This window comes from Xenopus laevis, chromosome 6L (assembly GCF_017654675.1).
Source record: "Xenopus laevis strain J_2021 chromosome 6L, Xenopus_laevis_v10.1, whole genome shotgun sequence".
Taxonomy (NCBI): Eukaryota; Metazoa; Chordata; class Amphibia; order Anura; family Pipidae; genus Xenopus; species Xenopus laevis.
In genome coordinates this window covers 118,917,207-119,061,385 of record NC_054381.1, presented here as the reverse complement: position 1 = coordinate 119,061,385, position 144,179 = coordinate 118,917,207, and the positions used below count along the sequence as shown (strand labels likewise).

Sequence of the window (144,179 nt, the reverse complement as noted above, 5' to 3'; positions counted from 1 at the left end):
CCATAAAAATCCGAATTATGGAAAGGTCATTTCCCATAGACTCCATTTTATCCAAATAATCCAGATTTTTAAAAATGATTTCCTTTTTCTCTGTAAAAATAAAACCGTACCTTGTACTTGATCCCACCTAAAATATAATTAATCCTTACTGGAAGCAAAACCAGCTTTTTGGGTTTATTTAATGTTTACATGATTTTCTAGTAGATTTAAGGTATGAATATCCAAATTACTGAAAGATCCAATATCCAGAAAACCCCAGGTCATGAGTATTCTGGATAATAGGTCCAATACCTGTGTATATTGTTTCTGTTTATTTAGCAGGTGTTGTAGTTTTAATGGAGAAACAGCATTGCTTATGTTAAAGGGTTATTGGACTTTTAGCACAATGTAGACAGTAATACTCTAAGGCAATTTGCAGTTGGTCTCCATTTTAACTATTTTGTGGTTTCCATATAATTTTTTTTTATTGTGCAGTTCTCAGGCTTAGAATAATAGCTGCTATCTGCTTGCTATGGCTGAATTAACCTAGCAACTAGGCAGCAGTTTGGACACAAGAAAGGCTCGACTAGATATATAAGCAATAGTAATAAAATTGAAGCCTCACTAGCAATTCCCTGACAATTGGACTTTTCTAGTTGTAGACCAGAAACATACAGAATGAAAAGGCTAATCATTTGGAAAAACAAACCAAAAGAAAGCCAGATAAAAACTTGCTCAGGACATTTATATGTACTCAATATAAAATGTTACTACCCCTTTAATATAGTACAGTCCTCTCTCATATTTGTGTATGTACAAGTGGAGGCTTTAACTTCATGCAGAGTTATTTAAAGGGCTACTATTCCATAAAAAAAAATATTTTATTGTTATTAGACTTAATTTTGTTTTGTATTTCTCTGAATTGTATGTATACAGTAGGTATATTTTTCCAAGCTGACCACGTGCCCCTTCCCACTAAAGCAAGCTCCCTAGTATTGATATTCTAACACTTGGAGAAATATGGGGTATGATAAGGAGACTTGTGGACTGCAAACCTGACACAACAGATAGGACAGAGAAGTCTAAGTGATTAACATCATATAAGCTAGCTGGAAACAAATAAAACAAAGAATTATAGTATAGAGTACATTCACCTACGGATGAACGCAAAATATAAGATAAAGACAGAGGTTGCCCTTTAACAACTTTATAAACCATTACTTTTACTAATTGTAACATTTGCTATTTGTAAATTTCAGGTCTAAATATTTTAATAGGTCTGCGGTGTAAACACATTAATGCTGTAGATTCTGTAGAACGTCGATACCTGTACTAAAAAGTGGCAGATTCTTGTAGCAGGGATCTGCTTTCTTTAATACTCCATATAATAGTGAATTGTAGTAGCAATTTGATTTGTGTGCATCTTGTGGTTTAAATGTGCTAATTATAATAATTTTATTTTTTAACATGCCTTACAGCAACTACAGCTTGGTTTGAATCTTACCGGGAAACTTTTTTTCAGTGCACGCCAGCTTCTGACCATGAGTTCTTAAACCACTACTTGGCCTGTATCCTTTATAAAACAATAAGGGGGTTTATTTCTCAAAGTCCGAATTAAATTTATCTCAATATTTTCTGCTACAAACTCTGATGAAATCCGCTCAGGTTTTTTACACTTATTTATTATTATATTTTCCTGAAAATTAGCTTTGCGGGAAAAAAATCAGATTTTCACGATTTTTTTCCCCCCCTGAAAACTTCGGGGTACTACAGAGGCATTTTATTGCCAATAGATTAGCTGCAATAGTGCAAGCTAGAATGCTATATTTATTCTGTAGAATGTTTTACCATACCTGAGTAAAAAACTCTACACGCTCTCTGTTCGTTTAGGATAGCAGCTGCAGTATTAGCTTGGTGTGACATCACTTCCTGCCTGAGTCTCTCCCTGCTCACTTAAAGCTCTGGGCTCAAATTACAGCAGAGAAGGGAGGGGGGCTGGAAGAAGAGCAAACTGAGCATGCTCACGCCCGGGGCAAGGAGGTTTAAGCTGAAAACAGGAAGTCTGATACAGAAGCCCATGTGTACACAATAGAAGGAAAGAAATGCAGTGTTTCTTTTGACAGAGGACTCAGAGCAGCATTACTTTGAGGGTTTACTGGTATATTTAGGTGGACCTTTCTGATAAGGCTTACTTAGTTTTACCCTTTCCTTCTCCTTTAATAGTGCTGCTCCAACAGACTTCTGCACTGAAATCCAATTCTCAAAAGAGCCAACAGATTTTTTTTATTTTATTTTATTTTTTTATTCAATTTTTAAATCTGACATGGGGCTAGATATATTGTCAGTTTCCCAGCTGCCCCAAGTCATGTCCGATTTCAAAATTGAATATAAAAAATGTGTTTGCTCTTTTGAAAAATGGATTCCACTGCAGAATTCTGCTGGAGCAGCACTATTAACTGATGCGTTTTGAAAAAAAACATGTTTTCCCATGACAGTATCCCTTAAACGAATTATGAAGCATGATGCGCTGGTTTCTATGCTGCTTAACTTTTTTTTTTGTTGTTGAGAATTTTCTGTTGTATGTATGGTGTATACTGTCTCTACTGTATACTAAGAGCAGTCCCAGAGCATGAAATGAATAATATGGGATAATACTGGTGGCATCTCTGGAGGCACAGATCTTTATTGCTAAAGGGCTTTTAAGCGGCCACTGGGCTGGCACAGAAGCCCAAAACATATGTTGTAACATGTGAAGACTGCTTTTTTTTTTTAAGCTTTAATGAATTCTGCTTCAATCAATCTAAAGGAATCTCTTAGAGGTCATATGTTGGTCATATGTGAATCTAATTCAGCTGTCCATTGTTCCAACTTTCCTGCTGACTTTAAGCAGAAACCTGTGCAGACTGCGTTCAGTTTTTCCATATTAAAGGAAAACTTTACCCGCAAAATGAATATTTAAGCAACAGATAGTTAAAGAATCTTATAAATATATATTTAAGTAAATCTTGCCCTTTTGCATCTCTTGCCTTGAACCACCATTTCGTGATGGTCTGTGTGCTGCTTCAGAGATCACCTGACCAGAAATACAACTCTTAAGTGTGGAAGCAAAAGACAGAACTCTGTCTGTTAATTGACTCATGCGACCTAACAAGTATGGTTTGTTGGTATGTTTGTGTGCACCGTGAATCCTACGAACCCAGGGGACGCCCCTTATTTTTTAAAATGGCAATTTTCTATTTAGGTTTACCCAATGGCACATACTACTAAAAAAGTATATTAATATAAAAATGGTTTAGTTACATGAAGCAGGGTTTTACATATGAGCTGTTTTATGCAATATATTTTTATAGAGACCTACATTGTTTGGGGGGTATAGTTTTTCTTTGTGACTCACAGCAGGTGGTTTTATTTTTACAAGATGGGAATGCTGCTATCTTTCTACTTAAAATCTGATCAGCTGCCAGTTTCTTGCTGAGTTGGTACACTTAACTTTTAATAGTAGTACTTGTAGAATTTATAATAAAAAAACCCATATCCATAACTTATACAGCAATTTGGATACTTTGCATTTTCCAATAGAAGGGGAAAACATCTTTATATATTTGTGAACAAATAATTTTCATGTTTGGTTGTCTTGAGCTTTAAAATGCCATGACATTAAAGGGGACCCGTCACCCAAAAAAATTATTCAAAATCCTATTTTATCACATTAGTCAAGCAAAATGAACTTTAATTACACTGTATAAATTATTTGAATCTTGTTTCCTTCAGTCTGGGAATTCATAATTATAACAAGCAGGCAGCAGCTATTTTGTGGACACTGTTATTAAGACAAGTCTTGTATCATCTCAGAATCTTGTTTGTGCACCAGAATGAGGGACCTGATGTCCATCCCCATGTCCTGGTTACACAATTAAATGGTGAAGAGAGAGGGGGAATGTTGGGAGAGCAGTGACATGTAGGAAGTGCTGAATTGAAAGTGAAAGTAATTGTCTGCCCCGCCTCTATGCCCATGGCATAGAGGAGGGGCAGACAATATTTGATTGGCAGCTGAGATTTTTAAATGAGCTTACAGCAGCTATGAATGCTTTAATAAAAAATAGAAATTGGATTTCATGTTTAATTTGAAAAGGACTTTTATTATACAGATTTTTGTGTCTGGGTGACAGGTCCACTTTAAGGGGAAGATTTATCAAGGGTCGAATTGAAAATTCTAAATTTGAATTTTTCGAGTTTTTTTTATGTTCAAAGCTGTCAAATTAGACTAGGGAGTTGTTCAAATTCGATTCAAATTTTTTTAAAAATATTCTCATTCGATTTTTGAAATTTATCATACTCTGGCCCTTTAAAAACTCGAATTTGACTATTTGCTGCCTAAAACCTGCCAAATTGCTGTTTAAGTCAAAGGGAGAGTTCCAAGGATCAATTTGGAGTTGTTTGCAGCCTCCCTCTGAAAAAAACTCGAATCAGGTTTTCAAAATACGAAACAAATTTGATTTGAAATTCGATTCGAGACTTTGGGTCGATTGCATTCATCCGAGTTTAAAGAATTCGTTTTTTTTTTAAATAAATTTCGATTGGTTGAATTTCGAATTTATGGGAGTATGGGAGAGTTTTTAAAAACTCACATAAAGTCGACCTTTGTTAAATGTGTCTCTAATGGTGAACATTTCGGATCTGAACAAAAAAAAATTTGCTGTAAAAATCCAAATCCTGGATTTAGTACATCCCTTTATAATGTATAGGCATATTAGAAGTTACCTTGGAATTTACTTAGCTGTATAGAAGCACCCTGCCTTCAGTCACGCACCTTTTATATAGTAATAGAACCATCTTTTATTGATATAGCACCAGCCCTAAACATTTGTATCTTTAATAAAAAAATTATCCATTTAAATAACGATTTGTCAGCCAGGGTTCCTCACACTGTAGCTGTGAGATGTACGACATGGGATACTATGTCTTCTTGCTAATGTACTATGAAACTGACAAACTGTTATTTCTAGAAAGAAATGTTAATGTTTCATCCCTTTGGTTTATGAACCTGAACAAGCTTTCTCAGGCATGTTGGTAGTTTCCTCACATGAACCGGAGCCTTTGGAACAGTTTCTTAAATTGTCACAAGAGCAACACCGGATTCAGCACAGCACTGATTATTCATATCCAAAATGGTTTACACCCAACACTCTGAAATATTATGTGCTGATGCACGATGTCAGCAGTGGGGACGAGCAAAAGTAAGTAACTATTTTCTTTTCCTTTTTTTTAATTTTTTTTTACCTTTTCTAAATCTTGGTACACTTGATTGAAACTTTAAGGGGGTTATTGACTAAAATCCGAATTTATCTCATAATTTAAATAAAACTCCCATCCCCAATTTTGCCTTATTTATTAATAAAATAACTCGAGTAAATAGGAAAGAGAAAGAAATACAATAAAACCGAGCGAAAACCTGAATAGTAAGTTTTTTTTTTTTTTGGACTCTTTTTTTTTTTTTTCCCCGAATCGTACGATTCCCTGATTAGGATATCTTTTATTGACTTATACATGACCTCGACAGGTCTAAGATGGCAAATTTTGGTATTTTGCACTTGATGAAGGGGCTTGTCCCTGAACGTTTGCTGAGATCTCACCATATATAAAAGAAAAAGCCAAAATATCTTTGCCTATTTTTTGTGTGTAGCTTATTGAAGCTCTTTGCAGCAGAGCTAACACTGAGCACCTCCCAGTGTTATATATAAACCTCTTCTATCTGAACATCTGAAAGATGTTTTGAATTTTGTACCTACATTTTTGGATTTTGGCTTTTTCAGGGTATAATAAATCTCGAAAACGTCAAGGTTTTTTTTCCCCATGAAAAATCTGAGTTCTTTCACCAAAAAGCCCAACCAGATAAATTCGAGGTTTTGTAAATAACCCCCTAAGTGTAAATTATTCCTGACCGTTATCTGTAATATGACATAGTCACACAGTATAGGCTTAGGGTGGCCATTGAACTAACCAGCCTATAACAAGTAAAAACAGAAAAATATAAAAATAATTTCTGTAAGACAAACTTGTACAGCTTATCACCACCATTTCAGATATTCTTTCTGTCTTCACCTAGGTTCATGGTAATTCAGGAGGTAATAAAACATTTTGATTAAACCTGGTGTAGTTAGATTATATGTACATTTTGTGACTATGTGCCCTGTAGCCGGTTTCCTGACTGGCACATGGAAAGTGGTATTGAAATGCCCCTTTGTTATACACCATTTTTATTTTCAAGTATTGGAGCTTTCTGATCTTTTGGCTACAGCCTGCTAGCTTACAAGCACAATAGAGATCATGAAAGTAAAGGCAAAATTGTGGCTGTATATATTTAGTCTATACTGTAAAGATGGTGTTTCCTGATTGGCCCTACATGTAGTCTGATTCAGATCAAGCTGTATATGTAATAAGTGCAGTCTGAGATATAAAACAGCTAGTGACTCACTAGGTATTTTCTCCACACAGTTCAGTGTCAAAATAAAAACTGGGTTAATCGGCTGTGCAAAATAAAACATCTTTCTGATATAGTTGGTTAGCTAAAAATTTAATGTATAAAGGCTGCAGTTACTGGATGTCTAATATTACAGAACAGAACTCTGCTTCCTGCTTTTCAGCTATCTAACTCTGAGTTAGTTAGCGATTTGAAGGGGGGCAACATGGGACATAACTGTTCAGTGACTTTGCAATTGATCATCAGCATTCAGGTCAAATTCAAAAGCAACAGCTATGACCCATGCCCCCCCCCCTTCAAGTCACGGAATGGTTACTGCCTGTTAGCCAATCAGTGAAAACCAGGAGAGCTGAAAAGCAGGAAGTAGTGTTCTGACTATTATGTTAGACATCCAGTCACTCCAGCCTTTATACATTACATTTTTAGCTAATTATATTAAACATTTTTCATTTTGCATAGCCTTTCCATTTACCCAGATTTTATTTTACACTGAACAATTCCTTTAATACAGGAGGAGAAACACACATAAATTGTCCATATTACTAGTGCTTAAGAATCCGTTATTGTTTGGTTAACATTATGCCAACAGCCAAAGTCTGGTAGTCATATGGAAAGTATACATTTTGAAATCAGCACTTTTAAGCAGATTCGGGGGGAAATTAGTCACCCCAGTGACTAAAACGAATCGCTGCGTGTGAAATGCCGCAGTCGATTTTCATTTTAACCGGCAGAGGGCAGGGGGAAGGCAGTTCGGGCAGATTGTCACCCCGAAGAAGAGGCGATTTATCGCTGGTGCGATAAATCTCCCAGAATCTGGACTGACCCTAAAGGGATGTAGTCAAAGTAGTTCAAAGATCATGCAAAGATCATGCTGTCATTACAACCTACCAAAGATGTGATAAATGTTCAGACCATTGCAAATGTAATAGACCCCAGCTGGAAGCAGAGTGAGGGATTTATATAACCAGAGATGCAGCAGTTCAGATCCCTGCAGATGAAATAATATATCCCTCAGGTGTGACAATGGGGAAATATTAGTTTAAGTACAGCCCGTTGCCAATTTTATGATATTTTAGCAGGAGTTTAACTTTAATTAATTACACTCCCCATTATATCCATATTGTGGGGGACAAATGTCAAAGAAAAAGCATCTCTGTCCCATTTATCATTCAACAACCTTATTATATATTTCGCTGCTTGACATATTTTATTGTATCTATAAAGGGCTGATTCAATTTATGAGGAAATGATACAAAGATATGGATCTCAGGGATGCTATTTGTTAAAGATAAACTCTCGAACATCCAACAAAGGAACAGATGAGCAGATTCCTGATCCATGGAGCCAGTATCTGCAGAAGAATTGTATACAGAATCAGGTGTGTTGTGTGGATAATAACAAGTGCAAAGGAAAATCATGTGAATTGTTGCTTCCCCTGCCACCAAGGAGTCCATAGTTTCTTTCTGAATAGGTAAAATGAGTCATTTACAAGCAGGAAAGCAGTGTGCAAAGTGCAAGACATAGGTGCAGTCAGCCATTTTTGTTTTTTTATTTATTTTTTTGCACTGCGTATGCAAAGATGCATTTTAGGTCTCAGTGCTTAGAAACACAGAGACATCTGCCCCTATGAATTCAGAGCTGCCTACATTCAGCAGTGCTGTATTAATAGGGAGCATTCATATGCACAATGTAGGGAGTGACACGTGACTCATCCTCAGCAGGGAAGGTGGAAAGGACAGGTTTTGCCTGCAATGTGGTGCAGAGTGCACCTTTGCCATAAAATGCCCCCAAAATGTTTAATCACAAGTTCTTACCTTTAATGCTGTATTTTTAATCCATATTGCTTTTGTCTTTGCAACCAAAACTTTTGTCTAGCTTGAATTATGTTAATTATGTTTTCCTGGCCTGCAGCAAAGTCAAAAATGCATTATTTTCTTCTTAGGATCCTAATGAAGCTGGTTTGAATAGCAGTGCACCAAATACGAATGCAGAGCATGTGATCTCTGTGGATGGATTGGAGAACTCTGTGAAAGGTTAGCATATGAAATTAGATCTGGGCCTTGCAACACTGGTATGCTGCAAAACATCTATTAATTTAACTCTGAACTCTCCCAAACTATACTCCTGAAATTGAAGCTCTTACCATACGATATTAGGGGCCACTATCATTCTTTATATTTTTCTTTTGTCATCTGAGTTATCACTTAAATTAAAGTAATTTTTTGTGAACCTACTCTATCCTCTGCATCTATTCTGACTTGTTATCCCAGTGCTTCTTTTCACATCATCCTGTAGGTCACCTATAACCCCCTTTGCTAACCACACTGCACAGGATTTTGCTGTTATATTAGGAGTAAACATGCTATAGCTCTCTGAAAAATGAATCTATCTGTATCTACTTAACCTTTTTTTCTTGCTTGCAGTGGTAAGGGGCATGCTCAGAAGTCCATTTATTAATACACAGATGTAGCAAAAATTAGTCCTTTATTGGTCCGTTATTAATTATATAAAAAGTCTGTGCTCACCTGTATGGCTTCTTTCATTAGAAAACCACTATGTATTAGCAGACATCAGCACTGGATAAGAATCTCCAGAAAAGACCATGTGCATGCCCGGTCCTTTGGTCACTGCCTGGCAGCAAATCCATGCTGTACAAGCAAAATGAGTGTATTCTAGGCATATGCAGAATCACAGTTATCTGAGTAAAATCCTAGTGTTTGCCCTTTATTGACCCTAAATGTTCATAATACTCCTCATCATTTCAATGGTCTGCATTCTGCCTGTGCTCTTGTGCTTCTGGCAATTATTACTCAGAAATGCAGCATCTCTTTGCACTGGCAGCAAAACACTGGCAATTGCACCTTTTGATTTTCCAGCTGTTTTTTTCAGCTTAATTGCTTTCCAGTGAAGAGCCTGACTTAAACACATCTGCTAAATGTATGTACTTATTCCAAACCCCAACATCATTCTCATCTCTGTGAAACAGCTTTGTTTCCTCCCAAATCCTGTCTTCATTTGGAAATAAATCTAAAATACATACAGTAAACCCCCAATTTAATGTCTCCAGATGTTGCATATTTCTGGAAGTAGGCAAATTGCACTTTTTCCCCTCGGAATTTATTCCAATTTTACACAGTTCCCTGGAAAATGTAAAGTCTGGGTTCTACTGAAGCTTCAAGTGCATCCTTACCCTTTGCTTTACCATTGGAAGCAGGATACTCTATTCCACCTGATGTTTTGAAATGGCACTGCATACAGTAATATCATACAGTACTCTCTAGCTGGATTGTTCTCAATAAATAAAGGATACTTGTAGGGGAAGATTCTTTAAACCAGTGCTGTCCAACTTCTGTGGTAAGGAGGGCTGGAATTTTTACATACAGTCATGAAAAAGTTTGGGAACCCATTTTAATTCTTTGGAGTTTTGTTTATCATTGGCTGAGCTTTAAAGGGATCCTGTCATCGGAAAACATTGTTTTTTTTTTCAAAATGCATCAGTTAATAGTGCTACACCAGCAGAATTCTGCACTGAAATCCATTTCTCAAAAGAGCAAACAGATTTTTTTATATTCAATTTTGAAATCTGACTTGGGGCTAGACATTTTGTCAATTTCCCAGCTGCCCCTGGTCATGTGACTTGTGCCTGCACTTTAGGAGAGAAATGCTTTCTGGCAGGCTGCTGTTTTTCCTTCTCAATGTAACTGAATGTGTCTCAGTGAGACATGGGTTTTTACTATTGAGTGTTGTTCTTAGATCTACCAGGCAGCTGTTATCTTGTGTTAGGGAGCTGCTATCTGGTTACCTTCCACATTGTTCTTTTGTTTGCCTGGGGGGGTGATATCACTCCAACTTGCAGTACAGCAGTAAAGAGTGATTGAAGTTTATCAGAGCACAAGTCAGATGACTTGGGGCAGCTGGGAAATTGACAATATGTCTAGTACCATGTCAGATTTCAAAATTGAATATAAAAAAATATGTTTGCTCTTTTGAGAAATGGATTTCAGTGCAGAATTCTGCTGGAGCAGCACTATTAACTGATTCATTTTGAAAAAAAGTTTTCCCATGACAGTATTCCTTTAAGGTTTGCTTTAAGCTTTGAGTTGCAACTTACTTTTAATATATAACATGCCTTATGAAAACAGTAGTATTTCAGTAGTGACATAAAGTTTATTGGATTATCAAAAATTATGCAATATGCATCATAACAAAATTAGACCGGTGCATAAATTTGGGCACCTCAACAGAGATATTACATCAATACTTAGTTGAGCCTCCTTTTACAAATGCAACAGCCTCTAGACGCTGGATGGTGGTATTTTTGACCATTTGTCCATACAAAATCTCTCCAGTTCAGTTCAATTTGATGGCTGCCGAGCATGGACAGCCTGCTTCAAATCATCCCATAGATTTTCGATGATATTCAAGTCGGGGAACTGTGACAGCCATTCCAGATAATGCAGGAGCCAGTTAAAGGGGTCCCGTCACCCAAAGAAATTATTCAAAATCCTATTTTATTACATAAGTCAAGCAAAATTAACTTCAATTACACTATATAAATTATTTGAATCTTGTTTCCTTCAGTCTGGGAATTCATAATTATAGAAAGCAGGCAGGAGCCATTTTGTGGACACTGTTATTAAGGCAAGTCTTGTATAATCTCAGAATCTTGTTTGTGCACCAGAATGGGGGACCCGGTGTCCATCCCCATGCCCTGGATACACAATCAAAAGGTGAAGAGAACTGGAGGAATGTGTGGAGAGCAGTGACATCTAGGAAGTGCTGAATGGAAAGTAATAGTAATTGCCTGCCCCGTCTCTATGCCTAAGGCATAGAGAAGGGGCAGACAATATTTGATTGACAGCTAAATGAGCTTACTACAGCTATGAAAGCTTTAATAAAAAATAGAAATTGGATAGCATGTTTAATTTGAAAATTACTTTTATTATACAGATTTTTGTGTCTGGGTTACAGGTCCACTTTAATCTCTAGAGTCTATCTTGATACCTTTTAAAGCTTACACAAGATGCACAGCAGGCAGACTTTCATATGGGGGCCACACAAGGGGGTGGGGGTTGTAGGTCGCAACTCGCAAGTTGGACAGCTTTGGTTTAAACAATGCAAAAGAGGCACGTAAAGTAAAATATGCTTTCTTTGTTTGGCAGATGTTTTATCGAATAACTTTCAAGTTCACCCACTTCAGCTTGATCAGATGAATGACTGCAGCGGAAGTTTGGATGGGCTTGATAATAGCAGAACTCTTGGATCAATGAATGATACAAAGAAGTCAGGTGCTGGTACCCCTCATGGTACATCTTTGACTCTTACTGACCATGATCGTATTAGGCAGTTCATACAAGAGTTCACATTTCGAGGGCTCTTGCCCCATGTAGAGAAGACAATTCGACAACTGAACGACCAGGTCAGTTAAATGTAAAAATATATATTTTTTTCATGTTTCTTAAAATTAAATCTTCTCTATCGTTACTAACTTCCATCCTTGTACTGTATGTATGTAAGTCTTTATGTATCACTTCAGTTCACTGCATGTACATTTTTACAGTACTGGGAATAAATAGGGGGACAGACATTGCAGAAAAATATCCACAGTAACAAGTAAACCCTGTAAAAAAGTTGAAATGGCACAAGTTTAAAATACAGGAGGAGGTAGGTCACTGCCCATCAGAGCTTACAGTCTGTCTGTTGGTTTTATAGAGCATCAGAGCTTACCGTCTGTCTGTTGGTTACTTATAGATACAAATAGTTTAATTTTTAAAGTAGAATTAAATGCTAAAAACAAATATGGCTAGAAATGCTGTTTTTTATATATTCAACTTATTACAATAGCCTAAAGATTCTGCTACCCTATAACAGTATGATCCAGGCCTTCAAAGTTGCTTGTTTTTAAGTGTCCTTAACACATGCTTAGTGTGCTCTAGGAAGTTATTGATAAGCTAAATTTAGGGGTTGATACAAATTATCAAGCAGAAAATGAGGTCAGTCTGACGTAATTCTACAGGCCTGATTATTAAATTCTGATGGAAACAGCACTGTTTTCTGAGCTGCCATATAATGAAAATCTATAATAATCACTAATCAGCCTTTTTGTGACTTTTATGGTATATTTTATATATACTGTATATTGTGAGTTATCACCTAAGCTCAGTAAGTGACAGCAGCCCAGAGCACGTGCAGTGGATCAGTAGAAACAAAGATCCGGAGCTACTGGGGCATCTTTGGAGGCACCGGTCTTCACTGCTAAAGGGCTGTGGTTGCCTTGGGCTGGTACAGAAACCCAAAACATAATGTGCAGTATTTCTGGCCTGTTCTTCTGACCCCTTTTGCAGTCTCAATACATTTTTACACTTTTTTATTATACTATGATATTAGTAGTATAAAAACTGGTAATATCATGAATAGGTAACCGGAGCAGCCCCTACTGTTCTGATCAGGTAAGATGCTTGAGAAAGGGGTCACGCCCCGAAACGTTGCATCCGCAATAAACGAGCAAGGTTTTACCTGCTAGAATTACCCATGGTGTGTCCTATTTCTGATCAGGTAAGAACCAGACAGAACAAAAATAGCTTTTTATACTGATGCAGGAACGAGTCAATTGAGAAGTTCTATTCTCTTCTTCGTTCTCTATATCGTTCAAAAGTATAGTAAGAAGAGCTGTGATGTTGTTTATGTAAGATAAGAGTGAACGTTATCTTGCCAAGTAGTAAGGTGTGTTTTTTAGCTCCGTTGTCATCTTTTTCTTAAAGGACAACTAAAAAAAGTAGGCTAGAAACGTTGTACATTATGTTTTGGGTTTCTTTACCAGCCCAAGGCAACCACAGCCCTTTAGCAGTAAAGATATGTGCCTCCAAAGATCCCCAGTAGCTCCCCATCTTCTTTTCTACCGATTCACTGCACATGCTCTGTGCTGCTGTCACTTACTGAGCTTAGGGACCCACTCACTATATACAGTAAACCTAGAATAGAAATGTCACAAAATAAGGTTTATTACTAATTAATACAGATAATTACTACATGGCAGCACAGAAACCCATGCAACTAGTATTAGAATTTAATAATCAGCCCTGTAGCATCAGCTTATATTACAGGCCAACTTCATTTTCTGCGTGTAAATTTGTGACGACCCCTAAGCTTAGCTTCTCAACAGCTGCTCAGAGCTCACTGAGCATGTGCGTGTCACAGACACTTTCCAAGATGGTGACCCCCTGTGACAAGTTTGAAGTCCTGGGTCATTGCTATTGAGAAGCTGAAACTTTCTTGCTGGTGCAATAAGTTCAATATATAAAAGATGGCATTTTTAGCCATATTCATTTTTAGAGTTTAGTTCTCCTTTAACTGCAGAGCAAAGATTAGTTAGAATAGCTGCTCTGCAACAGTCTGTAGTTTAACCCTACAAAAGAAAAAATACACCTAGTATACAAACCAAATCAATTAGGTTGTATGCATTGCAAACATGCTCAACATTAATATGCAAGCATGATGTTCGGTTACATGTTATATTCACAGCATATTTCTTTTATAATGTCAATTATGAGTGGCTTAATGTATGTATCTTCTTTTTAGCTAATATCCAGAAAAGGACTGAGTCGCTCATTATTGTCTGCAACCAAGAAATGGTTCAGTGGTAGCAAGGTACCAGAGAAAAGTATTAATGAATTAAAGAACACCTCTGGACTGCTGTAAGCCGTTTGCATTTTTGTAATATTTTTTTTTTTTTTTTTTTTTTTAAATGTTGCACTATAACTAAATAAGGCAGTGTCATGTTACATATCTGATGTATAGACTTTGGTTCTGTTTAAAGGGGTTGGTCTGCTTTTGATAACTTATTGAATGGTCTTGGTTACCAATCTTAAATAATTTATAGGGTCCAAAATAAAGATAAATCTGTATTACCGACAGAACAACAAACGAGAAGTAATATGGACATAGTTGCAAACAATTATAAGCACCAGGTAGAGCATAGATAATGTATGCCCCCATACATAATTAAAAAAAAATTACCAAAAAGGTATAGCTAGATAGATTGGGTAAAATATAAGTTTAGGCTTGCTTACATTTGCTATGCTTTGCTTCATTACTTGCAACAACTTGTTCATTACTGTTTAATGTGCTTCATTCTTTCATTTATCAGATAATTTATTTTAATATAGGTATCCACCAGAGGCGCCAGAGCTCCAGATTAGGAAAATGGCAGACTTGTGTTTCTTAGTGCAACATTATGATCTGGCATACAGCTGCTACCATACTGGAAAGAAAGACTTCTTAAGTGACCAAGCAATGCTTTATGCAGCGGGGGCACTGGTAAGGAATAAAGGCTACTTATTTATTTTCTCATTGTGGGATATGTGTATAAACCTTTATGATTTAGCATTTTATCCTCAAAACACTAAAGTGCCTTTAATTGCTATCGCATTATGATCGGTTTATTATCCGTTTTATCAGTTGTGATCAGTTTATTATTAGGGATGGGCGAATTTTTTCGCCTTGTTTCGCCGTGGAAATGACGCCCATAGACCTGTATGGCGTTGTGCGACAAAAAAATTCTCTGCTATGCTCCTGGTTGGCCAGCAGGCCGAAGGATTGAGATGTGTTTCCTTTCACTTCTGAGTCAGAAGGTTTGTCCAAAAACTGCCAAGTTTTTCTGGTCAATTTAGTTTTACACAGCATAATAAATAGGCCCCTTGGACTATTGAGAATTTTCAGTAGGTAATATCACTTTCTCTACTTTAAAGTCCTGACACACAAAACCTATCTACCATAATTTTGTCTTTTTTAAAAAACAAAGTTAAATGGACAGGGTAATTTGTGGTATAAGGTAAAACTAGATTTTAATTACAAGTAGCCACATTCAATAATTAATGGGAAATACATGCGTGCAAGTATAAAGTGTACTAGCAGGTGAACTTGCAAATTGTAATATCCATTTGATTGTTTGATTTTAGGAAATGGCGGCAGTATCTGCTTTTCTTCAGCCTGGGGCTCCCAGACCTTATCCTGCTCACTACATGGATACTGCTATCCAGACATACAGAGATATTTGCAAGTAAGCAATATATTTTTATATATATTTTTTTGTCATGTATATTGTGTGGTATCTGATTAAGTTGATATTTTTGTAAAAAATATTTAAAGACAAGGTTCTGTTTGTAATTACATAACAGAAGATGTAACTTTATTGTTATATTTAATTAAAATAGCAATGAACTCTAATTAAATTTAACAGAATTTATTATAAATGCCTGAAAATAGGATTAATTTGACAGTCCCTTAAATATACTGAGGCAGTTTACTGCCAATAGATTAGCCACAATAGTGCAAGCTACAGTCTATATTTATTCTGTAGAATGCTTTACCATACATGAGTAAACAGCTGTAGAAGCTCTCTGTTTGTTAGGATAGCAGCTGCCATATTAGCTTGATGTGAGATCACTTCCTGCCTGATTCTCTCCCTGCTCAATCATAGCTCTTTGCTCAGATTACAGCATGGAGGGGAGGAGGGTGGGGAGAGAAGCAAACTGAGCATGCTAAAGCCCTAGCCCTGGAGGTTTAAGATGAAAACAGGAAATCTGATACAGAAGCCCATGTGTACATAATAAAAGGAAAGAAATGCTGTGTTTCTTTTGACAGTGGACTCTGTCAGTGGACTTTGAGGGTTTACTGGTATATTTATAGAGACCTTTCTGATAAAGCTTACTTAGTTTTAACATTTCCTTCTCATGTAACTATCTATAAGAAGATATCTTAAAGGAAAACTATACCCCCAAAATGAATACTTAAGCAACAGATAGTTTATATAAAATTGAATGACATATTAAACAATCTTACCAAACTGGAATATATATTTATATAAATATTGCCCTTTTACATCTCTTGCCTTGAACCACCATTTCGTGACTCTATCTGTGCTGCCTCAGAGATCACCTGACCAGAAATACTACAACACTAACTGTAACAGGAAGAAGTGTTGAAGCAAAAGGCAGAACTCTGTCTGTTCATTGGCTCATGTGACCTTACATGTGATTTGTATGTGTACACAGTGAATCTTACGATCTCAGGGGGCGGCCCTTATTTTTTAAAATGGCAATTTTCTATTTATGATTACCCAATGGCACATACTACTAAAAAAGTATATTATTATGATAATGGTTCATTTACATGAAGCAGGGTTTTACACATGAGCTGTTTTACTCAGTATCTTTTAATAGAGACCTACATTGTTTGGGGGGTATAGTTTTCCTTTAATATGATCAAGATAGATTTTTCCCTGAAACTTTATGCCATTTGCGATTACGGAACTTCCTCGAAATGAATCGAAAAATGTGATTTGTGGTTATTTTCCATGAGCTTTCATAAAACTTTACACAATTGCGATTTACCCATTCACAACTTTTCATAATTATGTGCACAATTTGTGGCAAGAATCTTAAGAAAAGAGAATCTTGTGTAAGATATTGTGTGAAGTAAATAAATTAATAAAAGTTCTTACTCCTGTTTTGCTGTGGGTTACCTGTATAACTGCCAGTGCTAGAAGTAGCCTTGGGTGGGCTGGAGTTGTTAAAGCAAATGGGCTCAGGTTAAAACTAAAGTGGGGTTGCCACTTGCCCTGTGGCTCAGAGATGTGTGTCATGGCTAAAATAGTGCTATTCATCAAAGCATTTTTGCCAACCCGACTGACAGTTTTGTAAAAGAGAAATTGCCAGTTATGTCAATAATATGCTAGATATAAAATAACTATAATGTCAGCTATGGATTTTAAAGATAGAACTCTCGATTAAAAAAGGCATTATAACATCAGTCATGTTATTTATCACTCTAAAAACTGTATGTTCTCAATCTTAGAAATATGATTTTGGCAGAAAGGTGTGTGCTGTTGAGTGCTGAAATTTTAAAAAGTCAAGGCAAATATTCAGAAGCTGCTGCCCTTTTGATAAGACTGACAAGTGAGGTAGGTGATTTTACATGCTATCTTGAGTAAAACAGACTACCTATAAAATTTGATTGTGGCCAGTGCAGTTGCCAGCCCATTTAACCCCAACCATCCATAACCAGAAAAACAGTTTTTTTGTTTGTTTCTTTTTCAAAGGCACATTAAATCATTGTATCAAAATACATCTGTAGATGATGAATGCGTTCCTGTTTTCTTGTAAAAAAAAAAAGTACAGTATTATTCCTTTTCACCTTCTATCATCTAGGATTCAGATCTGCGAAGTGCACTTCTTTTAGAACAGGCTGCACATTGTTTTATTAACATGAAGAGCCCAATGGTGAGGAAGTTTGCTTTCCACATGATTCTAGCTGGCCATCGGTTTAGTAAAGCAGGACAGGTAAGTTACACTTTTGTCTAGCTTCATGAGTTTGATGAAATTAACCAGGGAACATGTAATAAATCATATATTCAGCCTACTTCGTGAAAAATGTAAAATACTGATGATCTATTGCACCATTGTCTGAGGGCGTCTTAGCACAAGAAAGTTAACAGTCTTGTCATTGTGACAAGAATATTTATGATGTATATGATCTAGTGCTAGGTTCAATTTGCATATATGAATACATAAATGTGTATCCCAGTGATTTTTCTGTTTATCTGGGACAAAAGGTCATAATGTATGATAAGGTTTAAAAATAAGCACATCATTTACTAATTACAAGGATGGAGATCTGTAATGTACTCAAATGTCATAACATTTGTATTTATATTTTGGGTAACCATTTTGTAACCTTGAAAATCATCTTTGTATTTCAGAAAAAGCATGCATTGCGCTGTTACTGCCAGGCAATGCAGGTATACAAAGGGAAGGGATGGTCCCTGGCAGAGGATCATATTAATTTTACTATTGGCCGTCAATCGTTCACCCTCCGCCAGCTTGATAATGCGGTCTCTGCCTTTAGACATATTCTAATAAACGACAGCAAGCAGCCTGCAACACAGCAAGGAGCATTTCTGCGAGAGTATCTGTTTGTTTACAAGGTATTGGACCTTATTGTTACGTGTCGTTACTGTAAACTAGATGAATTCGTCATGGTTTATTTATTGTTTCTTGCTTTTTTCCCCAATTTAGAATGTGTGTCAGCAGTCACCAGAGAGCCCTTTACCGCAGCTTCCTTTGCCATATATTAATACTTCCTCCACTCGAGTCTTTTTTGGGCATGACCGGCGGCCATCTGAAGGTTAGTGATCTGCAAATGTTGTTGGAAACACAGGTGAATGTTTGATTTTTACAATACAAAAATGTTCACTGTAAGAACTACAGCTGAAACACAGATTTATGTTAGGAGTGTGCCCTAGAGAATATGGGCCCACTGCCCTTTTATAGATTGCAGCTTTATATTCATACTAGGTAGACAATGATAGTCTTAGGGTAAAAAAGCACCTAATGCTATATAGTGCAGTGGCCCCCAAAAATAATGTGAAAATGATTGAGTTCAATGGTCTCTATCTGAAAATTTACTACAGCTTGTTGGCTTTTAATACCAACTTAGAATCAAAATGAAAAAAAATCCTCAATTATAATGTAATTTCTGTGTTTCACATGTAGAAGTAAAATGGCCAGTCTGGCGCCCCTCCTTATATTATTCTTTTCGTAATACTTTAGATTAAATGTTTAACCAACTCATTACCCTCATTAAACTGATCTGTGTAGCAAGAGATACTAAAAAAAAATTGGGGTTTGGAGCACATTGTGGGAATCAGGACTGGGGGCCGTGCTAACCTATAACTAAAAGGCCGGTATACCCATATAGGGAACCACAATATGACTGTGCTGTATCATTCATGCTTGTACTATTCATTGGATTGCATTTCTGTTGTGTACTTTGTACTGGTGACATACAACTCTGACGGCTTTCCTTTGTTTTGAGATTTCTGGGTGTTTTCATAATAAATAAATAACACTTTTAAAGTGGACAAGTCACCCATACACAAAAATCTGTATAGTAAAATTCCTTTTCAAATTAAACATGAAATCCAATTTCTATTTTTATTAAATCATTCATGGCTGTAAGCTCATTTAAAAATCTCGGCTGTCAATCATATATTGTCTGCCCCTCCTCTATGCCTTAGGCATAAAGGCAGGGCAGACAATTACTTTCACTTTCCATTCAGCGTTTCCTATATGTCACTGCTCTCCACACATTTCACCATTTAATTATGTAGCCAGTGCATTGGGATGGACATGGGGTCCCCTATTCTGGTGCACAAACAAGAATGTGAGATGATACAAGGCGTGCCTTAATAACAAAATGGCTCCTGCCTGCTTGCTATAATTATGAATTCCCAGACTGAAGGAAACAAGATTCAAATAATTTATATAGTGTAATTTAAGTTAATTTTGCTTGATTAATCAACATTTAAGCAATACTTTTGATCAAAATCCTATTGTAAAAATTGAAAACTGTTTCAGAAAAAAGACATCCGTTTAAATGGAAGGAATTGTGTATTATTTAACAACTTTAGGCTTCTTTACCTGGAAAAACACAGTTACCATGTAATGTCTGCAGTTTTTATCTCTTTTTAGTGAAGTGTTTATTGGCTGATGCAATGGCTCTGATCATATGCATAAAGGGTGTGGAATTGGGACACTTTGGGTGACTGTGGCATGGCATGTTTGGGGATGCAAAAAGAGAAGCACTGGGGTGCACTATTCTCTAACTCTATTAAAAAAAAATAGTCTTAAATTAGTCTCAAAACTGATATACGAAGAATATGACCTTATTTTAGAGAGTATATCTAAACCTAAAACTTAAAAAATAAGAAAGCCATATCCTTTTATATTATCAAGATGTCTAAAATAAATTTCATTTGTAAACATTAGTAATTAAAAGTAGATACATGATTCTAAAAAATTTTTTGGATAGCTAAGATAGTTAACAGACATAATCTGGGTCCTGTTTGAAACAAGATGAGAAATATTGTCCTAGAGCCTATTCTGATCCTGTAGATTACTGCTTAGGAAATGCTGACATTGAAGCTACACCAGTGCCCCACTGTTCTCAATGAAAAAAGTCTATACAGGTATGAGACCTATTCTCTAGAATACTCGTGACCTGGGGCTTTTTTGGATGAGATCTTTAATTTGGCTCTCCATACATTGTCTACTCAAAATTAATTTAAACATTAAATAAACCCAATAGGATTGTTTTGCCTCTAATAGGTATCAATTATTGGTTAGTTGGGATCAAGTACAAGGTACCGCTTTATTATAACAGAGAAAGAGAAAATCAATTTTAAAAATCTGAATTATGATTAAAATAGAGTGTATGAGAGACTGACTTCTTGTAATTTGGAGCGTTCTGGATATCGTATCCAATACCTAATTACTGTATTTGGGGTCAATAATGATGTAACTTGTCCCAATTTCCAGGGGAAAAGCAAGCTGCAACACATGTGAGTCTTGATCAAGAATATGATGCAGAATCATCTCAGCAATGGAAGGAGCTGGAGGAGCAAGTTGTAGCTGTAGTAAATAGGGGAGTCCTACCTTCGAATTTTCAACCGACACAATATTGTTTAAGCAGCAATTCGGATAATTCCAAATTTCCTCTCTCAGTAGTTCAAGGTAACATTAAAGATTATCTAATAATACAAGTGTGTGTGTTTTATATATACAACAGCTACCAGTTTAAGTGTAACTACACTGAGAATTTTCTTTGCATGCACTGTGCGCCAAGTAATTTTATTTGCTATTTTCATAAGGAAAATTAAATGGAAAGTTAACTTGATTTTCTATAACGGATATGTAAAGGAAATGTATACAAGTTGTAGGTAAATACTGACTAGCTACTTTTGTTTTAACAGAGCCAATAACTGTAGAGGTGTCCTTCAAGAATCCATTGAAGGTTCCACTTTTGTTGACAGATTTGTCTTTGCTGTGGAAATTTCAACCAAAAGACTTTAGTGAAAAGCATAATGGAGAAGTGAAAGAAGCAATAACCAATGAAAGAGATTTGGTCCCAAAGGTTGTACTTAATTTTTTTTTCTTCTCATTTAAGGTTACATTTTATGTGTGGATCAGGAACTTGCATTATATCTCAGATCTTAAAGTCTTGAAAACATTATATACTGTAGAATGTTTATAATTGTCAAGGGCACACAATCCTTGGAGCTACTCAGTTCTTTGAATTAGCATTGAAATCACAGATAGATTGCAGATGGTTACATTAAAGGAGAATTCAACCGTTAAAGGGGTGGTTCACCTTCAAACAACTAGTTTTTTCAGATAGATCACCAGAAATAACGACTTTTTCCAATGACTTTCTGTTTTCTATGTGGGACCATTTTTCTAATTTAATGAAGTCTAAAGTGTAATTTTTCACCTTCTAAAGCAGCTCTGGGAGGGTGGTCACCAACCCTGTAAAATGTTGATACATTTCTTATTTTTGTTCCTGGTGAGCAGAATCTCTGGGTTTCATTAGTCAGCTATTAGAATTGATACAATAGTTGCTAATACTCCAGAGATGCTGCTGAGAAATGTATCAACTAAATGTTGCAGAATTGTAACAGTTTAGAATCTTCACCTGAATTACTGAGCTGCCAGACTCAAACACCAGAGACACGAACATTCAACGTTAAACTTAGATTTTGGAAAAACAGTAAAAAATCAATAATGGAATGTAATTGAAAAAAGTCTTTATTTCTGGGGAACAATCTGAAAACAACTGAATTGAAAAAAGTGTTTGGAAGGTGAACAACCCCTTTAACTAAAAAAAAAAAAACCCTACCCTACGTAGACCCCCCCCCCCTCCTTCCCCCCAGCCTAGCTCTACCCCCTGGGGAAATGCCCCTAACTTTTTTTTTTATTACCCCTCGGTGCAGATGCAAGGTTCGCAGTTCACGGCAGCCATCTTCCGGGTCTTCATGTCTTCTTCCAGCACTTCGGCAACTTCCGTCCATTTTGGTGCATGCAGGAAATTGCTCCAACTGCGCATGCGCAGATTTGCCGGTCTCCGTCACAGAATACCGAAGACCCGGAAGATGGCTGCCGTGAATTGCGAACCCTGAATCTGCACCAAGGGGTAAGAAAAAAGTTAGGGGCATTTCCCCAGGGGGGAGGGGGGTCTACCTAGTGTAGGGTTATCGGCCCGGGTTTATACCAGTGAGCACCACGGAGCTCAAAATGTCTTCAAATATCCCGGGACAAACGCATGCGCAGTTGAAAGAAATAGCCAACTTTTTAGTGAAAATACGGCTTTTCATTCTACTGCGCAGCCACGTGAAGAAGAAGAAGAAGGAAGATGTTAGAGAACACATATACAAGTGCAAAATGTGTTTCTATTTGAATTCTATTTGGGGTGCATGCTGAAAATATATTCTGTTATTGGGGTTTTTTGCAAATACATTTGGATAACGGCAAACAGCATATTATTGTTGGTAGCATACCACAGTGAAACCTCAAAATCGTCATGCATTCTAAAATAATATATATAAACAAAAATGTAATATTCTTACCCATAACAATGTATTCAGTATATTATGTACAGTTGTTTTCAACTCCTGAAAGATACTTATTTTTAACAAAATCTTTATTTTTAGGGTGTAACTAGCAATGATGTAATTGGGACAGAAGAAATAAGTGAATTTTTTATTAACAGTGAAGAAACAAAAATTGTAAGTAGAGTTTTTTTTATTTATTTGTGTTGAAATATGTTCTAGCATTATTTGCAATTTTATTTGAAATAGTGAAGTTTCTATAATCTATATCCCAGTTAAACATGCGGGTAAAGATGGGTGTTGTGGTTGCTGGTTATTCTGTGAAAGTAAAGGTATATCCTAAATAATCTCTATTAATTATTTGTAAAGGACAGATAAAACCTGCATAAATGGAATACAGGTATGAGATATAGGTATGGGATCCATTATCCGTAAACGCAATATCCTGAAAGCTCTGAATTACAGAAAGGCCAACTCCCATAGACTCCATTTTAATCAAATAATTCACATTATTAAAAACTATTTCCTTTTTCTCTGTAGTAATAAAACAGTACCTTGTTCCTGTCTAGTATATAATTAATCCTTATTGGAGGCAAAACAATCCTATTGGGTTTAGTTAATGTTCCAAATTATGGAAAGATCCCTTATTAAGGAAAGCGCAGGTCCAATATCTGTATTTTATGAAGGCATCAATATCAAGTCTGCTCTGCAAAAAGTAACAGCAAATGTAACATATGCATAGTGACAAAAATTAAGATGGTTTTGGCAATAACAAATGTTTTGGTGAATGGTCAACAAATAGTATTTGTTTTTACAATTTTGTCTAAACATTTTGCAGCATTTCTAAGATTTCATTCTCTGCAGTACTTATTGTTGCCTCGTTTGCTCTATGATTTACAGAGCTTATTTTTAGTGAATCTTTTGGCTGTAACACAATATTATGGTTATTTAAATAGATGTGCATTAATTTCTTCTGCAAATCTTGAACGTGAACTTGTAAATCACATTTGATTTATTTTAAGCCAAATGTATATTTTTTGCTTAGTTTACATTAACTCCATTCTAATGTGTTTTTCACTCTTTTTGTTCAGTATAATGAACTTGTTGTTCCTAAGCCTGAGAGTGAAGCCAGCAAAGAGTGATAGGGACCATTGTTTGTCTTATTATGCAAAATCATTATGCCTCCTTGTATATGCATAGGGGATATGTACCTTAAAATCCAGACAAGTGTACGAATCTAACATTACTCCTTTTATTCCACAGGCGAGATTAAAACTATTTCCAAACCAGACTGGAGAGCTGCATATTCTTGGTATTGTCTACAATCTTAGCACTGTTCAGAGTTCCACTGGTGTGGATGGATTAGCAACTACAAACAGTCTTTCAGCAGGTAAATTCAAGCTAGATTTGTCATGTCTTCTTTATTTTCTTAAAGGGGTAAATTGGGGTAAATTTCCAACCAATGGGGTTGAGAGTGGTTGTAAATGACCGGCATGCAACAGCGAACTATCAAGTGTTTCATTATTTTGGCCAATAAAAATGAGCTGTTGATTGCAATACAAAGCAGAGGCTTTTTCCTAACAGTGAGGAGAAACTGGTTGCTTTGTTTTTGGCCACTGTGGGGCATTCACAAGTCAGTAAGTAAGACACTGGTAATGGTTTTTAATCTGTGTCAAGAATGATTGTCACATACTCCTGATTCTTTTTGATTTCTGTCTTGCCCCTAAAAAAATAAGTCTAGATTAATTTCTTAGTTACTAAACTTGTATGACAGGCTTAATAAAAGTTTCTAATATTCATAGTTTGGTGATTTCCCTTGGAAAATGGGCAGTTTAATTCAGGCGGCACTCATGTTGGGGCAGAATCTGATATGCTCTGACTAAGGTCTTGTTCATAGGTTGTGAAGGAACAGTACCATCTAAAGTTTAGGACTAAATTGCACTGTTAGAGGCAGATTTATCAAAATGTGAGTGAAAACTCACCCATTTTCTATTCATTCCTATGGGATTTTTAAGAGAGTATTTATTAAATTGTGAATTTTTACTCGTATTTTAATAAATCTGCCCCTTAATGTCAATGAGGAATGCCTTGGCCCTGGTACACAGTTTGCCAAATTATACTTCTATTGATGTGCAGAGATGAGTTTACTTGATTTTTTTCTTCTTTTGATGTGAAATAATCTACAAATATATATTAAATGATATAGGTATGGAACCTGTTATCCAGAATGCTTGGGACCTGGGTTTTTCCAGAACTTTCTGTAATTTGAATCTTCATACTTTAAGTCTAGAAAATCATGTAAACATTAAATAAACCCAATAGGCTGGTTTATCCTCCAATAAGGATTAATTATATCTTAGTTTGGATCAAGTACAAGGTACTGTTTTATTATTACAGAGAAAAAGGAAATAGTTTTTAAAAATGTGCATTATTTGGCTAAAATGTAGTCTATGGGAGATGGCTTTTCCTGGAATTTGGAGCTTTCTTGATAATGGGTTTCCGGATAAATGATCCCATACCTATACTTATAAATATATATATTTCCCCAGGTTTTATTCCTTCAGATAAAATGATTTATTGTGGCTAAGAAGGCAACTCCTCTAAGAAAATGAAAAATGTACTTTCTTATTTAAATATTTCTCTTTATTACAGATATGAGAATTAATATATTATGTTACGCTATTATTTTTTATACAAGATGTAAATAAAGAATTTTGTACTACTTTATCAAATTTTCAGACTCCTGCATTCTACTAATTAATCAATTTTTTTGGGTTCCGGAATAGTGCCAGCTTTATTTTTTAGGTTTTTATTATGTTCAGCGGTAGTATTACTTTTTCTATCTCCTTGTGATCTATTGAGAATTAAAACCTCTTTATGGTTAATTTCTTTTCGCTAAAATATAAACATTGTTTATTTTTCTTTAAAATGTTGTGATCATTATATGGAGCTATAATAATATGAGATACAAAAGCCCTTACACCATAATCTTTTACTTTGATCTGAGACGAGCAGTTTTCTTATTAATTTCAGGCAAGTTTATTTCAAATGGAATGTCAGTCAGGGGGCGTCAGGAGTTGGAAATACAAGGTCCTCGACTGAATGGTACAAAAGAGGAAAAAACATCTATTCAGTATGGACCAGATCGTCGCTTGGATCCAATAATTGCACCACAAATGCCTTTGCTCGAGGTAATGCTTGTTTTTAATTTCCAATCAACTTTATGATTTGACATTATAATCATCTATTGATTTGGTCAGTGTTACAAAAGTAGCCATATAATATTGTAATCAAATAGTGCTTGCCTGATCAATGTATCCTCTACTGAAAAAAAAATGACACAAAACAAACATATCTTTGTGTTCTTTATTATAGGTGTTCTTCATAAACTTCCCCACTGGACTGCTTTGTGGAGAAATTAGGAAAGCGCATGTTGAGTTTGTGAATGTGAGCAAGTCTCCACTGACTGGACTAAGGGTTGTCTCCAAAAGACCAGAGTTTTTTACCTTTGGCAGCAATACAGAAGCACTGACACCTCTAAGTCCAGCAGCCTCAATGAACTGCAGTGCTTATAAGACTGTTGTCACCGATTCTACCTCTAGGTGTTCAGTGCTTACATCTTCTGTTACTCCATCGGATTTCGGAGTGGGTGGTGGAAACCAGTCGGATGTTATTGAGATTCCCCTCACTGACTCTGTTCTTGCTCCTGGAGCATCTGTTCAGCTTCCATTGTGGTTACGGGGACCTGACGAGGAAGGAGTTCACGAAATAAACTTTTTGTTTTATTATGAAAGCACAGAAAAGCATTCAAAAATGCGGTAAAGATCTTGTTTTCTTATATGTCTTGTGAATGAACTGTGCAAGGGTGATTTACAAGGGCAAAAAAGTAAAAACTGACCAGGCGAAGCTCTTTCTATAAGGAGCATCAGTTATCTGTTAGGTGGAGCTAAAGTTTCCCTGCAGTAGAGCTGGTGTAGTTAGGCATACTCTGGGGCTATTTTGGATATTGCCAACATTTGCGCTACTTCTTTTTACCTCTCTTTCAGCCATTCATATCACCCTTAATATCATTTTTTTTTTCTTTTCTTTTTTTTTTGTCTGTTCGGTAACCATAAAATCTGTCATTTTCAGACTTTATCAGTCCAACCTCCTCTTTGACAAATAGTATGTGGCCAGGTCACCCTTTAGCTCATTAAAAGGTCACAGACCTGTAAATACAGGCATGGGACCTGTAATCCTGAATGCTCTGGACCAGGAGTTTTCCGTGTAACAGATCTTCCGTAATTTGGATCTTCATACCTTAAGTCTACTTGAAAATCATGTAAACAATTAATGAACCCAATAGGCTGGTTTGGCTTCCAATAAGGGATAATTCAATCTTATTTTGGATCAAGTACAAGGTACTGTTTTGTTATTGCAGACAAAAAGGAAATACTTTTTAACAATTTAGATAAAATGGAATCTATGGGAGATTTCAGTCTGACTTTCCGTGTGGGATTCCAGATGAATCTATAGTTATTGTATTCTTTTGGGATGTATTCTGGATTAACCTTTAAAAAAAAAAAAAAATATATATATATATATATATATATATATATATATATATATATATATATATATATATTATATATATATATATATATATATATATATATAGATCAAAATGCCATGGTGTGCATAATTGTTGTCTAATATTCTTTTTAATTGTACTTTTTGTTGATGGTGAAAATATAATATATTGAATAATGTTGATTGGAGTTTTTGTATTTTGTAGACATCGTGTTCTGCGTCACAATGCAGTTATATGCACCAGTAAGTCCCTGAATGTTCGAGCATCAGTTTTTAGAAGCAATGCACTTGAGGATGAAGAGAATGAAGGTGGCAATATGCTAGTATTTGTGGATGTGGAAAATATGAATACAGTAAGTATTTCTTACAGGCATACCGCCTTTTATCAAACCTTGTTTCTATGTGCACTTACAACTTGACACCATTTTTCCATTGTGCAGCTAAAGGTGGCCATACACGTAACAATTATGATCTTTCCTGCAACTGTTGGTCACCTTCAAAAAGGCATCCTATCAAAAATGTTCTTTCTTTAGCAATCGACGAGCCGACCGATATGTGAGTCTTTTGCCGATATTGGTCAAATTGTCTCCCGCCATACACGATACGGAATGTTGTACAAAACTGCATGATCCTTATTAAATGTATAGATGCAGGGATGGCTTCCACATTATGTCTATTTACTAACTCAGGGCTGTCCAACTGGCACCCCACCCCCTTGTGTGGCCCTCCACATGAAAGTCTGCCTACTGCGACTTCTTACCATTTGTAAACTTTAATAGGTATCACTACAGAGATTAACTGGCCCCTGCATTGCTTAAACCTCAAATTCAGACTGTAACCCCCTGTATTGTTCCCACATGTGATTCCCCCCTATATTGTTCACACTTGCTATTGTTCACATCCTAAAGACCTGTACTATTCACACCTGAGACCCAGACTGAAACTGCCCACATTGTACACCTATTCACACTTTATTCAAAATGCTAATGGGCAACAGCACAGTGTCACTGTATGTAGTACATCTGTCCTGCCCTATGCTCCCTGTGTGTGCCATACTCTGCCTGCCCTATGCTCCCTGTGTGTGCCCTACTCTGCCTGCCCTATGCTCCCTGTGTGCCATACTCTGTCTGCCCTATTCTCCTTGGGTGTGCCAGACTCTGCCAGTGTGTGCCATACTCTGCCTTCCCTGTGCTCCCTGTATGTGCCCTGCTCTGCATGTGAAACATAAGCCTGGTATTTGTTCTGGGGGTTTGTTAGCATTTGAAAATGATTGGCCCTAACTGGGGGTACTGTGTTATCCACAGGGGAGGAAGGGGTATATAGATTTAAGGGTATGTCTTAATATGTCTTTGATATCATTTTTTCACATGATATCCCTGCAGTGAGCACAACCATTTTTTTTTTTTTTGGTGTGCTATAACGTGAACATGGTTTTGTGGTAACATGGGTGTGGTTTAAAGTGGCTGTGGTCTAAAACAGGGAGTAGCTAACACTGGCTTCATTATCGGCCCTCCACCATGTAGACCAGAAAAATTCCGGCCCTCGGTATCACAGAAGTTGGACAGCACTGTACTAACTGAAGGATATGTGTCACATAAGTGGTAGTTGGCACTGACTGTACTCTCATACACTTAGTAGCAGTGGTTGGGCTGTTTATTTATGGAATGTCCTGCAGTATTGTAAGGGTGGTATAACAATAGCACATTTGTTGTTATTAATAAAGCATAATGTAACATACACTAAGTTTGGGTATATAATAAGTTGTGTATGCACATAATTGCTGTTTATGTGATGAGTACAGTAAGTATTTTGATAGCTGTTTTTCTTTTTGTCATTGAAACCATCATGTGTACCAGGTTCTCAATTGAGCCTACTAAAGAGTTCCATAGCACACTTTGTGCAATATAATGTATTTAACTCAATCCACCTTGTGCTGTATTATTGGCCCACTACACAAAAAACGTGAAATAGTGCCATTATGTATAATGTAAATGTATTTTGGAGCTTTATTTACATTTACAGTTAGATCCATACATTTTTGGACAGAGACAACTTTTTTCTAATTTTGGTTCTGTACATTGGCTCACTGAATGTCAAACAACTCAGATGCAGTTTAACTGGTTGAACCCCGCAGAAAAAATGTGAGGAAGCCTTTTTTTAACATAATCACTTCATTTCAGGGGCTCAAAAGCAATTGGACAAATTAAAAAACTGAAAATAAAATGTTCATTTCTAATATTTGGTTGAAAACCCTTTGCTGGCAATGACAGCCTGAAGTCTTGAACTCATGGACATCACCAGATTTTGGGTTTCCTCCTTTTTAATGCTCGGCCAGGCCTTTACTGCAACGGTTTCAGTTGCTGTTTGTTTGTGGGCCTTTCTGTCCGAAGTTTAATCTTCAACAAGTGAAATGCAGCTCAATTGGGTTCAGATCAGGTGACTGACTTGGCGATTCAAGAATATTTCAATTCTTTGCTTTAATAAACTCCTGTGTTGCTTTGGCTGTATGTTTTAGGTCATTATGAAACACCTCCCAATCAATTTGACTTCATTTAGCTGGATTTGAGCAGACAGTGTCAACACCTCAGAATTCAGCTGCTTCTGTCCTGTGTCACATCATGGATAAACACTAGTGTCCCATTGCCACTGGCAGCCATGCAGGCCCAAGCCATCACACTGCCTCCGCCATGTTTTATAGAGATCATGGATCATGAGCTGTTCCACCCATCTCCATACTTTTTTTCTTGCCATAATTCTGGTAGAGGTTGATCTTGTTTTCATCTATCCAAAGAATGTTTTTCCAGAACTGTGCTGGCTTTTTTTTAAATGTTACCTACCTACCCTCATACATGTGTATGTCTCCAATCTGGTGCAAAGAGAAAAATAGCTTTTTTTAGCACATACAAGACGCTACAAGTTTAAATTTGAATTAGTTTGCCACTATCTATGCCTATCTATATTTGTTACTTACATTTCTTGCATTAAAGAGACCATAACAGGAAAGATTAAAGTGATTAATTTTAAACGTTTATTTTTTTAAATTGTTTATCTGTGCTCACGGCAAATCCCTATTACTTACTTAATCCGTCACAATTTATCTCCCTGTGCTTCTCAGAAATTACGCTAAGCTTATTCTTTGCTCAGTTCATCAAACCTGGCTTCACACTTAGAACAGAGGTGTGAGAAGAAGTATTTGTGATCATCATAAGTACGTAACTTTAGTCTGGAGTGGAAGGGTATTCGTATGTGTTTCTTGTAGAATTTCAAGAAACAAACCATGCTCATTAGGGCCTGAAGCTGTTGCTACTGAGAAATGTGTCAACTAATTTAAATTGTACAGGGTTACAGACTGGCCTGAGCTACTTCTGGTAAACTTGGGATACTAAAAAAACAATTTCATTTTGAAACATGCCTCCTAGAAAAAAATAAACAATTGAAAAAAAACATTAATTTTTAAAGTGACTTGTTTAATTTCAGAGTGAAGCGGCTGTTAAAGAATTCCATGTAGTACAAGTTTCGAGTAGCAGCAAGACCTGGAAGCTCCAGAAGTCTGTCAATCCTGCAGACGACAAGGGTATGCGGCTCATTTTATATCATGTCACGAGGACAGAATTTATCTCATTTTTTCATTTAAAAAAAACCACGACCAAACTCTCATGCCCGATTTGACCTTATTTATTAATTTAAAAACTCAAATTAATCTGATTTGGATTTTCGAGCTAAATCCAGTGCAAACCATGACAACTTCAAATTGAGATTGGTTCCTCTCCTAATGACTTATACAGGACCCCGATAGGTCTGAGATGGAGGATTTTCAGATTATGGCTTTTTGCAGCATAGAGGTATAACGGATCTCAAAAAATCTTTTAGCCCCAAAAAGCCAGAGTAGATAAATTCGAGGTTTAGTAAATTAACCACCTTAGTATTGAAAGGTGTTTTTTTTTTTTTTTTACCACTAAAAAAAAAAGAAAACAGCTGAGCAGCATGTATTATGAGTAAAATCTGTACAAATTAATTTTTAAATATGACTATATTCCTACAAGCTGGGTTAATATATTCTTTATAGGAGCAAATGAAATATCATATTAAACTAAAGTGATACCATTTTTATTACTCATAATATGGGACACTAAACTGTAATCTGCTGGTGTGAATGATGTACCTCACACAGTGTAGTATATAGTTGCTGTTTGTATTTTGGCTGTAATAAAAGCTTTAAAGGAACAGTAACATCAAAAAATTAAAGTGTTTTAAAGTAATAAAAATATAATGCAGTGTTGCCCTGCATTGGTAAAACTGCTGTTTTTGCTTCAGAAACACTACTATTGTTTATATAAATAAGCTGATGTGTAGCAATGACGGCAGCCATTCAAAGGAGAAAAGGCTCAGGTTACACAGCAGATAGCAGATAAGCTCTGTGGTTTTTTGTTTTTCAATTTCTCTTGTTGATATGAACTACAGTAGTGTTTCTGAAGCAAACAGATCAGTTTTACCAGTGCAGGGCAACAGAACATGATATTTTCATTACTTTTTATTTTTTGGTGTTACTGTTCCTTTAAGAGTTTTTATTTTACAAACCTCCTTTAAACAACTGCTGGAACTTCACAGTACAGTTTGTTGGTGCTGTACTTACTGTATTCCTAAAAATTCATGACGCATTTTTGTTCACTTACATACTCGAACAATATGATGCTGCATCTCTGTAAGTTCAACTATTAAGAACGGTGTATTATTGTAATCTGTATTTTTATTTGTATCTATCTAGATACTAAGTTAACCAGCAGGGAGAGGGCCAAGATGTGTTTTAAAGCTGTAAGATGCAAATCCTCTCTAGGTAAGGCATATAAATACAGTATTTTAGCATACTTTATTGTTGTAATATAACACATTTATTTTTTGAGATTTGTAAAGTATAAGGATGCTCCTTCTTCTCTGGGTTCAGGCGAATCCCAGAATCCTTGGATACGGATTTGCCTGAATCCAAATCCTTACACTTAGTCTTAATTGACGACACACGTTCAGTACAGCCGGTGCTCGCACAAATGGCCGTGAGCTTGAAGCACCTGTGCCCATTTTTTTTATGCTGTATAGGATTTTTTTTTGTCTAGGTTTTTGGATTTGGCCAAATCCTGCTAAAAATGGCTAAGAATCTGGGATTCTATGCATTCCCTAGAAAAAAATTATTATTCTGCATCAGACTGCATGCATGTGTGACTGATAAAATATACTTTCCAAAAGAACTGCAAAAATAGTCAATGGTGGCATGCAGGGCCCCATTTTTGTTAAAGGGGTTGTTCACCTTTTAACTTTTATTATGATGTAGAGAGTGATATTCTGAGACAATTTGCAATTGGTTTTAATTTTCATTGTTTGTGGTTTTTGAGTTATTTAGCTTTTTATTAAGTAGCTTTTCTCTTTGCAAATCTGAATGCTAAGGTCCCAATTACCCTAGCAACCATGCACTGATTTGAATAAGAGATTGGAATATGAATAGAAGAGCCCTGAATAGAAAGATGAGTGATAAAATGTAGCAATAACTATACATATGTAACCTTACAGAGCATTTGTTTCTAGATTGGGTCAGCGACTCCCATTTAAAAGCTGTAAAAAGTCAGAAGAAAAAGGCAAATGATAAATTAACTTAAAGATGAACTACCACTTTAAGTTGATGCTCTTTAAAGGAACATGTGCTTTCCGCCTCTCTGTTGAGTATGGCATTTCTGTACTTTGGAACACTCTGTATAACAGGTTTCTGATAATAAATCCTGTACTTGTAATATTACTAGGCCTGTGAGCATTGTTTTCACATGAAATGGTATATAGCAGTTTGTTTTTCTTTTTCTATAAGGATCTGCAGCACCAACAGAAAGATATACATTTGGTGACATTGTCTTTGGAGATGAACAGGTATGACACATTTTGTAATGGATTAAATATGAAAATAGAACAGAAGAGAAGCAAGTGGATTATGTAGAATATTGTCATTGTGTAAAGTCCTAAATGGGTTTTATTGAATCTGCTTATTATTTTAATCTAACACCAACTGGAGAGACCCTGGTTTGGCAGTTCTACCCTTTTTTTTATCTAAACTATTAATACATTTTATTTTTACTCTAAGCTTATACCTACAACATTAAAGCAGGGAACACCCAGAAATGCTCAAAGTGTTTGACATAGGTAGAAGGTTTTCTAATAAAACGAAGGGAAGAGCTGTGGGCAGGTGAAGGGCATTTTGTCTGCAGCATGTGCAGTTAGTCTTAGGTTGGCTATATACTGGCAATTCTCCTCAGAATCCAGTTGATGTGCCCCTGGGCCACATACCTGGTCACGTTGCATTTGTTCCTATGTATCAGTCAGCAGCCGGAACAATGAGAACTAACTGTAGAGAAGTAGCATCTCCTCAGTTCCTACTCTGCTGTTGCACCGGGTTACTCCTGCCAAGGTAGATTGGCAGATGAATTTTTAAACAGGAGAGAATGTCTTATAATTTGGTCAGATCGCAAGTGGTCTGTTGAAACCCCTGATCTGAAATACGTGTCCAGGTGATTGCATAATATGGTTGAAATTGCCCAACTGTTGGACCAAATCTAGGCATATATGGCCATGACCACATTCGTGAATATTTGTGTACAGATGATTGCTTTTACTCATTTCTTTTAATGTGTCTTACAACATCTTTATTCCTCTTTCAACATCCTGTAGATTGTTAGTTCAACTACTCCGTGTGCAGATTTCTTTTTCCAAAGCTGCTTAAGTCAACCGCTTGATAAAAATCAGACTTCACACACAGACAGGCATGGAAAGTCAACAGTGGACAAGGCTGTCAGACTGATACAGAAGTGCAGTGAAGTTGATCTAAATTTGATCATTCTGTGGAAGGTAGGTTCAAATATATTGAAAAAAGAGAACAATATAAGTCAGGTGATAGTTACGGTACAAGGCCTAAAATTTAGGGCTTGTAAAGAAATCTATTGGTAGTGATGCAATTGGTCAAAATGAATACATTCCAGTTGATCAGCTAGCCATAATATGCTGATGAACAGAGCCGCAACACTTCACCTATTCATAAGTAACTCTGCTCCTTTTCCGAAAGTTGACCAGTACATCAAAAAAACCTGAAGGCGAGCAACTTATTATAGCAAGACCCTGGAGTGGACTAATGGCATGTGGTCATTAGCCCCTATAAAGTACAGACTGCTTATTTCCTAGGTGGTGGCACACGTTATGATTTGGGGGAGAGTAGTCGCTTTCGGTTTTCTAAGCGATACAAATGCCATCCCGCAGACGATTCACATTCTTGCTGGCAGAAAGGCATTATAGAAATCATAGGCCCCATACGACAACATTTCCTGGGCCCCCTGGGTTGCGCCCACTGCAAGACCCACCTACAGGTCCGCCCCCAGGTCCAACCCCCACCACACAGTAAAAAAAAAACATTGGTGGCTAGGGTCCCCACATGTTAATAAAAAATAAAAAAACATTTGTGGTCAGGGCCCCCCATAAAAAATATTGGTGACTAGGAACCCACCCAGAAGTTTAAAAAAAAAATTGGTGCAACATGGCAGGGCCTCCCTAAAGTTAACCCTTTGTGATCCCTGTTGTGTGGGCGGCCCTGCCATGTTGCACTTACTTCATTAGCGTGGCCCACCTGCTGTCAGTGAACTGCCAACTTCAGAAGGGAGGAGGGGAGCATAGGTGGCTGCATCTTCTTCCAGTGACAGCATTTTCTTCCCTTATTGGTCACAACATTTTAAGTCCTGGTAAAGCTGCATGGCGATTGGATGAGCTGAAGGGGAAGTCCAAACCTCAGCTATCCAATCCCTGAGCAGCTCAACCGGGACTTAAACTCTGTGACCGATAAGGGAAAGGAATGGACAGAAGATACCTCCCGCTGTGCTCCCGTCCTACCTTCCAAAGCCAGCAGCTCTCAGAAAGCAGGGGGGCCTGGCTAATAAAGTAAGTGCTGCTCTCCCGGGCCCCCCCTTATCCTCCAGGCCCGGTAAATCTCTCCCCCCTGTCCCCCCCTGATGGCGTGTGTGTGTGTATATATATATATATATAATATATTTGAGGAAATGGTAAAGGCATCTATTGTTACTCGTAATATAAGGCATAACAATATAGCATTGATTAAACATCTGTTACTAGACTGTCATTCACCTTCACATAAATGTTTACATTTTATAGGCCTATGTCATTGAAGATAATAAACAGCTTATCTTGGAGGGCCAGAACCACGTGTCCCTGAGTACTGTTGGGGCAGAAGCTTTGTCTTTCCCTCAGAAGCAGGTAGGTCAATAATTAGTGATTTCCAGCCACATGCAAGATTTATAGAAGTCCTTTGCGAGCAAATACATATAAATTGTTTGATAAATGAGTCATTTATGCAGTACAAGGTTCTTTGGTTGCTGCACCTTTAACTTGGTAAATGCAAAACAATGGGATAGTTAGCTGAAAAAGGAGTCTATGGGAGATGGCCTTCTTGTAATTCAGAACTTTCTGGATATCAGATAAGAGATCCCATACTTGTATTAGGATTTAATGGTGTGTGACTAACAACTGGAAAGTATAGGTTCACATATGGATCTGCTATTACTTTACTCAGTCTCTTGTATAAACCTAAGAAAAAGATGTGCACAGCTTGGTGTTCTCTCTGTTTTGCACTCATGTTGCTTTATTTTGTGTAGCTGCTTCTGGACCTGTTTGCCTTTGTTTTGTTTGTTGGCTTCTTTATCTATGACTAATGACTAAATTTAGTTTTTCAGCTTAAATACTGAATAACTTTTTATGCATGTCTACCTAGGAACAGCCAGAAATGGTTCTCTTGAAATTCACTCGGTCTGAAAATAATGCTGCACTTGTCACACCATCACCAGAACAGCTTTCCAACCTAATAAAAACAAGTCTTCACTATCCAGAATCTTTCAATCACCCATTCCATCAGAAAAGGTAGGTTTCACTAATACTCACTCTGCTCCATGAAGCAGAAGATTACTCTTGACACTCTGACACTCTGGCAGTACAATGGTTAACACTGGGGTCTTGCTGCTCTGGGTCCTAGGTTTAATTCCAGCCAGAGCAAGAAGTTTGTTTGCATCATTTCCTCCAGGTACTCTGGATTTACACTCCAAAAACATACAGGCAGGTTAATTGGTTTCTGATATAATTAACAAGTGCAATAGTGCGAATGGGATAGCAATTTTAAATATTAAGCTCCACTGGGACAGGTACTGATTTAAATGATGTATAATCTCTGAAATGTGCTATATAATAAATGAATACATAATAATAAATATATAATACACAAAAGCCATCTTGTAAATTAAATCCTTATAAACGGTGAGTAGTAATGTAATCAGTTATAAACGGTGAGTAGTGATGTAATTTTTGTCACACGACTCACTAAAACTTTTTATTATAATAAATAAAGTACCCCTTGTTGTAAAATATGAGGATATTAGAAGTAACCTCGGCGTTCCACGACCCATATAAAAGCAGTCGGCCTTCGGCCTCTTGCTTTTATATGGTCATGGAACTCCTCGGTGACTTATAATATCCATATATTTTACAATAGGGGGTACGTTATTCACTATATAATGATAATGTCAACAGGGTTCTGTGGTAGGTCAACATTTACATAAAATACAAAGCCTTTAAACCATTAAAATTGTAATTTAATGTCAACTAGTTGACTTTTCTAAAAGTAATATTCTGCTTGATGATGTGGGAAGCAACGGCAAAATAAAATATTTTAGGCACTTGGCAATGGCCCTAGCATGCTGAAATTCCCAGTTAAAAAGAGGGAGCTTTGGACTGAGGAAAATCATTAGGGTGTTATGTAGGAAGTAAAAAGTATCCATTACTAAAAGAAGTGTAAAAAGTATCCAATCATAAAGCTTTTCAGTCATTTTATTACTATTGTTATTTCTTGCACTGAACAGTAAAACTAAAAGAACATTACTTTTCCAACTCCCTGGCCCTTCAGAGTCAATGTGGGAGGAGGTGAAGGTAGATCAATGTACTATTCCCACTGGAATCCTCCTTATCTGTAAACATTAGACATGGGCTTTAGCTGTATGTTGTGCAGAGCTCTGATTTAAACAAACTCTCCTGTTTTTATTTCTTAGATTACGTGAATAGATTTTGGTGCTAAATTAGGAACCACACATTTTATTTTCAATAGATGGTTACAGAGGCATTGCATACATTTAACATGATGTGCAGGGCTAAGTAGTGCCCATTAGTTCAGTAACAGTCCTGCCGGAACCAGTCAGAACATTTCATAGGACCTTTAGTAATATTTACCCCCACTGATGGAATGGAAACACCAATGGGAATGGGAGCTCCAAGGCAAAGCTAACAATTATACCTTAAAGGAGAAGTTCACCCTTTATATATGTGTTTTCATGTTATAGAAGGACCTGCTCTAAGCAACTTTTCACTTGGTCTTAATTTCTGTTTTTTTTTTTTTTAATTATTAAAATTATTAACCTTCCTTTTCTGCCTCTCTGTGGCCTTCAACTGATTGTCACTGACACAGGCAAAAACAGTAAATCAATAAAAGTGTTACGGAGTTGCTAGAGTGGCATGCTTGTGAGAGGAAAATATGCATCATATAACCCAAAGACATTGATAATTGCATGTATGGAAACTGATTTGCCATTTCTTTCTTCCAGCCTTTGTTTAGTTCCAGTGACACTTGTGCTTTCCAACAGTTCTCAGGCTGAAGTGGATGTTATTGTTGACCTCAGGCATAAAGCCAGAAGGTAAGTGTGTAAATTCTGACTTCTTATTGTACGCAATCACACTTCTGATGTATTTGTTGTGTGAAGGACATTATCTATAAAAATAAGATTGTATTATTAAGCAGGTAAAATACATAACGATATGTCAGCTCTCTAGCCATGTTTGTAAGCGTCTTCACCGAGGACATATTTGTACTTCATTTTCAGCAGTTCCCTTAGAACAGGCATGTCCAAAGTCCGGCCCGCGGGCCGATTGCGGCCAGTTTTCAAATTTACACCGGCCCAGTGCCTCCGTCGTGAAATTAATAATAATGCGGCCCGCCAGCACAGTGCGATCAGGAAACGCGTAGCAGTAATATTTGGCACATTAGTGAAATGATCTGCCACTTGGTCTATACTGCTGCCTGTGTGCTGAAGGTGTTAGCAATAGATACGTACTGGCACGTAGTGACGCGCCACTCTCGCATACTTCTTTAGTTTACTGTACTGGCACGTCAGTACATCTATTGCACCTTCAGCCCTAAAGAAGTCTGTGAGAGCACCGTGTCACTAAATGCCAGTATGTGTATATTGCAGCGCAGGCCCGGACTGGCAATCTGTGAGTTCTGGTAAATGCCAGAGGGGCTGCTATAAGGTGCCATAGAAAGTCAGTATTTAGTGGGCTGGTGGGGGCCTCTGTGTGGGCTGATTGTGCCTCAGTGTACCTGAAATGCAAGGGCCTATTTTAATTCTCAATCCGGACCTGAATGCAACGCGTCACTACACAAAGAATGTCAGGCTGAATGATCGCCCCCCACACATTTTCACCTCACCAAATCTGGCCCTTGCAAAAAGTTTGGACAACCCTGCCTTAGAAAGAGCCACACCTATAAGCCTGAACACAAAGGCCTTGTGCTTTTCATATGCCAACTAACACAGGTTACTCTGAGAAAGAGACATAGAGCAGAACTTACTTCAAAGTAGTGCTTGCTGCAAGCCCTTTATCATGTGTAGTAAATAAGTAACACAATACAAAAATACTGTAGGAGAACCAGGAAGTGATGTAACCACCTCTAGGGTGTGTCAAGTAAATTCGCTCTATACATATTCAACAAAATTAATCTCTATAGCAGCAGTCCATGATGTCATTGTGAGTCCATACATATTCAATTACATCCATTAGCATCCATTTTAAATCCAGACAAACAACACTATAACTAGAGGGACTGCCCACTCCTGGGCCTACCACTGATACTAGAAGCATGTTTATAGACATAGGAAGGAAAATGCCCAATATAATCTTACCATTAGCTGGTCTGAGACTATACGCACAGCACATTCAAAACCATTCTTGCTCTCTTTATCTGCAAAGGAAAGTATAAATAATTAATACCATATAAAGCAACTTATATCAGGGAAAACATTTCAAACTCCAGCTGTCATTCAAATCTTTTGTTTGTAGTTGGGCTTGGGCGAATTTGACCCATTTTGTTTCGCCAAAAATTTGCCATCGGTCACTGACGACCATTAAAGTCTATGGGTGTCAAATGTAATTTTTTTTTTTTTTGACGCAAGACACCATACAAGTCTATTGGCGTCATTTCCGTTGCGAAACAAGCTGAAAAAATGTGCCCATCCCTATTTGTAATATATCAAGTTTCTTAATCCAAAAGGCCTCTCTTTCCAACCCATGTTGTTTCATATTACCTCCTCTTATTAAAGGATGTACCACTTCTAAAACTGTCCACTTAAGTTCTGACAGGCTGTGATTAGCTGCATTAAAATACCTAGAAATTGTAGTGTCTGTAGTGGTCCCATGCTTATAGTTGCATGTTACGTCTGTGTTCTTTAATGCACAATTTTGATGGCCCTTAAGCAGATAAATTACATTGCTTGTGTCTTAAAGGCCCATTTATCAGTCTGAATTTATCTCAATATTTTCTGAAAACTACTCCAACCAAATCCGCATGGGTTTTTTCACCTTATTTATCAATACACTTTTCCGATAATTCTCTGTGCGGAAAAAAAACCTGGAAAAAACAAATCATGCTAATTTTTTGGATTTTCCATCCAAAAACTTATGCTGGAAAACCACAAAATCTTTGGATTATTGCATGAATGCCAGCACAGTTCAAGATATCTTTGGGACTTCTCCCATTGACTTATATGCAACATCGGCAGGACTGAGATGCCGGATTTTCATATTCAGACTTTTTCCATCCTCGTGGTATAACAAATCCTGAAAAATTTGATTTTTATAGTAACAAAAACACTAATCTTTCAAGTTTTTAGCATTCTGACTTTAATAAATAGCCCCCTTGCTTAGTGTCTTATTTTTCATTATGGTGCCGTGGGTAAGATACCGCAAAACTTCCACTTCAATAATGATTCTTTCTCCGTTACCTGGGTTTCTATGCTTGTGCAACCTGTGGTGGGGGAGTCTAAATTGGTCCATACTGGGTCATTTTTACATATTTGTGCTTTTGATTTGTTAAGCTGTTTCAGATACTGGTTAGCTCTTGCTGCAGTTAGAATATGAATGCTTTTTCTTGTACACTGTATTAACTTATGCCAGCAGAGAGAGGTTCAGCATCCTTATAGCTGTAATGATCCAGGCCTTCAAAGGTGTGCACAGAAGCTCACCATCTTGGATTTTGTAAGGAGTATCAGGGACACTGCACATGCTCTGGGCTGCTGAGAAGCTCTGGGATTGTCTGGCAATCGTCAAGTAGAAAATGAGGTTTGTCTGTTATAGAAGCCGATGCTACAGGGCTGCTCATTATAGGCTGATTCAGAATACACTGGGTTGTGAGCTGCCATTTAATTTGAATTAAATCCTTATTAGTCTCGTATCATGGCTTTTATATTGTTGGGCCCTAACTCAGGTAAATAACTAAGAGCAGTCCAGAGTGTGTGCTCGAATCAGACAACAGGAACTACTGGGGGCATCTTCTGAGGCACATATCTTTAAAGGGCTGTGGTTGCCTTGTGCGTTTATGTTTGAGAAATACCCTGCAAATATTTTAATTTCAGTGCTATAATTGTCAAAATGGCTCCTTTTGTAAAGGAAAAGTGCTTCATATTCTCATCCTGTGGGTTTAATCATTTACACCATCATCTTTATAGAGCAGTCTCACAATTATAAATTATATATGTTTAATTTCTTTTCAGCCCCGAAGCAGTGGAAACCCACGGTTCCTTTACCTGGCTTGGGCAAACCGAATTTAAACTGCAGCTGAGAAGCCACGAAGTGGTCACTTTGCAACTGAAGGCTTGTTTTTTGCACACGGGAATCTACAACCTTGGGACTCCTCGGGTGTTTGCAAAGCTGGCCAACCAAGTCACTCTGTTTGAAGCAAGTCAACAGAGTTCAATGCCAGCGCTTATTGTTATCAACAATGTCTGACTGCTTGTCTCTCCAGCAACAATGGGAAGGGATGGGTCAGTTTAATGTTAGATATACCGTGTTGTCGTGGAATAAAGGGATGAAAGTCACGCCTCCTTTAATGTCCAACATGCAGGCGATTCCGTAGGAACCAATAGAAAATTTTAAATTGAATATTCACAGTTTCTATATGCAAGATAGTTGGAACTGATCAGCTCCTGTCATTCATCTGTACAGAGAATTACTTTTAACCTTGCCAAGGAAATAGCTTTTTCTTGTTAAGTGGTGGATGCATTCCTTACAGATGTATATACAGAAAGAGAATTGGAAGTACAACCGCTCATTCTTTTGTTTTATAAGTTCTGCCATGTTACTTTCATTTGCCCTTTGGTTTTGTCAGTTCTGTGCCCTTATGGGTTCGTTCTAGAGTATCGAAATATTCAGCTCGTCGACAAACTCTCAATCTTGATATTCTCAAGCCCATTTGTTAACAGAGATTCATCTCAGTACTCGGTGCACTATTTCACGACTCAAGCTATCCACTTTATTATTATTTACCTCTTAACGATTGAGTTGATCACCTCAATTTAATTAAAATATGCTTTTCAATAAACGATGTATTATATTTATAACAAATGTATTGTATATAGAATAAAACATACGCCATATTTGCTGTTCAGAGACTTTCTTGCATATAATAGACGGTAATATATACTAATTATTGCTTAATCCTGTTAATGATATGACAAATGTATATAAGACATTAAACGTTTTAACGAGTCTGTGAGTAAACACATGTAAATATCTCTTACCTTTGTTACTGACTTTTTTAATTAGCGTTTGCCTCTTTTTGATTGTGACCTGTTGTCTAGGAAGATTTGCATGCTATTCTGTAAATGTGACCCAAATGTTGGACTGTACATGATAGAGCAGTGGCTTCCTGTAGCCATGAATGAGCTTTTTATGTCTCTAATGATGGACCACTGCTTTTTGCCAATTGCTCCAGGTCTAGAATCTGAAGGATACCTTCCACCAACTGTAATTTTCAGATCCCTCCACAAGTGTTCGATAGGATTTGAAAGAAATGGATCATATCTCAGAGAGAGAACTATGGGCTGTTTTGATCACATTGCTCAAATTGTTTGCTGCTTTTTTCCCCTCACATTGTTTGATTTATTTCTAGACCATACATGCTCTCATGATTGTGTCCAGACTTTCCCCTAATTCATTTATTTTGTAGTTTTTGTCACTGATGCCCCTGCACTTCTGCAACCATTTATTTGGCTTCTGGTATTCTGTTTGTTGCCACAGGTAAACCCAGCCTAGACTTTGAACAAAGCTACATTGGACTCAATCTCCAACTGAAGGCAAAACTCAAATGTATATATTGATCAGGCTGTTTTATGGAAGGCTTCTGCTCTGACTTCTAGTCTATATTGGATGTGCCCTTTTTGAGCCTGTGCAAAGCCTTTACCTTTATGTTCATGTGGAGAACTGAAACATGGAATTGGGCTGCTCTGCCTTCTAAAATGTGGCAGAAACTATCTCATAAAGATGGTGATGTAACAAACACACCAGAAAAACAGATACAACCAAACCAGGTCTAAATGGACTCTAAAGTAATTATTGGATATTTATCTCAAACTGAAGGAGATCTGTTAAACAAAACGTTCTGGGCCTGGATAAGGAATCTTTCTGTAATTTGTATCGTCATATTTAAGTCTATTAGAAAATCATTTAATCATTAAATAGCCCAAATAGGCTGGTTTTGCTTCCAATATGGATTAATTAGATCTATTTTTATAAGATTTTTTATTTTTCAATTACAAGCAAATAGAGAAACAGAAAAGAGAGCGGTGAGGCTAAGGTACAGATTATAAATGTTTAGATTTGGGAGTATTTGACAATCGGACATTTCCAACCAGGTACACCATATGGCATTGAATTACTCTGGACAACATCTTGCTAGGTAGGTCAATTTCATTCTCTAATTTTTGCGCAGAATTGTAGGGCAGGGGGTCCAGGGACTTCCAGTACATTTGAATGCAATGTAAATAGCACATTCTAGAGTTGTAGGTCACCTGTTAATCCTAGCAAACAAAGTTCTAAAGAGCAAATGTGTGCAAACTTCTCGTTAAGATCACCCCAGATTCTCTGGATTTTCAGGAAGGACTAGAAGACATTAAATACACAAGTTTTGCATTCACCACCAGTGACAAGTCCCTATGGTTTTAATACCTAACTATGCTGATCTGGCAATATCTGGAAGAACATGAAAGTGGGGAAAATGGTTGTTGCCCTACAACGGAGTCCAGGAAGACCAAACCTCAGATTGCCTACGGGTTAACTGGTCGGACTTCTGGATGGTCTTTATGACTGTAGAGGATTAATTATATCTTAGTTTGGATCAAGTACAAGGTACTGTTTTATTATTACAGAGAAAAGGGAAATACGTTTAAAAAAAAGTTGATTATTTGGATAAAATTGCATCTACAGGAAATGCCCTTCCTGTAATTTGGAGCTTTCTGGATAACTGATTTCCGCATAACGGATCACATACCTCTTAAAGTATGGATGGATGAGAACACTTCATGGAAGGGCTCTGCAATAACCACTAGTGTACCTTAATGCACTAATGCACTTTCCCAGGCCTGTGTAGGATTACCTCCATCTATATGGGAAGAAGAATTATATTCTGTAAAATGAGGCAGAAACTAAAGCTGGACATAGACGCAAAGATCCGATCGTATGAATCGAGGATTTGTATGATTTTCGGACTGTGTGTGGAGAGTCACGACATTTTTCGTCCCACGGAGATCGGTCGTTTGGTCGATCGGACAGGTTAAAAGATTTGTCGGCTGCCGATAATATCTCTGCATGTATTGGTGATCATACGATTTTCAGTGGGAGACTGTCACTAGCTTTTGACGGACATAACTATCGTACAATTGCTGTCAGGGGCAGAACATCAGCTGATCTGTTCTTTTGTACTTTATTTGATCGGAATGGTAACTGGCAGGTCGGGAGATGGGGAAGTCCGATCGTTTGAGGATTCGAATGATCGGATCTTTGCATCTATGGCCAGCTTTAAGGTGGCCATAGATTGCCAGATTTAAGATGCTAATTTGGCCCATTCAGAACAAGTTTGCACCTTATGTGCCGATGTATGGCGCCCTTCTACGGGCCTGCATTACCAATGTCGGGCTGAAAATTGGGCACATGTCGATCTGCCAGGTTTAAAAATCCCATTGGGGCAAGGACCACATTGGTTGTTTGATGCAGTCCTCACTCCAACAGCCTGTATCACCATCATTATTGTCTAGGGCCAAATCATTGGATCAGTTTGAGATTGGGCATATCTGGGAAAGATCTTTGTGTATGAACAGCTGAACTCAAACAGAAAGCCAGGGTGCGTGCATCTGGAAATGTTAGGTTACAGAGACAGAAGAAGCAGTATGGAGACTCCACATATATCAATAAATACAAATGAGTAAATGATTGCATTCCTGATCAGCATACAGAATAGCCTATGCCCATATGTTTTACTACGCACTTTGAGAAAACTAAATTGTGACTGAACTTCTACTGTAGATGTGGCTTGTTTTTTCATTAGTATTGCAGCATGTAGCTCATCACAAAGAATATCGAATGAAAGAAAAGAACTACGTAACCACTCACCTGCCCCATAAAACATATTATATACTCCTCTGCTCAAATATGTGCACGCTATTCAATTGCGGCCTTGGTGAATACTACATTTAGACATGCCTTTGAGAAGCCACTAAATTGAAGTTATGGAAGCGTTTCTTTGAGAATAGACCTTGTTGATTATGAATCGCTTTCATCACATAAGAGCCATGAACCAGACGTCCTGTTAGGTAACACTTTGAAGGTACAAAAAAAGCAGAGATCTTTTGGCTGAATAAGTATTCACCTTACATTCAATACTTGGCAGAACCTTTGTAATTGCAGCTGTGATTCTTTGAGGGTATGTAGGTAGCAACTGTGCACAATATTTGGGTGGGATTTTGGTCTATTCTTTCATGCATTTGCTCCACGTTGCTCAGGTCAGATTGGATGACTTGTGCACCTCCGTTTTCAAGCAACGCCACAGATTTTCAGATGGATTGAGATCAGGGCTTTGAGGGGGCTGGAACTTCACCTTTTTGTTATTGAGCCTCTCCAATAATACTTTGTCTTGTCTTTGTGGTCATTGTTCTGCTGAAAGATGAACTTTCTTCCAAGATTCAGTATTGTACCTTTATATAGCAACATCCCTTCTTCCTTTCATTAGACCCTGCTTTACTTCTCTGTAGTTATCATCAATAACGGGTTGTGCATAACAGTGGCCTTTATAGAAGGATGACCAGGTCAAAGAACATCTCCAATTTGACAAAGACTATGAGACTCACCCGGCTTTAATGTGGCTAAATATTTTATGGTCAGATGAGGCCAAGATAGAGCTTTTTGACCGAAATTCAAAGCAATATGTGCGGTGAAAGCCTAGTACTGCCCACACCATGCATACAGCAAAGTAAGGCTGCGGTAGCATCTTGCCGTGGGTCTGCTTTTTATCAGCAGGGTAAAGCATTTTTGCTAAAGGTGAATAAAGAATAGACTATGGGTAGGGGGAGATTTAGTCGCCTGGCGACTAATCGCCTCTTCTGCGGGGCGACAATCTACCCGAACTGCCTTCTTCCTGCCTTCCACCTGCTTGAATGAGAAAACGCCAGTGCAATGCACTCGCGTCGCTTCGATTTCAGAAATCGCCCGAAGTGGCGCCAGGCGACTTAATCCCGACGAATCGGCCCGTCTGCCCTTAGCCTAAACATGGAACCTGATGCTACTACATGTTTGGTGTTAATTAGATTACAAGTACACAACACTCCTCCTCTTTTTGTTTTGTAACCAGGAGCCCCTTATGTGCCCTGGTATTCTAATTTTCAACCTCATAAAGTAACAGATTTTTTTGTGAATAATAGAATAGGCACTAAGTTACCAAAAATCTTGGGACACTGTGAAAAATATAAATAAAAAGGTAATGTCACAAGGTAATCTGCAAATTATTCAAACCCTATATTTCATTGCAAGCAGCACAAACATAAACATATTAGATATTACAACTAAATTGTATTGTTTTCTCGTGTTTTTGAATTGGATGCCAGCAACACGTTTCGAAAAAGTCATTAACCCTTTAAGTGTCAGCAGAATTTCACATTTTGGTTACGCGAAATGCCAGCCGTTTTTGAAACATTTTGTGCTCTCTCACTTTAGGGGCATTTTCTGAGGGGAAACCTATAGTTTACCTAGGAAAACTATACATTGTTTTTTTCGGTAGAAACTGAGCTTTCTAAATCTGCCTGAGTTTTCATGTATTTCCACCTGTGCAAAAAAATTTATAGTGCTAAATACCAAAAAAAAAATGAAAAATTACCATTTTTCATCGTATATCAATTTATACCAGAAAAATATTTCATTTTACGGATGAAAATCCAACTGATTTGGAAAGCCTTATGTCTCTCGAACGTGCCAATACCAGATATGTATAGTTTTAGGGAGATTTAGGATTTCTGTACAGCAAAAACTCCCGGCAGTATATTACCGAATTTTGAAAGCACTAAGGCAGCAAACGGCATGCTTTAGATTCCAAGGCAAAAAATCCTGAAACCGTTGGTTTACCCCAGAAAACCATACATTTTTGAAAAGTACACATTCTGCCGATTACAAAATGGGTAACTATGTCTCTCTACTCCCAACTACCAAACATAAAAGCTTGTCTGAACATAGCGGTTTTTCAACAAAAAATTCAAAATTCTGAAAAACCATTTCAAAGGTTTTATTTTGCTGCTCCGCATATCCCAAACTATATTAGGTACCAAGAAAAAGCACCTGAAATATGATTGCCAGGGGTCCACTGAACAGTTTGATACCCATTATGCATAGGTTTACCAAAGTATCTGGCATTTAGAGACACCAATATGAAGTTAGCACATCCAAATTGTTCAGGACTTTACTTCAGCTACTGAGAAATCAACACATTGACTGCATTTTTTGTGGGGTAAAAACACAGAAATATATGTTTACCCCCCAAACCCATATATTTTTGGAAAGTACACATTCTACTGAATCTAAAATGGGTACCCATGCCTTTCTGCTCCAAACTACTGAGTCGCAAGGCTTTCCCAAAATTGTCGGTTTTGGTGAAATATCTGAAAATTGCCTCAAACCTTCAACTTCCCAGCACCATATCGCCCAGGTATCATTACGTACTAAGAAAAAGCACCCTAAATATGATTGCCAGGGTTCCTCTGAACATTTTGGTGGTCATTGTTCATAAGTTTACCAAAGTATCTGGCATTTAGAGGCCCCAAAATGAAGTTAGCGCATACAAACAGTCCCGTGGGTAACTTCAGCTAATGAAAGATCAACACATTGACTGCATTTTTGTGGGGTAAAAACACAGAAATATATGTTTACCCCCCAAAACCCATATATTTTTGGAAAGTACACATTCTACCGAATCTAAAATGGGTACCCATGCCTTTCTGCTCCAAACTACTGAGTCGCAAGGCTTTCCCACAATTGTCGGTTTTGGTGAAATATCTGAAAATTGCCTCAAAGCTTCAACTTCCCAGCACCATATCACCCATGTATCGTTACGCACCAAGAAAAAGCACCCTAAATATGATTGCCAGGGTTCCTCCAAACAGTTTGGTGGCCATTGTTCATAGGTTTACCAAAGTATCTGGCATTTAGAGGCCTCAAAATGAAGTTAGCGCATACAAATAGTCCTGTGGGTAACTTCATCTACTGAAAAATCAACACATTGACTGCATTTTTGTGGGGTAAAAACACAGAAATATATGTTTACCCCCCAAACCCATATATTTTTGGAAAGTACACATTCTACTGAATCTAAAATGGGTACCCATGCCTTTCTGCTCCAAACTACTGAGTCGCAAGGCCTTCCCAAAATCGATGGTTTTGGTGAAATATCTGAAAATTGCCTCAAAGCTTCAACTTCCCAGCACCATATCACCCATGTGTCATTACGTACTAAGAAAAAGCACCCTAAATATGATTGCCAGGGTTCCTCTGAACATTTTGGTGGCCATTGTTCATAAGTTTACCAAAGTATCTGGCATTTAGAGGCCCCAAAATGAAGTTAGCGCATACAAACAGTCCCGTGGGTAACTTCAGCTAATGAAAAATCAACACATTGACTGCATTTTTGTGGGGTAAAAACACAGAAATATATGTTTACCCCCCAAAACCCATATATTTTTGGAAAGTACACATTCTACAGAATCTAAAATGGGTACCCATGCCTTTCTGCTCCAAACTACTGAGTCGCAAGGCTTTCCCACAATTGTCGGTTTTGGTGAAATATCTGAAAATTGCCTCAAAGCTTCAACTTCTCAGCACCATATCACCCATGTATCGTTATGCACCAAGAAAAAGCACCCTAAATATGATTGCCAGGGTTCCTCCGAACAGTTTGGTGGCCATTGTTCATAGGTTTACCAAAGTATCTGGCATTTAGAGGCCCCAAAATGAAGTTAGCGCATACAAACAGTCCCGTGGGTAACTTCAGCTAATGAAAAATCAACACATTGACTGCATTTTTGTGGGGTAAAAACACAGAAATATATGTTTATCCCCCAAACCCATACATTTTTGGAAAGTACACATTCAACAGAATCTAAAATGGGTACCCATGCCTTATTGCTCCAAACTACTGAGTCGCAAGGCTTTCCCAAAGTTGTCGGTTTTGGTGAAATATCTGAAAATTGCCTCAAAGCTTCAACTTCCCAGCACCATATCACCCATGTGTCATTACGTACTAAGAAAAAGCACCCTAAATATGATTGCCAGGGTTCCTCTGAACATTTTGGTGGCCATTGTTCATAAGTTTACCAAAGTATATGGCATTTAGAGGCCCCAAAATGAAGTTAGCACATACAAATTGTCCTGTGGGTAACTTCAGCTAATGAAAAATCAACACATTGACTGCATTTTTGTGGGGTAAAAACACAGAAATATATGTTTACTCCCCAACCCCATATATTTTTGGAAAGTACACATTCTACAGAATCTAAAATGGGTACCCATGCCTTTCTGCTCCAAACTACTGAGTCGCAAGGCTTTGCCAAATTTGGCGGTTTTGGTGAAATATCTGGAAATTGCCTCAAAGCTTCAACTTTCCAGCATCGTATTGTCCATGTATCATTACCAGCATAAAGCATCCTAAATATAAACATAGGGGTCTACTGAACACTTTGATGCCCAATATGCATAGATATACCAAACTATGTGGCGCACAGAGACCCCCAAATGACAATATGTATAGACATTTTCACGGCTGACGCGCTGGCTGCTGCAATATAACCACCCGGTGTGTGTATTATGCGACATTAGACCACCTAACAGTACAGAGACCCCAGAAAATCATATATTTTCAGAAAGTACACATTCTGACGAATCCAATATGGGTAAATAAGTGTTTCTACTGCAAACTGCCAAACTGCAAAGCAATGCTGAACATAACGGTTTTTATCAAATTTCGGAAAATCGTCACAAAGCTTGAATTCTACCCCATTATATGCCACACATTTCGTAACTTATCAGCATAAAACATCCTAAAAATGAACGCCAGGGGTCTACTGAACACTTTGATGCCCAATATGCATAGATATACCAAACTATGTGGCGCACAGAGACCCCCAAATGACAATAGTGTATATACATTTTCACGACTGACGCGCTGGCTGCTGCAATATAAGCACCTGGTGTGTGTAATATGCAACATTAGACCCCCCCCTAACAGTACAGAGACCCCAGAAAACCATATATTTTCAGAAAGTACACATTCTGACGAATCCAATATGGGTAAATAAGTGTTTCTACTGCAAACTGCCAAACTGCAAAGCAATGCTGAACATAACGGTTTTTATCAAATTTCTGAAAATCGTCACAAATTTGAATTTTACCCCATTATATGCCCCACAGTTTGTAACGTATGAGCATAAAACATCCTAAATATGAAGGCCAGGGGTCTACTGAACACTTTGATGCCCAATAAGCATAGATATACCAAACTATGTGGCGCACAGAGACCCCTAAATGACAATAGTGTATATACATTTTCATGGCTGACGCGCTGGCTGCTGCAATATAAGCACCTGGTGTGTGTATTATGCGACATTAGACCCCCCTAACAGTACAGAGACCCCAGAAAACCATATATTTTCAGAAAGTAGACATTCTGACGAATCCAATATGGGTAAATATGTGTTTCTACTGCAAACTGCCAAACTGCAAAGTACTGCTGAACGTAACGGTTTTTATCAAATTTCTGAAAATCGTCACGAAGCTTGAATTTTACCCCATTATATGCCCCACATTTCGTAGTGTATCAGCATAAAACATCCGAAATATGAACGCCAGGGGTCTACTGAACACTTTGATGCCCAATATGTATAGATATACCAAACTATGAGGCCCACAGAGACCCCCAAATGACAATAGTGTATATACATTTTCACAGCTGACGTGCTGGCTGCTGCAATATAAGCACCTGGTGTGTGTATTATGCGACATTAGACCCCCCTAACAGTACAGAGACCCCAGAAAACCATATATTTTCAGAAAGTACACATTCTGACGAATCCAATATGGGTAAATATGTGTTTCTACTGCAAACTGCCAAACTGCAAAGTACTGCTGAACGTAACGGTTTTTATCAAATTTCTGAAAATCGTCACGAAGCTTGAATTTTACCCCATTATATGCCCCACATTTCGTAAAGTATCCGCATAAACCATCCTAAATATGAATGACAGGTGTCTACTGAACACTTTCATGCCCAATATTCACAGATTTACCAAACTATGTGGCGCACAGAGACGCCCAATTGGATATATAGTAGATAAAATTTACAAGACATAACAAAATAATACAGAAAGTGTGAAATTCAAATAAATTACTAAAATCCAATAAAACCACAAAAATCTATGCTTTTTTTTTCAGACTAGTGTAATCAGACATCAGAATTACAGTTTGAATATTATAGCTTGGCAAAATAGGTTTTACGGACAGAATAAAGCAAGCAACAGTTATGCAGCGCTGAAAATGCAATAAAATGGCTAACAATGCACCAAAATCCCTAAAATTTCCAAATAATCACCGAAATAACATACAAAAGGTATTGCACAGTACGGGTCGCGAATATGCTATTCGCAAAGGCAATAAAACATTTTTTTGAGCCAAAAACACAACGATGCAATATGAAAAAAAAAAAAAAAGCTACACAACAGTGTATGTGTGTGCGCATGTGTACAATTGGTAAATTGCATGTTATGTGCATGTGTTTGTGTGTGCAAGTGTATGTACCCCCCCAAGTGTGTGTGACCCCCCTGATCCCCCAAAAAATGTATGTGAGTGTGTGTAAGTGTAAATCTAAGCATGTATTAGTGTATAAAGTGTGTGTAAGTGTATTTTGTGTGTGTGTTACACTAACCTGGGGTGTGTAGCTGCAGATCTGTGTCCGTGATGGCAGGAGGAGTGGAGAAGCAGGAGGGAGTCGCCAGATCCGTTGATCCGATGCGTGGGCGTCGCTGGAGGGACCCGGAAGTGCAGGCAGCAGCAGCGCGCAGCCACGTGCGTCTGTTGCGTTTATGGGGCCCCTGGACGATCGCGCCCCAGGAGCCCCTTTCCCACCCGCTCCGCTCGTTGCCTAGCGAGCGGGGAAGGAGCGAACAGCATTTAAAGCCACTCCTGAGCTCCCCCGCACGCATATGTTGTAGAACGTAGAATCTACGTTCTGTGGCATTTCAAGATACTTTTCCACAGAAAGAAGATTCTACGTTCTGTGGCACTTAAAGGGTTAAAAGATTCAGAGAATCCTGAGTAATAAGTGTACACAAGGGACAAGGCCAAGGGAAGCCAATACTGGATGGCTGTGATTGTCAAGGTCTCAGACAGCACAGTAATGGAAATCAGTGCATGGGCTCAGGAATACTTCCCAAAATCATTTTCTGTAAACATAGTTCCCCGCTGCATCCATACATGCAAAGAAGAAACCATATACTGTATAAACAAGATTCAGAAACACTGCTGCCCACGCTTATTTAACATGAGCCGAGAGAAAGCAGAAAACTGTCCTGTGGTCTGACCAATCATAATTTATAATTATTTTAAAAAATCTTGGAGGCCGTGTCCTCTGGGCTAAGGACCATATGGCTTGTTATCAGCGAGCTCAAAAGCCAGCAGCATCTGTGATAGTGTGGGGGTACATTAGTGCACATGGCATGGGGTGCTTGTACATCTAGGAAGGCACCATTAATGCTGAATGATATATAAAGGTTTTGGAGCAACATATGCTGAATCCAAATAATGTTTTTCAGGGAAGGCTTTGCTTATCAGCAAGACAATGCCAAACTGCCTTTTGCAGGTAACAGCATGGCTCCGTAGTTAGAGAGTCCGGGTGCTACACTTACCTGCCTGCAGGTCTTGTCACCCATTGAAAACATTTGGTGCATTATAAAAGGAAGAGATGATGCAACACAGTTGCTTCAAGCGCTGGTTTATCTTCGATTACAGTGGGGAAACATGCCCAACTTTTTTTAAATGTGTCCGTGGCATCAAATTCAAAATAAGAATATATTTTTTAGAAAACGTTCTCTCGTTTAACATCTGATATGTTGTCTTTGTACTATTTGAAATTAAATATTGGGTTTAAATGATTTGCAAATCACCCATTCTCTTTTTGTTTACATTTTACAGTGTCCCAATATTTTTGGAAACATAGTTGTATGTAAACAACCGTTACACAAACCTATGGCGCAGCACAGGAGAGTCAGCTCTTCTGGTCAGGACTCAGACATCTATTGTTGGCCACAATACTATTTTGGCACCTCTCCCTGGACGGTAGAAAGGAGAACTAAACCCACCAATAAGAAAAGCCCCATCTACTACCCTAGCTAGCCCCCCCTCCCTGCTTCCCCCCACATAGTTCATTACTCCTGGAAGTGTCTAACAGCATGCTCACATATCTGTGCAGAGTAGCGAGTGGAGCTCATGGGCGCCATCTTCCGGATCTTTGGTCTTCTTCGGATTTTATTCCTTCCCCTCAGCAATTCACTTTTGGCGCATGCACGGTTGATAAAAATACTGAACTGTTTCAACTGCGCATGTGCCAATACATCGATCCCTTACAGAAGAAGACCGAAGATCTGCATCACTACTTTGCACAGATACATGAGCATGCTGTTAGACACTTTCAGGAGTAATGAACCATGCAGGGAGGGGGCACTATCCAGGGTAGTAGATGGGGCTTTTCCTATTGGGCGGTTTAGTTTTCCTTTAATAACACCTCAAAGCTCCAGTCATGCGAATACAATCAACACCTTACCTCCATCAAGTCTCTGACCCCATGCTGGTTTTACTAAACAGATTATGCTGATTGGAGTAAAATTCCAGGGTATTTAACGACAGAAATATTTTTGTATAGGACATTCTGAATTGAGAGAGCCAGTCAAATGGCTAGCGAAAAACGTCTTCAAAAATACAGCAAGTCCAGTTGATTTGACTTATTATTATAGATAAACCGTGATCTGATGAATGAGAACCTTCACAGACATAGTTGTAAGTTCAGCTCAGGCCCAATGCATTGGGCTCATGTAGAATAAGGAGGTACATCGCCCCTTGCATTTTTTGTTGTTGTATCGTTGTATCATTAAATTTGTGTTTTCAAGAACATCTTCAGAAAAGAAGTTTTCAAAATGAAACCTCAAGCCCCTAAACCAGTCTATTGCCCATTAGTTACGAAGTATGTGACCTGTTCGGTTTTGTTAAAGGAAGTTTAATTTTGCTTTAAATTGCAGGCTCTGTTGGATTGTAACCTTGTGATAATAAACTTTTATCAGGCTTTCTAGGAAGAAAAAGCTTGTTATGTTATGTTATGTGTCCTTGTCTATGGGTCACACAGATCAAAACGCTTTATTATATAACGTGAAAAACATCCTCTCCTTGCTGCTGTTACATATGATTAAAGTATTTCATTTAAGTGCAGTTTACTTTTATTATGTTCTTTCCATAATAAAATAATAATGTTGGATTATAAGGAGCAGCTGAGACCACTAGCATTACTTTTCTTCTCGCTGCCAAACCCACCAAAAATGGGGGGCAGGTTCAGGCGCATTTGTGCACCACAGTTAGTTTGTTAGTTGGAACCAGGACTTGGGTGTAAGGCTTGTGTACCATAGGTGTTTTTGATTTCCATAGGGGCAGATTTACTAAAAGATGAAGTGGCTAACACTAGCGACAATTCAATAGCATTACCACCCGCAGGGACATTGCCAATTTACTAACAGGCGCCAATTCGCTAGCGAAAGAGACAGGCGCTAGCGGTTATTCGTACTCTATCGCCAGGCGACTTTTTCGATCTGGTTGTTACTCTGCAAATTCACTAAAGTGCGGATTTTACTGAACGTTACCTCTTTCGCTTCCTCTTTTTTCAGCCTGATTGCCTGCAAAAGACCTAACTTGAACTTTTTTTTGGGTAACCGGTTTTCCCCATACATTTGCAAACATACGGAACATTAATTTTACAGTGGGCCCATGTGTAGGGCATTAGAATAACCCTATTGTCTTTATTAAGGTTCCCTGGACATGTGTTTTAAAAAATTTAATTTGTAAGTATTTGCACCAACACTCAACATACAACTTTAAATTTCCCGCCCTATGCAAATTGACCTGAGCGCAAGATCCCTAGCAAAGTTTTGTTAGTCAGAAATGAACGCTAGCGCATCTTCACTATCTAATGCTGGCATTGACGAAGTAACGCAAGTGAAAAGTCTCCAGCATTCGGCGCCCACGACGAAACTCTGCATTTTAGTAAATTAGAGTAGTCTGAGCGCATTTGTGCCTGGCGAAGTGTAGCGCTGGGTGCAAGCGGTCGCTGGACGACAATTCGCCCTTTAGAAAATCTGCCCCATAGCCTCTGGAAGATACCATCCCTGCTGCTTCTCATGGGCAAATATGCTATGGCTACTGCATTCACACATTATAAATGCCACAACCTACCAGGTACTCCCAGCTCAGCAGGCACCACAATTTACCTGAAATAGGGACTTAATTTACAAAACTCATGACAACAATTTGAGGCCGCCAAGGACACGCGGTTTTGTTTCAGTTTTTCATTACACATATGGCCTTTTTGGCAGGGAGTATTAGTGGGATATCCTGTAATCTCATCAGAGTATTTTGCCAGAATGTGTTAGAGATCAGTGGATCCAGAAGTGACAGGGGCCACTGATATCCAATTCCTTCCTTCAGGAGCTCCTATTCCCCATTTGTAAATCCAAATTTGTTGTTTATGATGAGCCGTATTTCAGAGTTCTTGATTCGAGAGGAAGGACTATTATGGATTATTATTTTGTTGAAACAATGGCATTTCAGTCAAGAAGGCAAGATACGCCTTAACACACCCACACTCAATGATGGGCGGCACCCACAATGCACAACTTTAAAGGGGTGGTTCACATTTTAGTTCACTTTTAGTATGTTACAGAATTGCTAATTCTAAGCAACTTTTCAATTGACCTTAATTTTTTCTGTTTTATAGTTTTTTTTAATTATTTACCTTCTTCTTCTGACTCTTTCCAGCTTTCAAATGGAGGTCACAGACCCCATCGGAAAAAACAATTGTTCTATAAGGCTGCACATTTATTGTTATTGCTACTTTTTATTACTCATCTTACTATTCAGGCCTCTCCTATTCATATTCCAGTCTCTTAGGGTAGGACTACACGGATGTTTTTGGCGCAATCCGACGTGCTGCGACAAAACGCCGGTGACAAATCGCATGCGGCGGAAATAAGGTAAGTGATAGAAATGTCGGATGAAGTTGCAGCGTTGATTCGACGTGACACGACTGTCAGATACAGAGGCAGCATGCAGTGCCTGCATCCGACAGTCGTGTCGCTGCAACTTTATCCGACAATGCATTCACTTACCTTATTTCCGTCGCATGCGATTTGTTGCCGGGTTTTGTCGCAGCACGTCGGATTGCGCCAAAAACGTCCATGTAGTCCTACCTTTATTCAAATCAATGCGTGGTTGCTGGGGTCCAAATTACCCTATTGTTGAAATTGCAGACTGGAGAGCTGCTGAATAAAAAGCTACATAACTAAATAATCACAAATAATAAAAAATAAAAACTAATTGCAACTTGTCTCAAAATATCACTCTCTGCATCATACTACAAGTTAATTTAAAGGTGAACAACCCCTTTAAAGTAGAAGGAAAGGCTACAATTAAGTAAGCTTTATCAGAAAGGTCTATATAAATACACCAGTAAACCCTCTAAGTAATGCTGCTCTGAGTCCTCTGTCAAAAGAAACAGCACATTTATTTATTTCTATTGTGTACACATGGGCTTCTGTATCAGACTTCCTGTTTTCAGCTTAAACCTCCAGGGCACAGCCTTGAGCATGCTCAGTTTGCTCCTCTCCCCCTCCCTCCCTGCTGTAATCTGAGCCCAGAGCTATGAGTGAGCAGGGAGAGACTTAGGCAGGAAGTGAAGCCACACCAAGCTAATATGGCAGCTGCTATCCTAAACAAACAGAGAGCTTCTAGAGCCATTTACTCCGGTATGGTCAAGTATTCTGCAGCATAAATATAGTTACATAGTTACATAGTTACATAGTTAAATTGGGTTGAAAAAAGACAAAGTCCATCAAGTTCAACCCCTCCAAATGAAAACCCAGCATCCATACACACACCCCTCCCTACTTTTAATTAAAATTCTATATACCCATACCTATATTAACTATAGAGTTTAGTATCACAATAGCCTTTAATATTATGTCTGTCCAAAAAATCATCCAAGCCATTCTTAAAGGCATTAACTGAATCAGCCATCACAACATCACCCGGCAGTGCATTCCACAACCTCACTGTCCTGACTGTGAAGAACCCTCTACGTTGCTTCAAATGAAAGTTCTTTTCTTCTAGTCTAAAGGGGTGGCCTCTGGTACGGTGATCCACTTTATGGGTAAAAAGGTCCCCTGCCATTTGTCTATAATGTCCTCTAATGTACTTGTAAAGTGTAATCATGTCCCCTCGCAAGCGCCTTTTTTCCAGAGAAAACAACCCCAACCTTGACAGTCTACCCTCATAATTTAAGTCTTCCGTCCCTCTAACCAATTTAGTTGCACGTCTCTGCACTCTCTCCAGCTCATTTATATCCCTCTTAAGGACTGGAGTCCAAAACTGAACTGCATACTCCAGATGAGGCCTTACCAGGGACCTATAAAGAGGCATAATTATGTTTTCATCCCTTGAGTTAATGCCCTTTTTTATGCAAGACAGAACTTTATTTGCTTTAGTAGCCACAGAATGACACTGCCCAGAATTAGACAACGTGTTATCTACAAAGACCCCTAGATCCTTCTCATTTAAGGAAACTCCCAACACACTGCCATTTAGTGTATAACTTGCATTTATATTATTTTTGCCAAAGTGCATAACCTTGCATTTATCAACATTGAACCTCATTTTCCAGTTTGCTGCCCAGTTTTCCAGTTTAGACAGATCACTTTGCAAAGTGGCAGCATCCTGCATGGAACCTATAGTTCTGCACAATTTAGTATCATCTGCAAAAATAGAAACAGTACTTTCAATGCCCACCTCCAGGTCATTAATAAACAAGTTGAAAAGCAAGGGACCTAGTACAGAGCCCTGTGGTACTCCACTAACAACACTGGTCCAATTAGAAAATGTTCCATTTACCACCACTCTTTGTAGTCTATCTTTTAGCCAGTTCGCTATCCAGGTACAAATACTATGTTCCAGGCCAACATTCCTTAATTTAACCAGTAACCTTTTGTGTGGCACTGTATCAAATGCTTTAGCAAAGTCTAAGTAAATCACATCCACTGCCATCCCAGAATCGAGGTCTCTACTTACATTCTCGTAAAAAGAAATTAAGTTAGTCTGGCAAGATCTATTACGCATAAAACCATGCTGGCACAAACTCATAGTGTTATAGCTTGCACTATTATGGCTAATATATTGGCAATAAAGTGCTTCTGTAGTTTTCCTTCTCCTTTAAGAAGCAAACTGCTGAATTCAAACTTGAGGGCTGAGCTCTGTCCACCAACAGGCACTGTAACAGCTCTTCTGGATAGAAAGTAGTAAGGGGCAGCATGAGTTTACTGTATCAAATCTCCCCTGTATTATCCCACAATATGCTGGAGTTGCCCCTGAAACCAACAGGAAGGATTCCCGGGATAGAGGAAAAAAAAACCCAACTTACTAAAGATTTAACATCAACATTTGGCTTAAATAACATCTTAATACAATGAAATCCAATTAAGGCACACTGACACAACCTGCACTGGATAACCAAGAAATGAAAATAAAATATTAATGAAATTTGTAGTACAGTAGGTTGGGATGTCTGCTTGATGACTAGCATGCGGCTCATTAATAAAACCATACAGTATGTACAGCTCTGCTTTCAGATCTCTACTTCAAACAGGAGGAAAAAAAGGAATATTTTAGTTTAAGGTTATTGCAGAGAAAGCATTTTGCCCTCAGCATCAAAGGGGCACGTGAGATGAACATAGTTAAAAGTACATATTTCATTGTGAAAATGGTTGTATATTTTAGAATACACCAAAAGTTGAAGGCTGCCAGGGGATACTTCTAATTTAACTCAACAGCTGAACAGACACAAGCAGTGGTGTAACTAGATCTTACTGGGCCCCAAATTTTTTAGCAGTTGACTTGTTTTACCAATATTTATTGAAACTGTATATGAATTAGGGCCTCATGGGGCCCCTATACCTCCTGGGCCCCCCTGCAGCCGCAGGGTCTGCTTCCTCTATAGTTACGCCCCTGGACACAAGTCGGGTGCATTGATCTGGACAATACTGGCTGCCTACAGTGGATACTGGGTCTGTATCACAACATAATGTATATCAGCCAGCAGCAAATAATGATCACCTACTTATGCCACCTACTTAGGGTGGGTACTGACCATACAATAGAAAATTATCTTTTCATCCTGTTTTGGTGGCTGATTAAAACTTGCCATAGGCTGAGCTGTCTGTATATTAGGCCACATAAGGATATTAACATACTCCATATAACATATTTGAGGGATTGGTGGGGCTAAGTGGTTAAAAAGCCACCATACTTCAACATGAATTGTTACTAAAAAGGAATAACTATGCTGCTATGGTTAATTAGTATCTTTTTGTAATAAACTGTCATCACACTGTGATCTATCCTGTACTCATGGAAGGCCATAAACCAGCATAAAAAATTTTGGGTTGGGAAAAAAACGTGATAAAATCTAGTGAAAACCCCGAATCACTCAATCTTTTCAGGTTATCCCTTGAAAACCCAAATTTTTCAGATTATCGGACAAAACCCAGAGCAGATAATGATATCTTTAGATTGTAAAAGGGGCATCTACCACTGACTTATACAGTGAATGACCTCAACAGGTATGAGATGGCGGATTTTCAGATTTTGGACTTTTTGCAGCTTCGGGGTATAATAAATATAGAAAAATTCAAGATTTTTTTTTTTCCTCTAAAATTTCAAGTTTTTGCCAAAAAAACCTTGACCAGAATAAATCGAGCTGTAGTAAATAACACCCTTTGTGTTGTTATGTCTTATCTATTTTTATCTATTTATTTTAATTTTGTACATACATGGCATGGGTCTAATGGATGTTTGCCTTTTTAAAATAAGTTTATGGGGCTGTTTCTTTCCTCCAGGGATTCCAAACGCTACTAAGGGGCTTATTTATCATGCTATGCAAAAAGTAGAGCGAAGAATTAGATTCAATTTCAACAGTTAGAAAACAAAAGGAAAGATGTGATTGGTTTCTGAGCACCGGTAATGTTTCTCTCCACTTTTTGCATTTCATGATAAATAGACCCCTAAGTTCAACGTCAGACTGGGCCGGCGGGATTCAGGGAAAAAACTTGGTGGGCCCCAGCCCTTGTAGGCCCAGACTTACTCCACCAGTGTGACCTCCGCTCCTCCTGGTTGCTCGGCTCCACCCACTTGCCCCACCCACTCCAGCCTCTTGCCCCACCCACAAATGAGTGAGAAGTAGGTACGGGCTGCAAGGGGGCGGGAGAGGGCAGAGGGGTGTTTGCTGGGGAGGGGGGTCTGGGACTTGGGAGGGGGGTTATGGGGGCCCTGATGTGGCAGCCCCGGTGGGCTCTGACCCCCCCAGTCCGACCCTGCCTAAGTTCTCCAAAACTGCCATGAAATCTAGGTTACCCACCCAGGAATGGTAAATTGAGACATGAAGAAACACCTTTAATCTCCTTTTCACTATGTTGAAAGCATTATCACACGCATGCACACACACACACAATTTTTTTTTCAGGCCTTGAAAAACGTCGCTGATTCCTATGTTTTAATACAACTTTTTTCATTTCCAAAGACCCTTGGTGTGTGTGTGTGTAAAAAAGATGTAAAAAAATGGATGCAACCTAAAAAGTAAGATTTAAATTTAAATTTTTTTTATTAGTCTTGTTATATATGTGCTAAGATAGACCAGTTTGTAGAAATGTAAATTCTTCCCCTAATGTCAGTCGTAATATATGCTATTATATTTGTAACTGAAATCTAGACCTACTTTTGTTTCAGACTACATTTTTTTATTTTTATATGTTTTTTATTATTAAGTCAAATTGGCAAATAGTACTGAAACTGATATTCTACAATCTTTATTTATACCACATCTCTAAAGCCTTATGCATTTCGTGTCCATATGACCCTACCACTTCCCCCCCAGCTCTGCTCTTTTAAAAAAATATATTTTTATATAGGCACCCGAGTGTCCTGCCCTTAAAGATGCTGCCCTTTGCCCTTGGCACAGACCCTCATGTACCTAAACATAAATATTGCCCTGGTCACTAGCCAACATGTTATAATGCTATAATACTAATAACTCTGTTGTAATAACTCTGTTGTTGGGTTTCTTCAAATCTACTGTGTGTTTCTAATGTGTCTCATTTACTAATTGTGCATGCACTGACTAATAAACAGCCGGAATTTACATATAGAAATCACCTGTACAGACTGGACCTCTTTCTAGTGTACTAGATCATGGCCTAGAGTGAAGGCAAGGGAAAGATTCCTTCTCCAGAACCATAATAATATATAACTGAGCAAGAACCTTTGTTTATAATTGCACTTGCCCTACCCCAATGTAGTCTCTTCAGTCATTCCATAGCTCATGAGCTAGGCCCCAGCTTTATCCTGATTTTATTCACTCTGACATATGTGTGCCAGCTCTTGTTTGACTCTCACTGCAGATGCCAGTCTCTGTCCCATTCACCCTGATTGAACCTAATTATCATGGTAGATCAGTAGAGCTGCATACAGTGATATAACTGGATGTGGCAGAATGAAATCAACCTTATTAGTTCAAAGGACACATGGGGAGAATTTAGAGATAAGAATACGTTGACCCCAGATGTACACTTTATTGTCACAGAAGCCTTTTCTTGCCTTGATAGCCAAATTATTGGTCATCGTGGTTGGACCCTATTCATAACCAGGTTCTTGATCTCTTAACCACAGATTGTTCTACATCCCCCTCAGTGTAGGAAATAATTCCATGTTCTCTTGCGTCTCTTCCTGGAGTGATGTATCTTCCCTTGGCAGCACTCATTTTTGTATCCTCTCTGCTTCGTGAGTCTGAATTAGAATTAGGGATCCACCGCATCTGCGTTCCCTTTGGAATTGTGTCAAATCTCAATACAATTTGCAGGATTCAGACAGATGTTCTGTTCAGCCAAACCAGATCTGAACCCTACACATATTTATAACCACACAAGGCATGGGGACTCTGCTTTACACTTAATCTTTTATATATCTAGTTATGTATTCAGTCTTTAATAAATGATGTATTAATATCTTAGCTCCCCCACCATTCAGATTACACATTTCCAATTTTTCTAACTAATACACTTTTTGTGAGCTAATCTTATTTTACAGCTTCAAATATAACACAGATATCTCTACCCCCGACCTTGTTCCTGCAATGTAATAAAGAACATCTATCAAGTGTTCTTACTTTGGTATTTCCAATACTGAATTTCTTATATTTTTTTTATCTGACCCTGGCCTAATTTGTCAACTCAAGTCAAGAAACAAAATGGAATTTGTCCATAACATGAAATACTTTTGTAAAATGTGCTTTTTCTCTCCCCACTGACATGAATACAGGTAAGTTTTCCAGATGTCTACTCTCAGAACAACCTAACTCTCACCTTTCCCACCTTCTGAGCATTGTGTAGTTACCACATCATGGACAAGCCTTGCCACTTTTGCCACTGTCAGGCATGTAAAGCTGGTGGAGAAAACACTAATATGGCCTACTATCACCTGTCTTGGTATAAGGCAATATCAGTGTTTTCTCAACATCTGTGACAGTATCGGAAAAAAAACAAACCAGTGGCCTCATGTCCCTCTTATCACAACCTTGTAGACTATTACTTTGTTTACATGCAAAAAGTAGAGTTGAATAAACTCGTTGTACGTTTTATTTTAATTGCATCATTTACTAATTTACTGATTACTTTACTGATAATGTTGGAGAACAATACAAGCATGAAAAAAGTTTGTGGGGATCCAATTATGGGCTGTGATTGGCTATTTGTAGCCCCTATGTGGACTCTACAGGAGGCTTGTTTAGCAATAAGTCTGTTTTTTATGCAATCAACGTTTGCCTCCAAGCCTGGAATTCAAAATAATTACCTGCCTTGAGGCCCCTTAGAACAATATCAAAGGGGTTGGTGAGTAACATGCTGCTCTTGAGCCACGGGTTGGGGACCATTGGATTAGACCAGAAGGTCTAATAAGGAATAAGGAATACTGGAAAGAGCTATTGAAGACTCCATGTCCAACAAAGGCAGATTCAAAGTGGTAGGATACTAAAACAAATAAGGTTTCTTAAAATAACTTGCCACCTAGGTCCTTTAGTTTTAAATATTGCTTACTGTAAAGTTGCTCATGAAGTTAAGCTGACTATACATTGCCAGATCTACTCATTTGGTGAGGTTGTCAAACAAGTGGACCAGTGCTCAATTTGGCCATCAACATGCTGGGCCAATTTGGCTGATCCAATCATTGGTCTGAGACAGAGGGATCAATACAAAATTATAAAGAAAGTTCCTTATTTCCATGAGAGGAAGCTCATAAAAAAAGTAAAATGTTTGCAATAGTTCTTTTAATGACAGTGAGGGGCAAAATTAACAAAATTCAGTTTCTTACTAACGTGCAAAACAACTGGAATGCAGTGAAATTCCTTTCTACCCTTTCTTTGAGTTTGACAAATTATGAATTACTATCATAAACTCATAAGAAAAAAAATAGGTCAATCTCCCATTGAGTTCTACATGAACTTGCTGGCTTTTAGATGCAAAATTTTGATTTTTTTTTTTTTGGAATTTTTAATTTTTCATGCTTGAAACTCAGATTCACAATTCTTGTCTACGAAAAACGCAGTAAATTTACAATTATGAATGTTGATAAATTTACCCTTTAAACCATAGCTGTATTTTCAACGTATGTTGCTCTACTTGCTGCAAGCATCCAGTGGCATATATTGCAATATATCTGTAGGGGACCTAAAGGATTAATTCTACTAATGCCTTGGAGGAATTACAGTATGTTCTCCCTTAGATCAGTGATCCCCAGCCTTTTTTACCCATGAACAACATTCAGATGTAAAAAGAGTCAGGAAGCAACACAAGCATGAAAATTTTTCCTATATAGTGTAAAATAAGGGTTGTGATTGGCCATTTGGTAGCCCCTATGTGGACTGGCAGCCTACAGTAGGCTCTGTTTGGCAGTATAGTGGATTTTTATTCAACAAAAACTCCAAGTCTCCAAGTCAGGAATTCAAAAATAATCACATGCTTTGAAGCCACTGGGAGCAACATCCAAGGGGTTTGTGGTTCCACTGCCATAGATCATAGGTAGTGTGAGTTGTTGCTGTCGTTATACCTATCCTATGTAGCTTACAACTGTACCGTTTGCTAGACAGTAATCTGTTGTCTCGTTTCTACACCTAATGCACAGGGTTCTACCTGATTTCAATAAGGAGTTGGATCCATTAGGACACAAACCTTTCTATTGAGGCTCCAGTCTCCATAGCCATGTGTTCCCTGATATCATCCAGCCCAGGGAACACATGGCTAGGGAGACTGGAGCCTCAATAGAAAGGTTTGTGCCCTAGTGGGTCCAACTGCTTATTGAAATCAGGTAGAACCCTGTGCATTAGGTTTAGAAAGTAGACAACAGATTACTGTCTAGCAAACTGTACAGTTGTAAGCTACATAGGATAGGTAGAACGAGCAGAATTGGATCCATCAAGGAGAAGTTTGTAGATAGTTTCTCCTGGGCAATACCATGCCAAAAGTGAGGGAACATTTAGCTGGAGAGAGACAGTTGTCAGGTCCCTGAGATACTTCCATTGGACTAGTAGGATATGTCACTATTGATTAAGGAGATTGATTCATAGTATTTGCTGATTATTGCCTCATGGTGGGCTGTGCAGTACCTGCTGCTAATGTCCCAATTTGATGTTCAAGAACCACTTGAGCCTTTTATTGTTTCAAGCAAATGTATGTGTTGAGATTTATAGTTCAGTTTTATCTGACCCCCTCCTTCACCCATTGATGGGCTTGTCTAAAAAAAAAGAGGGTTGTAAATACAATGTTCTGCCTGGGGCAGCTTAATTTAGACAATACAGCCAAGAGATATTTACATATTCTTTCCAGGAAGGAATTACAATGGAGCTGAATGCTGAATCCAGACAATGATAGTGAGTAATCTAGGCAGAGGTTATGGTCACATATATGTGACGGATAAAATGAATGTGAAGAAATAAATATGCCTGACATGAGCCTGTCCTTGCTTTGGAAAATACCAGAGAAGAGTTGGCAACATTAGCAGAAAAGCATCTTACAGTATTTTATAGGGTATGTGAAAGGAACCATAATACATACAAACATCTTCTTCCCATCTGGCAGCATAGCTGAAATTCTTGAGAAAGCATATTGGATTTGTTATGTTGGAATCGGTACATTGGCTAGTCAGGATACATTCTACCTTAGCAGCTTAGTTAAGGAAATACATTAATACCACATTCATGATATACAGTACAGTGGTCACTCCTATGTCACAGGCAGGTCTGGACTGAGAATTAAAATAGGCCCTGGCATTTCAGGGACACAGAGGCCCAATAAGCCCACATAGAGGCCCAAACATTCCCCACCAGCCCACTAAATACTGACTTTCTATGGGACCTTATAGCAGCCCCTCTGGCATTTGCCAGAACCCATAGGCAATGAGTGAAGACAGTCCTGTGCGTATAATACCAAGGTTCTGGGACAAGGTAGTTAACGGTTTATTTCTCAATTAAGAACAATATTTGTTTTAATGGTGCAAAGATTTGGAAGTAATAAAACATGAGCAATCATTTGCTATCTACAAGTGTAATATGCAATGTAAAGTGCAATATTTATGGGGGGGGGCAGGTAGGGGTAGGCACGAGGTCACCCCACTCCTTTCCCATCCCCTAACTTGTATGCAGGCAATAAGGACAGGGTGGGCTTGCACCCCTGATGCTGCAGTTGGCACCTTTTGCAAAAAAATTTTTATCCAGTCCATAGTGCAGACCAAATCCAATCTTGAAAGAAGTAACATAGTTACATAGGTACATAGTTACATAGTAAGTTAGGTTGAAAAAAGACACCTACTCATCAAGTTCAACCTTTTAAGTCTGTGATATCATCCAGCCCAGGTACAGGCTGGAGAGCCATCCTATTGGCTGGGCGCCCCAGTGCATCCTTGGGAGAGGGGGAGTGCCTGACTTTGGCGCCAAATGTACAGGGTTTCCGACTTATAAAGGGATCCCTGCTGCAGCAGCTAGAGAGATCCAGATCTGTGGAGTGTGGCCAAGCTATTTGAAAGAATTTTCCAGGGAGAAGGAAAAGGAAAGGGCTGCATTTTGCTCTGCTTTGAGAAAGTATTTGGGCATCAGGGAGAGACAGTTTCTACCTCATGCCTGTAGATACTTTGGCCACTGTGTGTTCCCCAGAGTGAGGAACACTTGCTCGTGCACCTGCCACGCGGGAGCGGCTACTACTTTCAAAGGGAAAGGAACCTTGGGGCAGTTAGTTCTACCTGGGACATAAGAGCTCTTGGGGAAGGGACATTGAACTGACCAGATTTATCCACCCAGAGTGGAGTGTGGGAATGTGGAATTGAAAGACTATGCCAGGGGTTGATATTCCACGCAGGTTCTCCAAAGCAAAGTTATATTATGTTATATGTATTTACAGTTATTGCAAACAGTTTTACATAAAGTTTATATTTGTTCTACTGCAAACTGTGTTTTATTTTTCCTAGTGGAACCACCCCTGAGGTGTGCTCCTCACTGTTCCCTAGGTGGAGGCACTGCACTGTAAATCTCAGTTCCCAGTACTTTTCATACGCAAAAGGGACTCTGGATTGCCAAGGGTTAATTGCTATTTAAAGAGACAGTAACCAAATTGGGGTTATTTCTGTATATAACCTGCCTAACTGCTAGTTGATCCAGAGGAAGGCAAAAAAAACCCCCATCTGGAGCCTTTCCAATTTGCCACAAAGAGGGGTAAAATCCTTTCTGACTCCAAGATGGCAATTGGACTAGTCCCTGGCTCAACTTGTACTATGAGCTATCTTCCATAACCCTGTATTCCCTCACTTGCTAAAAAGCCATTCAATCCCTTCTTAAAGCTATCTAATGTATCAGCCTGTACAACTGATTCAGGGAGAGAATTCCACATCTTCACAGCTCTCACTGTAAAAAACCCCTTCCGAATATTTAGGCAGAACCTATTTTCTTCTAATCGGAATGGGTGACTTTGTGTCAGATGGAAAGACCTACTGGTAAATAAAGCATTAGAGAGATTATTATATGATCCCCTTATATATTGATACATAGTTATCATATCACACCTTAAGCGCCTCTTCTCCAGTGTGAACATCCCAAATTTGGCCAGTCTTTCCTCATAGCTGAGATTTTTGATATCTTTTGCCAGCTTAGTTGCCCTTCTCTGTACCCTCTCTTATTCAATAATGTCCTGTTGGAGCACTAGTAGTGGCGTAACTACCTGGGGAGCAGGGGGTGCGATTGGGCCAGGGCCCGTCCCCCTCTAGTTACGCCTCTGAGCACTGGAGACCAAAACTGTACGGCATATTCTTGCTCAATGAGTACTAAGGGGCATGCTTGGGAGACCCAGTTATATTACTGTAAGGCTGATTAGAAATCTCGAAGAGAACAGATATTTATTTTCTCCTAAGGGAGAGAGAAAGAAAGAGATTCTGAAACCCCTACCAAAGAAGAAACAATTATCACTCTTTTTAGGGGATTACAAACAGTAAAGTACCTGGATTGGGCTTTATTTGCTGGGGGATTCATTGTTTCAATCATAACAGTTCTTTCTGCCAAAGTTGACTTGTTTGTGTTTCACCTTCTTTTATTTTATATAAATGTGAAACACATTTCCCACAGCAGACACTTATACTGCTAAGAGGGGATTGCTCAGGTACTCTCATGCTCAAGTGATTGCAATATTACGTGACTAGTGTCTGCCATAGATAGCATTCTCCCCTTTTAAATGAAATGGAATGGGCTGCAATGGCATTAAAAGCTGTTGTTTTTCTACAGCTTATAAAGGTTGTACAGCTAGTACACCCTCTACATTATGTGTTGCATGAAGGAAGTATGTAAAAAATCTGGGTGTCTGGTTAACATAAATGACTGTGCATAAATATGTGCTCTGATGTGACACAGCCAAGTACAAGCATGATGTGAAATCCATAGCAGTCTCTAACAGTACATATATTTTTTTGCTGCATGTCTAATTCTGTTATTTATTTCAGCAAGGCATGCAGTTGTGCAGTTTAATATTGGCAGGAATGCGTGCTAACACTGAGGAGATGATGAATTCTGAGGGTAACTGTCAGAGGAATGAGGAGTGGGTGGGAATCACAGGACTTTCCTGGGCTCAAATCAATTCCATGCGTTTATATAAGAGGCAGTATTGTTACTTTGTTCTATAAGAGGCAGTCAGATTGAAGGGACAGAAGCTTTCATCTCCAAAGCTTTCATGAGACATCAACAAGTCAGTGATCCACACGCGCTCTCCTCTTCTCCTCTGTTCATGTCCATAAGGACTGATGGTGGGGACTGTGTGCAGCCTCTCATCCCTCTCAGCATCTCTACTCTACATCTGCATGTCTACGACTCTCTGCTCTCACAATCAGAACTCACATATGAGCTGAGATTCACGTCAAGGTTTATATCAAGGTAAGTTGGATCTATCTTCTTGAGTCTCTTAGATAAAGCATCAGTATTATCATAGTTGTTATTCAATGTATATGGGAATCTCAGGCATTTATTGTGGAAGTAGCTGATAATTAAAATTAGAAACTATACTTTAACTGCTAATACTGTATTACTCTCACTGTTGAAATGTGGGTATCGGTACTAGAGAGTAAATATTACTTTAACTGCTGAAGTATGGGTATTGGTACTGGAGAGAAAATAATATTCTCACTGCTAACATGCAGGTATTCGTACTAGAAAGCAAATATTACTCTCACTGTTAAAATGTGGGTATTGGTGCTGGAAAACAAATATTATTCTCACTGTTGTGGGTATTGGTACTAAAGAGCAAATATTATTCTCACTGTGTAAATGTGGATATTGGTAATAAAGAGTAGATTTTGCTCTTGCTGTTGACTTGTGGGTATTGGTACTGAAGAGCATATTTTACTCTTACTGCTGACATGTGTGTATTGGTACTAGAGAACTAATATTACTTTCACTGCTGAAATCTGGGTATTAGTACTGGAGAGCAAATAATATTCTCACTGCTAACATGCAGGTATTTGTACTAGAGAGCAAATACAGCATTACTCTTACTGTTGAAATGTTGAAATGTGGGTATTGGTGCTGGAAAGCAAATATTACTCTCACTGCTGACTTGTGGGTATTGGTACTGAACAGCAAATATTATTCTCACTGCGTAAATGTGGATATTGGTAATGAAGAGCAAATTTTACTCTTACTGCTGACTTGTGAGTATTGGTACTGGAGTGCAAATATTGCTGTCACTGCTGATGTGTGGGTATTGGTACTGAAGAGCAAATATTACTCTCTCTGTGAAAATGTGGATTTTGGTACTGAAGAGCAAATTTTACTCTTACAGCTGACATGTAGGTATTGGCACTGGAGAGCAAATATTACTCTCCCTGCTGACATGTGGGTATTACTACTGGAGAGCAAATATTTCTCTCACTGCTGATATGTGGATATTGGCGCTGGAGAGCAAATATCGTTTTTTACTGCTGAGATACACATTTTGGAACTGAAAAGCAAACATTGCTCTTAATTTAGTTTAGAGGCTGCTACTAGAAGGCAAAGATTTGTTATTATTGGTACAGTCATGAGACCTGTTATCCAGAATGCTCGGGACCTGGGGTTTTCCAGATAATGGATCTTTCCGTAATTTGGGTCTTCATGCCTTAAGTCAACTAGAAATTAATTTAAACATTAAATAAACCAAATAGGCTGGTTTTGCTTTCAGTAAGGATTAATTATATCTTAGTTGGGTACAAGCTACTGTTTTATAATTACAGAGAAAAAGGAAATCATTTTTAAAAATTTGGATTATTTGGTTAAAATGGAGTCTATGGAAGACAGCCATTCCATAATTCAGAGCTTTCTGGATATCGGGTTTCCGGTTAGGGATCCTATACCTGTACTATAAAGCAAATAAAAATCTTTAGTAGACAATGGTCCTGATTTATTTATGTGTGTGGGGTGGCTTGAATTTATTTTCCTTTTCAGTATAAAAGCGGTCATCATAATAGTGTCTTATTAAAAGAAAGTGCAATTCAACGGCAGATAATAAAACTGAGATGCCATAGAAGTCAATGGGAAGCATGTCTTCCGACCGTTGGCAAACGGGTAATTTTTTTTCTTTCTGTGCAAAATGGAAAATGCATAGAGAAACACTTTACCTGTGACTTTACGTGATCGTGATGAACCCAATCAAAATTTTTCAGAAATATGAGCAAAATCCTCTAAATTTATGATTTTAATACCAATAATTAGGAGATTGGTTGTGGTTATTTGCAGTTTTTCGGAAATATTCCCCATAGTGTTGCTTCCATAAAAGTCAGTAGGTGTTAGTAAAGCTAAACATGTGGAATGGTAGATACACATCAGTGCTTTTTGCAATGCTTTCAGCCCATGTGCATCTGGGTGCACCTTAAAGCATACGGAATGGAGGCCTACACTTATGTGGAACGCAGGTTAGTAGCATTGTACATAAAGGAAAAATTCTGTACATGGGGCTCATATGCTGAAACCATCAGGGGCATTTCAGCGCTCAGTGTTGCCCCCCTCGCCCCCTGCTCTTAGTATTTTCACACTGGAGCAGGTCAAGGGGGTTCTGCATCAATAGTGCAAAATTGCGCTCTCTGCACTACAAGAGCTGAAATTCTGAGTTAAAAAATTGTAGTTCCAGCTCTTTGGCTTTTTGCCACCACTGAAAACGTATGGGGTGCTGCCGTCTGATGCAATTTATTCATTTTCTACATGGAAACAGCCAACCTGGAAACCATCCATTAGCAAACTTAAGTTATAGAGATACAAAATACAGAAAGATCCCTTATCCATAAAGCTGCGGGACCCAAGCATTCCGTACATACCTGTGATGCAAGTACTGTACGTGTTTATTAGGCACTCGTGCAGTATTTCAGCAGACAAGTTATTCACTCAGTAAGTAGTGAACAAGAATAAAGGGAATGAGCTGAATGAAATGAGTGAGGAACAACATGAATTAATCATTATATTGACTAAGAAATCTGAAGCCATGGGAGGCAGTGTGTAATGGGAATGTGAGGTTAAATGTGGATTTGAAATCATTCATTCAGCAGCGCTGTGATGCTGGAACTGTGAATGCTCATTGGCTTTGCGAGGATGCGTATACTGTATATCCGCCAGTTCATATGCCAATCCCATGCAGGAGCCCGTGGGCAGCTTCGTTAATGATTTACCAATGATGAACTTCAAAATGATTGAAATAGACATTATGCTGTCAGGAATATCAAAGTCCATGAATGGTAAATTGCTTGGCATATGATGATTTGTAAAGGTAGCAATGAGCTGCATGTAAATCGTATTTATTAATCTTTATTACATCTAAACATAAAATGGGAATTATTAGGGTTCTGTGTATTTATGCCAACTGCTTTACAGCAGGAAGGTTTTGCCAAAGGGGGTTGTTTATTAAAGATTGAGTTGTGTTTTCTTGAAAAATTCGAGATTTTTGAGAAAAAACCTAAATTTTTTCGAGTTTTACTATACCCTGAAGCTGCTAAAAGCCCGAATCTGAAAAACCTGCCAAGGTGACGTCGAAATCAATGGCAGAGGTCCCTTTAACTACTTGAAGATGTTTTTTGCCTTCGTAATTTTCGATGTTTTTATGCTGGTTTGTACCCAACTGAATTCAATCGAGTTTTTTACATTTGGGTTTTCTCATAAATAAGCAAACATTCGAGTTGTGAGCTTATTCGAGGTAGAAAAAACCTCACAAACTTGACCTTTGATAAATAACCTCCTTAATATAATATTTCAGCGAGAATAAAACAATAGGTTCTAGCCCTTATTTATCAAGCTGTCGTATGGTATATTTCTGGTGCATCCATACAAATGCAATACAGAGAAGCTTTATGTTGAACCAATGCAGTGTTAGGCACAAAATATCGTATTGCCTAGCGTTCCTTTAACATAGTGGTATCTATTGTAATTCAGGTGGCAGATGAATTGTGCGATGCTGAAGTTGCAGTGGAATCCTTCTCTTTATACCTGACTATGAGAACCTGTTAAAAGTAGGACTGACCTGAATAGTATCTGAATGTCATACATGAGAATGCCCACACTATGCCCACATGTTACCCTTTATATTATTTACAACTAGATGCTCATATTGCTCCAGTATTGATGAATAGGTTGTTTAAAGGTGCACAGGCAGTGATGCTGGAATTTTTGCCAAATATTCACCATATTTATATGCAGTTAGAGCAGAGCAGGCCCAATGTAACTCAGAAAGGTCCGTGGCCCCCATCTGAGGTGGATTGAATAACTTAAAGGCTCCAGCTTGCAGCTTTATCACTGTGACTAAACTGTAACTCCCACACAGTGGCATAACTATAGAGGAAGCAGGCCCTGCAGTCACATGAGGGAACAGGGTGCCCAGATTGTGGGGTCTGCTTCCTCTAGAGCTAATAAAAAACCCTCCTCCCCAGCTGCTCTGTCTTACAGGTGAGGAAGGGGGAAACAAGTCGGACGGGAGTGGATGGAGTCGAATGGGAGTGGGCGGAGTCAGGGCTGGACAGTGGTGGGATATTGGTGGGGCATGGGTGGGATGGGAGTGGGCTCGTCGGGTGGGAATGGGTGGAGTCAGGGCAGGACAGCGGGGGACATGGGTGGGGTGTAGACGGGATGGGAGTGGGCGGAGTTGGGCTGGACAGTGGTGGGACATGGGTGGGGTGTAGGAGGGATGAGAGTGGGCGGAGCCAAGTGGGAGTGGGCGGAGTCAGGGCAGGATAACGGTAGGACATGGGTGGGGCATAGGAGAGATTGGAGTGGGCGGGAGAGAGTGTGCCGCCCTCCCTGCTAAAAAATCTACAGAGGCGCCCGGCACACTCTCTCGCATCCACTCCCATCAAGTTACACCACTGCTCCCACTTCACCAACAGCTGCAATGTGTATAACTCTAATGTATGGACTGAATATGTCTAGCACTTGTCACACAAAGGAATATGTCCTTTGACCCGTTAATCTATGTTTCTGTCCCCAAGGGATCCCACTGATACTGGGATTGATTTGCTATATGCTCAACAGAATCACCAGTGTGTGAAGAAATGGCCTCATGCCAGGAGGGACAACCCTGCTAAATTGGGCTTTAACTCTTTCCCTTCAGAGGAAACTGACTCTCAAAATCCAGTTAGAAAATATGTAATGTTCAGTATGGAAAATCAAACTGGCTACTAATCCAAGCAAAGATCACAGGCCTCCTGGGAAGGTGCAAATGTATGTGCAAACCAATTTAAATACTGAAATGAGGATCAATTAAATGTGCCATACAGTGACCACAGGGTATACGTTATTCAAGATTGTTCACCTTCCAAACACCTTTTTTCAGTTGAGTTGTTGTCAGATTGTTCACCAGAAATACATACTTTTTTTAATTGCTTTCCTTTTTAAGGAAAATTTTTTTAAAGTGTAACGTTCCTGTCTCTGGTGTTTCAGTCCGGCAGCTCAGCAATCCAGGTGCAGATTCTGTACTGTTACAATTTGCTACATTAGTTGATCCATTAGTTGCCCCCTCTCTGAGCATTAGAAAGATATAATAAGGTGCAAATGAAACTTTGAACTTCAGTGTTAGAAAAACAGTCACAATTACAAAATTGAAAGTAAATGAAAAAGTTTTTATTTCTAGTGAACTAGAATGAATAAACCCATTTTCTCTAAAACCACAAACGCCATGTAGTTTATTAAACAATCCAAATATAAAAGCATGAACAGAAAAAATGCAATCCGAATAAAAATATAAAAACCTTGAAAACCTCGATTAATTTGAGAATTTCGGTGAAATACTTGTGAAAAAAAAATCCTAAAACCACTAAAAGTCAGAATTGATTAAAAATAGACAAATAGGATCAGTGCAGCTGCCCCTTGTATAGGACCTGAACAGCTTTTACACGGCATAGATTTGTATTAGAGTTTTCCATGTTTTTTACACTTTATAAAAAGGTTTAGCGTTTTGGAGAACTAAAAAACACACACATTTTTTTTTTGAAATTTGAATGTTAGTAAATAGGCCCTAAATTGTTGGAAGGTGAACAATCCCTTTAAAGTTCAGTTGGTTTCAGATAGTTTATCAGAAATAAAGACTTTTTCCAATTGCTTTCTAAAGGTGGCCATAGACATAGAGATCCGCTCGTTTGGTGATGTTGCCAAATAAGCGGATCTCTCCCCTATATGCCCACATTGAAGTGGCCGATATCGGGCCATAGAGCCCAACGATCAGATCATAATACATCCGATACGGGCGGTCAGACTGTGGGACCGCATAAATGCACAGATGTGGCCGTGATCCGACGGGATTTTTTAACCTGCTCGATTGAGATCTGGGCCAGATATCGATTTGGGAAGCCCTTCTGATGGACCCACATACGGCCAATAAGCTGCCAACTTGGTCTGTCGGCAGCTTTCATCAGCCGGTGTATGGGGGCCTTAAAGGAGAAGGAAACCCCCTGGGTGCAAAACTCCCCCCTCCCCTGTGTTGCCCCTCCTCCCCCCTGGCCCACCTGTCCCCCCGGGCAAATGCCCCTAACTTGTTACTCACCTCTCTGCGCAGGTCCTGTCCACAGAGTTCACAGACGCCATCTTCTCCCAAGCGGTCTTCTTCCTGGATTAATCGGCATCTTCTGGTGCATGCGCAGTAGGAGCATTTACCGGTACGGATCTACTGCGAATGCGCCGAATGCCACAAAGTGAAATCGGAAAACTTCATGACATTCGGCGCATGAGCAGTAGATCTGTACCAGTAAATGCTCCTACTGCGCATGCGACAAAAACGCCAGTCAAAGCAAGAAGAAGACCGCTTGGGAGAAGATGGCGCCTGTGAACTCTGTGGACAGGACCTGCGCAGAGGGGTGAGTAACAAGTATTTTGGGCATTTTCTTCTAAGCAAACTGACAACGGTTTTGCTTTTATTAGGATATAATATCATACTGCAATCCCTCTATACTGGATCCATAGGTCCCAGATCTTGTGAAAATTATCCATTTCACCACTAGCTACAATAGTGAGTTTCTCTACAAATGAGCTTTTTTCCATATGTATTACATCCAGTCAATCTACCATGTAATAGAGCTTCTGCAGGGGTTTTGCTTAAGTTTAACCCTGTAACACTAGCAATCATTGTATAAATTCTGGTCCAAAATCTAACTGCTTTGGGGCAGGACCACCATACATGTAAGTAGGAACCAATCTGTCCGCAATCCTGAAAACACGTGGAAGATGAGGCTGGATACCATTTAAAAACCACCTTGTCATGACCTTTTGAGACGTTCCCTGAATTAAGATGCTAGGGGAACATTTTGTCATACCTATCTAGCCAATCTTCTTCAAGGGTTACATGTAGCGCCTGTTCCCATTGCCTTACAAATAGTAATTCCTTCAATGGCTGTTGGTGTACCAACTGGTCATAAATTCTAGAGATAACACCTTTATATGGGATAGAGTGAAGACATAATTGCTCAAACATAGTAGGAGGGGGTAAAGTATGAGGGTTATTCCCTATTATGGATAAGAAATAGTGTCTTATCTGAGCGTATCTGAATGTTTCAGAGGTAGGCATTTGATATTTATCAGATAGAGTATGGCTATCAATAAACTTATGTCCTTGAGTTAGTTGGAATATTGTAGAAAGATTGTTCAAATGCCACCACAAAAAAGCCCCTCTTGCCTGACCTGGGGGGAACTCTGAGTTATACAATATAGATAACGCTGGCCCATAATATGAAACTAATGGGTGTAAATCACGAATATTCTTCCAAATTGATAGAGAATGGTTCACTGTGGGAGGTAAGGTAGAGTGAACAATCCCTTTAGACCAAATAAGTTTGCTAAGAAGAGAGTTGCCAACAAGAAATTGTTCAATTTCCGTCCAGAGTGGAGATTTATCAGTGACATGCCATTCAACCATCTGAGCTAATTGCGCTGCCAGGAAATACATTCGGAAATTTGGGATACCCAGACCACCTCTATGTCTATTTCTAGGGGTCACACTTGCTTTCAGTCTTGCTCGTTTACCACCCCAGACAAATCTCTGGCAAAGAGATTGAAGCTTGAACAGGGTGGTCATAGGAGGGTTAACTGGTAATGTGCGAAATAGATATAATAATTGTGGGAAAGTTGACATCTTTAAGGCATTTACCTAACCAAGACAATTTCATAGATTCTCAGGTTCGGAGCGTAGCAAATATTTTTTTGAAAATTATCTTTTTGTGTGTGTGATTCGTAATTATTCACATGACTTTTGATGATTGGTTACGACTGGCATTTGAACTTGTGCAATTTAGCCCCTATGTTAATAAATAAGCCCTCACTGGTGCAAATAACAGGCGTCTACATGGAGACTAGAAGAAGGGAATTCTTGAGCCACAGTATAAGCCTTTGTGTGTGCCATACCCTTCTGCACTTGGGTTTGCAGTCGTGTATTACAAATTCACTTGTGATGTAAGTGTTATAATCATGATGGACTGACAAGCTGATTAGCAAACTCTGACATTCTTCAGCATTTAGAATTTAATCTGTATGCATTCTGGGTTAATGCCTGGAAGGAATTAATCAAAATGTCATAATAATCAAGATTTGATGAGAGGATGTCTTTTATTTCCTCGCAGCACAGATACATAGGGCATGCAGAGAGAGCTACGAGATACGAAACCATTTGTTCTTGGCCTATATAAACCTGCAGACATTTCCTCCAAAGCTTCTATTGATTATTATTATAAAGATTCATGGAGCTGAAAAATGAAATTGGTTAGTATGGCATTAAGCAGAGGTTATTTTCAAAGGATTATATTGATACCCTTTAATACAAATCCATCTCAGCTGCCATTTACCTACCCTTTCTTATCAGCACTGTATTTAAGTACTCCCACGGTGTAAAGGAATCCTTTTGATTTATAATGCTGGAAATACAATGCACAGATCCAAGAATTCTGATAAATCGTCTGTTTATTAGAATTTCTCTCAAATAATGCTTGCTGATTAAAATGTATGCACAATTAAGTTACTGTATATACAGTATGGCAGGTACTGTGATGTTCACAAGGATATAATGTTTGGGGATACTGCCCCCAAAATAACGTTTGTGTTACCTTGGTCAAATGCATGTTTTGTTTACTTACTGAATAGTGATGGAGGAATAAATTCACCGGGCATGGATTCGTGGTCGAATTTCCGTGTTTCACTGATCGCAAATAAATTTGTGAAACTGCGGCAAAGATTCACCAGCGGAAAATCCGCCAAAAAAAAATTGCCGCACGTGAAAATTGTCACATGCATAAAATTAACACGCGTCAAAATGAATTGGACGACCATTGACTTTAATGCATTTGGACATAATAGTAGTGTGTATAAAAATTGCCCTAAAGACCCCTCTTCAACCAAGATCTATCACTATGGCTTGGAAACTCATCCATAGGCTGTAATAGTCCCTATAGACCAAATTAACATACACACGCATGTGCCTTATTGGTGTCGTTTTGTATAACTGTGACTTTTGTGTTGCAACATTTTGCAAGGTATTCAATATAGAGGCACCAGCAACGTTGTAAATGATTCTTCTTAGGCTAGAAAACAGACCAATCATTTTACACCACTTTAAGGGGCACATTTACTTAGGGTTGAAGTTAAATCCTTCGACTTCGAATATCGGAGTCGAAGGATTTACCGCAATTCGTTTGAATCAGACGATTCAAAGGATTTTAATCCATCGATCGAACGATTTTCCTTCGACCAAAAATTTGTTAGAAAGCCTATGGGGACCTTCCCCATAGGCTAACATTGAGGTTCGGTAGGTTTTACTTGGCGAAGTAGGGGGTCGAAGTTTTTTTTTAAAGAGACAGTACTTAGACTATCGAATGGTCGAATAATCAAACGTTTTTTAGTTCGAATCGTTCAATTCGAAGTCGTAGTCGAAAGTCGAAGTAGCCAATTCGCTGGTCGAAGTAGGCAAAAATATCATTCGAAATTCGAAGTTTTTTTATTCTATTCCTTCACTCGAACTACGTAAATGTGCCCCTAAATGTAGAAGAAACGGATTAAAGTGTTCCTACTTTCATTATATTTTATCCTCCTGAACATGTTATTTATATTTTTTCAGATGGGACTAACACTAAAAAACACATCATTCCATTCACATATCCCACACTCAGCTGATAATATATTTGGAATCATTTATGTAATATTTGGTGAGTTCCTCTTTATTTATTCTTATGATGTAGTTATGGTACATTATTTTTTTCATTATTATTGGAATGGTAGAGCTTACCTGAAAGGGTAAGTAGCAGGCATAGCAGTCACGGATTGTGCATTGCCCCTTTCACTGTATTTTTATTTCATAGGGAAATATATTTCAATGAAGACCTCCGTGCTCACAATTGTAGCTGCAATTCTTGTTAGTAACTACAGTCGTCTCATCAGTTTTGCAAATACTATTCAGCACCTCCCAGTTTTCTGCAACTGGTTGTGCAGACAATTATGCAGTTTACAAACAGGCAAACAAACATCAAATTGAAATGAAAGAACTGGGTTGCAGAACAACTAAAACAGACTAATTAATACCAACTCCGTGACTATATGTGTGGGTAGGGGCCCAACTGGGCACACAATTATCATATACATCTAAGCAGGGATCATTTATTAATGGCCCAGCACAAGTGCAAGAGCAACCAGAACTTTGTCTGAACCATACTCTACCGGCACTGCACTCTGCAAGTTACTTATATACTGTATACTGCACTGCAAAATGCAGGCAAAACTGTATTAATCAGGCAAGAGCAGCTCCTTGTGTTCAATTTTTGAGCAGAAGGATTTGTGCCTTAAAGGTATACTGTCATGGGGAAAAAATGTTTTTTCAAAATGAATCAGTTAATAGTGCTGCTCCAACAGAATTCTGCACTGAAATCCATTTCTCAAAAGAGCAAACAGATTTTTTTATATTCAATTTTGAAATCTGACATGGGGCTAGACATATTGTCAATTTCCCAGCTTCCCCAAGTCATGTGACTTGTGCTCTGATAAACTTCAATCACTCTTTACTGCTGTACTGCAAGTTCGAGTGATATCCCCCCCTCCCCTTTTCCCCCCAGCAGTCAAACAAAAGAACAATGGGAAGGTAACCAGATAACAGCTCCCCAACACAAGATAACAGCTGCCTGGTAGATCTAAGAACAGCACTCAATAGTAAAAACCCATGTCCCACTGAGACTCCAGTTACATTGAGATGGAAAAACAGCAGCCTGCCAGAAAGCATTTCTCTCCTAAAGTGCAGGCACAAGTCACATGACCAGGGGCAGCTGGGAAATTGACAAAATGTCTAGCCCCATGTCAGATTTCAAAATTGAATATAAAAAAATCTTTTTGAGAAATGGATTTCAGTGCAGAAGTCTGCTGAAGCAGCACTATTAACTGATGCGTTTTCCGATGACAGGATCCCTTTAAGGTGCTCACTATAAGACAGGGTGTTAAGGCACAATTTAAACAAAGTTTTTGCATATTCCACAATGCACCAGTTGTAGCAAAGGACCCCTCAGTTTATATTTGGATTACATATGTACAAAAGCTAAACCAAGGCAAGTCAGCCTTAAAATAGAAAATTTATTAAAAAAAACGTCACTGCTTTAAAGTTATTTGTAAAAACACTTACTATTGAAAGCAACATTGGTCTTACATTGTATCTACAGTCTGAGTCACCAGGGCAGAGAATAGAAAGGGACAGACACTGCTTTCAATAGCGATACATATACATATAACTTGAAAACCATAGAATAATTCTGTTTTCTTTTATTAGGCAAAAAATATTTTTTGGGTAGACATTCCCTTTAAATATCAGAGATGATGACATGACGGTAAATGTTGAACACCTTCAAAACCAATTAATTGTAAGGAGGTAAAAAAGTTCTTTCAAATTGAAATAGTTCAAGGTAATATTCAAATCACACACATACCTTTAAAGTAAAGGAAGTCTCCTGCAGGAAGGTATATAAGTATAAGTGCAGGAGCCAGGAACATCCTCTTTGATGGTAAAATGTTCTGAATTACCAAACCAAGTGGGAAGCTGCACCCTGCAATATGAGAAAAAATCCTACGGTTTATAAGAGTCACATGCATGAGGATCCAATTTCCTGCTCAGGATCATAACAGTTGAAAGTTGTCACTTCCCAAAAGTCTTGCGTTCTGCAATCCCCGTCCGTGTAGAAACACTGCACAAATATCACCACTGACTGATCTCTTTCCTCTTATACACAGGAATATGTTCTGTACTAGGAAACGGCATTCTGCTGTATATTTCCTATAAGCGGAGGCACTTGCTGAAACCAGCTGAATATTTCATAGTTAACCTTGCCTTAAGTGACCTGGGAATGACTGTCACCTTGTACCCTCTTGCCATTTCCTCCAGCTTTTCTCACAGGTTTGACTTCTTCTTTATGAGATATGAATTAGCAAACAGCAAATGGGAAAATGAATCTCGTTTAAAGGAGAAGGAAAGCTACGGAGGCATTTTATTGCCAATAGATTAGCTGCAATAGTGCAAGCTAGAATGCTTTATTTATTCTGTAGAATGCTTTACCATGCCTGAGTAAAAATCTCTAAAAGCTCTCTGTTTGTCTAGGATAGCAGCTGTAGTATTAGCTTGGTGTGACATCACTTCCTGCCTGAGTCTCTTCCTGCTCAATTATCTTGGCTCAGATTAGAGCAGAGAAGGGGGGGGGGAGAGGAACAAACTGAGCATGCTCACGCCCGGGGCAAGGAGGTTTATGCTGAAAGCAGGAAGTCTGATACAGAAGCCCATGTGTACACAATAGAAGGAAAGAAATGTGGTGTTTCTTTTGACAGAGAACTCAGAGCAGCACTACTTTGAGGGTTTACTGGTAACTGGTATATTAAGGTGGACCTTTCTGATAAGGCATACTTAGTTTTAACCTTTCCTTCTCCTTTAAGCTTTTAATCGGGAATACTGTATATATATTTATATACCCGGGCAGATTTTAAAATTCCAAATGCCATTCTATTCATACAATGACAAATTTTTACAAAGATTATATTCAGAATGTAGTTTTACAAAAATAATATTTCTATTCTCTTCCCATTTTCAGGTGGATATATGGAAGACACGTATGTCTGTTCTACGCGTTTTGTGGTGTGCTGTTTGGCATATGCAGCCTATCAACTGTTACACTACTGAGTACAATCTGCTGTATGAAAGTCTGCTTTCCTGTGTATGGTTAGTTTGTGTGGTGTGACAACTGAGCATGAGGGAAAGGACACACTGTGTATTAGGTTACGACTGATATCGCTAGGATTTTTTAAACGGGGGTTAAAACTGCTTTTTGTAATTTTGTCATTGTCCTCAATTTCCCAAGACCGCAATGTCAGTACAAAACATGCTCACTGGGATTCAGGCAAGTGCTGTCCAACTAAAGGTTTATGTCCATATGTGACCCCACTAGGACCCTTGGACCTCCCACTAGCTCCAGGATGATGTACATCATCGACTATTGGATATTGTTTGACCCTGAAATATTTGGCCATCAGTGTGAAAAAACTTTGCTAAGACCAGGACAGGACTGGGAGAAAAAAGCAGCCCTGGCAAAAAAATCAAAGAGCCCCACTTCAGGTATGGGATTGGTTATTCAGAAAGCTCCAAATTACAGAAAGGCCATCTCCCATACACTCCATTATAATCAAACAATTCAAATGTTTAAAATTGATTTCATTTTCTCTGTAATGATAAAACAGAACCTTGTACTTAAGCCAAACTAAGATATAATTCGTTTTTATTGGGAGCAAAATTAGATTATTGGGTTTATTTAATGTTTACATGATTTTCTAGTAGACTTAAGGTATGAAGATCCAAATTTTGGAAAGATCCATTTTCCAAACCCCCCCAGCTCTTGAGCATTCTGAATAACAGGTCCCATACCGGTATACATGTGTGACATTGGCGACTAAGCTCCCCCACCCACACAAGCTAAAAAGAAAATATTGATGGTCAGGGCCCCCCAATAAAAAGGGGGAAAAGGGGGTCAGGGCCTCCGATAAAAAGTAAAAAAAATGTGGTGACCAGCCCCCCAGTCAAAAAAACGTTGGTGGCCAGCCCCCCCACTAGTAGGGTTGCCACCTTTTCTGGAAAGAAATACCGGCCTTCCTATATATTTATCTTTTTTCCCTATTAATAACATTGGGATCAACCATCATTTTTACTGGCCAGGCTGGTAAAATACCGGCCAGGTGGCAACCCTACCCCCAAGAAAAAAAGAAATGGTGGCCGGACCCCCAAGTAAAAAAATAAATAAAAAAACATTGGTGGCCAGGGTTCCCCATTACAATTACCAAAAAAACATTGGTGGTCAGGGCTTTCAAAGAAAAAAAAAAGATCATTGGTGTTCAATGGAAACTTTCAAAATGTGAAAGTTACAGGTTCCAGAAGTGCTGACACCTAATGGTTACTTTGAAGAACTGCAGAGGAGCTGCAGTCACTAGAGAACTGGGCAACATCTAGTGGTGTTTGTCAGCAACAGCAGCCTCATTAAATCTACAGTATTGGGAGAGCAGGCTGTGCAGAGAGGCCTGTGCGGCCCATTTACATCACACAGACAACGGCCCAATGGGCATTTGCCCAAATTCACAGATGGCCAGTCTGCAGTAGTTATACCCCAGGATCTTGGTTGTCTCATGCCAGGAATCCTCCTTTTAGAAGGAAAAATACACTGTAGCCAAGAAAGATTTTTATGTTTACCGATTCAAGTAATTGAATTCATGATAAAGGGGTTGACTTTTGAGTTAACTTTTAAGGGTTGTTTATCAAATGTCGAATGTTAGAGTTTTTTTTATACCTCAAATGAACTTGAACAAACTCACAACTCGAATGGTCTCTTTTTTAAGAAAAAACGCTAATGAAAAATACTCCATTCTGCAAGTTCAAATTGTGAAACCCGAAAACTCAAATGAATCCAGTTTTCTGCGGAAAAAAAACTCGAATTACTCGAATTGATCGAGTTTTTGGGCAAAACCCTGCAAAAAAACCCTGAACATCATGCAGGCTATTAACATTTTCAAATGAATCACGTAACCTCTGCCATTGACTCCTACATGACTCCATTTTTTTTTTATAACCCCAACATGTGATTTTTTGACCAAAAAAATAACCAAGAAAACTTGAACCAACTCAACTTGAACCTTAATAAAAAAAAACCTTAGTATGATGTAGGGAGTGATATTCTGAGATAATTTGCAATTGGTTTTCAGTTTTTATTATTTGTAGTTTTTGAGTTATTTAGCTGTTTATTCAGCCAATAGCCAGTTTGCACTTTCTGCAATATGGTTGCTAGGGTCCAAATTACCCTAGCAACCATGCACTGATTTGAATAAGAGTTGTATGAATAGGAAAGGGTCTGATTGGAAAAACTGAGCAATAAAAAGTAGTAATAACAATCAATTTGTAGCCTAGCAGAGTTGTTTTTTTTAGCTGGGGTCTGGTTTTATTCAAAATCTATAAAAAAATCAAGTCTGAAAAAGTTGCTAATAATTGTCTATTCTATAACATACTAAAAGTTAACTGTACAAGACAGATAACATACTTAAAAGTTATTTCTGTACAAGATAGATAATTAGTCTTTGAGTTTGATAGGAGACATGATGGAAAATAGATGGGAGGGCCACTGTGTTACTAATTCAGCACATATAAGGGGGTTATTTATCAAAGTCCAAATTTATCTCAATATTTTCTGCTACAAACTTAGATCAAACCCGCTCGAGTTTTTTATGCTTACTTATTATTACATTTTCCTGAAATTTTGCTTTGCGGGAAAAAAACTGATTCTCGTGATTTTTTTTCCGATTTTTCCATCTTATTTTCGTGTTTTTTTTTTGAATTTTCACCTGAAAACTCCAAAAACGTTGGGGTATTGCACGAAACCCAGCGCACATCTAAAAATCATTGGGACTTCTCCCACTGACTTATATGCAACCTCGACAGGTCTGAGATGCTGGATTTTCAGATTCAGACTTTTCCATCCTCGGGGGTTTAATAAATTCCGAAAAATGTGTGATTTGTCAGATTTTATAATAAAAAAAAAACACAAATTTTTGCATACAGAGTTTAGAAAATAGCAGAAAATATTGAGATAAATTTGGACTTTGATAAATAACCCCCTGAATCTTTGTTTCTCATCTACCAATAAAAATACATGAGATTAGTTTGACCAATGGGACTTGTTTATCATAGAAAAAGAGACAGGAGAATGTTTAGGTGTTGGATATACATTTAACTAGTGAGTAATATTTTGCTTCTTTCTGTTTTTGTCAGGAAACAGGTTTGGTGAAAAGCAGGGATGTTTGCTTGTTGCCTGTGCCTGGGTATATGCAGCCATTTTTGCTTTTTCACCCCTCTTGCACTGGGGAGAATACGGAGCGGAACCATATGGTACAGCTTGCTGTATTGACTGGTACTCTTCGAATGAAAGCAGACTAGCAATGTCCTACACAACAACACTCTTTGTACTGTGCTTTGTTATTCCATGCGGAATTATAATTACCTCCTATACACTGATCCTGATAACTGTGAAGGGTTCTCGTAAAGCAGTGGCGCAGCATGGTGTGGGTCCATCCAGCATGAACAATGTGCAAATTATCATAGTTAAGGTATATTATTATTATTATTATTATTATGACTTTTATGCATGGTTGCTGCATGTGTTTGTGTTTCAACAATATATCACCTGGTATTTGTTTAAAAGCGGTTGTTCATCTTTGTGTTAACTTTTAGTATGATGTAGAGAGGGATATTCTGAGACAATTTGCAATTTGTTTTCATTTTTTATTATTTTTTGGTTTTTGAGTTATTTAGCTTTTTATTCAACAGCTCTTCAATTTGAATCTTAAGCAAACTAGTTTTACCAAATGACCCTAGCAACCATGATTGATTTGAATAAGAGACTGGAATATGAATAGGAGAGGGACTGAATTGAAATATGATTAATAAAAAGTAGTATAACATTACATTCTTAGTCTTACAGAGCATTTGTTTTTAGAAGTGGGTAGTGATCCCTGGAAACAATCAGAAGATAAAGGCGAAATAATTATAAAAAAATAAAAAATGAAGACCAGTTGAAAAGTGGCTTAGAGATAACTAGGGTTACCATCTTGATTGACACGGCGATCGGTCAATCGGCGATTGCCACATCATAGCCCCACCCTCTGATGTCTTGGACACTCCCATCTATGTCATGGCCCTGCCCCCTGATGTCACAGCCCACCCCCCTGCCCGGTCTCCACCATTGCAAAAGATGGCAAACCTAGAGATTCTATAACATACTAAACGTTACCTAAAATATAAACCACCCCTTTAAAAGTGTGATATGTGCAATAAAAAAAATCCCAATGCAATAGCAGTCTAACAAAAATATTAAAGGAATACTGTCATGGGAAAAAAGATTTTCTCAAAATGAATCAGTTAATAGTGCTGCTCCAGCAGAATTCTGCACTGAAATCCATTTCTCAAAAGTGCAAACAGATTTTTTTTATATTCAATTTTGAAATCTGACATGGGGCTAGACATTTTGTCAATTTCCCAGCTGCCCCAAGTCATGTGACTTGTGTTCTGGTAAACTTCAATCACTCTTTACTGCAAGTTGGAGTGATATAACCCCTCCCTTTCCCCCCCCCCCAGCAGCCAAACAAAAAGAACAATGAGAAGGTAACCAGATAGCAGCTCCCTAACACAAGGGAGGCAACTTTGGGCGACTATTGAAAACGCATTGCCGCGTGTGCATTAGCGCAGGTAGCCTATGGGGAAAAGATGCTGAGGCAGTTCGGGGAGATAGTCGCGCAAAAGACGTGGCGATAAGTCGCCAGGCGACAAAATCTCCCCGAATCTCCTGGTCTGGCCTTACCCTAAGGTCCCCACACAGAGTCATCATCTCCCACTTTATTTACATTTCCCGAAATTATCAACACATTTGTTTCCACTGTGTAAAATAATTAGGATTGACAAAAATCTAGGTTACATGAAATGCACATACTAGAAGGTCATATATTGACACCCATTTCTTGTATTTCACTAGTACCGTATCCACATTTTGTTAGGATCACGGGAGCCTCTAAGTTCAAAGCCAATCAATTTATTTAGAAGCAGATTATGCAAATGGAAACAGCCAGAAGGAAAATAATTTATTTAGGAAAAATAAACAGCCCGCCGAGGTATAATGCGAAGCTTAAAGGCACAGTAACACCAAAAACTGAAAGTGTTTTAAAGTAATGAAAATATCATGCAGTGTTGCCCTGCACTGGTAAAACTGATGTGTTTGCTTCAGAAACACTACTATAGTTATAAACAAGCTGCTGAGTAGCAATGGTGGAAATTGAAAAACGGCTATATGGCACAGGATAAATAGTGGATAACAGATACCATTATGTTCTACAGAGCTTATCTGCTGTGTAACTTGAACCTTTTTTCCTTTGAATAGCTGCTCCCATGGCTACACAGCATCTTATTTATTTAAACAATAGGAGTGTTTCTGATGCAAACACAGCAGTTTTACTAGTGCAGGACAACACTGCATTATATTTTTATTCCTTTAAAACAATTTAATTTTTTGATGTTACTGGTCCTTTAAATATATCAAAATCTGAAAATATGTTTCCTTCTATATTGTATACAACTCATACAAAGTTTTGTGTCTTTCTTGCAGCTCAGCATTGCCGTGTGTATTGGATTTTTAACAGCTTGGAGCCCATATGCAGTTATCGCCATGTGGGCGTCCTTCGGATCAATAGAAATTATTCCACCTATGTTATTTGCGGTACCTGCTGTTTTTGCCAAATCCTCAACAATTTACAATCCAATTATTTACCTCTTCTTGAAACCCAATTTTCGCAATATCCTCACCAAGCACTTCCCTGCAGCGCAGATCTGCGCAAGGTTTTGTCTTTACATGGAATCTCTGAATAGCTGCCATTATCTCTCTGTAATTCAACTGTTTCGCAAGCTTTTAAACAAAAGGAACACATCAGCCTGCGGCTCAGACAAATCCATGGAGGAGTTTCCAAATTACTCTTGTGAAACATGCAAAGACACATTTGAATACTTCAAAAATTATCCACATTGCTGCCACGAGATGTTGGGTCCAACACCACACACTGAACAAGATGGCATAAGTTTGGACTCAAATGAGCAAGCGAAGAGGAAGAATGGGGCAAGAAAGTCAATAAAAGTCATTGTGCATGGGCAGAAAAGAACTGAAAGTGACGACTTGGAAATTACTTTAGAAGTGATCCCGATCTGTAGTAAATGTGTTTACTGAGATAATGTCGATTTGCTTTTAGAGCATTGTTAAAACTTTAAACAGTCAGTTTTATTTATTGCCTAATGGAAATATTGAAATCTGAATATATACAGTAACTATTTTCCATTAGCTTTATTTCTCAGCTGTGTGAAGTATTTCTTGCTCTGCCTGCAGTTTTAGGCTATGGTCACACAAATATGTATGCACTGTCATGTGACACTAGCCTTAAAGGAGAAGGAAAGGTTAAAATGAAGTAAGCTTTTTCAGAAAGGTCTTTATAAATACACCAGTAAACCCTCAAAGTAAAGCTGCTCTGAGTCCTCTGTCAAAAGAAACACCACATTTCTTTCCTTCTATTGTGTACACATGGGCTTCTGTATCAGACTTCTTGTTTTCATCTTAAACCTCCAGGGCATGGGCTTGAGCATGCTCAGTTTGCTCCTCTCCCCCTCCCTCCTCCCCTCCCTGCTGTAATCTGAGCCCAGAGCTATAAGTGAGCAGGGAGAGACTCAAGCAGGAAGTGAGGTCACACCAAGCTAATACTGCAGCTGCTATCCTTAACAAACAGAGAATTCTAGAGCTGTTTGCTCAGGTATGGTAACGCATTCTTCAGAATAAATATAGCATTCTAGCTTGCACTATTGTGGCTAATCTATCAGCAGTAAACTGCCTCGGTAGCTTTCCTTCTCCTTTAAGGTTGCCATATGTGGCCCAGATGCGTATTCTATCTGCGTGATCGACAAGTGGGTCAAACAGAACAGCAGGAATTGAAGTGGAGCTGCAGCTTTTCTTCATTGCTTCATCTGCTGATGTACCGTGAATTGGCCGACATGGTGCATCAGCAGATTAAAATTTGAATCTGCCTGATTCTTGAACCAACCGATATCCAAAGGACAAGGATATTGGTCAAAATCAGGGGAGGGTTTTCCATACATATACCAAAAATCTTATGAAACCACTTGGCTTCTACTGTGCTTATATTTCCATTACAATTGGCCTCTGAGTAGTGTGGTTATGGAGAAGAGGGAGTGGTGTGATGTCAGTGGAGATGTGACCAGCTAATACCATAAACATCTTATTTGATATTTCCATTCCAGATAAAACTCTCAGGTTGTCTTGCAGAATGTACAGCTACCTTAAGTCAATGCTAATCCTAGTTCTGATGGAAAATGTGAACCGATAGTGTCCCTTTAAATTAAGCTGAATCCAACATTTTTACCGGTTATTTGAAGTCATTAATGTTGAAATGTTTTTTTTTATCTGCTCTAGAACTGCTGAATGTTTTTGAATGTTTAGTAAGAATTCTACTACAGAAATCTGCAGGCTCATTTCTAGCCACGAAAGTTCACTGATCCCTGCTATGATTGCTATCCTACCCAAGGCTGGTACATCAACAGTCCCATATGCACATCCGTCTGACCTAGGCAAATTCATTTGATGGACAGACCTGCCTGCATTTGTGCCCAGGGTCCAGAGGGAGAAAATATCAGCTGTCAAACGGCTGGTATGGATAAGCTTTTCTATGTAAGGAAACGGAATGAATTTCAAATTATGGTAACAGAATGAATTCCAAATTATTTTACATTCCTTAAGTATCCCTTAAGGATTTAATAAATTACATGCAAACATCTCTGGTAAAGGACTTTCATTTGGAAGCAAAGTTATAATCCATTCATTTATTCGTCTGAATGAAAAGTAAATGTCATCTTATGATGTGGCCAGATGAAAGCACTCTGCTCCCTGATTATGCTCTATGCATGCCAATACCCAGCCAGTAACTACTATACAATTACACATATATGGAGGTGGACTAGCAAACTGCTGTTGTTAAAAAAAAAACAAAAAAAAAAAACAATTAACAAGATTAATATCAGTCTAGGGTCCACCATTATTTAAGAACAAATGTATTTTTAAGTGGCAGTAAGTAGCAGTGAGTGCTCGGAAAACCTGTTGTGCATTCCATTCATGCGAATTAAAATGCAGTTTGTGCCATAATCATAAATGTTTACAAAGCATGCTGGGTATTGCTCAGAATGGTGTAAACACTGGACCTAAATTCCACATGTGCAGCTGTTATTAGCAACCAATAAGTAGGTCAGAATAAAATGAAAGGTATGTGGATAATTATCCCTCCATTTTTTTATGCCACATAATAAACCTGTCCCTGTGTGTATGTGTGTGCACATGTGCAAATAAGTGCTGAATTTGGGCTGAACTCCACGGTGCGTCTTCATCAGATCCGACACGTTTAGAGGAAACGGATGAGATGAAAATACAGTAAGCAATAGAAATGTCGGACCTTGTTGCTGCGTGCATCCGTCACGAAACGGCTGACGGATGAAGAAGCAACGTGCAGCGCTCGCATACAACCGTCGTGTCGGATGCACACAGCAACAAGGTCCAACATTTCTATAACCTTATTTTCGTCGCATCCGTTTCCTCTCATCGTGTTGGATCTGATGAAGACTAGGGATGTAGCGAACGTCGGAAAAAAAGTTCGCGAACATATTCGCGAACTTGCGCAAAAATGCGAGCGGTTCGCGAACGGTTCGCGAACCCCATAGACTTCAATGGGAAGGCGAACTTTAACATCTAGAAAAGACATTTCTGGCCAGAAAAATGATTTTAAAGTTGTTTAAAGGGTGCAACGACCTGGACAGTGGCATGCCAGAGGGGGATCAAGGGCAAAAATGTATCTGAAAAATCTGCCTGTGTGTGCTTGGAAGAGATAGTGTAGGGGGAGAGCTGTTAGTGATTTCAGGGACAGATGATAGTAAGTTTGCTGGCTAGTAATCTGCTTGATACTGCTCTGTATTGGAGGGACAGAAGTCTGCAGGGATTTGAGGGACATTTTAGCTTAGGTAGCTTTGCTGGCTAGTAATCTACTGTTCTCTTTAAACAACTGCCATACGTTGACCTTGTAGGCATTGTTTGCCCAGTTTTTTTGGACGCAGCCACTGAAGCACAGTTGCCATAAAAAATATGCCATATAAATGCTGAAAATAGTCATTTTTTGCCATATACGTTGAGTCAACGTATGGCAAAAATGACTATTTTCAGCATTTATATGGCATATTTTTTCTGGCCTCTGTGCTTCAGTGGCTGCGGCCAAAAAAACTGGGCAAACAATGCCTACAAGGTCAACGTATACACTACTACAGCGGTGGATACGGATTACGTAAAATATATTATGGCTGCTTGAAAAAAGTCACTCCGGTGTTTTTTCTGGAGACGGTAATATTATGGATATTTAGACAGAATGTGAACAAGGTCACACAGCTAGATGGCGGGTTGAAGAAAACAGTGTGCAAATAATGCCTACAGGGCAAATAATGCCTAAAAGGTCAACTTATACACTACTACAGCGGTAGTAAAATAAAAAAAGTAAAATAAAAAAAAAATGAATATTAAAAAAAAAAAATTAAAGTTGGTGCTGCTGAACTACTAGGAGCAGCAGATTAGCACACCAGTCCCACTCCCCAACACTGCTAGACTAATAGCACTGGGCTCTTATAGTAGTAGTAGTAGTAGTAGTAGTAAAACAACAAAAAAATAAATAAAAGCAGTCCTTACAAGGACTACTGTTATTGCAGCAGTCAGCAGATGAGATCAGAAGCAGGACAGCTGCCCACTGCAGCTACATACAGAGCACTGCAGTAGAAGGTAGATTACTAGCCAGCAAAGCTACCTAAGCTAAAATGTCCCTCAAACCCCTGCAGACTTCTGTCCCTCCAATAACAGAGCAGTATCAAAACGATTACTAGCCAGCAAACTTTCAACTGTCCCTGAAATCACTAACAGGCAGCAGCTCTCTCCCTACACTATCTCTTCAGCACACACAGGCAGAGTGAAAAAACGCTGCAGGGCTTCGGTTTTTATAGGGAAGGGGAGTGGTCCAGGGGAGAGCTTCCTGATTGGCTGCCATGTACCTGCTGGTCTGGGGTGAGAGGGCAAAAAAAAGCGCCAACAATGGCGAACCCAAAATGGCGAACGTCGCGCGACGTTCGTGAACTTCCGGCGAGCGCGAACACCCGATGTTCGCGCGAACAAGTTCGCCGGCGAACAGTTCGCGACATCTCTAATGAAGACGCACCATAGAGTTCAGCTCTTATGTGAGTGCATGCACATTGTTTGTACATTCTGTGTGCACTGGTCCCATAACTTGTTTCTCAGGGAAGAAAAACCTATGTGAATATAAACTTGAACTGTTCCAGCTTCAAATTGTTAGTAAACAGTTCTATCATGAGTTGATTGGGTGTAAATATTTTTTGACTACATCAATCTTATTATCTAAATAAATGTATTTTGATAAAAAGAAAAGCCACGTTTAGCATCTGCGTATGTTTTATGCAAGTTTCTTATTTACGTGCACCTACTTGTCAAGGTGAGTCATCTTCCTGCAGAGGGATGCACTGAATCTTACTGCATAGAGACAGATAAGGCATTACTATTTTTATTATTAGCAATTACGTCAATAGTTAAAGAGAAGACTAAGGACAAGAATATTATCACAGAAAGCTGCCTCATGCATGGAGGTGTTCAGGGATCACCAGGTCTATAAGACCACGGAGCCCAAAACGCATGGACAAATTAGTGTATCAGGGCATAACAGTGGACTGGGCCCTATTTGTTTGGAATTAATATTATTTGAGGAGATGAGATGTTAAAAATAAAAATACATGAGATGCTTCCTACTGCTGCCAGAAGTAAACCATTGTATGTACTGTTATTAAATTCAGTCTTCTGAACATACTGTATGTACATGTAATTGTGCAGACTTTTTGTTTGCCTATTCTCTGTGCTACTTTTTGCATTACCCAATAATGGCAGGTAAAAGCAGGAGCGTGTGCACAATATATAGTGAATAAAGTACCCCCTCTTTAAAAAATAAGGAGTTCCATGGCCATATGCTTTTATACAGGTTATGGAAGTCCAAGGTTACTTCTAATATCCTCTTATTTTCCAAAAAGGGGTACTTTATTATTATAATATATAATATTTATTATAATAAATACGTTTTAGTGAGTCATGTGACAAAAATGACATCGCTACTCACCGTTTATAACTGATGACATCACTAGTCACCTTTATAACAATATAATTTACTAGATAATCACGGCTTTTGTGTTTGCGGTTGGGGAGCTTACCCCATTTATTATATCAGCAATGAATCAATGTTTCATGGGGGGTACCACTCTCCCTTTGTCAGGTAAAGTCAACTTAACTAGAGGTGAAGAACTCTAACTTTGCCCAATACAAATGGAGATTTGGAGAAGAGTTCATGTATTGTTCCTGCTGGGAATGAATGTGCATTGCAGTTATTGAATATACCCATGTGCCTGTGCACAGTTGGTGGAAAATAAGATCACCTACTGAATGCTATCTAAAACAACCCAGACATTGGGGGAATTCAGGTTAGTAACAGACACCATAAAACGGCAGCCTATGCCGGTGACCTGTTGTTTGTTATAACAAACCCTATCATTTCACTTCCAAGTCTAAACAATATCTTAGCCAAATACAGGACAGTGAGTAACTTTAAAATAAATCATAACAAATCATATACCCATATATCCTGTCATGGGAAAAAAAATTTTTTTCAAAATGAATCAGTTAATGTGGTCATGTGACTTGTGCCTTCACTTTAGGAGAGAAATGCTTTCTGGCAGGCTGCTGTTTTTCCTTCTCAATGTAACTGAATGTGTCTCTGTGGGACTGGTTACCTTCCCATTGTTCTTCTGTTTGGCTGCTGGGGGGGAAGGTTGGGGGTGATATCACTCTAACTTGCAGTACAGCAGTAAAGAGTGATTGCAGTTTATCAGAGCACAAGTCACATGACTTGGGGCAGCTGGGAAATTGACAATTGGCAATTTTGAAGCCCCATGTCAGATTTCAAAATTGAATATAAAAAAATCTGTTTGCTCTTTTGAGAAATGGATTTCAGTGCAGAATTCTGCTGGAGCAGCACTATTAACTGATGTGTTTTTAAAAAAAAACATGTTTTCCAATGACAGGATCCCTTTAACATTTCTTAACCATTTCGGACGATACAAGGCTTATCCCAAAACATCCCATATACATGGGCATCAAATAGCATTACTTATTTGGGTCTTACAATGAAAAAAGATTTTAACACTTGGGGAGATTTAAACTGTTCACACCTATATAAAAATAGAGTCAGATTTGAAAAAATGGAAACTCAACACACTCTGATGGTTTGGATGCATAAATGTTGTAAAAATGAATATTCTTCCTAGACTATTATACCTTTTCCAAGCTCTCCCAATCAAATACCCCAACGGTTGGATCAATAAATTTCAATCATCTATTACAAGATTTGTCTGGCTGGATAAACACCCCAGATTGGGTAAACCTATCCTGACTAGACCCAAGCATTTAGGAGGGACAACACTACCAGACCTACATAAATACCACAATGCATCTACATTGAATAGAATTCTAGACTGGTCACATCACCTGGATAATAAACTGTGGGTGGAAATAGAGCAACAGGCTACCTCAACACACCTTTTGCACCTTCCATGGATTGATACAAACAATAGAAGACTTCTGACCAAGGGACATCCACTCCTAACTCATACTTTAGAGGTATGGGACAGTCTCCATAAAACATTGAATATAGTTAGAAACCCCTCCTTACTAACACCTAGGGATGCACCGAATCCAGGATTCGGTTTGGGATTCGGGCAGGATTTAGCCTTTTTCAACAGGATTCGGATTCGACCAGATCCTTCTGCCTGGCCGAACCGAATCCGAATCCTAATTTTCATATGCAAATTAGGGGCGGGAGGAAAATCTTGTGACTTTTTGTCAGAAACCATGGAAGTAAAAAATGTTTTCCCCTTCCCACCCCTAATTTGCATATGCAAATTAGGATTCGGTTAGGTATTCGGCCGAATCTTTCGCAAAGGATTTGGGGGTTTGGCCAAATCTAAAATAGTGGATTCAGTGTATCCCTACTAACAATCCAGCCTTCCCACCAGCCTTAGATAAAAACCAATCTAAACACTGGCTGGTAGATGATCACTTACAGATTGTACATTTGCTAGACAAGGGTAAAATGGTCTCAAAAGAGAAACTAGAGGAGCGTCGGCCCTTCACTCCGCTCCTGCACCTAGAGTACGGCCAACTTAAGCACTTTTATAACAAATTGGGAGGAGATAGAACATTTAACAGAAAAATTACAGACTTTGAAAAGTTATGCAATAGTATTGAGTCACCTAAACTTACTCTCTCATCAATCTACAAAAGTCTGTCAGGAGAATGTAAGAAAGAAGAGCTATTAATCATAAAGAAGTGGACCAGAGAATAAAATCTTACGTTAATGGAAGAAGAAGCTACTGATATGGTGCACACTTTAATGAGAAGCTCCAGATGTAGTAGAATGCAAGAACTCAACTATACTATTCTAACCAATTGGTATTATACACCGTCCAGCTTACACAAAATATTCCCAAATGCAACACGTTTGTGCTGGAGATGCAGGGGTGGAGAGGAAAATATGCTACATATCTTTTGGTCATGACCATTGGTAGAGCAATACTGGAAACAGGTTCTCCAGGTGTGTTCTCATATTGCATGCGGCAGAGATCTTAACGATCCGTCATTTTCCCTGTTATTTCACATGTCACCTGAGGACAGAATACAATTTAATAATTCCGCCCTTCCTCATTTGTTGAAACTACTAATCCCCAGACACTGGAATACACAGCAGGTACCGACAATCAGAGATTGGCTCTCTAAAGTGGAAGAGATTCAACAATTTGAGGAACGGTCTGCTCTCACTGAAAAACAATTTCGAGAGTATTCTGCCCAATGGTTGACATGGATTTTATTCAAAGGTGAACAAAAGTATGAGCAATATTTAATGTGAATTAGCATAAGCCATGATTTGTGTTATTATTCATTGTATAAAATTGTAAGCTATCACTACCCACAGAGCTAACATTACCCACTTACCCCAGAAACGTAACTAGAGGGGGACGGGCCCTGGTGCGGGACGCGCAAGCCGCCCCCCTCCGTACGAAATTCCCTGGCCAGATTCCAGTGGCGCGGTAGCTGCTGGGGGGCCCTGAAGGGGTGCGGGCCCTGGCCCAATCGCACCCCCTGCGGTAGCTACGCCACTGCTTAACCCTTTTATTGGAAACACCTCCTATGATAAGTTTTTCAATGTTATATTTGCTTAAACTGTCACATATTGTAAGTAGGTTGTACACAACTGTATCTGACAATGATGTAATATGATGTTATGTGAACTCATGTGCAAGAAATAAACATATATTTGAAAGAAAATAAGATCACAGCAAAATGTAATGGAGTGTAATTAAATAAACCCTCCTGTGTGGATTGACTGTAAAACAGAGACAAAAAAACGTAAAAAACATATACAATATAACAGGCACCTACACCCGTGCTTTCTATAGGTTCCCTGGTCCTTGTCCCTCATCACCAGCAGGATGCAATATTCATGGTCATTGAGAAAGTCAATATAAGGTACAAAGCTATTAGCAATTTTTCCCTCTGCTCTGGAAAAATGTCTACAATATATTGTATTTATTATATTTTTGTTTTCAGACACTTTCAAGGACTGCATCATATCAAGATATTTCAGACACTTTCAAGGACTGCATCATATCAAGATATAAAGAGAAGAATGAACCCTATAAGGCAGGAGGTAAGGACATGTTGAACCATGCAGAGCACACATATGTGCAAGTGCTTGTAGCAGTGGCGTGACTATCCCAAGGTCACAGGGGGGCATGGGGTACAGGGTCTGCTTCCTCTACTGTTACGTGGAAACCCCCTCCCTAGCCGCTATCTTACCTTTGGCCAGGGAAGGGGGATGCAAGCTGAGTGAGTGGGCAGCATGAGGCAGAAATGGGTGGAGAGTGGGTGAGCAAAATTTAAATTGAAAGTTTAAAGGGGTGGTTCACTTTCAAACAACTAGTTGGTTTCAGTTAGATCACCAGAAATAACGACTTTTTCCAATGACTTTCTATTTTCTATGTGTGACCGTTCTTCTACTATTGAAGTGCAAATTGTAATTTTTCACCTTCTGAAGCAGCTCTGGGAGGGGGGTCGCCAACCCTGTAAACTGTTCTAAATTGATACATTTAGTTGATACTTTTCTTTTCTTGGTCTCTGCTGAGCAGAATCTCTGGGTTTCATTACAGGCAGCTGTTTGAATTGATACAATTGTTGCTAATACTCCAGAGATGCTGCTGAAAAATGTATGAACTCAATAAATGTATCAATTAAATGTTGCAAAATTGTAACAGATCAGAGTCTGCGCCTGAATTACTGAGCTGCCAGACTCAAACACCAGAGACAGGGACATTCAACTTTAAACTTAGATTTTGGAAAAACAGTTAAAAAATAAATAATGGAAAGTAATTTTTTAAAAAAAAGTCTTTATTTCTAGGGAACAATCTAAAAACAACTGAATTGAAAAAGTGTTTGGAAGGTGAACAACCCCTTTAATGTTCGTGTCTGTGGTGTTTGAGTCTGGCAGCTCAGTAATCCACGTGCAGATTCTAAACTGTTACAATTGGCTACATTAGTTGAAACATTTCTCAGTCAGCAGCATCTTTGGAATATTAGCAACTATTGTATCAATTCTAACAGCTGCCTTTAATGAAATCATCTTTAGCAAGGCCAAAGATAAGAAATGCATCAACTAATGTATCGATTTAGAACAGTTACAGAGTTGGTGATCCCAATGCCCAGAGCTGCTTTAGAAAGACATATGGTGAAAAAGGAAACTACACTAGTTCAAAAATGGTCATAAATAGAAAGTAATTGGAAAAACTCATATATTCATGATGAAACCAACTGAACTTAAAAAGTGTTTGAAGATGACAAGGAAAGTTAAACTAAAGAATTAGGCTAGAAATGTTGTTTGGGCTTCTGTACCAGCCCAAGGCAACCACATCCATTTAATAGGGAAGATCTGTATCTCCCAAGATGCCCCAGTAGCTCCCCATCTTCTTTTCTGCTGATTCACTGAACATGCTCTGCACATGAGCTTAGGGACCAACTCAAAATATACAGTACACATAGAATAGAAATGTTACAATATAAGGCTGATTAGTAATTAAAACAGATAATTACTACATGGCAGCACAGAAACCAGTGCAATTAGCATCAGAATTTAATAATCTGCCCTGTAGCATCAGGTTATATAACAGAGAAACCTCATTTTCTACTGGATAATTTGCGACGACCCCTAAGCTTAGCTTCTCAACAGCTGCTCAGAGCCCACTGAGCATGTGAGTGTCACAGACACTTTCCAAGATGGTGACCCCCTGTGACAAGTTTGAAGTCCTGGATCATTGCTGCTATTGACAAGCTGAAACTTTAGGCTGGTGCAATAAGTTCAATATATAAAACATGGCAGTTTTAGCCATATTTATTTTTAGGGTTTAGTTCTCCTTTAAGCTTCTACTACTCTGGTCTAGTGCTCCTCTGCACAGGGGCGATCCTGGCTCCTCCGCTGCCTGAGGCAGCAGCAGTTGCTGCTGCCCCCCCCCCTCCCCCAGAAATTCGCTCTTAAAGTACCAGGAGCAGCATTTTTGCTGCCCCTGGTACCTAGTGGGGTGCTGCTGCCTGAGGCGACAGCCTCAACATGCCTCATTGGCGAAGCACCCCTGCCAGAAAGATGCTGGTGCATTTAAAGTGCCATGAACTGGTGAACTTTCTTATTGCAGAGGCTCTGCAATAAGAAAGTTCACCAGTTCATGGCACTTTAAATGCACCAGCATCTTTCTGGCAGCTTCCAGAATCCTCTGTGCCACCCTGGCTGAGTAGATGCATAGTAGGAACTTTATTTGTGATTACTGTAAAGCACATGCCCAGCTATTTTCAGCCCAGGGGATGCTGTTTGGTGCCCAAGGCCTCATTGTGTGAAATACAAATTGAGTGGATAGACATGGCAGTCTAAAGAGCATTTCATATCAACTCTGAATGGTTCTGGACAGACTCCAGGCACGTGCAGCACTTAAGATAACAGTTTCTTAACAAAATTAATGAGTTAGTGTAAACAAGAGAGTGAGGAAGAGCATAACTCCTTGGCAACTTTTCTCCTTTGTAAACACTAAAACGTTCACATATATTCTAGGGGAGTGGAAAGCAAACACTTAAGTAAAAATTATTTAAACATGTTACGGAGAGGAGGTGATGCCCAAGCTCTATCTCAGAGGCCACCGGGTTTTTTCTGGTGTCCCACTGGCCCAGTCTGACTATAAGGGCTCATTTATTCAAGCAAGAGCACTTCACTAGGTACAAAAAGCATTCGATTCTGTGTTTTTAACCACAATATAGCAAGAATTCCAGCATAATATCATGAACCACAACTTGCAGGTGAAAATTAACATCTGCATTTGTACTTCACACTTTTCATAGTGTTGTATTGGCATCACTACGTCATTAATGTGAGAAGTGGTTGTACATGAGCCCTATAGAGTTTCCTTAAAATATTAAACTAATTAGATTTGATTTTATTGGATACTGAGAGTTACATATCAGCTATGTCTTTACATTTTAGGCAGGGATGCACCAAATCCAGGATTCGGGTCTGGATTTGGCCATTTTCAGAAATATTTGCTGTAAACTAATCTGAATCCTTAAGATGACGTGATTTTTCATCATACAAACAAGGAAGAGAAAAATGTTTTTCCAACAGCCTATGGGGTAGTTCTCTTTAAAACTTCCTAAGGCTAATCTACACATGCAAATTAGAGTTCGGATTTGGTTAGGGACTCGGCCACATCTTTCATGAGGGATTCGACCGAATTCCAGAAAAGTGGATTCAGTGCATCCCTAATTTTAGTATATTTTTTTTTGTCTACCGAGAGACAGATATAGGTAAATATTTTAGGATTAATACAAATTGAATCGCAGTTATGTCTGGTAAACTGATAAACAGCATTTCCATTTAACCATATGTAAATCAGATTACAATATAAACAAGGGATGCCTGGAGTGTAATAATAATACATCACTTTACACACACACACACAACCAGGAATTGCCTTCATTTAACAGGGGTACCTCAAAGGTCAGACTAGCCTATTCATGGGTATTGGAACCTGTGGAGTTGAGAGGACTATGGTTCTACCATATTTTTTGCCCTTATGCCAAACTGTGCTCCCCAGCCCCCTGCAGAATCATCTTTTGTAGAGCCTGGGCCTAGCAGAGTATTAGAGAATCTCCTGTTGACAATTTCCATTATCCCATTTTTCATTCCACCATGGGCCTATATAAAAACCTATACCATCTGATACCATACAGATCTAATTAGTTTGAGAGTCGGCCAAGACTGTCTATCCACTGGTGTTTATAATGTAATACAGTTACAGTAGATTCTAATGTGTAGAAATGTGTAAAAACAATGTATGAAGGTTGTCAGCTTTTAATAATATCAAATAGACTTTTATTCATTCTCTAAAGCTACATTAAATTGGGTTGTGCAAAATCATGTGGGGAATGTATTAAAATGCAATCACCATGGTGGGTGAAGCACCTAATCTGCCTGCCCCTGAGCTTGTGAAGGCACCGAAAGGCCACGTTATCTACCTCATCATGTCCTACATTGTCCTATCCACATCATCATCATTCCAGAAATGGAGGGATTAGCAAAGAACAATGGGGCAAATTCACTTACTCCGAAAATTCGTCAGCGACGGCTTGGCTCACAGCGCAACACTTCGCCGGGTGTAGATTCGCCAGGACAACGCTAATTCACTAAAATTCGAAGTTGAGTCCAGGGCACCGAACGCTGGCAAAGTTGCGCTAGTGTAATTGCGCCAAGCGAAGTGAAGTTGCGATAGCGTTGCCTAATTTGCATACGGCGGGAGGTTAAAGTGAATGGACGTATATGTTGCAGCAAATATATTACACTACACAAGCCCGGGAAACCTTAATAAATAAAGTTGTTATATTGCCCTGCACATGAGCCCAGTGTATAGTTTACGTGCCATATGTTAGGAAATGTAGGGGGGAATTGGGTTACCCCAAAAAAAATTTACGCTCTTTTCGCAGCCTATCACCCTGAAAAAAGGAAAAGATGCCAGCGTTTTTTGGGACTTCGCCAGGCGTTAGGGACCGAAGTACTGCTAGAGTCTATCTCCTTTGCTAGCGAAGTTATGCCAGTAAATCGGCAAAGTACGCCAGTAAATTGCTAAGTACTGAAATGAAGTCACACTGGTGAATTTTCGCCCGCGTTAGTCATATTTGCCCCAATGAATCAATATGTGTAAAAGGGGTGGTTTACCTTTAAGTTAACTTTTAGTATGTTATAGAATGGCCAGTTCTAAGCAATATTTAAATTGGTCTTCATTATTTATTTTGTATAGTTTTTTAATTATTTGCTTTCTTCTGACTCTTTCCAATTTGCAAATGGGGTCACTGACCCCATCTAAAAACAAATGCTCTGTAAAGCTACAGATTTCTTGCTATTTTTTTCATTGCTCATCTTTCTATTCCAAACCTCTGCTATTCATATTCCAGTCTCTTATTCACCAGATTGCTGAAATGGCAAACTGGAGAGCCGCTGAATAAAAACCTAAATAACCCAAAATCCACAAATACTAAACAATGAAAACCAATTGTCTCAGTAGATCACTCGTTACATCATACTAAAAGTTAACTCAAAGGTGAACAACCTTTTTAACAATTCACATCCAATCAATTCTGTAGTTCCAGAGATTCTTTGCATACTTGTCCTGACCTGCAGACCAAAGCAGGCAGCTATAACAGATATATCCCTCAGATAGCAAGATGTAGGCCTTCAGAATATGACCTGTTATCCAGAATGCTCAGGGGTTTTTCCATAATTTGGATCTTCGTGCATTAAAGGAACAGTAACACCAAATTTTTTTTAATGCTTAATTTCCCCCCAAAACAGCTATAATAATTGGCACAAAGCTGACTTCTGGTTCAGTGCACAGAGGAATTCAAGCTGCCGTAACTTTTTTGCCTTTCTCCTATGGGGCACTTTGCATGTCAAATTCAAGCTGAAGATTTAAAAAAAGCCAAGGGGAAGTAAACCTTACCTATCATTATAGCTATTTTGGGGGGAAATAAGTACTAAAAAAATTACTGGTCCTTTAAATCTACTAAAAAATTATTTTAACAATATACAAACCCAGTAGGACTGCTTTGCCATCAATAAGGATTACACTAGAACCCCCACTTTCAGGGGACCAAAGAAATGGTGTAAAATCCAGAAAACGCAAAATCAGGGTATACTTATAAAACGTGTGGTTTCACTCTGATATATCTCAGTTGGGATCAAGTGAAAGGTACTGCTTTATTATTACAGAAAAAAATCATATTTAAATATTTTACTTATTTCAAGAGTTGCTGAATAGAGAAAATGCAGCAAAAAAATGTATGTGTGTATATATATATATATATATATATATATATATATATATATAAATCCAAAAAAGAACCGCACACTCAGGACTTTTTTAAAAGTGAAAAAGGTAATACTTATTTACCTATTACCTATTTTTCAAATAAATAAGTATTACCTTTTTCACTTTGAAAAAAGTCCTGAGTGTGCGGTTCTTTATATATATATATATATATATATATATATATATATATATATATATATATATATATATATATATATATATATATACACACATATATATATATACATATATATATATTTTTTTTAAATGCATGTATGTATATTTTCATTTGTATAGCGTTCCTTGAGGGCAATGCACTGTAGAGCAAAACAATAAATTAATAGTAACAAACAAAGGGTCATTGCAATAAGAAGTAACAATAAGATTATTAGAAATACAATTCACTTACATATAAAATATAATTATAATACAGATTAAGTGCTCAGTGTCAAGGAGCCAAAAGGGAGATAAAATGTTATATTAGTAGTACAGATATGGAAATTAGATCTTGCCTCACATGATAATGAAGCAAAGAATGTTGTAGCTCAACTTCAGGAGAGTTCTGTCACTGTCATTCCACTGCCATGATCTGCATGACTAAATCACTAGTTTCTTCTGAAACATTCTTGGCTTAGCCAATCACATCTTGTTTTCCCAAGCTCGTCTGCCCCTCATTAATAATCCAGGCGTTCCTGTTTGGCCTAGAAATAATTGTAATATGTTTCACACATCTCTCTTCCTGGTGATAAAGAACATGGGTGTTTGCAGGAAATATTCCAGGGGAGGGGGTAAAAAGTGATTGAACAAAAGTGACCTGTATTTGAAGAGAATGAATGTAAGAAATAACTAGGGGGCAGATTTATCAAGGGTCGAATTTCGAAGTACAAAAAACGTTGAAATTCGACCATCGAATTGAAAAACGTCGAATTAGAATATCGAATTCAAAAAAAATTTCACCGAATTTGGCAATCCTACGATCGAATAAAAATCGTTTGATCGAACGATTAAATCGTTCGAATTGAACAATTCGAACGATTTTAGCGTGCAAACGAAAGATTTTTATTCGATATGTAAAGACTTAGAAACAGTTAGTAGAAGGTCCCCATAGGCTTACATAGCAATTCAGCAGGTTTAATTTGGCGAAGTATTGTAAAGAGTTTTTGTAAAGAGACAGTACTTCGATTATCGAATGGTCGAATATTCGAATGATTTTTATTTCATATCGAAGTCGAAAGTAAATTCGAAGTCGTAGTATCCTATTCGATGGTCGAAGTATCCATAAAATTACTTCGAAATTCAAACTTTTTGTACTTCAAAATTTCATTCGAACCTTAGTAAATTTGCCCCTAGGTGTAAAGTGATTTAAGAAGAAAGGTGCTATCCTTATGCCTCAGTCTTGATATTCATGGCGCCTAGGATACATCAATACCCATATTAGGTGTTTGAGAACTCTGAACCAACACTAACAGGGTTATTTATCAAAGGTCGAGTTTTAGAGCTTAGCGAGTTTTTTACACCTCAAATGTTTTCTGATTTAAGAAAAATCTTGAATGTAAAGAACTTAAATCAGTGAATTCAGGGTTAAAAAACCCAAAACTCCAAAGAATTGAGTTTTACGCAGGAAAAAACTTGAATTGCTCAAATGAATCAAGTTTTTGAGTGAAACCCACCGAAAACAAACAAAACACTGTGAAGGCTATTAATAACTTCAAATGGTTCAAGGGACCTCTGCCATTGACTTTTACATGATCTCGACAGGTTTTAGCTGGTGTATTTTCGATTCAAATTATTTCCAGCTTTGGGGTATATTACATTTTGAAAATGTTTATTTTTTTACAAAAACTTGAAAAACTTTTTTTAACCCGAAAATTTGAGTTTTTGACCAGTGGCGTAACTACTCGCCGGCAGGCCCTGGTACAGGATGGGCACCGGGGCCCCCCTGTCGGGCCGTCCTATAAAAATTATTACGCTCTGTGGGCCCCAACAGGGTGTGGACTCGGGTGCAATCGCACCTCCTGCACCCCTGGTAATTACGCCACTATTTTTGACTAAAAACTAGCATACATTTCCTGGAGCGTGTATATATATATATATATATATATATATATATATATATATATATATATATATATATATATATATATATATATATATATATATATATATATATATATATATATATATATACACACAGTATATGGCACAGGCTAAATAGTGGATAACAGATAACACCATTATGTTCTACAGAGCTTATCTGCTATCTGGTGTGTAACACACTACACAGCAGCTTATTTATATAAACAATTGTAGTGTTTCTGAAGCAAACACAGCAGTTGTACCAGTGCAGGGCAACACTGCATTATATTTTTATTTCTTTAAAACACTTTCATGTTTTGATGTTACTGTTCCTTTAAGAATATTGTCAGAATTGTCTCCAATATAGAAATAATAGTCGCCAATTTTTATCACCTCCTGGAGAGTGGCGTTACCTGAAAGAAATCCAGAAATTGTATAGTGGGAGAGATGTAAAATTCATAAGCAGTGAAAATCAGTGATTGCACTGGGGAAGAATGATACTTATAAATGCATTATTAATGGATATATTATGAATAATTAATATAATGTGAATATAATTGATTTCTGATATTGCTTAATCGGCCATAAGTACATTTAATAATACATTCATTCATTGCTAATAAATACTATGTTATATAAATTATTTATTAGTGGGGCCAGGGGGGAAATCCACAATATTTATAGCAGATTATGCAGTTAACCTAAATGATAGCCAAAAACTTGCACATGAAACTAACTGCTACTCTTGTGTAATTCATTTCACTTAGAAATTTGTCTCATCACAGTTTAGTAACCTTGTGAGTGCCGTTAAATTTGTCACAAGAATTTTCACAGCGATAATTTTTTACGAACTTAGTAAATGGACGCCTATATTCTCACGTTCCCTATCTCCCAAACTGCCAGAGAAAGCTGCAATGTTATCTGCAGAGAATTTGCACTTGCTCTTATCTTAAAATCCATTATGGGAACCTGGGGTATTTGTACTTGGCCTGCTTGAGGGAAAAACTCCAGGAAGGATTTGGACTTCCATGAGAAATACGAATATAATTAATAAATAAATAATTTGCATAATCTTTCCAGGTTTGATTGGGAAACACCGCTACAGTTATGTTTATGGTAAAATGCCTGATGCATAGGGGCAAATTTACTAAAGGGTGAAGTGGCTAATGCTAGCGAAATTTCTGCAGTGTGACGTCTTTCTTTACTTCGCCGATTTACTAACGGGCACTGGCGTAAATTCGCTAGCGAAGCGGACCTACTCTAGCGCTACTTCGTACCCTTACGCCTGGCGAAGTTGCGCTATGGCGAAGGGACGTAACTACGCTAATTCACTAAATTGCGCATTTTACTGAACGTTACCTCTTGCGCCAGACTTGACTTCGCCACCTCAGACCAGGCAAAGTGCAATAGAGTAGATAAGACTTGCTTCAAAAAAAAGTTGAAATTAATTCCAAGTCCCAAAAAACGCTGGCGTCTTCTACTTTTTTAAGGGTGATAAGCTGAAAAAGATCATAAATTTTTTTGTGGTACCCTCCTTCCCCCCTACATTTCCTAACATATGGCACCTAAACTATACAGTGGGCACATGTATAGGGCAAAATAACAACTCTATTTTATCTTATGAAGCTTTCCCAGGCTTGTGTAGTGTAATGTATTTGCTGCTACATATACGTCCATTGTACTTTAACTTGGCGCTGTATGCAAATTAGGCATCGCTATCGTAACTTCGCTTTGCTTGACAAATTAACGCTAGCGCAACTTCGCTACCTTTCGTCTCCCTGAGAACTTCGGATTTTAGTGAATTAGCGGAGCCCTGTAGAAACTTCGTCTGGCACAACTTCGAAGGTAAGTAAATTTGCCCCATAAACTAGTACAGGTATAGGATCCCTTATCTGGAAGCCCATTATCCAGAAAGCTCCCAATTACAGGAAGACAGTCTGCCACAGACTCCATTTTTCTTTTTCTCTGTAATAACAAAACAACGCTGTGTACTTGATCCCAACTAAGTTATCGGTAACCCTTATTGAATGCAAAACAATCATATTGGGTTTATTTAATGTTTAAATTAATTTTAAGTATATTTAATGTATGAAGACTAGATCTGTTCTCCTTGTTAGTCATTGTATTCTCGAAAAACGGTCCGCACACACCAATGTTGCAGTCGGGGATAGTGCCCCTTTTATTAATGCCACCAACAATAAATATTCAACGTTTCGGGGGGACACAGCCTCCCCTTCCTGAAGAAGGGAGGCTGTGTCCCCCCGAATAAATAAAAGGGGCACTATCCCCGACTGCAACATTGGTGTGTGCGGACCGTTTTTCGAGAATACAAAGCATTAAGGTGACCAGGCAAGGTCAACGGTGGACCAGCACCACTACGCAGAAAAAGTGGAAGGACGTGTGCGGTAATACAAAGTCTCCTTGTTAGTCACCCATGGAACACTTGCAGTTGGCAGTTACTAATTATAAGTCCCAGTTAGACCACACTAAACTGGGCAACTGTTGCCCTTTATAATACACTTTTGCCATACTGAACTTTGCAAAGTGAAACAATGTATAAATATTGACCTGCATGTTTATCAGTAGCTGTATATTTGCATACTCAACAACACATATGTAAATCTAAATGTGCTATTACCTGATTAAATATCAAAAACAAACACAAATCAACCCTTAGTTTTTATCCTTCTAATTCTGGTGGAGGTCTGACTGCAGTCAGTATTCAAAAATTTCACAATATCCAAGGAATAGAAAAGAACCCCCACTAGAACAGACTAAACTCAGGCAGTCACAAAGTATTATTGACACACTTATTTATAGTCGGTTAAATAATAAGCACTTGAATAAACACCACTAGTCAGTGCATGAGGTTGAATATACCACTTATTAAATTTTTATAAAGTGCTGTGCAATAAGTTATAAAGTGCAGCGCAAAGGATTATTAGTGAGGAGCTAGGAAGGCCAAATTTCTTCTTTACCACAATAATATTCGGCAATTAATAAAGTGATACCAAAATTGATCACCAATTTCTAAATTACTAGTAATGCTAAAAGAGAATACGTTGATAGTTATAATTACTAAAATGAGAATATTGAATACATTAGATTATAAAGTGCTACAGTGCTGAATGAATTTAGTAATCCTTCCTAATTAATAAGTTTCAATTCGTTGATTAACTAGGCTATTTCATTTCCAGATCTGGTTATCTTTTAAACTATATACCAAACTTGGGGTTAAACAATTTTCGGAAGGTGGTGGAAAGAATCTTTGCTCGGTTCAACTCCTTCTCTTTCTCTGCAATACTAAATTCCCAGGAGACCGTGGAATTGTGGTTTTATAGGATATTGTAGTCTCTCAAATCAGCTCAGGGCTTAGTTAATTACGAGACCACAGTCCCGGTTACTCTGCCTTCTCCACCTTTGTGGTGTCCCAGGGATAGAACAAATCAGGTAGTAGTTTTGGGACAACTCCACCTTCTCTTTTTTCATTTTCCTCCTTTCTTCATGAATTTGAGCATTGATTTTAGTTTTTATCCTATTTAATGGCAGCCTAGTTAATCAACGAATTGAAACTTATTAATTAAGAAGGATTACTAAATTCATTCAGCACTGTAGCACTTTATAATCTAATGTATTCAATATTCTCATTTTAGTAAATCAATTATAACTATCAACGTATTCTCTTTTAGCATTACTAGTAATTTAGAAATTGGTGATCAATTTTGGTATCACTTTATTAATTGCCGAATATTATTGTGGTAAAGAAGAAATTTGGCCTTCATAGCTCCTCACTAATAATCCTTTGCACTGCACTTTATAACTTATTGCACAGCACTTTATAAAAATTTAATAAGTGGTATATTCAACCTCATACACTGACTAGTGGTGTTTATTCAAGTGCTTATTATTTAACCGACTATAAATAAGTGTGTCAATAATACTTTGTGACTGCCTGAGTTTAGTCTGTTCTAGTGGGGGTTCTTTTCTATTCCTTGGATATTCTGATTAAATATCAATTAGTCATATCAATCTGCATAATCTGATGGACACATGATCATATAATCATTCTGCAATAAAATTAGAGGATACAATGGGCCAGAACAGTAAACTAATTCAGAATAGCACAATGATGAAGTCATTAAGAATTTAGCAATCAAATCAAGCTCTCTGGTATTTATAGCATCAGGAAAGCCCATAAAGAATTATACACAGTCAGTGCTGTATGGTGACAGATTTGTTTTTGAAAGGGATAATCATGGGAGGATGACAATTTCTTAAATACCGCCAGTGATTATCATCACTTCCCTCAGACCCTGGGCTCAAAACATAAGCCTGTGGTACTATTCCAGTTAGCATCACACAGCCATCTTGTTTCTGTCTCTGGGATCTTTGCTGTGGCCCTGGGCTGTGTGTGCATCAGCAGTAGAGCTAAATTCTGGCTTTTCTAGTCTAGGTTCTAATTTACGCATATGTGCAGTCAAGACCAGTCACAAGGAATCTCTGGGACAGATGAAAAGATGGCAGTGCACCTCTCACTAAAACAGAACCCAAAGCCAGTGCATTTTTGTTGAAGAGGCTGGGGTCTGAGTAACAAAATGTTGACCCACACCCTACCCTAACCCGACCCCAACCTGGTGCACCTTGGTATTTATAGGCCTGCCCTGCACTGCTCTGACATCATTATATAAAGTGCTGAATGGAGGCAGAAGGGGCATTGTAAGGTCGTAGGCAGGGTGGGCACATGAAGATTGTGTGGAAGTCGGCCTGAACCTACCTGACACCTCATAAGTGCCTAACAAATTCAAAATGACCTTTTTGTTCTTATTTAAAGTGCACCTATCACTTACACATGGTTAAATGAGAGGGAGCTCCCGGTGGTGGTGGCCATGTTTTGGCCCAGATTATTCGTTATGTGCGTGTGTGTGATGTAGGATCAGGGAAACTGCGGAGTGATCTAGGGGCAAGAGCGTTTAGAGGGGGGCTTTTTTTAAAGTGATACTGAAATGTTCCTATAAAAATCATAGGAACGTGTCAGTATCAAGTAGGTGATATAACTGGAATAGTTCCCCTCAAAGCACCCCTCAATGCCGACCCCAGCCCTGCGAACTTTTGTGCAGCCGACCCTCTGACACTACTAACAGATCTTCTGCCTTGCTTCAGTGTGTGGAGCGATCCTTCCACAGGCTGAATCCTGTTTTCATTTGTATTTAGCCTATGGAAGGATCACACCGCTCCAGCCCAGCGTCACTGAAACAGCTCAGAAGATCATTTAGCAGTGTCGGGTTAATGCAGGTTCGCTGGGTTGGGGGCGGTTTTGAGGGAAACTATTCCAGGTGCAGCACCTACTTGATACTGACACGTTCCTATGATTTTTATAGAAATGTGTTGGCATCGCTTTAAAAACATACAATTGATCCCCCCTTATGGAATGTGGGGTCTGCTAGCCTGCACATCTGTTGGGGTAAATAATATTTTTGGTACCTTTTAAAGCTAAGTTGTTGAAGTGCCTGAGGGCAAAATAGGTGGCATCCTTACTATTTAAAAACTGAACCTTTATGTTGCAAGAGAAACAGTTGACATATATGTTACTAATTACGATAAACCTTTTGGGGAAGAGCCTCACAGAAAGGAATAAGGAAGCAGAAGCCTATCATTTTAGCAATAGGAAGTGACTTTCTCAGTAGGGCAACCTTTACATTGTTCCAGGGCTGCTATTTGTAACTTGCTCATCTGACACATATGGAGCATCAGCAGGTTAGACTTTCTAGGTTTATGAACTGACAATATTCAAAGTGCAGTCAGGACATGTATGAAACATAGTTTCTGTTGGAAAACAACATACAGAGATTGTTCAAGTGGATGTTAAAGGAGAAGGAAAACCTTTTGCAAAAAAACCCATACACAACACCCCACGTAGACCCTCCCTCCCTCCTCCCCCCAGGCTAAGTACCCCCCCCCGGGAAATGCCCCATACTCCATACTTACCCCTCGTCGCAGATTCTTCCAGCGGAGTTCCACGCATCCATCTTCCGCGTCCTCAGTAAGCTGACTGGGAGATGAATATTTCTGCACAAGCACAGTTGGAGCAGTTTGCCGGTTGCGACAACAGCGCATGTGCGGAATTACCGATCTCCCGGAAGATGCGTGCAACTTCGCTGGAAGAATCTGCGCCGAGGGGTATGGAGTATGGGGCATTTCCCCGGGGGGGGGGTTTTAGTTAGTTTGGAGGGAGGAGGTAGGGGGGTCTACGTGGTGTGGGGGGTACGAGGTTTTTTGCAAAAGGGTTTCCCTTTTCTTTAATGCATGGAGGGTCTATTGTTGCTTAGCAATATGATGTCATGTTTGACCTATAACCCTGTGTGCTTTTCTTCTTCCTGTGTATACTCTCTATGAAAAGGTCCTGTTGAAGTATTTATGCTGAGTTCTATAAAGCAACCAAGTTACTGTGTCCTCACTTACAGAGAAGCTGCACATGCAGTTCAGATCAGCTCTCTGATAACAGTTTCATCTGATTTTATCCGTATGTGCCATAGAAAAAGCACATGCAGCACAACAGATAACAGCTAAATTCTGCAGAATCCCATTGTCTTCTACAGCGCTTATCTGTTATGTGCTATGTATCCTGTGCCCTTTTTCCTTTTTTTTTAGCTTTGAATGACTGCCCCCATGGCTACACAGCAACTTGTTCATATAAACTATAGTTGTGTTTCTAAAGCAAACACATCAGTTTTACCAATACAGGGCAACAGTACATTATATTCTCATTATTTTAAAACACTTTACTTTGTTGGTGTCACTGTTCCTGTAAGAATGCCATTGAATAATACCATGGTCACCTAAATTCACCTAAATTCTATACCTGGCCATGGCCTCAATCTAACCCAGATACAGCCCATGACACCCACAACAAACACATGATCCATCCACACCGACTCAATACCCACAGATTCCGTGCCCACAAAACACACCTTCCTATTTCTCAGGCCCCTCTGCTATAAGTCCCAGGCTGCTGCATAACAGGTTTCTAGAAAATAGCTCCCATACCAATATCACTCCACCCCCAAATAAACTAACTAAACTTTTTTTTACTGGAAATGAAACTGGTATAATTTCACCTTCCAGTTATAGAATTGTAGCTCTCTTAGTAAGAGTGATCAGAGTAGGTCCTTTCCTCATTAGCTGAGAACTGTCTTATCAAATAATAATCAGGAATGTACTAAATCCACCATTTTTGTATTCAGTATTTTGCAAAAGATCTTGCCTCATACCAAACCCTAATATGAATATGCAAATTAGGGGGGAATATTTTTGCATAGAATATTATTAAAAACAAGCTGCTTTCAATCTTCCGCTACTGAATATAACTCGTAAATAGCACACTTGGAGTGAGAAGGCTCATTCTTCATTTGTTTTCAAAATGGGAAAATCCTGGGAAATAGCCACGTCATAAAATATAGACTGAAAAACGGGTGCAAGCAGGGTTGGATTACGCACTAGGCTCTTGCCCAGTCCTGACTGGTGGCAACTGTAGAGATGAGTGCCAAATTCTGGTTTAGATGCAATGCTGACAAATGCGGCCGTTCGGAGTGGGGCGGGGCCCGGCTGTGCATCACGCACCAGGGCCCGTCCCCCCTCTAGATCCTAAAGGGGGCCCAGCTGTGCTGCACTTTTGGAATCTTCCAGGCCTCCCTTGACAGCGTCGAAGTAATGTGCAAAAATCGCTGAGGTCCCAAAGCTCTGAAGTCCCGAATGAAGCCAATGCCGTGAAAAGACCTGAAGTTGAAGTCCTGAAGCTGCAAAAAGACCCGAAGTTGCGAAAGAAGCCTAAGGTAAGTTCCACTGAACACCAATATGTTTTTTTTCCTTATTAAACCCCTGTATTATTTTAATACTCTATAAACCCATACCACCAATGTTTTTTTAAAAACTTATGGGGGACCAATGCGCCAATGTTTTTTTCTTAACTTATAGGGGGGTCCTGACCACCAATGGCTTTTTAGAACTTGTGTGTGGGAGGGTTCACCATTTCTAGCGCTGATGTCTGTGTGGCCTTTTTACTGAGGTGTGGGCGGGATCTAGGGCGGGGTGCGTGGGGACCAAGGGGCCCAGAAAATTTTGGTGTACGGGGGGCCTGTGCTTTCTGATGGGGCCCTGACGGTCCCATAGGTGCCCACCATCCCATACCCCTCCAACTTGCACCTTATTAAAGGGGTTGTTCACCTTCAAACAACTAGTTGGTTTCAGATAGATCACCAGAAATAACCACTTTTTCCAATGACTTTCTATTTTCTATGTGTGACAGTTTTTCTAATATTTAATTGTCATTTCTCTCCTTCTGAAGCAGCTCTGGGAGGGGGGTCGCCGATCCTGTAAACTGTTCTAAATGGATACATTTAGTTGATACATTTCTTATCTTTGTCCCTGCTGAGCAGAATCTCTGGGTTTCATTACAGGCAGCTGTTAGACTTGATACAATTGTTGCTAATACTCCAGAGATGCTGCTGAGAAATGTATCAACTAAATGTTGCAAAATTGTAACAGTTCAGAGTCTGCACCTGAATTACTGAGCTGCCAGACTCAAACACCACAGACACAAACATTCAACTTTACACTTAGATTTTGGAAAAAACTTAAAAAATAAATAATGGAAAGTATTTGAAAAAAGTCTTTATTTCTGGGGAACAATCTAAAAACAACTGAATTGAAAAAAAGTGTTTGGAAGGTGAACAACCCCTTTAAATGGGCAATTAGTAAAGGAACCTTGTCTTTGATGATCTTGCAATTACACCTGCAGCATTAGCAAATAACCCCCAGAGTGGTGATACCAGCCAGGGCCGGAGGAGAGGAGGGGAGAGGGGGGACAAGTGTCCTGGGCCCGGGGCTGAAGGGGGGCCAGCAGTGCTGTACATTGACCGCTCTGCAGTCGTGCCTCCGCTTGCAAAGTCCCGAACAGCCGAATGCGGAAGTGCCGAACATACGAAGTCCTAAGCGGCGGAAAGACCCCAAGTCACGAAAGGAGCCGACATTGAAGTCCTGAAGCGGCAAAAAGACCCGAAGTCACGAAAACAGCTATAATTGAAGTCCTGAAGCCACGAGTTCAATTCTACAGACACCAATGCGGGTTTTTTTTTTAATCCCCTGGGCACTAATGTTTTATTTTAATAATCTATAGGCCCCTGCCACCAATTTTTTATTTTATAAAAATATTTGGGGCCCCAATTTTTTTTAACTTGTAAGGGGGGCCCTGACGCCAATGTTTTTTTTAAAAAAATTATTTTTGGGGCCCCAATTTTTTTTAACTTGTAAGGGGGCCCTGGCGCCAATGTTTTTTTTAAAAAAATTATTTTTAGGGCCCCAATTTTTTTTTAACTTGTAAGGGGGGCCCTGGCACCAATGCTTTTTTTAAAAAAAACTTTTATGGGGGGTCCTGGCGCCAATTTTTTTTTACCTTATAAGGGAGCACTGACCATCAACATGTGTGGGAGGGTTACTTTTTTAGCGCTGATGTCTGTGTGGTCTTTTAGTTGTGATGTGGGATCAGGGGTGGGGCTTGGGCGCCAGGGTGGGTGGGGCCCAGGGTGCCCGAAATTTTTGTTGTATGGGGCCCAGTGATTTCTGATACCAGCTATTGCAACTGAAACATTTTAACCAGTTTCGATTCTCACAATTCCAGCTGTTGACTGTACCCAGTGTCGGAATGGACCACCAGGATAGCAGGAAAACTCCCGTGGGCCCAGGTGTCAGTGACCGTCATGCTGCTAAACATTTGGCCTATTTCATTGCCATTCCCTATTTCTATGAGAACAAAGAGGCTAAATAGATGGAATAATAGATTATAGCATTTAAAGAAAGGAGACTAGGAGAATAGAGGTTGAGTGAGGAGAGGAAGAATAATAGTACTGAGAGTGGGCCCCTCGTCTAAGATTAATTGGTGGGCCCCTGGTCAAAGGTTTTTGAGTGGGCCCCTTGTGTCTCAGTCCGACACTGACTGTACGAATCATAACAGATACAGTAAGTCCACTACACCAGCCTCACATCCCCAGGTAAATCAGTGCAATGTAAGGGATAGAAGGTCACGGCCATATAAAGGGGAAATTCCCCGCAGACTGACCAGCCGGCGCACCCAAGCAGAAAAATTAAATCACCTCGAGACAACGCTATATCACCATGTCTACCAATCCGCGTGCAGTATGCCAGAGATCTTAGCAGCGATTGGCCAAAGCGTGCGGCGCCTAGGATGGCAAGTTTGGAATGTGGGCGGAGCCTTTCGTGCAAGCTCGTAGGGAGCGGCGGATTGTTCCGATTTACCTCCGCTGAAAGCTTTGTGTCAATTGGCTGGGGGCTGCGCATACAATCCGGCAGCTTCTGATAGGGAGACGGAGGTTTGGTCTGCGTCTAACGAGTCGCCCTGGCATGGCGGTAAGCGAGTACCATTGGGTGGCAGAAGCGGAGCAGGACAGCTGACACACTCCGGTACAGTTTCTCGCAAGTCTCTCCGTGTTGTGTTATTGAACAAGACACCTGCTAACTGCCGGTCACTTCCTTGTGCTGTAATGTCTGCGTCACTCTCCTCCTCTTGTGTCAGTAGCATGAGCCCCGCCCCCTGCCTTCCACTCCCTCTGCTATAACCTCCCTTCCCGAAAGAGGAGGCGGCTGCCGCTGGGCTCAGCCCTGGAGCTTGTACTATACATTTCCTTCCTGCTCTCCCGGGTCCTGCCGAGCTCTAACCTCCCTTTACTATCGCCCAATGGCTTTGCCTTGCAGGTGCTGCCCGGCCGCCGCGGAGCTCTTGTGAGAGCCGCCCGCATCCTCCCCAGGCACAATGAAGTCGCTCATGCGGAGGCTACTGCGAGTCTCTAACCGATCCATACTCGCCTTCATCTTCCTCTTCTCCCTGTCATCATCGTGCCTCTACTTCATCTATGTGGCCCCCGGCATAGGTAGGAACCCCGTGATCTGTAGACTGTACATGACTTTGGGGGGGGGGGGGTATGCTCAGCCTACCGCCCGCAGCGGCCCTCCAGCTGTTCTACTGCACCTCTAGGCTTATACTGGGGGTTGTAGTTCAGTGCAGTGCGCCTGTGGGAAGAGGAGTTGTGTGAAGCAGAGCCCTGCCACTGATCTCTTCCATTACAGCTGTAGGGAGAAGTGCAAGCCCTCATGTGTCTCTTCCAGCTGTATAGTATAGTCATTCAACTAGAGCATCGCCTCATGGGGACCAAAGCTTCTTGCTGTCAGAGTCGAGCACTTGGAAGCCACTGAGCAGGTGCTGAATCTATGGCAGCCTTGTGTATAATGAGATGCTCCTTACCTGAGAGCCTACAGCTGGGGGAAATGAAGGGGGTTGTTTATACAGAGGGCTTCTCACTGGTAAGGTATCCTCTGTTAACTAACCAATATTCTCCAATTTTGGATCTCATTGGTTCTTTTTGAGTTTTATTCTTTTTGACTTTTGACTTTAAGCTCCCCTTTGCGTTTCAGCCTTTGCTGAGGCCCCCCCTAGCCCATGACAGGATTACAGACATATGAAAGCAATGGCACATCAGTCATATTATTTATAAGAATATCTAGGTGACCAAATACATATTTATTACCAATCCCACTCAAAGGCCATTGGGAGATAGGCGACTTTATCTGCTGGTGTAGAAAAGCGGTTTCGCTGCTTTCCGCTGCCTGAATGTGTGTGCCGGCCGGCATGGGATCACCCTGTCCACACACAGGGTGCACTTTAGTGTTTCTGCTCTAAAATCAGCTGTGTATGTGTGCGGATGGGCTGATCCCCTACCAGTCAGTGCACGAACATTCAGGAAGCAAAAGGCAGTGGAGAAAATGACTTGTCTGCCATTGGTCTATTTGTCAAACAGGGCTTTCAGTATTGTGGAGAGAAAATAGGCATTCTCCTCTCATCTCCCTTCAGGTAAGGGCACACAGGCAGATTCGAGAAGATTAGTTGCCCGGCGACAAATCTCCTCTTCTTCGGGGCGACTAATCTCCCCAAACTGCCTTCCCGCTGGCTAAAATGTAATTTCCCGGCGGGATGGCACTTTAATCAATGCGTTTTCTGAAGTCGCCCGAAGTTGACGATGAAACTTCGGACGACTTCGGAAAACAAATCACTCCGAGTGCCATCCCGCCGGCGATTTACATTTTATCTGACGGGAAGGCAGTTTGGGGAGATTAGTCACACCGAAGAAGAGGAGATTTGTCGCCGGGCAACTAATCTCCCCAAATCTACCTGTGTGCCCTGACCCTTAACTGGCATGTTCTGACCCATTCCCTCAGGGTACCTGCCCCACAATTTGGGAAACATATTGTGATTTGTATTTCCTGTAGATTTTTGGTGCCAAACCTCAATTTTAATTCCTGTTCCTCTGGTCCTGCAAAAAACAGAGTGATGCAAGAGCCATTGAAATATGAAAATGAACCTGTTACCCAGAATGCCCAGGACCATGGGTTTTTCCAGATAACGGATCTCTCTGTAATTTGGATCTTCCTATTTTTAGTCTACTGAAAAATCATGTAAACCCAATAGGCTGGTTTTGCTTCCAATAAGGATTAATTATATCTTAGTTTGGATGCAAGCTACGGTTTTATTATTACAGAGAAAAAGGAATTATTTTGATAAAATGGAGTCTATGGGAAATTACCTTTCTGTAATTCATAGCTTTCTGGATAACGGGCTTCCAGATACCAGATCCAATACCTGTAGCAATAGTATTCATAGCACACTGTAGGAGGTAATGCTTACGGGCCTGCTTATTTTGGGTATCTTAAAAAATATACAGTAGAACCCCCATTTCACGTTTTTCAGGAGACCAGAAACTAATGGTGTAAAATCCAGGAAAATGTAAAATCAGAGACAGGTATTATGCATAATATATAGATATTGAGGTTTCACTGTATAATGAAATATGATTGAATGTCCATTTTTCTATTTGTTTTTCTATTAGCAGCCCTGAGACCTTATTGCGTGATATTTGGTCACTCAGTCCCTGCCCTAGCCACTGTGTGGGTTTCCCAGGATATTACAATGGCAGAGCATTTTCCATGGATTTGTTTCCAGTACAGGGCTTGGGCTGAGCATATCTAAGATTTCCTCGCTTTGAATCACAAGTTGACAAACAAGTTTTTTCACAATCGGTTGTTGCAGCAACCCTGTAGTGTTTGTTCCTCAATGGCGCAGTCTCGTTAAGCAGGTATTTGCAGTCTCTCATGATACCAAGGTAATTGTGTCGTCTCTTGAGCCTGGAGTCTCCATTAGAGGCCCATGTGGCTCTTTCGACAGCTGTGGAGTTTCCTGTTGCCATAGTGACGTGACTCAGCTGTCTTCCCGCACCTTGCATCACAGCTTTCTTTGTTTTAGGAGCTGACTTCCTTCAGGTGAAATACTCATTAAACCCTGCTCTGTACAAAAGTGTGACACCACTAACCACAACAATGATAGTGGGAACTAAAGATGTAGATTTATGTGCCCTAAACATGACTTACGACTGCTGTACACCACCTCCTCTGCACCAACAAAGGCTGCAATTTTATGACCGACCGTCCTCACTGCTAAATTCTAAACTGTGCGGCACAGAAAGCCTGTACAGGTATGGGATCTGTTATCCAGAAACTTGTTATCCAGAAAGAATTACGGATGTGCAGTCTCCTATAGACTCTATTTTATTCAACATTTTCTCTGTAATAATAAAACAGTAGCTTGTACTTGATCCAAACTAAGATATAATTAATCCTTATTGGAAGTAAAACCAGCCTATTGGGTTTATTTAATGTTTATATGATTTTCTAATAGACTTCAGGTATAAAGATCCAAATGACAGAAAGATCCATTATCTAGAATACCCCACGTCCCGAGCATTCTGGATAACAGGTCCTGTACTACATACATGTACCAGCGTGTGGAACAGATCACTTTGCATATTGCACATGCTAGACACAGTATACAGTGGATGCAGAGGGTAGAGGGGGCTTGATTTGCACAGAGATGCTGGACCCCCTTGCACTTAAAACAGACGTATGTTAGGGTAGACACAATTAGCAACAAATAAATGTAAGCATTTAGTTCTCCTTTAATGTATAGTTTCCTTGGACTATGTATCAAAATACTTTTGTATTACTGTACAGGTATGGGATCCACTATCCAGAAAGCTCTGAATTCCAGGAAGGCCATCTCCTATAGACTCCATTTTAAGCAAATAATTCAGTTTTTTTTTTTTTTTAATTAATATCTATTTTTGTACTTGATGGTAACTAAGCTACATGAATCCATATTAATGGCAAAATAATCAAATTGGTTTAATTTAATGTTTAAATGTCTTAAGGTACAGTTATCCAAATTGCAGAAAGATCAATTATCTCCAAAGCCCCAGGTACCAAGCATTTTGGATACGGGTCCCACGCCTCCAAAAACCCATTACCCAGAAAGCTCCAAATTACGGGAAGGCTGGCGCTAATAGACTCCATTTTATCCATATAATTAATTTTTTTTTTAAAAATGATTTCTCTTTTCTCTGTAATAATAAAACGGTACAGGTATGGGATCTGTTATACGGAAAACCATAATCCAGAAAGCTCCGAATTACGGACACGCAGTCTCCTATAGACTCCATTTTATCCGAATAATCCAGATTTCTAAAAATTCTCTTTTTTTCAGTAATAATAAACTTGTACTTGACCAAACTAAGATATAATTAGTCCTTATTGGAATCAAAACCAACCTATTGGGTTTATTTAATATTTAAATGATTTTTTAGTAGACTTACAGTATGAAGATCCAAATTACAGAAAGATCCCTATCATTCTGGATAACCGGTCCCGTACCTGTACCACATACATGAACCAGCGTGTGGAACAGATCACTTTGCACATGCCAGACACAGTATATAGTGGATGTAGGATGCAGAGGGGAGAGGGGGCTTGATTTGCACAGAGATGCTGGACCCCCTTAAACCTAAAACAGACGCATGTTAGGGTAGACACAATTAGCAACAAATACAGTAAGTGTAAGCATTTAGTACTCCTTTAATGTATAGTTTCCTAGGACTATGTATCAAAACACTTTTGTATTACTGTACAGGCATGGGATCCATTATCCAGGAAACTCTGAATCCAAGAAAGGCCATATGCTATAGACTCCATTTTAAGCAAATAATTCCATTTTTTTCAAATTATTTTCTTGTTGCTAACTGAGCTACATGAATCCGTAGTAATGGCAAAATCCTGTTGTGTTTATTTAATGTTGAAATGACTTAAGGTACGGCTATTATCCAAATAACAGAAAGATCCTTTATCTGGAAAGCCCCAGGTACCGAGCATTCTGGTTGACAGATCTCATACCTGTATAGGATCTGTTATCCGGAAACCCATTATTCAGAAAGCTCCAAATTACGGCAAGGGTGCCTCCCATAGACTCCATTTTATCCAAATAATTAAGATTTTTAAAAAATTATTTCCTTTTTCTCTGTAATAATAAAACAGTACCTTGTACTTGATCCAAACAAAGATCGAATAAATGTTTAAATTATGTTTTTAGTAGATATGCCGATCCAAATTACAGAAAGATCCGCTATCCAGAAAACCCCGTATCCCAAGTATTTTGTTAAGCTAAAGTTCTCCTTTAAGATGGCCATAGAAGTGCAGATAGATATAGATATAGCCCACGTCGGGCAAACAATCATCTGTGTCAATCTTCCCACTTCCAACAATTTATTCAGATTAATATAAAGTAGTAAAGAGAACAAATCACGATGCTCAGGCCATTAATTGACAGACCGCAATCGTACGAGTTATGTCTGACAAATAGTAGTGACACTGATATACTCAGATAGACAATACATGCAGAGATATTATTGTTAGTGGATGTTAATCTTTTTAACCTGTCTGGTCGACATGGTACGAAAAATGTCGGGACACTACACACACTATCCGAAAATCGTACGAACCGTCATTTCGTACGATGGTATCTTTGTGTCTATGGCCATCTTTAGTGATGACGCAGTCTGGAGGCAGTCTCTGATCGAGAGCAAGGAGGGGAGCTGCAGTGATCAGAAAGAAAGTACTCCGTCAGTGAGAGTTGTAGGGAGCACTATGGGGGCTGAGTAACAGATTGTTGAAGTAGCAGGAAGCAGATATCATGGGAATATGATTTTGGAGAGTTACCATAAGAACACATTACCAGTATTTGGAATGTACCAAATAGCAGTGCTTCTGCTTATTGATTCTAAATCATGTGTGAATCATACTTGTTTGATTGTAATGACTTTTAATATTGGACTCCTTTCACATCACAGACTTTTATGCAGCTTTGGTCTGATTAGATCTGTCTCGGTTCCTTTTTACTAGTTGCATGCAAAAGAGACTGCACACAGCGGGACAGTGAATTCCTCTGCTCTGAATCTGATTGCACGAAAGCCTGCACTGTAAAGCTAAGGCCCTGGCAAGATGGAGTATTGGCTCCACATTTCTCAGCCTACGTTTTTTTCTGAAGGCTGAGAGAAGTGTATATGCTTCCTTCTGCATCTCCCCTGTAGCTCTAGCCAAAAAAATTTAAATTGGGCATTTTGGGGCAATCTCCACTGCTGAAAAATGTAGGCTGAAAGCAGTGAAGCCAATGCTCCGTGTTCCCAGGGCTTAAGGGCACATGGGGCTGTGCCTAACTCCATATATTACTGATCGTATTCTTGTGCTGAGACACAAAGCAAATAGCAGAAAATGCATACATGATTTTTGTGCCAAAATCAGCTCCATGAATCTGCACACAGACCAACACCATCAGTGCAGAAACACAAAGATGTGGATGGACCTATACCAGATTCTCTCTGCTTGTGGAGAAATCGCAGAGAGAAGCCAAAACACGGTATGCCTTAGCCTTTATGAGACCTTAATCACATATTGTGGCATGAATTCTCTGTGCATTCCTAAACCGACGGCCTATTCGATTACCCTATACTCATTCATCATTTGTGCAAAGTTTACCACTTGGGCACTTTTAGAAATGTATTTATGGCTGAAAAAGTTCACTATTTTGTGATTTGTAAAATTTCCATAGGACTGAAGTGAATTATTCTGTGTTGAGCTCTAATCTTACATTTTCATAAATCTGTCCATAAGCATCTAACATCTTTTAGTAATATAACCAAATGACTGGGCAACACACAAGTGGTTGACCATTTTGAGCGGATACGTTTGACCAACATGGCAGCCGTTGGATCATGTTGGGTCACTATCCTTGTGAGAAGCTTCCAGACTTCCTGATCAATATCCAACTGAGACTCCATCGGATAATAATCAAGGTAGCTGATGAGGTGAAGTCCGCTTTATAGTATTGGCCTATCTGTGGCCAGCTTTGGCCTTTTTCAGGATCCATTTGTGCTACAGAACTTGCTTTATAATACATAATTCAGTCTCAGTTTGTGATACTGCTGAGACCAGTGGCCAGGTCCAGACTAAGAATTAAAATAGGCCTTGGCATTTCAGCTACGCGGAGGCCCAATCGGCCCCCACCAGGCACTAAATACTGACTTTCTATGGCTCCTTATAGCAGCCCCTCTGGCATTTACCAGAACCCACAGATTGCCAGTCCGGGCATGCCAGTGGCTGACCATAGGTTGGGCATTTTACCAGAAAGCTTTACATTTAGTTGTTGCCTGTGTGTGGTTTTCAGACTTGTAGGCGAGGCCTTGTATTCGTTTATGGGTATGGAGAAACAAGTGAAATCACGTATCTGGCAAGATTTCCAATGCAAATAAACACCTCATGGAAACAATGTACAGCACTGTGTACATTATACAACTCTGCAAGACTTCTTGCTTCTCTTGGTTGCCATTGCTTGTTTGACTACTGATACACATACCAGTGCAAGTAATGAAAAACAAATAGTGAATGATGTACCACTTATTGTAAAATATATAGTGAATAAAGTACTGAGGAGTTTCATGACCATATAAAAGCACGAGGCTGACGGCCGAGTGTTTTTATACAGGTCATGGAACTCCGAGGTAACTTCTAATATCCTCATATTTTGCAAATGGGGGTACTTTATTTATTATAATACACAAGTTTCAGTGATTCCTGTGAAAGAAATGACATCAGAACTCACTGTTTATAACTGATGACATCAGAAATCACCGTTTATAAGGATATAATTTACAAGATATTGATGGCTTTTGTGTATTATAAGTGACCATATAAAAGCACGAGGTAGAGTTAATATATTTTCCATAAATTCCTACCTATTTAGCTGCTTTTTGTTTCTCGCAATCACTGTTTTTGGTTTACTCCCATCTACAGATTTCACGTGTATGCCTGAAATGATAGTGTTATGATGTTACCATTACCAACAAGTGTTTATAAAATCACAAAAATGGTCTGCAACACTAAACAGTAGAAGGGTGTACTCCTCAAACATACAGCTTATATACAAAATACTGGCTGATGTCACAGCTTACAGTGTGTAGTACCAGCGTAATTATAGAAAATTGCACAACTAACATTGCAGTTGAAGTGATCGGGATAGTTCAGGTTCAGAGTTAACTAGTGTGTTGTAGAATGTCCTATTCTTAAATTGCTCTTCATTTTAGTATGAATGATCATCTTAGGCAATTTGCAATTGTTCTTCATTTTTTTTATATCTTTAAAAATGATTTATCATTTTATAAAACATCTCTCCAGTTTGGCAAGCAACAAAAGTGAAGCCTCACAGAGCAATAGTTTTTTTTTAGGTTTTTTTTGACTGCCAGGGTCAGTGACCCCGATTTGAAAGCTGGGAAGAGGCAGAAGATGAAGGAAACTAATTTAGAAATGATAAAAAATGAGAACCAATTGAAACGTTGCTAAGAATTAGCCATTCTATAACATATGAAAACTTAAAGGTGAATTACCACTTTTACAGTACGCATGGAGACAGTCTATATCTTTTACAGTATATCCCATTTTTCTATGACTTCAATGAATAGCTCTTGTGCTGAATATTCTTTTTGCCCATTGTATTAATTAGGATATATCTCCAGTTTGTTACTTTTTTGAGCTATACAGGACAACATTTGAAAGTGAAACTATAGTCACATTCTACTACCTGACTGATGAAAAATCCACTATATGAATAAACCCCTCCCGTACCCCATTTACAACCTATTATCTTTTTGAATAAAGGGCAGCTCTTTACAGAGGCTACTTAGCGGACAGCTGATTTGTTTGACTTTGCTCACTGGGACCAGGAAGTAGAAAGTGACTTTAGTTTCATTTTCAAAAATTTGCCCTGTTTAGGGAAAAACTGTAATTATTTCCTAATTAAAACAATAAGCAAAAAGTATGTAAAGCTCAACCTGTTCTTTGAGCTAGTGTTGGTAAAAAGGAGTATGATGTCCCTTTAATGAATTAAATTCAGTTGGTATGTCATGTGGTACCCCCTTTCACATTCTTGGTGACTCTTCTGTTGTTTAAAGGACCAGTAACATCAAAATTGTTATTTTAAAAATTCGGTAGTATACATATAAAAAAACAAAACACCAAGACAAATGAAACTTTAAAATCACAAAGTCTTCATTAAGAAATAACTTACCGAAACTCTGCTTGTGCTCCTCTTCAGAAAGCGGTCGGCCGATCCATCATGCGGCGCTCAATTTCTCCTCCCTGCCTTCCTTATAGGAGATAGCAAGGGAGGAGAAATAGAGCGCCGCTCGATGGATCGTCACGCTGTCACCTTTTCTGAAGAGGAGCGCTAGTTAAGTTATTTCTTAATAAAGGCTTTGCGATTTTAAATTTTAATTTGTCTTGGTGGTTTTTATTATTTTTTTTGTATGTATACAAACACATTTTTTTTAAATAAATGTTGATGTTAATGGTCCTTTACCAACAATGGCATATAAAAATACTTTATATAGAAAAGCACTAGATACCTTTTTTTCCTTACTCCATTAGCATGCAATGGGGTGGCTATAGAAGGCCGGCATCCAATAATGATGAATTATTATTAGTTAGGATCAAGTACAGGGTACTGCTTTATTATAAGACAGTAAAAGGAAATCATTTTTTAAAATATGAATTATTTGATTAACATAGTCTATGGGAGACGGCCTTCCCATAATTCTGAGCTTTCTGGATAAAGGGTTTCCAGATAACGAATCCCATGCACACACATACATTTAATTTTTCAGTTCGTTGGTATATACAGAGAATACAGTAGGAGAATGGCACAGTCTGTACCTGCATATGTTATGTTTATATTTTGCATGTTTGCTTGTACAGTGAGTTCTATTACCTTTTGTCCTAGTTAGGGATGCACTGAATCCACTAGGGATGCGCCGAATACAGGATTCGGTTCGGGATTCAGGATTCAGCCTTTTTCAGCAGGATTCGGCCGAATCCTTGTGCCTGGCCGAATCCGAATCCTAATTTGCATATGTAAATAAGGGGCAGGTAGGGAACTCACATGACTTTTCATCACAAAAGAAGATTTTCCACTTTTTCCTTTCCTACCCCTAATTTACATATGCAAATTAGGGTTCGGATTTGGTTCGGTATTCGGCCGAATCCCAACAAAAGGATTCGTGGATTCGGCCGAATCCCAAATAGTGGATTCGGTGCATCCCTAGAATCCACTATTTTGGATTCAGCCAACCCCCGAATCTTTTGTGAAAGATTCAGCCGAATAACAAACCGAATCCGAACCCCAATTTGCATATGCAAATCAGGGAGGGGGAGGGTAAAAGAGAAAAAAAATGACTTCCTTGTTTTGTGACAAAAACTCACATGATTTTAAGGATTCGGTTCAGCCAGGCACAAGGATTCGGCCGAATCCTGCTGAAAATGGGCAAATACCGCACAGAATCCTGGATTAGGTGTTGTCAGGGAGCCGGGAGCTCCCTCCAGGGAGGTAGTCTGGATCAAGGAGGAAGCCCTCTTGAGGGAGCAAGGTCGCGGTATCCAAAGGGTTAAGCAGAATCAGTTAACGAGTTAACGAGGGCAGGCAGATCAGATGCAAATATCAAGAGTTCAGGCAGGGGGTCAGAACCAAGGTAGGAGCTAGAAACAGACTGGGAGCTGGAAACAGGCTGGAATCAGGCTGGAAACACAAACAGGAACCCAGGATTAATGGCAGCAAATCCTATTCTTGGGCGCCGTCACAGTGTTTTGGGCGCCCTTTTATGATGAGATCCCGGCACCAGTGATGACATCATCATGCAGCGACGCTGCAGCCATGTGTTCAGCATGGGCGCCGCCATCTTGGATCTTCACTGTGACCGCCGGGAATGTAAACAGCGCCGTCGGGTACTTCTGGGTCGGGTACTTCTGGCAGTCCTGACAGGTGCATCCCTAGTCCTGGTAGCCATTGTCCTCTGAGCTTGTGAAGCAATTAACCCGATAGAGCTGTTCTATTGTATGGAAGTGCGCTCATATGTATTCATACCACTGTTATTTTTTTTTTATGGTCGCTGCCGCTAAGCTATTCTTTTTATCTGTGTTTCATATGATGTAAGTGTGAGTATAAAATGTTTCACTATATGGTTCCTTTTGTGATTGTATATGTTATATTGATTTTTGTTCCATTCATTTTATCAGTGTTTTATATGATTTTTTTCCCCCATCTTTTCCACCTTACAGCAAATACCTATCTTTTTATGGTACAAGCTCAAGGAATTATGCTGAGAGACAATGTTAAGACAATTGGGCATATGATCAGACAGTACACTAACAAAAATGCCACACTAAATGGAACAGGTAAGATTTTATTTTGTCTGTACTGCTGCCCATTCTTTTTTATATTTACCATATCCGCTCACAATATCCCGTTTCCTAACTTTAAAGGGGTAGTTCCTCTTAAAGGGATTCTGTCATGATTTTTATGGTGTAGTTTTATTTCTAAATTACACTGTTTATAATTCACTCTACAATATAAAATGTTATTCTTGAACCAAAAAGTGTATATTTTTTTTAGTTGTAATATTGGTGTGTAAGCAGCCATCTCAGGTCATTTTGCCTGGTCATGTGCTTTTAGAAAGAGCCAGTGCTGCACTATGGATCTGCTTTCTGGCAGGCTGTTGTTTCTCCTACTGAATGTAACAGAGTCGCAGTGGGACTTGGATTTTTACTTGGAGTGCTGTTCTTATATCTATCAGGGAGCTGTTATCTGGTTACCTTCCCATTGTTCTGCTGATGGGCTGCTGGGGGAGGGGTGATTTCACATGCAACTTGCATTGCAGCAGTAAAGAGTGACTGAAGTTTATCAAAACACAAGTCACATGACTGGGCACCTGGGAAACTGACAATATGTCTAGCCCCATGTCAATTTCAAAATTAAATATTAAAAAATCCGTTTGCTCTTTTTAAAAACGGATTTCAGTGCAGAAGTCATTTTTTCCCGTGACAGTACCCCAGTATCAAATTAACTTTCAGAATGATGTAGGCAGTAGTGATGTGCGGGTCGAGAATTTCGGCCCGAACCCGCGTGGAGTCGGCCCGCACATCACTAGTAGGCAGTGGTAGGTTGGAGAATAAATAGCAAAGGGGCTGTATAGAATTGTAAGTAATAAATATATTTAACAGCCTACAGTCAGGATGAATCCACTTCAAACATATAACATTTTAAACGTGAGGCTTGAAAGCAGTAGGAGAGGAAGAGAGAGGTTCCAAGAGAATTGCAGAATGTTTCAGCATATCCCTGTCTACAACTACAAGTTATTTTTGAAGGTGAAACTAATTCTCTTGGATTAAGTCGTTCAGCCAATTCCCCATTTTATACTTTCAGAAGACTGCACAATGTAAATGACAGGAAAGTATAAAACCAGAGAAAGCAGTAATAAAACAATTTTCACATCCCTGCATATTTGTTCATGAAACAGCATATAAGATGTTGTCCTGATTCAGAATACATTAAGCACTACTGTTCTGTACTTTAAAATGATTGAACAGTGCTGCTCTTTATGTACCAGCGGAGAAATCCACTTGTTTTTTTCCCCTTATAGCCACAAACAATTATTCATTCTATTACACTGCTGGTTAGGCCCAATGCATCTGCCTAAATGCGTACATGATCACAGATGTTGGCATGTATCTGTAAGCCTCATATCAGCAAGTATATGGTGCTGTGTATGACTTTTTTTATAAATATAATATCTACATGATGTTTTGGTCACTTTATAGAGGCATAAAAATTCAAAAATGTATTTCTTTTGTTTTTGCTTCAGATTTTCCTGACGGTACCAATTCCACCGAATTCACTGCACAGTCATCCATGTATCTCCCTGAAAACTTTACTTTCTCACCGAATCTTCCTTGTCCTGAAAAGCTGCCTTTTATGCGTAAGTACAACTTTAACAACTTTTCATATTTTATAGAATGGCTTATTCTGAGCAACTTATATATTGGCCTTCATTTTTACTTTTTTAAATTTTTTTTGCCTTTTTCTGACTCTTTCCAGCTTTCAAATGGGGGTCACTGACCCTATCTAAAAACAAATGCTCTGTAAGGCTACAAATGTATTGTTATTGTTACTTTTTATTCCTCATCTTTCTATTCAGGTCCTCTCTTATTCATATCCCAGGCTCTTACTCAAATCAGTGCATGGTTGCTAGGGTAATTTGGACCCTAGCAAAGAGATCACTGAAATTGCAAACTGAAGAGATGCTGAATTTTTGAAAAGCTAAATAACTCAAAAACCACTAAGGCCATTATATAAAATATGGCATTTTTAGCCATATTCATTTTTAGGGCTTAGTTAATAAATAAATAATAAAGGTTTAGGGTTTAAAACTAACATAACAACAGCCATTATTAAGTAATGGTATGGGACCTGTTATCCAGAATCCTCAGCACCTGGGGTTTTCTAGAAAACATATCTTTACGTAATTTGGAACATATTAAATAAACATATTTAACGTTTACATGATTTTTTAGCAGACCGGTATAAAGCTTGTCTGCTAAAAAATCACGTAACCATTAAATAAACCCAATAGGCTGGTTTTGCTTCCAATAAGGTTTAATTATATCTTAATCTGGATCAAGTACAAGCTACTGTTCTATTATAACCGAGAAAAAAGGAAATCATTATTAAAGATTTGGACCATTAGGATAAAATAAAGTCTGGGAGACGGACTTTCCGTAATCCAGAGCTTTCTGGATAACTGGTTTCCAGATAACGGATCCCATACTTGTATTTGTTTCCATTTGTCCGTAGTTGTAGGTGTTTTACATTTTTAGTAATGATGAACGCTATACTTTTACAAACTCAGGTGGGCCAACAAGTATCAACATGAGTGAAATCGGTTTAGAAGATGCATATCAACTTTTATCCCAGGAAACGGAAATTGGGCGAGGGGGACACTGGAAACCAAATGACTGCATTCCCCGATGGAAGGTATTTAGGCTACATAAGTTGCATTCACATTTTTAAAATGCAAAAAGTCTGAATATGCACATCTGCAGAAACCCAGCCAGAACGTTTATAGCCAAGCATGAATAAAGCCAGGATTTTCGAACAGTAACCATTTATTCCACTCATTGCAGTGACAGCTTGTTTCCTTTATAGCTGGGGATCGGTTGGGTGACCAGAGAATACATCCCATGCCATCAACCATAACATCCATTATTGGCTATGTGGGTGGCCATCTTGTTTGGGAGTTGTTTATGATACTTCCTATATCTTTAAGTACCTTTATACTCTTTTATATTTGTAGTGCTGTTGCTTAGAATAGGCACAGTAAATACCTTTAGTGGTTCTATAATACGGCTCTGTCCTGCCTTTAAGAAAACCTAGCAAAGCCTTTGTGTTATTTTCAGGGTGTCTATCTTAGTAGGAAAAGGTGAAAGGGAGACCTGGGCCTTATTGCTATAATAATTATGTACAGACAGAAAATCTTGTGTGAAGTGACAGGTTGCACCCCATGAAATGCTGTTAAGTTAGTATAAATTTAAGGATTTCAAAGATTTATGGAAACCTTAGACACACAATGCAATTTAATTCGTAATGGAAAAGGGGAGTAGCCACGTAAGACAGATGCTTCATGGAGATCAGCCTCATTGGTCCATCAAGGATTTCTGAAAATAAATTTTTTTAAGAGTAGTACACTGTCTTTGGTCTTTTACTTTTAAGTTCTTAATACAGGTAATGTGTGTGTATTTCTCAAGCCTATGGCAGTAGGTGTGATTTATGAACGCATTATATCAAGCTATAAGGATATCAATTTAGTGTTGTATCGTATAAGCCACTTTGTAATTAATAAATTATAGTTTGGACACGGCTTACAAATAGATACAAAAGAGGTAAAAAAGTGTAACTGACTTTATTAGCAAAATATATCTACCCATATAAAAAAGTAAATTCCATATGGTGCTCTTCAGAGGACTTTTGTCAGACAAGACTGTACAGAACATACTGCTTTAGAGGGATCCTGTCATCGGAAAACAGGTTTTTTCAAAACACATTAGTTAATAGTGCTACTCCAGCAGAATTCTGCACTGAAATCCATTTCTCAAAAGAGCAAACAGATTTTTTTATATTCAATTTTGAAATCTAACATGGGGCTAGACATTTTGTCAATTTCCCAGCTGCCCCTGGTCATGTGACTTGTGCCTGCACTTTAGGAGAGAAATGCTTTCTGGCAGGCTGCTGTTTTTCCTTCTCAAGGTAACTAAATGTTTCTCAGTGGGACATGGGTTTTTACTGTTGAGTGCTGTTCTTAGATCTACCAGGCAGCTGTTATCTTGTGTTAGGGAGCTGCTATCTGGTTACCTTCTCATTGTTCTTTTGTTTGGCTGCTGGGGGGAAAAGGGAGGGGGGTGATATCACTCCAACTTGCAGTACAGCAGTAAAGAGTGATTGAAGTTTATCAGAGCACAAGTCACATGACTTGGGGCAGCTGGGAAATTGATAATATGTCTAGCCCCATGTCAAAATTTTGAGAAATGGATTTCAGTGCAGAATTCTGCTGGAGCAGCACTATTAACTGATTCATTTTGGAAACATTTTTTTTTCCCATGACAGTATCCCTTTAATATACTGATGCTGGAAGTGTTTCCTGACACTTCTCTGCTCAGTTCTATTGGTTAGTGTGATAGATTGGAGCAGAGATGCATCAGGAGAATTTACTGGACATTCCCAAAGATGCCTCTCTCCTCCTGAGATGCAGATCAGTGGTGGGCATGCTCTAATGTTCCTTCCACAAAGGCAGAGTAAAATTCTTAACGCTAGAATATAGTTCCCTATTAGGTCCTTCAGGCTTCTGATTTGACAGGTCGATTAGCTGCAATAGTGCAAGCCAGAATGCTATATTTATTCTGTAGAATGTTTTACCATACCTGAGTAAAAAGTTCTTGAAGCTCTCTTTGTTTAGGATAGCAGCTGCAGTATTAGCTTGGTGTGACATCACTTCCTGCCTGAGTCTCTCCCTGCTCACTTATAGCTCTGGGCTCAGATTAGAGCAGAGAAGGGAGGGGGGAAAGAAGCAAACTGAGCATGCTCACGCCCGGGGCAAGGAGGTTTAAGATGAAGGCAGGAAGTCTAATACAGAAGCCCATGTGTACACAATAGAAGAAAAGAAATGCAGTGTTTCTTTTGACATATGTTTCTTTTGATATATTTAGGTGGACCTTTCTAATAAGGCTTACTTAGTTTTAACCTTTCCTTCTCCTTTAACAAAAATAAGGAACCCCTTACTATTCCTTATGTTTAGAAAATAATTGTAATAACCGATCCAGACCTTTCGCATATTTGTTTCACCGAACACATTAATGCATTTCATACTGTCATTTACAGAAATCTGTAGAAATGTATGTAGGGAATGCAAAGCTTCAATCCAAGTAGTTATTTTGAATTTGTTTTTCTGCAGGTGGCCATTCTTATCCCATTTCGTAACCGCCATGAACACCTTCCTATTTTATTCAGGCATCTAATCCCCATGTTGCAGAAACAGCGATTAGAGTTTGCCTTCTATGTTATTGAACAGGTAAATATTTTTTCCAGTTGGGATTAATTGCCTTTCTTTCAAAATTGTACATTTTTCCATCAGACAAAAATAAATTAATGTAAAATTGTTCAGAAAACTCTTCTAAGCAAATTTGCAATTTGCTTTTATATTTTGCTTTATTTTTTGTTTTCAAGTTGATGCATCTTTATTACTTAAAGGGGACCTGTCGCCCTAAGAAATAATTCTAAACTATTTTTTATCATGTTAGTTGAGCAACCTAAAACTTACACTACATTTATTATTTACATTTTTTTTCCTTCAGTCTTGGAATTACACAATTGCAGCACGCAGGCAGGAGCTATTTTGTGGACACTGTTATTAAGACAAGTTGTGTATCACCCCAAAATATTGTGTATGTGCCCGAATGGGGGACCTAATGCCCATACGCATTGCCCTACACAATTATAGAGTGTGAGGAGGGGGAATGTGGAGAGAGCAGTGACATGTAGGAAGGGCTGAATGGAAAATGAAAGTAATTGACTGCCCCGCCTCTATGCCTCAGGCATAGAGGCGGGGCAGGTAATTTTTGATTGACAGCTCAGATATGTAAACGCATTTATAACAGGTATAAATTATTCGGGTTCCATGTTTAATTTGCAAACAACATTTGTTATACAGCTTTTTATGTGTAGGTGACAGGTCCACTTTCAGTTAATGTCAAAAAGGGAGGTTTATTAAAGGCAGTCTTCATAGCTGTGGTTTGTTACACAGACCAGGTAACGCACAGCTGATATCCCTTGTGTGTAACCAGAGAAACTAGAGGTAATGGTAAAAGCAATTACCTTTCAGAAGCCACAAACTGCACAGTATATAGTTGCCTTACACACAGCCTTATGTGCACAGTATGTTGGAAAGAAGTTCTAGGGGCACATTTACAAAGGGTCGAATATCAAGGGTTAATAAACCCTCAAATTCGACCCTCAAAGTAAAATCCTACGAATTCGAATATCGAATTCGAAGGATTTACGGCAAATCCTACGATCGATCGAAGGAAAAATCGTGAAATCCTTCGAATCGAAGGATTTTAATCGATCGATCGAAGGATTTTTCTTCAATCAAAAAAAAACCTTAGAAAGTTGATGGGGAAGGTCCCCATAGGCGAACATTGTGCCTCGGTAGGTTTAAAGTGGCGAAGTATGTTGTCAAAGTATTTTTTAAAGAGACAGTACATCGAATAGTCGAACGATTTTTAGTTCGAATCGTTCGAGTCGAAGGTCGTAGTAGCCTATTCGATGGTCGAAGTACCCAAAAAAATACTTCAAAATTCAAAGTTTTTTTTAGTTCGAATCCTTCACTCGAGCTTAGTAAATGTGCCCCCTAGTCATTTTTGTATTTGAATAGATGATAGTATTTGCTTAGTGGCCCCCCAAGCTGTGGCACTGCATGGAGAAGTGGCAGGAAAGTCTCAACCTGTAGGCCAATCTGGGTGAGAATTGGAGGTGGGGTATTACTATTTGCTCTCCTAATAAACCTGATTTGGGTGGAATATTTATTTTTTGCCATAGATATTTTTGAAACTATGACTGAATGCAGCAATATTTTCCTATACCTGTACTCATCGCAAGAGCTAAGATTTGACCTTAAAGTGGGACCCTGGCCAACATAAGAAGAAACTCTACTACGCGTCTTCTCACACACCAGTCCTGCTTTATGGCAACAGAGATGTTAGCAGATGTTTTTAATAGTATTTTGGGCGAACATTGTTGAACATTATCTTTAGTCTCCTGGTGTCAGAATGTACTCTGCACTTTTGCTTGCTCATTAAAATACATAAATATAAAGGTACCTGTCTAAGTGTGGTTACTCAGAAAGCTTTGCGTATGCTATCCATGGTTCTTGACAGCAGTAGTCTTGCACCATGCAAGGGAATATTTTTTTTTCCATGTCTATTTGTAATTTCCCATGTCCATTTGTTCTGTATTTCCAAACAAGCAACATGCAGGTGAGTTTACTATTTAAGCAACTCTGGGCACAGGGCAGCAGAGCTTTTGTATGTAAGGGGGAGGGGAGAGAAAGGAAAATCTTGCCCTGTACAGAAGTAAAAAAAATATTTGGTGTATGATAAATTATATTTTCAAATACAAAGAAATGTGCATTCTCAATAGCTAGTTCGTTTTACCTTTTGTAGTGTTTCCCATGGCTTTGGGTTAATGTGTCTTTTATATATCAATATTTCCCCCCTTTTTTTTTTTCCTCTTAAGGCAGGTACTCAAACCTTCAACCGTGCAATGCTGTTTAACATTGGGTTTAAAGAAGCCATGAAAGACAGAAAATGGGACTGTGTCATTTTCCATGATGTGGATCATATTCCAGAAAATGACCGCAATTACTATGGTTGTGGAGAGATGCCACGTCACTTTGCTGCAAAACTGGACAAGTACATGTACATGTAAGCGGTCTTATCTTAGCAAACATGGATGTCATATGAAGGGGGTTATTTATCAAAGGTCGAGTTTTTGAGGGTTTTTTTTATACCTCGAATAAACTCACAACTCAAATGTTTTCTAACTTATGAAAAAACTCTAATGTAAAAAACTCAAATCAGTCTAATCAGGGTTAAAAACTTAAATACTCGAACTGATCGAGTTTTCAGTGGAAAAAAAACCTCATTGATCTAGTTTTCGAGCGAAAACCGCCAAAAAAAATCCGAGCATCATGAAGGCTACAAGCATCTTTAAATGGTTCAGGGGGAATGAATGTGGATCTGATACATTAAAGGGACATTTATAGTCCTAAACAGGAGGCTAAAGATATTTAGTAAGCGATAAGGTATTTGGCAAGGCCCAACTGGGTGCTAGCACCTATTAACACTTCCCTCCCCAAACACTAATTACCTCTCTTTCTCCCCCTGCCTATGCTTTCCTTTTTTCTTTCCCTCCTATCTTTCTTCCTTTGCTTACTTGCTTTCCAATCTAGTATAGTACTACCCACTCTCAGGAGGTTTCACCAAGGTTAATATGTAAAATTGTCCAGTATTCTGCCCTGTATTAATGATCTTGCAGTGGAATATATGTGCATGATATCATGGCTGCATGCTGGAAATAAATAAAAATAAATGGTTGAAGGGACCTCTGCCATTGGCTTCTACATGACATTGACAGGTTTAAGCAGGAGTATTTTTGGATTCGAGCTATTTCCAGCTTCATGGTATAATTAAAAATAGAATTTAAAACCCAGAGAAATTTTAAGTTTTTTTTTTTTTAACCAGAAAATTTGTGGTTTTACTAAAACTACCCTTGAAAACTTGAATTTTTCGGGGGAAAAAAACAACTCGACCTAAAACTAACCTCCTAAAAATGTTCCCTAATCCCAGTTTTTAATTGATTTTGGTTGGGACTTAAGGTGGCCATAGCCGTAACAATTACGATCTTTCTTGGAAAAGATCTTTCCAAGAAAGATCATCTGTTTCAATACACACGTGTAGAGATGAATCGTCAGGTATACAGGTAGAAACGAGCAGACCGATATTCGTCTTCTGCCGATATCGGTTGGCTCTTTTCCCACCATACACGCACTGAATATCGTATGAAATTTCGTTTCGCAAGATATCTGTGCGTCAATGGCCACCTTAAGACTGTAGAAGTACATATAGCAACCTGCTTATTTATCTAAAGCTGGCCATAGATGTAAAGATCTTTAAAAGATCTTTTCGTTATGAGACCACGATTATCTCGAAAAGATTGTTTAAATGTACGATTTGTCCATCAACTAAAAAGACCATTCCAGGCGATATTGCCAGGAAAAAAGGGTAGCTGCCTGCTTGGCCCTGCAAACATAGATAGATTGCACAGAGATCGATAAAATTTTTTAACCTGGCCGATGTCGGACCGTAAAATGTACTGTCGTTTCGATGCCCACTAACTTCACGATAATTTGACAGATTGGTCGGATTTTGCTAAAATTGGTCGTTCACCAAAGAAAAATCTTTGCGTCTATGGGGACCTTAAGATGTCAAAAGACAAAATGTTTCCCCGATGTGATCCCAAGGCCAAGATAAGATCGAGCAGGGGCCAGTATAGTGTAGTTGGCTGCAACCTGCATACACAGCTTAGTACTGTCCTTGGCTCATTAAAATTCCCACCCACACTGTTCAGACTCCTAACCTTCAATTAATAAGATTTCAGCTGGGAAGGGAATCTTGTTTTTGTTCCATTAATAGGCCTTTAATCCTATCTTTCTGTGTATAATTGAACAACTGTAGTTTCTGTGCTTTGTGTGTGTGTGCCTCTGTTCTTCCCTTCAGTCCCTCCTTCTGAGTCTCCGCTTTTATAAGAACATACTTAAGGTTTTCTCTTCCTTTCTAGCCTTCCATACGATGAGTTTTTTGGAGGTGTAAGCGGTCTGACGGTTGAACAGTTTAAGAAAATCAATGGATTTCCAAATGCTTTCTGGGGATGGGGAGGAGAAGATGATGATCTGTGGAACAGGTGAGTATTTACATGTATATATTGAACAGACATGTCTTGGAGGCCAGAGCATTCATCTTTATCCAGCAATAGCTCTTCAGACTGGACCCTCCATACGGTGTAGGAATTACTACTATAGCTGGATAAATAGCTACAGGTTAAAGGGGATAAACTCAGGGTGAAACTCTGAGCAGCTTTGTAATTTACATAAATTTCTGTATTTAGTGGTTCCAGGCAAGCCTCTAATTAAAATGCCAAATTAAACTGTTATTATAAGTTTGCTAAGGCGGTTGGGTGTTTCTGTGTCTGCTGATATGTTCTTCTATACATTTGGAAGACATGTGACATAGATCTATTTACCATTGACAGCTTGTGCCTTTCCACCTACTGACCGTTTCCAACAACTTGATATTTTTCATTGACTGGTGCAGACTACCTGATCATGAACCCATTACAGTTGTCTTTATTGCTTTTTATTTTAAGATGCTACTCTGCATGTTAAATGTTTATTTAATACGTCAACTATCCCTTACCAAATACAATGATCTTTGTTTTTATGGGTACAGGGTCCACTACTCTGGCTATAATGTTTCTAGACCAGAAGGAGACATTGGGAAATACAAGTCGATCCCACATCATCACCGAGGAGAAGTCCAGTTTTTAGGCCGGTAAGTGCAGTTAAATTGCTTATTCTCGTTAATAGGGGGCCATGATTTGCGTACCCTTGTAATTTTGCTAATTTGAATGGATGTTACTGCTCCAGTACTGATTACTGACAATACCAAATTGGTTGGATTAGCTCGTTTAGCCTTGAACTTCAAAAGGTATTTAAGGTGGCCAACTGCAAGTTATGCTTCTGTTTGACTCTCCTCTGAAGAGTAACAGCATGGGATCCTCAAAGCAAGATCTGAAAACAAAGATTGTTCAGTATCATGGTTTAGGGGAAGGCTACAAAAAGCTATCTCAGATGTTTAAACTGCCAGTTTCAACTGTAAGGAATGTAATCAGGAACTAGAAGGCCACAGGCACAGTTGCTGTAAAACCCAGGTCTGGCAGGCCAAGAAAAATACAGGCGCAGCATATAGGGAGGATTGTGAGAATGATTACAGACAACCCAAAGATCAACTCCAAAGACCTGCAAGAACATCTTGCTGCAGATGGTGTATCTGTACATCGTTCTACAATTCAACACAATTTGCACAAAGAACATCTAAATGGCAGGGTGATGAGAAAGAAGCCCTTCCTGCACTCACGCCACAAACAGAGTCGCTTGTTGTATGCAAAAGCTCATTTAGACAAGCCCCAGTCATTTTGGAACAATGTGCTTTGGACTGATGAGACAAAAATTTAGTTATTTGGTCATAACAAAAAACACTGCATTCCAAGAAAAACACCTGGTAGCTACTGTCAAATTTGGTGGAGGTTCCATCATGCTGTAGGGCTGTGGGGTTTGTTCAGGGACTGGGGCCCTTGTTAAAGTCGAGGGTCGGATGAATTCAACCCAATATTAACAAATTCTTCAGTATAATGCATAGCATAGCATATCAAGCATCAGTCGCAAAGTTGAAGTTACGCAGGGGTAGGATATTCCAACAAGACAATGACCCTAAACACTTCAAAATCAACAAAGGTATTTATGCAGAGGGAGAAGTACAATATTCTGAAATGGCCGTCACAGTCCCCCGACTTGGATATCATGGAAAATCTACGGGATGATTTGAAGCAGGCTGTCCATGCTCGGCAGCCATCAAATTTAACTGAACTAGAGATATTTTGTATGGACGAATGGTTATAAAATACTGCCATCCAGAATCCAGGCCCTCATCAAAGGCTTTAGGAGGCATCTAGAGGCTGATACATTTGCAAAAGGAGGCTCAACTAAGTATTGATGTAATATCTCTGTTAGGGTGCCCACATTTATGCACCTGTCTAATTTTGTTATGATGCATATTGCATATTTTCTGTTAATCCAATAAACTTTGTCACTGCTGAAATACCACTTGTTTTCATAAGGCATGTTCTATATCAAAAGGAAGTTGCTACTTTGAAAGCTCAGCCAATGATAAACAAAACTCCAAAGAATTAAGAGGGGTTCCCAAACTTTTTCAGATGACTGTAAATTATTTTTCAGGGACTATTTGCTGCAGATTTTGTCATAGTAGTTTGGCTGAACAGTTTCCTCAGTGTTTTACTGTGTTTGCTGCTCTACAGTTTCTGACTTTTAGAAAAACAACACTTTGCCTGAATGATTAGGAAATACTCTCAATTTGGATTTTTGTGAAACAAACTGAAAAGTAAAGGGGAAGTACACTGACCATGCCTTCAAGGTATCTGTCCAGCTCTCCTGACGAGGCCTGTGCAACAAACTAGTCATTTCTCTGGCATTTACTACCCATATTATAAAGATATTTACAGATACCACTTTTAAGAAACCTAACAGCACAAGATAATAAGCAGTGGTATAACATCACATAAGCAAAATGGGGTCACTTGTATCAAACTCCTTCACCGTGGACATTACTTTACCTGTGATGTTGGTTAAAGGGGTTGTTTACCTTTAAATTAACTTTTAGTATGACATACAGACAACTGAGACAATTTGAAGTTGGTTTTCATTTTTCATTATTTGTGTTTTTTGAGTTATTTAGCTTTTATTCAGCAGCTCTCCAGTTTGCAATTTTAGCATTTGGGTTGCTAGGGTCCAAATTACCCTAGCAACCATACATTGGCTTGAATATGAGACTGGAGTATGAATAGGAGAGGTCCCTAATAGAAAGATGAAAAATAAAAAAAGCTGCAATAACAATCAATTTGTAGCTTTCGAGAGCATTTGTTTTTTAGATGGGTCAGTGACCCCCGTTTATGTAGCTGAATGGAAGTGAGGAGGAGCTCCTCTTTATTTCTGGGAGTTGCATTCAAAGGGTAATGAGGAGTTGACTGTACAGGTGTATGGCCACTGGTACAGGATCCATCTTTTTGGCCCATGGGCCACTTTTACGGTATTGGTATATATTTTTCTTACCAATAACCATGGTTACTGCTCAATAGAAAAAAAAACCTGCCAATAAATCTGCCCTTAATGTGACCTTTGGATATCAATTTTGGTAGTGTGATACTGTAATAGAAATGTTTAAACCTTCTAGTGCCATGGATCGTAGAATCTAGAGAACTGGTTTAAAGGAACAGTAACACCAAAAACACCATTATGTTCTACAGAGTTTATCTGCTGTGAGTTTTAAATGGCTGCCCCTATTGCTACACAGCAGCTTATTTATATAAACTATAGTAGCAAACACAGCAGATAAGCTCTGTAGAACATAATGGTGTTATCTGTTATCCATTATTTATCCGGTGCCATATAGTCTTTTTTCAATATTCACCATTGCTACTCAGCAGCTTGTTTATATGAACTACAGTAGTGTTTCTGTGTTTCTGAAGCAAACACATCAGTTTTACCAGTGCAGTGCAACACTATGGGGCACATTTACTATGGGTCGAATATCGAGGGTTAATTGACCCTCGATATTCGACCGTCAAAGTAAAATCCTTCGACTTCGAATATCAAAGTTGAAGGATCTACCGCATTTCATTCGTTCGATCGATCGTAGGAAAAATCGTTCGATCGAATGATTAAATCCTTCGAATGGAACGATTCTAAGGATTTTAATCCTTCGATCCCAAATTGACAGGAAACATTGGCTAAAGAAGGCTAACATTGATGCTCGGTAGGTTTTAGTTGGCGAAGTAGGGGGTCGAAGATTTTTTTTTTAAAGTGACAGTACTTCCACTGGTCGAATAGTCGACCGATTTTTAGTTGAATTGTTCGATTCGAAGTCGTAGTCGATGGTCGAAGTAGCCAAAAAAAAAACATTCGAAATTCTAAGTATTTTTTATTCTATTCATTCACTCTAGCAAAGTAAATGTGCCCCTATATGTTGTTTTCATTACTTTAAAACACTTTAATTTTTTGGTGTTACTGTTCCTTTAATTTTTTGATGTGACTGTACCTTTAAAAGCACCAGCGTGGCAGCACCTTTAATTTTCCATTTCTCATCCACGCTTTTCTCTGTACACACTATTACATAGCAATATGTGTGCGCCATTTGCATTGATGCTTGCCATTGGGCAGTCTCAAACACATGAGTTGTATGTTCCTGAATATATAACACTGTTTTCTTCTTTTTCTTTCCCTACAGGTACAAACTATTGCGCTACTCTAAAGAACGGCAGTATCTAGATGGGCTAAGCAATCTGATATATGCGCCAAACATCATTATTAAGCATTTATACAAGAATATAACTGTACATCTTGTGCCAGAACTAGCGCCAGTGAAAGACTACTGATGTATATGCAAATGGTACGAATATTACAGACCTAAACAAGTCCCTCCTCCTTAGTCCTGGCGGCTGGTATGGAAGTTCTCCTTTCCCAATGTGCGTCCAAGCATTACGCTCCAAAGCCAGCAGCTGCTATATCCTTGTTTACAGCAGAAGCCTCGTCTCACCAACCGTTACATTCGAGATTAAACTGCAAAGCCGCGACTTCCAGACGAGAAACGTTTTTATTTTCTGCCTCTGTGCCGACCAACTGTAAAATAAGTTGTAATTATTTACTTTCACTTTCTTTATTTTGGTTGAAGACGTGAAGGTTTTTTTCATTGCTCAAGTGTATAGCTTTTGTATATATATATATATATCGGTGTTTTTGTATATTGGCTGTGTTTGTGTGTATGTATATAACTATAAAATCCGTTCCCGCTTGTACACACTTAGAGGCACATTTATTAAAGGTCGAATTTCGAATTCATGTGAGTTTTTTTAAAGCTCTATTAAATTTGAATATTCTCCAAATTTGACTGGGGGGTTATTTATTAAAAAAATAGGGATGCACCGAATCCAGGATTCGGTTCTGGATTTGGCCTTTTTCAGCAGGATTCGGCAGAATCCTTGTGCCTGGCCGAACTGATTCCAAATCCTAATTTGCATATTTAAATTAGGGGCGGGTAGGGAAATCACGTGACTTTTCATCACAAAAGAAGAATTTTTTGCACTTTTTCCTTTCCTGCCCCCAAATTGAATATGCAGGAATATTGCACCAGGGATTCGGCCGGAAGGCTACTAATGTTCAAATTGATCCCCGGAGCTCAGGTTTTAGGTGGCGAATAGTCGAATTCGAGTTCTTAAAGGGCCAGACAATGATAAATCTCGAAATTCTAATTAAAACTCATATCGAGTTTGGATAATTCACAATTCGAATTTGAGAGTTTTGACCATAAAAAAAAAAAATTCAAATTTTCAATTTGATCCTTAATAAATCTGCCCATTCGAAAGTGTTGCACAAGTGCTTAGGTACACCCAATGATTTTTAAGAACCATTTCTACACTTTTGCATGCATTTTGGTTTTGTATAGATACGTGTATGAATGATATATGTATGTTTATATACATATTGACTACTCCCACATATGAGATGTATTATATATATATATATATATATATATATATATATATATATATATAATACATATATACATGTATATGTAGACTTTTTTTTTTTTTTGGAGGGGGGGTCATATTTATTTTGGTGCACACATTTTCATTGTTTGCATGACACTCAACATGTAAATATATATTTGAGTTTTAAATAGTGCTTGTAGTTAGTACTGCTAATAACAAATGGCCAGCTATGATTGTAAACTATTGGTTTGTGAGCTTAAGGCCTTCTATGAATGGGTTAGCCTCTCTATTGGAACTAGTGCAAGCGGGCCCTGCTCTCATCTTGGCCTTAATCATACGGATTGCCTTGTAACGTAACTCCCGATATCATTTGTTATACTCACTTAGTCTGTGGCATTTCTATCATACAGTGTATGGAAAGATACATATCATAGTCTACAGCTTACTAATAATGTGCCAACTGCATCTAATATCAGGGAGCTCATGCCAAGAAGATTGCTCGTTTATGTTTTGTGTTCGTTAAGTTGCTAATTTATTTTGGGGGTTTTTTTTTTGGTGGGGTTTTTATGAAATATTTTAATCGTAGCACTTTTAGTCAAACTCAGAATGAGCCAAAATGTTTTCTTCCATGGAAGAATTACAAGTTATATTGGTGATGTTTTTCTAAGAGTACGAACTAGTTCATTTTGCATACGAGAATGTATATTGCATACCTTTCCTCCATTTTCGGAGCTATTATAGAAATGGACACCATATATATATATATATATATATATATATATATATATATATGTATATATATATGTATATCTATCCTTCAAAATGGGCCCGCTCTCCAAAAGTTCTTCTGATTACGGATGCACCAAATCCACTATTTTGGATTCGGCCAAACCCCCGAATCCTTTGCTAAAGATTCGGCCGAATACCAAAAAGTCATGCGATTTAACTCCCCGCCCCTAATTTGCATGCGCAAATTAGGATTCACGTTCGTTCGGGCAGAAAGATTTGGCCAAATCTGAATCCAGCTAAAAAAGGCAGAATCTTGAACTGAATCCTGGATTCGGTGCATCCCTATTTTTGATCAAATGATTTTATTGAAACATCACTCGCGCACCCAACGTTTTGGCCCTTTATCTTCCTTGGGCCCTTTATCTTCCTCGATAAAGGCCCCAATGTGGGCTGAAAGGTTGGGTACATGAGTGATGTTTCAATAAAATCGTTTCATCAAAAGATCTTTTGTAGTGCGGGTCCATTTTAAAGGCTGCATTTTTGACCACAGCACCCACTAATCTTTGGAGGAAGAGTGCGGGTACTTTCAGAACAATTATTTATATATAGATATATATATTGTCTATTTCTTTTTTTTCCTGCATGTTGCCATCATCATCATCATCATCATTATTATTTTTCTTGGTAGTCAAGAACGCAAAAGAGATGGATTTATAAGGGGAAATAATAATAATCAGCATTAACGTGTAATGTAAAAACGGGAAAAAACTTTGCAACATGGAAGGCAGGAGGCAATGTAAAAAAAACTGGGACAATCCCCCATTTTCTTGCACTTTGCACCCTGCTATCTGCACTTGTTGAATTGCCCGGGCCCCTTGTGTTCTGTTTTGAGCACAGAAACCAGCGTCCGCTTCCTTGAATGCAGTTCTAGCTGTTTTTGGCAGCTCAGTATTCATGGGAGGAGGCACATAGTCATCCCCCATCCTGTCCCCTGAGCGACAAGTTTGGGAGCATTTGAAACAAATCTGCCCTAAATCATTCAGACTTTCTGCATTGTTCTGTGTTTTCAAATAATGTGACCTCTTTTGAAACCTCATTTCCCGCAAAAGTATATTGGATGCCTTACTAAAATAGACTATTTTCCCCCAAATGCACTTTATCTTATCCTTAATTGTTAATTTCATGACAACATTCTTCCAGTTCAAGATTTACTTTACTGAATGTTGAAATAATTGTACCTTTAAGGGGTGGTTCACCTTGAAGTTAACTTCTAATTCTAAGCAACTTTTCAACTGGTCTTCATTATTTATTTTATAGTTATAAATGATTTGCCTTCTTCTGACTCTGTCTAGTTTTCAAATGGGGGGGGTCACCAACCTAAAAACAAATACTCTGTAATCTGTAAGGCTGCAAATGTATAGTTATTGCTCATTTTTATTACTCCTATTTCTATTCAGGCCTCTCCTATTTTCCTATAATGAAATTGCAAACAGGAGAGCTGCTGAATAAAAAGCTAAATAACTCAAAAACCACAAATAATAAAAAATGAAAACCAATTGTAAAAGGTCTCAGAATATCCCTCTCTACATCATAATAAAAGTTAACTCAAAGGTGAACAACCCCTTTAAGTTGATAGCGCTGCCCTCCTCCAGAAATGCTGTACTTTCCCCTTCTCAGTCTGTCCCATATAACAATAGCAAGAGTTTTTAAGTCTGTTGACTACATTCAGTCGTTTAAGCAGTTGCTTTGCTCTCTCTTAACAAATCAATAATGTGAATTGAATATATATAAAGTTGTATGTGGAAGGTTCCAAGAATAAACATGGGCCTAGTGTGCATGGGTTATTCCTACAGAGACTAGAGAAAATAAATTCAATTTGATTTTGACTCTGTGTGTGTCTTTCTATTGTAACCTGGATATATCACACAACATACACAGCATACTCAATACACATTGCTTTGCTGCTGATTTCTTCCCGGAGCAGGAACAGACCTGCAAAAATAATAAAAATAATTTGCATGCATTTACCTTATTACTATCCCACCCGTGTTTAATAAAACTCTGGCTCTTTTCGTCTGCATCACATGCACTGAGACCATATACCAAACTCCTGGACAAAACTTACACTTCTCCTCTGACACCACATCCATAATTCTCGGTGGCTTTAACATGACCAATAACAACATGTCTTTGCTGTCTCTCCTTTGGATTAGGTCTCTACTCAGATTCCCCCCTTTCACTCCAGTGGATTATATTCTCCAGATTCTAAATCAT

The 144,179-nt window shown here is 38.8% G+C and overlaps 3 protein-coding genes across 6 annotated transcripts in view; all 3 read left to right on the top strand.

The window, feature by feature from the left end:
* trappc8.L (trafficking protein particle complex subunit 8 L homeolog) overlaps positions 1–42,390 on the top strand; it is a 57,253-nt gene extending 14,863 nt beyond the window's left edge. For both annotated transcript variants that reach the window (XM_018266377.2, XM_018266378.2), the window contains 27 exons: positions 1,458–1,547; positions 5,042–5,216; positions 7,685–7,838; positions 8,403–8,493; positions 11,623–11,879; positions 14,039–14,154; positions 14,626–14,776; positions 15,418–15,518; positions 17,315–17,420; positions 17,668–17,799; positions 18,219–18,443; positions 18,535–18,643; positions 20,836–21,030; positions 21,270–21,430; positions 23,004–23,078; positions 24,165–24,291; positions 25,935–26,092; positions 26,277–26,719; positions 27,676–27,823; positions 30,948–31,044; positions 32,236–32,304; positions 33,319–33,377; positions 34,173–34,349; positions 35,658–35,759; positions 36,274–36,419; positions 38,147–38,236; positions 41,366–42,390. In XM_018266377.2, coding sequence (XP_018121866.1) covers positions 1,458–1,547; positions 5,042–5,216; positions 7,685–7,838; positions 8,403–8,493; positions 11,623–11,879; positions 14,039–14,154; positions 14,626–14,776; positions 15,418–15,518; positions 17,315–17,420; positions 17,668–17,799; positions 18,219–18,443; positions 18,535–18,643; positions 20,836–21,030; positions 21,270–21,430; positions 23,004–23,078; positions 24,165–24,291; positions 25,935–26,092; positions 26,277–26,719; positions 27,676–27,823; positions 30,948–31,044; positions 32,236–32,304; positions 33,319–33,377; positions 34,173–34,349; positions 35,658–35,759; positions 36,274–36,419; positions 38,147–38,236; positions 41,366–41,600 — 3,989 coding nt within the window. In that variant the 3' untranslated portion in view covers positions 41,601–42,390. The remainder of the gene's footprint in view (positions 1–1,457; positions 1,548–5,041; positions 5,217–7,684; positions 7,839–8,402; positions 8,494–11,622; positions 11,880–14,038; positions 14,155–14,625; positions 14,777–15,417; positions 15,519–17,314; positions 17,421–17,667; positions 17,800–18,218; positions 18,444–18,534; positions 18,644–20,835; positions 21,031–21,269; positions 21,431–23,003; positions 23,079–24,164; positions 24,292–25,934; positions 26,093–26,276; positions 26,720–27,675; positions 27,824–30,947; positions 31,045–32,235; positions 32,305–33,318; positions 33,378–34,172; positions 34,350–35,657; positions 35,760–36,273; positions 36,420–38,146; positions 38,237–41,365) is intronic.
* A 36,183-nt stretch (positions 42,391–78,573) lies between these two features.
* Positions 78,574–88,119, top strand: opn7a.L (opsin 7, alpha L homeolog). The gene is made up of 5 exons (XM_018266907.2): positions 78,574–78,737; positions 80,797–80,959; positions 81,645–81,772; positions 84,857–85,191; positions 87,240–88,119. The coding sequence occupies exons 1-5, from the start codon at positions 78,629–78,631 to the stop codon at positions 87,849–87,851; spliced, it is 1,347 nt and encodes a 448-aa protein (XP_018122396.2). The 5' UTR covers positions 78,574–78,628; the 3' UTR covers positions 87,852–88,119.
* A 26,506-nt stretch (positions 88,120–114,625) lies between these two features.
* b4galt6.L (UDP-Gal:betaGlcNAc beta 1,4- galactosyltransferase, polypeptide 6 L homeolog) lies at positions 114,626–143,791 on the top strand. Of its 3 annotated transcripts, XM_018266764.2 has the most exons (10): positions 114,626–114,823; positions 115,115–115,290; positions 125,954–126,070; positions 127,537–127,650; positions 128,581–128,705; positions 131,176–131,292; positions 133,515–133,702; positions 135,618–135,740; positions 136,286–136,387; positions 139,916–143,791. In XM_018266764.2, the coding sequence occupies exons 2-10, from the start codon at positions 115,173–115,175 to the stop codon at positions 140,061–140,063; spliced, it is 1,152 nt and encodes a 383-aa protein (XP_018122253.1). In that variant the 5' UTR covers positions 114,626–114,823; positions 115,115–115,172; the 3' UTR covers positions 140,064–143,791.
* The last annotated feature ends 388 nt before the right edge of the window (positions 143,792–144,179 follow it).

What these genes read in the sequence shown, in the direction of transcription:
- opn7a.L (XM_018266907.2), top strand. Translation starts at nt 78,629, where the DNA reads ATGTTATTTATATTTTTTCAGATGGGACTAACACTAAAAAACACATCA. An exon ending in TCCTCCAGCTTTTCTCACAG is followed by an intron (nt 80,960 to 81,644) that starts GTTTGACTTCTT and finishes TCCCATTTTCAG; the next exon opens with GTGGATATATGGAAGACACG. An exon ending in TGCAAATTATCATAGTTAAG is followed by an intron (nt 85,192 to 87,239) that starts GTATATTATTAT and finishes TCTTTCTTGCAG; the next exon opens with CTCAGCATTGCCGTGTGTAT.
- b4galt6.L (XM_018266764.2), top strand. Translation starts at nt 115,173, where the DNA reads ATGAAGTCGCTCATGCGGAGGCTACTGCGAGTCTCTAACCGATCCATA. An exon ending in TGCCACACTAAATGGAACAG is followed by an intron (nt 126,071 to 127,536) that starts GTAAGATTTTAT and finishes TTTTTGCTTCAG; the next exon opens with ATTTTCCTGACGGTACCAAT. An exon ending in CCTTCTATGTTATTGAACAG is followed by an intron (nt 131,293 to 133,514) that starts GTAAATATTTTT and finishes TTTCCTCTTAAG; the next exon opens with GCAGGTACTCAAACCTTCAA.